This window comes from Salvelinus alpinus, chromosome 2, assembly GCF_045679555.1.
Source record: "Salvelinus alpinus chromosome 2, SLU_Salpinus.1, whole genome shotgun sequence".
NCBI lineage: Eukaryota > Metazoa > Chordata > Actinopteri > Salmoniformes > Salmonidae > Salvelinus > Salvelinus alpinus.
The window spans coordinates 40,011,789-40,144,311 of NC_092087.1; the positions used below are offsets into that span (position 1 = coordinate 40,011,789).

The 132,523-nt window shown below is 43.2% G+C and overlaps 2 protein-coding genes, 1 non-coding gene and 1 pseudogene across 6 annotated transcripts; 2 read left to right on the forward strand and 2 right to left on the reverse strand.

The window, feature by feature from the left end:
* Positions 1 to 15,891: 15,891 nt before the first annotated feature.
* trnar-ucu (transfer RNA arginine (anticodon UCU)) lies at positions 15,892 to 15,981 on the reverse strand. The gene is given in 2 exon segments: positions 15,892 to 15,927; positions 15,945 to 15,981. It is a non-coding gene; the product is annotated as a tRNA-Arg (tRNA).
* Positions 15,982 to 52,236: 36,255 nt separating this feature from the next.
* LOC139560658 (single-strand selective monofunctional uracil DNA glycosylase-like) lies at positions 52,237 to 80,080 on the reverse strand (annotated as a pseudogene).
* A 16,302-nt stretch (positions 80,081 to 96,382) lies between these two features.
* LOC139560664 (heterogeneous nuclear ribonucleoprotein A1-like) lies at positions 96,383 to 104,276 on the forward strand. Of its 4 annotated transcripts, XR_011672013.1 has the most exons (12): positions 96,383 to 96,577; positions 97,263 to 97,379; positions 100,202 to 100,348; positions 100,504 to 100,714; positions 100,837 to 100,914; positions 101,007 to 101,048; positions 101,189 to 101,260; positions 101,375 to 101,536; positions 101,660 to 101,866; positions 102,003 to 102,072; positions 103,938 to 104,039; positions 104,181 to 104,276. XR_011672013.1 is itself a non-coding variant. In XM_071377658.1 (11 exons), the coding sequence occupies exons 1-10, from the start codon at positions 96,566 to 96,568 to the stop codon at positions 102,062 to 102,064; spliced, it is 1,110 nt and encodes a 369-aa protein (XP_071233759.1). In that variant the 5' UTR covers positions 96,384 to 96,565; the 3' UTR covers positions 102,065 to 102,072; positions 102,592 to 102,972. The 4 variants fall into 4 exon arrangements, 2 of the variants coding, with proteins under 2 accessions (XP_071233759.1, XP_071233771.1); XR_011672015.1 differs by lacking the exon at positions 102,003 to 102,072 and having other exon boundaries at positions 96,384 to 96,577; XM_071377658.1 differs by lacking the exons at positions 103,938 to 104,039; positions 104,181 to 104,276 and adding an exon at positions 102,592 to 102,972 and having other exon boundaries at positions 96,384 to 96,577.
* Positions 104,277 to 109,814: 5,538 nt separating this feature from the next.
* Positions 109,815 to 120,661, forward strand: LOC139560679 (coatomer subunit zeta-1). Its single transcript, XM_071377679.1, has 9 exons — positions 109,815 to 109,951; positions 110,225 to 110,293; positions 113,621 to 113,702; positions 113,901 to 113,992; positions 114,100 to 114,155; positions 115,761 to 115,838; positions 118,575 to 118,626; positions 118,741 to 118,779; positions 119,950 to 120,661. Exons 1-9 carry the CDS (start codon positions 109,934 to 109,936, stop codon positions 119,995 to 119,997), a joined length of 534 nt encoding a protein of 177 aa, XP_071233780.1. The 5' UTR covers positions 109,815 to 109,933; the 3' UTR covers positions 119,998 to 120,661.
* The last annotated feature ends 11,862 nt before the right edge of the window (positions 120,662 to 132,523 follow it).

Here is a 132,523-nt window from a genome sequence, read left to right on the forward strand (position 1 = left end):
TGATTTTGGATTGGAGATGTTTAATATGAGTCTGGAAGGAGAGTTTACAGTCTAGCCAGACACCTAGGTATTTATAGATGTCCACATATTCTAGGGCGGAACCGTCCAAGGTGGTGATGCTGGTCGGGCGGGCGGGTGCAAGCAGCGAACGGTTGAAAAGCATGCATTTGGTTTTACTAGCGTTTAAGAACAGTTGGAGGCCACGGAAGAAGTGTTGTATGGCATTGAAGCTCGTTTGGAGGTTAGATTGCACAGTGTCCAAGGAAGGGCCAGAAGTATACAGAATAGTGTCGTCTGCGTAGAGGTGGATCAGGGAATCGAGTTCTAGAGTTCCTTTGTAGAGTTGGGAACCTTCCAGAAGGAAAACCATCTCTGTAGCACTCCACCAATCAGGCCTTTATGGTAGAGTGGCTAGACGGAAGCCACTCTTCAGTAAAAGGCACATGACAGCCCGATTGGAGTTTGCCAAAAATGCACCTAAAGACTCGCATACCATGAGAAACAAGATTATCTGGTCTGATGAAACCAAGATTGAACTCTTTGGCCTGAATGCCAAGCATCACATCTGGAGGAAACCTGGCACCATCCCTACGGTGAAGCATGGTGGTGGCAGCATCATGCTTTGGGGATGTTTTTCAGCGGCAGGGATTGTGAGACTAGTCAGGGTTGAGAGAAAGATTAATGGAGAAAAGTACAGAGAGATCCTTGATGAAAACCTTCTCCAAAACACTCAGGACCACAGACTCGGGCGAAGTTTCACCTTCCAACAGGGTAACAACCCTAAGCACACAGCCAAAACAACGCAGGAGTGGCTTTGGGACAAGTCCGTGAATGTCCTTGAGTGGCCTAGCCTGAGCCCGGATTTGAACCCGATCGAACATCTCTGGAGAGACCTGAAAATAACTGTGCAGCGACACTCCCCGTCCAACCATACAGAGCTTGAGAGGATCTGCAGAGAAGAATCGTAGAGAAACTCCCCAAATACAGGTGTGCCAAGCTTGTTGCGTTATACGCAAGAAGACTCAAGGCTGTAATCGCTGCCGAAGGTACTTCAACAAAGTACTGAGTAAAGGATCTGAATACTTATGTGATATTTCCGGTTTTTATATTTAATAAATTAACCAAAAAAATTACAAACTTGTTTTGCTTTGTCTTTATGGGGTGTTGTGTGTAGATTGATGAGGGGAAAAAACATTTAAATACATTTTAGAATATGGCTATAATGTAACAAAATGTAGAAAAAGTAAAGGGGTCTGAACACTTTCCGAAGGCACTGTACATGTCATAATAGCATCAAATTGGAAACATCAAGAAATATTTGTACTTATTTTTAATCATACTGCAAACCAACAGCTATACATAAAAGTCATAAAAACTACATTTCCCCAAGAGCAACACATTCCCCCTCTCTTGATCAGATATTCCATGGTGTGCTGGGACACGATTAGTCTCACTGGGGAATTTTAAATATCCCTTTTTGTTTTGTCAACTTTATGGCCCTTATTTATTCGTCTGCTTTATTATAATGGTGTTGGGGACAGAGGCATCAGTAAGGTAGATGGGTTGTAACTCACCATCAATCCGGGGAAGTTGACTTCCTGTATTGCTTACAACTGTTTCTGTTATATTAAAACAGCACATTATCAAAATCAATGGGGAGTTAACAGCACTCCCGTTAAGCAGATGATTGGTGCCAGTTAAAGCAGAGGTATGAGGAGGCTTGGGGTAAACACAAACACAACAACTCCGAACAAACAACTTAAGGGTCACTTTAATGTCCTTATTAATAAAACAGTCAACTAAATCAGTAGAAATAACTAGTAAGATGCCATATGTTTGGTAATAGAGAATCATTTGAATATCCTCTACATTTTTTCTCTGATTCAAGTAGCTGAAAGTATTCTTGAAATAAATGCCTCCATGAAAAATCCCTTTGATTTTAAAACTTATCTGGGATATGTGGGACGCTAACGTCCCACTTGGCCAAAAGCCAGTAAAAATGCAGAGCGCCAAATTCAAATAAATTACTATAAAAATCAAACTTTCATTAAATCCCACATGAAAGACACCAAATTAAAGCTACACTGGTTGTGAATCCAGCCAACATGTCAGAATTCAAATAGGCTTTTCGGCGAAAGCAAACGATGCTATTATCTGAGGATAGCACCATAGTAAACAAAGAGAGAAGCATATTTCAACCCTGCAGGCGCGACACAAAACGCAGAAATAAAAATAATAATAATAATAATTCATGCCTTACCTTTGACGAGCTTCTGTTGTTGGCACTCCAATATGTCCCATAAACATCACAAATGGTCCTTTTGTTCGATTTATTCCGTCGAAATATATCCAAAATGTCCATTTATTTGGTGCGTTTGATCCAGAAAAACACCGGTTCCAACTTGAGCAACGTGACTACAAAATATCTCAAAAGTTACCTGTAAACTTTGCCAAAACATTTCAAACTACTTTTGTAATACAACTTTAGGTATTTTTTAACGTAAATAATCGATAAAATTGAAGACGGGATGATCTGTGTTCAATACAGGATTAAAACAAACTGTAGCTAGCTTTCTGGTCATGCGCCTCTAACAAACAGTACACAACAAGTGACCCTCGTTGAAGATGGTCGTACTTCTTCATTACACAATGGAAAAACCCTCAACCAATTTCTAAAGACTGTTGACATCCAGTGGAAGTGGTAGGAACTGCAAGAAGGTCAATTAGAAATCTGTATTCCCAATGAAAACCCATTGAAAAGAGAGTGACCTCAAAAACAAATAAAATCTGAATGGTTTGTCCTCGGGGTTTTGCCTGCTAAATAAGTTCTGTTATACTCACAGACATGATTCAAACAGTTTTAGAAACTTCAGAGTGTTTTCTATCCAAATCTACTAATAATATGCATATCTTATCTTCTGGGGATGAGTAGCTGGCAGTTGAATTTGGGTATGCTTTTCATCCAAACGTGAAAATGCTGCCCCCTATCCTAACCAGTGACATCAATTCCCTGTCAGTGTGTTTAGATCATGACATGGCTCGCTTTCAGTGTACTATGGTTCCAGGCAGGTGTTGTCCACGGCACTCTGCCCATTTAGATGGAGTAAAGGATCCCTCTCTCCTTCAATCTCTTTCTCGCTCTCTCTCAGCAGCATTCAATACTTTCACAGAGGTTGGCATGTTTGAATGAAGCGAAGGCCCAGATACAACATCACAGCTCACACCAATCATTCTCTCCCCACAGCGCAGGCAGGAGCCCAGGTAGTCCTAGTTCAACTTCAGCAGGGCTCACTGACCTCTGGTGCTAACAGTCGTCTGTCAACACCAATTCATCCCTTCGGTGATCCCAGGGTTGAGAGATTAACAAATAATTACACCTTGCGTTCCACTGGGGTCAAACGAGAGGCCCCCAGGCGCTGCATAATATCCCGGGGCCTTGTCAGGGGAGGTGAGGACGTAACGCGCTATGGGGTGAGGCTCACTACATAACAGCCCTGACCTCCCCATGTGATCGTCCCTGTTCTTAAATACCAAGGTCATTGGGATGTCGATCTGATCTGATGCAGATGAAGGCCTGGGACGCGGTTATAACTCTTCATGTAACACAGGAAAACACATGAATATATGACCTGGTGTTATATGATCTGGATCTAGGGATTCACTTATGTGCCAAACATTATTTTTTATTTCAACACTGTAATTCAGAAAGCACTCAACTCCATCCTCCCCTAATGTTTGAGAGAAGTACAATCAAGGACATCTGCTTCCGCTCTGGGATAAGGTTTCAACTGTAGAAGGTACACATACACAGAGCACAGTCAAGAGGAAGGATAATGAATTGTTAAGACACTGTTCAAGACCTTTAAAGACAATGGGTTAACAAGCTTTAACATGAACTCTAAAATATGAGAGAGAGAGAGAGAGAGAGAGAGAGAGAGAGAGAGAGAGAGAGAGAGAGAGAGAGAGAGAGAGAGAGAGAGAGAGAGAGAGAGAGAGAGAGAGAGAGAGAGAGAGAGAGAGAGATTTGAGGTCAGTGTGGCGTGTCCAACGCTAGCAAATGACAATGCTGCTACTTGCATCATCTCACCGAGCAGTTAGGGTGTTTGGATCTGTTGTTTGGCTGTTCTTGTCTCCACAGTGTTTGAAGGGGTTTCAGCATGCATTGATTGATTACATGACAGCATTATCACTTGACCTATGGGTCACTTCACCTGAGTACCAAGGTTGACCCACTTCACCAAGGCTCACCAATGCATTTAGCAGGTTTATCAGGAAACTAGATGTACTGTATGCACTCATATAGGATTAGACAGACAAGTGAAAAGGCAAAGTGGTTTCTTTGGCGGTGTTGGAGGTGGAACTGCGTTAGAGCTGTCAAATTCACAAGTGTCTCCCAGTATTATATCTAAAGCAGACATTGCCATTGGCTGCACTGTGGTCAGATTAACAGAAATCCCATGCAGCCTTGTTTACAAGTTCAAACACTGGAATGTGAGACGTAATCTACACCTTGATTAGATGATAGAAATCCTCATTATTTCATTTAATGAATTTTCAGTTTGAACATAACATTTTTGTATATAACCTACATTTTCTAGCTCTGAACTTCTAACGTGATGGTTCGGATGTGGCTTTGTAACAATGATCGCAAGAGTAGCTGCTCACCGATTTGACGGCTCTAACACATTTTCCACCTCTGACACCCCCCAAAAATATGCTATGCGGGTGTCTGCTATTACCTGTTAACGCTTGATCTGATTGAATCTAGGCCTTACCCAGTAAACTCAGGGCATGAGTAGGCTTTGGACTGTTGGATGAGGTGCATGGAATCATCGAGACATCATGCACATTTATGATCCAATTTTAAACAAAGTTAATGACTAGTAATTAATTATTTCATGAATTAACATGAGCTGAAAATGAGTTCAGACAAAAAATGAATTATCCTCCAACCTAGGGAGGTGTGTGTGTGTGTGTGTGTGTGTGTGTGTGTGTGTGTGTGTGTGTGTGTGTGTGTGTGTGTGTGTGCGTGTGCGTGTGCGTGTGCGTGCGTGCGTGTGTGTGTGTGTGTGTGCGTGCGTGTGTGTGTGTGTGTTGGCGAGATGCAGGTCGGTTTAAGAGTGATGCAGTGCTGAGTTAATTAAAGAGAAAAGGGAAGGACGAGGAAGGACACCTTTTTTTCCTGGCAGACTTTTTTTGTGCCCTGTTTCAGATGCAGGCTATTACAAATAAACACGGTTTCCTGTGTGTCTCTGGGGCAGCTCCACTATCGACTGTGAATGAATTAATATTCAGACGGTAAACAGAAAAAGCTACCGGGAGATTTATTTATTATGCTCTGGAGAGAAACAGGAGCAGGGGAGGCAGGTGAACCCTGGACGACCCTGGGAGCTGTCACACAGACAGGATCTGCTTATTATGCAAATGTTGAAGTGAGCCTGTAGGATTCCATTAGCCCACCCAGCTGGGACCGTGGATGTGTCTCAGTGTTGTACACATGCACTGCATATTGCTGTTAATTTGCAAATGTATATCAAATCTCCCCGAAATGGCCTCCATGCAAACAGACCATATCCCATGATGGTGACACTGAGAGGAAGGGTGACGGTGATGACGATTATGATGAACATGATGATGGTGATGATGATTTTGATGATGATTGTAATTTAACAATAACAATCTCAAGTAGTAAATACATTTTAATCATGTTTAGATGATTGTAATTTAACAATAACAACCTCAAGTAGTAAACACATTTTAATCAAGTTTAGATGATTGTAATTCAACAATAACAACCCCAAGTAGTAAATTCATTTTAATCAAGTTTAGATGATTGTAATTCAACAATAACAATCTCAAGTAGTAAATACATTTTAATCATGTTTAGATGATTGTAATTCAACAATAACAACCTCAAGTAGTAAATACATTTTAATAATGTTTAGATGATTGTAATTCAACAATAACAACCTCAAGTAGTAAATACATTTTAATCATGTTTAGATGATTGTAATTCAACAATAACAACCTCAAGCAGTAAATACATTTTAATTATGTTTATTGATTGTTTATTTCCATTTCTGCAATGGTAATCAAAAATAGGGAACAAGTACTGTACATATATCAATAATGAAGTACATACTGTATCTTAATTGGCTTCTCTACAGATCTTAATTGTATTCTCTCTAGCAGTCAAACACACAGGATGAGTCTACAAGACCAACACAAATGCTAACACACACACTCTCTCACACACACACACACACACACACACACAGACAGACAGACACACACACACACACACACACACACACACACACACACACACACACACACACACACACACACACACAACAACAAAAAAGTTTACACAGGAGACAGTAGTCAACACAACAGGACTGCTGGATGAAGAGGAGCACAGGCACATCAATTAATTTACACTGTGATTATTTTTCACCATCCAGGCCTCTCCACAACTGAACCACACCCTCAGGAGTTGCTCTTGTACTTGATTCCTATAGGGAAAACACACACATGCAAGGGTTACAGCAACTCATCTATCAATCATAGGAATCACTGTGTGATCGGAAACAGGGCCCCTGGTCTGTTTATTATGAAGACTTATCTCTATTTGCACACTGTCTCTATCCGTCTTTAACTCACTACCATTCTCCATATCACCCAATCACATCAATCAAGAAGGCAATGAGAGTATACTGTGGTATTGCCATGATGAAAAACTGACACAGTAGCAAAAGAAAACAAAAGGAAGAATAGTGACAAAAGGGAAATATAATATACATTGTTTCTTCATACACTGTTGGTTGAATTTAAAGGTGTGCCATCTTGTGCATATAGGAAGGAAAGTCAATATGACTACTAGTGCTAAGCTGCCTTCTGGGTCCGTATTTCTGATGTCCTTCAGAGTAGGAGTGCTGATCTATCAGGTCCCCCGTCCCTTCATTACAATCTCAATGGGAAAACTGATCCTAAATCAGCACTCCTGAGATGCTTTATGAATATGGGCCCTGGACCCATGATGCTCCAGCAGCTTCCTGACCTGTGAACCCAGTGATGAGGGGAAATCTCACTTGACCAAATACCTTTCAGAGATCAATGACCACTGATGCTAGTGAACAGCAAGACACATGAGAAACACTCAAGTGTCAATGGCTTATAGCGACTGGCCCTGTCTCTACTACAACGCCTGACACCTGGTCTATGTGAGTGAAGACAGACATGGCATCTAAACACAATAAATAAAGGTAAGTGGCTTACATAATGAAGAACTGTTCATTTGTGAATTAGTATGATTATTACTAGACTGTGCTGGATATTTACAAATGAACGGCTGTTATAAATACATCCATTCTGTTGGAGCCTGGCATATTATTAGAAAATTGTAAAACATTCAGAAAAAAAACAAGTTCCTCAAAACCTAAAAAGGTCAAATAATGATTAGCTATATAATTTAAGATATATCTTTTTAAAAGGTTAAGAGACAGCATGGTTCATCTCTTATTCTTTTTTTGTATTAATCTCTAAAAGATATGTCAAAGGCACAACAGCCACAGTTAAACACATTAAATTGTCCCCTTATTACCAAATTAATCCAATTTACAGATTTAGCATACAGAAATGTATGCTCATGCTGAATTTAAGGTTTCAGTTCCATATAATCCATATAATTAAAACGTCTGAAAGTGTTTTGAAAAATTGAGAATGTGAATCTCTTTTTCTAAAGTTTGTCAGAATGCCTACTTTAATTGTGTTGCTAGGTCTCCTTCGATTTCAGAATGGATCTATGAGTCTTCAGTCAAAACGACATTTGGATGTTATAATTTTTTCCCCCACTGATAAAAATGTGCTTTAGTTTTATGATAACAGTTTGGAAGAGGTAGACCTCGATTAGAAATCTACATTTCACCAGATGATAATTAATAGTTTGGGGAAACATGACATGATAAACATGTGCCTATATTGTACTTCAAAATACCGTTAGAGCATTGGGCCAGTAACCGACAGGTCGCTGGTTTGAATCCCAGAGAAGGTGAAAAATCTGTCATTGTGTGATTGACAAAGGCACATAACCCTAATTGCTCCTGTAAGTTGCTCTGAAGAAGTGCGTCTGCTAAATTACTAAGATGTAATGGGGTCAAGGCACATTCGAATGGTTCCTGAAACGAACTTTTAAAACATACATTCTCGATGTGCAGGAAGTGTTTCATGAATGTATGTCTCACTGACAAATATAAACACCACAACAGAAGTTGGATCTACCAGATTCCGCCACAGCGTCATGCAGCTTACGCAATGCTGAGTCCATAATAAAGTCATGGGTCCACTATAGATCGTCATTGTCTTTAGATCACTTCAGTTAGTAGGCTAACTGTTTTTTACGAAAATATATTTACTTTCAATATTTAAATACAGATCTTCTAATAGAGAAAATAAAAAGTTGAATCGTGTTGATTTCCAGATCCTGAATAACTTTTGTCTAACTTTGGTCCTCAACTCGAAGCGAGAGGTAAGGTGCCATTGCATGGACAAACCGAGGGACAATCTAAGCAGTCAACGTCATCACGGGTCCTAGGCTCGAATTACTTCTGAAGTGTATAGGCTGAGGTTGTGATTGAATTGAGGCACTTGACAGGTCAACCTGTTTCAGGTAAGGGTCGAGGGTATTTTTTTTATATGTTTAAAATTATATTTTGAACAATGAGCTGTAGACTTCATATACAACGAAGTCATAGGCTATTAATAAATCATTTGACATGTCAAGAGACAAAGGTCCAAATCCTAACTTGAGACACGCACGCGAAACTTTAACGCTTGTGCTAAATCATGCGTTGATGTCAATGGGAAATGTGTGAAAATTCGAATGACACACGCGCGTGCCTCAAAGTTAGGTTCGGCCCTTGACAAGTGTAGTACTCAACTCAAGTATCCCTAATATGGCTCCTGTCATAGTGTCGTAGGCTATAAAACGAATCTAATAGGGTAAACTGTTCTCCATTGATATCAAATGAGCAGCTATAGGCCTAATAAAGACACTTGGTCAGCGCAATCACGATACATCACATTTTGGAGCGATGCTATCCAACTATAGGATAAACCCAGTTCTTAGAGAGTTGAAGGGTCGTTGTGAGGTCTTAAAGAAACAAGTGATAGAAGGATATACAGTATAAAGAGGGCACAAATGTAGGCCTACTTGCTGTCAAGTGGTGAGCCAAGTTAGTCTAAACAGTGATAAAATGGAATGGTTTGGTGTTGTAAAAAGCTGGTCTTTGATATAAATTACCTTAAATGTTAGAAATGAACCTATATAAATTGGGCAGACCTAAAGTAGAGAGAAAGAGAAAGAGAGAGTGAGAGAGAGAGTGTGAGAGAGACAGAAAGGCCACAAAGGGCAGAAGAAGTGATGTAGGAAGAGATCAAGAATAAAGAGAGAGATAGCTCTGTGTGCTTTGACCTTTCGTTGAGGTAGCAAAGAAAGGGGAGATAAAAGAAAGAGTAAGAGAGAGCAAAAGAGATAGCGGGAGAGAAGAAAGGAGATAAAGAATAGAGAGAGAGAGATAGCTCTGTGTGTTTGGGCCTATCCTGTCATTTATCAGGGCCCTGGAAAATCTACCTTCAGAGAGGCTCTGAGTGATGGTACTCACTGACCTCCTCCTCCACTCTCCATCACACCAAACCTCAGTGGGCTGCACTGACTGCACCCCATGCCCCAGCTGGGTGCAGTCCGTTTCATAAAACATCTCAGAGTGCTGATCTTGGGTCAGTTTAGCCTTTTAGATCAGCACTCCTACTCTAAGAACCTTTGTGAATAAGGGCCCTGGGCTACTCTCAACATCCCTATGTAATAGAGAGCATAGTAAGTAACAGGTCCGTAACATGAATTGCCTACTGAAAAAAACTGAAGTAGGCAGAAAAGCATTATTGGAATACAGATTGCATTATGTAGGCTAAATATGGATGTTGCCATGGTCCCCCCTTCAATGGAGGATACCAATTGAGGTTTAATGAGAACTTCACTTTGCCTTATTCACTCAATGGGTGTGTTTGTAAATTCGCTCTGGTTATCTACTCCGATTTCAGAGCACTCTAGTCTGAGTGTGTCAGAGCTCAGAATAAATGATGAGTTTATGAACGCTCAACACCAGTTGAATATGGCCGGTGTCAGTAAACGTCAGCAAAAAAGCATAATTAAATTGTTGCCAGCAGCACAGTTACAGTCACCAACACTCTGGATAACATGAAAACAGCCTAACCAGCTCTGCTAGGGTGAGTAAAATGGTCAGAGTGAGGTGTTCTCTCATTTGTGTCTGGAAGTAACTAGCAAACTAGCCAACGTTAGCCAGTTAGCTTGGGTGCTTGACTGCAGTTGTGTGGTCAGAACAAGGTCCTCGGCCAGAGCGTCCAGTGTGGCTCTGAGCACTCTGAGAGCTCTGAATTTACGAACTGACAATCTGACAACGCTCTGAATTTACGAACGCCCAGAGCGCACTCTTAGCGCACTCTGGCACTCCAGATTGAATTTATGAACACACCCAAAAGCAAATGTAACAATAACTGTAAAAAATACTTTAAAGTAGGCTCCTAGTAGTTTTGGGGGGTATCTGTACTTTAGTATTTATATTTTTGACAACTTTACTTTTTACTCCACTACATTCCTAAAGATATTTTTTTTTTTTTACTTTCATACATATTCCCTGACAACCAAAAGTAGTTGCTACATTTCGAATGCTCCGGCAGGACAGCATGGTCCAATTCCACACCTATCAATATAACGCATTGTCATCCCGACTGCAAATACAAATATTTTGTTTGTAAATGACGTCTGAGTGTTGGTGTGCCGCTGGCTGTCCATAAATAAAAATAAATAAAAACTACAAAATAAGGAATCGTGCTGTCTGGTTTGCTTAATATAAGGAATTTGATGTAGGCCTATAGCATTTACTTTTACTTGTTACTTTTTATGTTTGTTAATTGAGTAGAATTTTTATTTTTACCAGATACTTATTTTTTAAACCAGATACTTCAAAAATATATATACTTTTAGACTTTTACTCAAGTAGTGTTTTACTTGACTTTCACTTTTGCTTGAGCATTTGTTTAAGGTATATTTACTTTTACTCAAGTATGGCAATTGAGTAATTGTTACACCACTGTCTAACCTTAGGTAAAGGGTGTCAAAAGGGTTATGCTACCTTCCGCCAAGCACAAGATGTAAGGACATTCTATATCACCACTCATGACTGCTCATAAATGGTTTGTGAAGCATCTATGTAAGTGTCATGATGGGTTATGGTGGTTTCATTAATTAAGCCTAAAAAGTTCATCATTAATTTTAAAGTGGAACATGTTTATTTTTTGAATGGCCAGTTTCATAATAGTTAGGCCTACACGGGAAACGTTTATTAGATATTGGTCATTAAATAGGCTCTGAGATTGTAAGGGGTTGATATGTAATTTTAGAAAATCATATCTCTCAATTTGCTCTGTAGCCTAATGTGTTTTGTTCTTATCTCAACAACCAATTCATTATCAAATATTATGCTTGCAGCTAGTGCTCCTGCTGTTTCCTACAGGCATAATGTCTCACAGAATCCTCTGTAACCTACTCACGTAGTTATTACCAGAACGTCGAGGTCAATGATCAGACAACGGTGATAACATTATATCAGCGTAATTCTATACACCATTGCAAAAGGCTCTTTGAACACAGACCCTTGTGCCAGTGTCGAACACATTTTCCATGGGATTTAATAGAAATGGTTTGCAATGTAGTTATCCCGTCGCAGTATTGTGGCAATAGTTTATCTGGGCTATTTACAAAAACAAATCAAAACATAAATCATTGTTTTAGGCTACAAGATATAAATGACCGCGAAAGTCCCCATAGTGCACGTGCCACTCTAATTCCATGACATTCTTCATCGCACATGACCTGCTTTTAGACCCTTTTCAAGATGGTACCCACACACGCCGTCTGAAACGGAGAAGAGAACACACACCATCTATTTTACATTAGGAATATTAAATAAATGCCTAAATTCAGCATGAAATAAAATTATAATTATAAAGGATAGTAGCCTATAACAAAACACCAAAAAGTATAGCACATAGCCTGTATAGCCAGTGAGAGAAGTAGACTAGCATAGGCCTAGGCTACTTTTAATAGACACGGCAAGTTTTCTGGTCTTAAAATTCATTTCCTATCATTTCTCGATCGGGTCCGTCACTTTTATCAGCAGTGGTTCTGCTACAGATTTCAGCATGGGTAGAGAAAAAAGCAACTAGCCCAATTTACCGAGTAGCCTAATTCAATTCAAAACGAATTACTTTCAAAGTTTAAGTAGTGCAGCCAACAAACATGTTTTTAAAGTTGGGCTAGATCTACATACATTTTTCGTCTTTTAAATGAAGTTAAAGACTGTAAATGACTGCTGGCAAGTTAATGACGGCCATACAAATGTAGATTATGGAGAAAAATAACAATCGACTGGTCACTATTGATTCCCGCATTATGCTGATATGTTTTGGGGGACACAAGGGGGAAAAACGTGACAACGGGCGGAAAAGTGAGGGAGATGGGGTACATTCAGAATTTGAAAGTGGCTCACATATAGTCGGAAATTGGTTGAAAAATGAACCCTTAAAAGGCACAACAAATTAACTATACCAGCAAACTGTTGTATAGCCTACATGTTTTAAATTCTTTAGGCCCTACATGTTAAGATAATACTAATTTAAGAAAATAAGTTGCTACTGCATCAATGAATTTTATTAAATTCAGGTGCAAATGGGGATGATGTTATGCACAGTTTTACAGAACATTTCAAATATGTATTTTAGTGTTTTCACTCGTTACAAATTCACCTCAATTAGAAACATCAAATTGCATGTTTACTGGTGTTTACAGTTCTTCACTTACTCCTCGACAACATGGTTTTCTTTGGGTGATTGGAACTTGTTCCCTAGTTCAACTTCGACCTTTTGACCTCTGACTTGCCTTGGGACAAAGCTGACCCGGTCACCGGGTCTGACAGAAGCAACATTAATTTGCGTAAAAATTCTCCAAATTCTGTGGATGTCTTCTCTCAATCGATTACCAACAAGCCACTCTAACTCCACTTATCTCTCACAGGCCTATACTGAAAATTTAAATTGGTCTGGGGTGAAGTTGAATAAGTTCTGATATTTGTTGAATCCCCTTAGAATGGGAACTTGCACATTTAAAAAGGATGTGCGCCCTTTTTTTCTAGCTCACTGACTTTCAAATTCAGGATGTTCATTTATTTTTGTATAAGATTGCAAGTCTGATACATCATAAAGACTATTATTATCATCAACATATTCAGAATTTGTTTGTTTGTTTATAAATTAAAATACATTTACATTTACGTCATTTAGCAGACGCTCTTATCCAGAGCGACTTACAAATCGGAAAGTTCATACATATTCAAATAAATGACTATCATGACAATTGTATGTTATTATTGTTATTATTGTACTTTGTTTGTTGTTGTCCAGAGTGACTTATAGTTTGTGCATTCATCTTATGATAGCCATACGGAACAACTACACATGTTGTAATTTGTAATTAAGATGAGCAGATATATTATTAATATTAATATTAATTAATATTAGCCTCATCCCGTGATGCTTGGCAATAAGTGTAGGGACACATCAATTTACTTTTAATGAATTGACTCGAACTAGCGTTTGTTAATGGACAAATCACTTTGTATAACGGCTGGTCCGCTATTTACAGAAGCATTGGCTTGAGTCCGAAACAATCGATGTTAGCGAAGTAGAAGAGTAATGAGCACACTGTTACATTAAGATCATTGATCGCTTGTATACACTTTTTATTTATCGTTTAGGGGGGGGGGGGGGGCACTTCCTAATATAAACTTGGAGAGATCAGTCATTTTAATATGACCTTCATAAGGCTGCCGAAATAAAGGTAACAGAGCACCCTTGTGGTTTATCCTCAATGTTAAGTAACACAGTACAACAGGCCTGCATGCCGGAATCATTTAGATGACAAATAAAAATGGATGAATCGTTCCAGCTGAACAGCCTATGCAGAAACGAATAGCCATAGTGGCTGAGGTATTCGAACCCTTCCCTCCTTTGCCTAACCTACCCTATTGTAGCATAATAGTAGGCTATAATTCGCTGTGTTTGGTGCAGCTACGCCCTCAACCTAAAGTGTGCACTGACTGCCCCCTTCGCTTAGGCTCTTCAGTGAAGGCTTGGATGTGCAGGACATGACATGCATGGTTTCAGAGATGCATCAATCTAGCCCAAGCTGATGCTGCAAGTCTGGGAGAGAGTGAAATATTGTTTCTAGTCTGGATAAACGTGCAACTTTCTCTCCCTGTCAGACATTAACGTGTGACAGGGCGAGAGTGGGCTCCCAAGTGGAGCAGCGGTCTAAGGCACTGCAGCTCAATGCAAGAGACGTCACTACAGTTCCTCGTTCGAATCTAGGCTGTATCACATCTGGCCGTGATTGGGAGTCCCATAGGACGGCGCATAATTGACCGTCATTGTAAATAAGAGTTTGTTCTTAACTGACTTGCGTAGTTAAATAAATAATAACGTCTCCGCATTAGGCCTATAAACAAACAGTAGACTATTCAAACATATAATTGCTTAATCAATAGAATTATTGATATTAATCTCACAAAAATACATTAAATGAATGATAGACAATAGTATTAGAACCAAATGTCATCGCAAGAACGATTTAACTTAATCGAATTGGATTCAAGAGAAAGGCAAATATCTTTTGAACAATTAACTCGTGTGGCCACTACTTGCTCATGCATGACTGCATGTAAAATACCTGTTTATGTCTGGTATTGATACCACTCTGTAGTAGACCTCTACGTAATACTGGATGACCTACACTAGGAATTCCTAATGGGAGATACAGCCAAAGCTTTCTATTGATGGAGAGTCTATTCGAGAATGAGAAGGGGCGACCCTGTCCTCACATAAAGTATACTCTATTGTAGTCTTATTTGTTGACACATATGCCTATGGGTGGCACAGAGAATGTGATTAGAATGCCCCTGGTATACTACCCATCCAACCTGTTAGGTCACTATCAAACGGTTCAGATGCATGGACACATTTGGTGGCAAAGTTTGGGGCAGCGTTGTGCCTGTTCAAATCCAATCATATTGCATTGGTCAAATGCGCCGAATACAACCGGTGTAGACTTTACCGTGAAATGCTTACTTACGAGCAAATTCCCAACAATGCAGAGTTAAAAAGTAAGACAATTATTTGTTAAATAAAAAGTATATTTCAATATTTGTTCATAGCGGAATTATTGTGTTGATATGTGTTTTTCCATCAGCCTACTAAATAAGTTATTCTATATTTGTATGTGAGACTGATGTGGTTTCCTTGCACTTCACTGCTCCACCACTGTATGACTGGACGTCTCAGCTTTTCCAACACCAGAGGCCAAGTCTTCCGACGCCTCGTGCACTGTTACGCACGCTTTCAGACTGCATAGTCCTGAACGAGCACGTCGAGAGCAACAAGCGGTTCACAAACAACTTTTGACAGCACAGTATTTCATGTTTCAAGCTTTTATATAGATAGTAAACCGTCGCCTATTGGATTATAGACTAAGACAACTACCCGACATCGGATGGAAATAAAATTATACAGCTTTTGGTTAATGTTGTGTCTTGAATTTCTGTGAAAGATTAGGCTACAGTGTACATTTAGAGCTGTGCGTTTATGCCTATGGAGAGTAATAGTTATTGGTTACGCGTATTTTGCGTAGTCGCACTATTGTCATGTTTAATTTTTCATTATCATTCTAAAAACTCATGTTTGACAATCAACAGATCAAAAATTCGACTCCGGTGGGACTCGAACCCACAACCTTTGAATCACTTCGATCCTTAACCTAGAAGTCCAATGCGCTATCCATTGCGCCACGGAGCCGCTGGTTACACGTTGAGAAGTTTGAAATACAAACAGCAGCCTCGAAAGATGCACTTTTTTGTATACACGTCATTCTCTCAAGTTTAGAGCAGTTTTAAAATATGAACAATATTTGAATTAAAATCCAATGCCTACAACTCAAGCCTACAACTCAAATTTTGGTCATATATTAAATTTAACACAACTGTTACACCACTCCAGCACTCCAGTAGCCTACCATTTCTTACATCTTTGGAATGTGTTGCTCTTTCTTTACAATATTGTAGTTGCGAAACCCTGTGAAACGCTACCTCCCTGACAACGGTAAGTCAAGGAAATGTCTGGTTGCGACAACCAATCATATCGTCGTCTGCAACTACGAATTGCACTCACCAACCAATCCGAGACACCAGTGCAACCATGTTATAACCAATAATTGACCAATGAGAACAGAGCTATATAATTTTGAGGAATTAGACGAGGCGCGGTCTCTCTCATGCAACTTGCAAGTAAGCATTTCATTACACTGTTTACATCCAGCTGTATCCTGTGTACATGACCTATAGTAGACTAATGAGCGATATCCTCACCACTGATAAACGCTGGCCAGTCGAGGTTACCCTACCAATAAGTAATTGTAGCGGATTCAGAGGTCATGTTCTACTAAACATGACACACTCGCCAGCCCGACATCGAATCCCGTAACGGCCTGTATTTAGCTTAGAATCGTTCATTTTTATGCTTTCTTTATTTTCTTACTGTGAGAATTTGACAGAAGAAAACCATAGGGTTTATTCCGACTATCCCCGCTCATTTTATGCCGTAAATCTGTCATCATCCATAATCTCTTTTTGTCAAACCACTCACCCTCATCAGGATTTTAACTGGTTTCAGGTTAGGCAAAACATGTTATCATATCTGTAATCCAATACACAAGATAAAGGGCTTAATCTATTAATTTAAGATCAGGTTTAAAAACCGTAATATTGGGCAAGTTGTTTTGATTCTTCAATTCGACCTATTTCCTTGATTTACAGATAATTTACCCTTCGCTAAGCCCCGCCCCCGTGGTTAATGTTGCAACCTTGGACAACATTTTCTCGAGAAGCCCAATTTCCACTTCTAACCACTGACGAAATCCCCCCACAATGATCTCAAACGTTTTTTTTAATACACAATGAAATTTAACACAGACTACACCTTGCTAATCGGGAGACTCTCAGGTATGTTGTGGTGGACTAGCATTACAATTTATTCATGTAAACCTGGTAAAAGGATGGTTGTAGTCGTTCTGATGTCGACAGCAGATTAATTTTATTCATAACATGTCCAATTTAGCCTACTAACAAACATTTTTTGGGGAAAAAGTTATATTTACTGGCTAGCTAGCTAGTGTTAGCAATGTTGTACGGTCTTCAATGAGGTTTAATGGCGGTTGGTGTAACAGTTTAACTTTACGTCCGTCCCCTCGCGCGAACCAGGGACCCTCTGCACACATCAACAACAGTCACCCACGAAGCATCGTTACCCATCGCTCCACAAAGGCAAGGGGAACCACTACTTCAAGGTCTCAAAGTGAGTAACGTAACCGATTGAAACGCTATTAGCGCTAACTAGCTAGCCATTTCACATCCGTTACATTGGCATCCAATAAATGTTGCATTACCGCCACGTACTAGACTGGAGTATAACTCCCTTATACTTTGCTTGAATTTTTAAAATAAATAAATCATCAAATACCCTACCATCTAACCCAACACTCACTGAAACCCCACCACCCTACTCCACTATTTCAATCTATTTATTCCTACCTCAGGCCAACAGCCTGAAAGGACAAGACAGAACACTACCACTCAACACACCCTGTAACTCTTCTGAAGTCAAGTCTCGTACACCTAATTATCTCTCTGCAGCTGCCACCACAACCTCAATTTTATGCTACTTATGTTCCATCTCTAAAGTACAGTTGATAACCATTGCTATAAATAAACCCTGTGCCTTCGAAAAAGTATTCAGAACCCATGACTTTTTCCACATTTTGTTTCGTTACAGCCTTATTCTAAAATTGATTAAATTACATTTTTCCCTCATCAATCTACACACAATACCACATAATGACAAAGCAAAAATAGAAACACCTAATTTACATACGTATTCAGAACCTTTGCTAGGAGACTCGAAATTGAGCTCAGGTGCATCCTGTTTCCATTGATTATCCTTGAGATGTTTCTATAACTTGATTGGAGTCCACCTGTGGTAAATTCAATTGATTGTACATGATTTGGAATGCACACACCTGTCTATGTAAGTTGACAGTGCATGTCAGAGAAAAAACCAAGCCATGAGGTCAAAGGAATTGTCCGTAGAGCTTAGAGACAGGATTTTGTCGAGGCACAGATCTGGGGAACGGTACCAAAACATTTGGAGCCACCAAGACTTCCTAGAGCTGGCCACCAGGCCAAACTGAGCAATCGGGGGAGAAGGGCCTTGGTCAGGGAGGTGACCAAGAACCCAGTGGTCACTCTGACAGAGCTCCAGAGATCCTCTGTGGAGTTGGGAACCTTCCAGAAGGAAAACCATATCTGCAGTACTCCACCAATCAGGCCTTTATGGTAGAGTTGCCAGATGGAAGCCACTCCTCAGTAAAAGGCACATGACAGGCCGCTTGGAATTTGCCAAAAGGTACATAAAGGACTCTCAGACCATGAGAAACAAGATTCTCTGGTCTGATGAAACCAAGATTGAACTCTTGGGCCTGAATGCCGAGCGTCACGTCTGGAGGATCTGCAGAGAAGATTTGGAGAAACTCCCCAAATACAGGTGTGCCAAGCTTGTAGCGTAATACCCAAGAGGACTCGAGGCTGTAATTGCTGCCAAAGGTGCTTCAACAAAGTACTGAGTAAAGTGTCAGGAATACTTCTGTAATCTGTTTTTTATTTTTAATACATTTGCAAAAAAATCTAAAAAACTTGTTTTTGCTTTGCGTGTAGATTGATGAGGGGGGGAACTATTTAATCAATTTTAGAATAAGGCTAACAAAATGTGGAAAAAATAAATGGGTCTGAATACTTTCCAAATACACTATGTTATATGGTTATAAATATGACATCAAAATGTTGAAAATCTGATTTCCCCCTAGCTGATCATTGTCTGCAGATCATTATTCCCCTAGTAAATGTTAAACTGTCTCCTAGATGAAGAGCTGAGCTAGCAAACAATGTAACAAAATTATTATTTAGGTTTTGAAAACTACTCCATCAACAGACTGCATTTCAGGAATCAAAGTAACAAGTACCCCTGGTGCACTGTTAAATTATTTAGCCATTTAAACAATATTCACATCCCTTGATTTTTTAAATATCTTGTTGTGTTACAGCCTGAATTAAAATCGTTTCAAACTCAGATTCAACCACAAAGACCAGGGAGGTTTTCGCCTCGCAAAGAAGGGCACCTATTGGTAAAAAAAGAAAAAAGAAACAAACATTGAATATCCATTTGAGCATGGTGAAGTTATTACTTACACTATGAATGGTGTATCGATACACCAAGTCACTAAAAAGATACCGGCGTCATTCCTAACTCAGTTGCCGGAGAGGAATGAAACCACTCAAGGATTTCACCAGGAGGCCAATGGTGACTTTAAAACAGTTACAGAGTTTAATGGCTTTGATAGGGGAAAACGGAGGATGGATCAACAACATTGTAGTTATCCACAATACTAACCTATTTGACAGAGTGAAGGAAGCCTGTACAGAATAAAAATATTCCAAAACATGCATCCTGTTTGCAACAAGGCACTAAATTAATACTGCAAAAAATGTGACAAAGCAATTAACTTTTTGTCCTGAATACAAAGTGTTATGTTTGAGGCAAATCCAATACATTACTGAGTACCACTCTCCATATTTTCAAGCATGGTGGTGGCTGTATCCTGTTATGGGTATGCTTGTTATCTTGAAGGACTGGAGAGTTTTTCAGGATATAAAATAAACTGAATGGAACTATGCATAGGTAAAATCCCTGAGGAATACCTGGTTCAGTCTGCTTTCCACCAAACACTGAGATTAATTCCCCTTATAACCTAAAGTACAAGGCCAAATCTATGCTGGAGATGCTTACCAAGAAGACAGTGAATGTTCTTGAGTGGCCGAGTTACATTTTTGACTTAAATCTACTTGAAAATATATGGCAAACCTGCAAATGTTTGTCAATGATCAACAACCAATTTGACAGAGCTTGAAGAATTTTGAAAAAATAATGGTCAAATGTTGCACAACCCAGGTGTGGAATCTCTCAGAGACTTACCCAGACAGACTCACAGGTGTGATCACTGCCAAAGATGCTTCTACAAAGTATTGACTCATGGATGTGATATGTCTTTGTTTTATTTTCAATAAATGTGCCAAATTTTCTAAAAACATGTTTTCACTTTGTCATTATGGGGTATTGCTTGTAGACGTGTGAGAGAAAAAAACATTGAATCAATTTTTAATTCAGGCTGTAATACAACGAAATGTGGAATAAGTCAAGGTGTATGAATACTTTCTGAAGGCACTGTATGATGAATTGAAAATGGAGAGACTGATCGCTTACTTCGTCAGAATGCCCAGCCAGTAAGGGGCGGAGGACAACCATTTACTGTAAACCCCAAGGCATTTTGAACTCAAACACTTGTAATAAGTTTAACTCAGAGTCAATGAAAAGTTATTACTTGAAATGTTTGTGGTACCGATTCAAAACTAGATGATAATAAATTAAAAGCATCAACTTTTTAAACTTATGATAACAAATTAACTTTTTACCCAGCATGCTCTACTGCAGGTAGATTTTTGGGGAATTGTTTTTAATATCTGTGTTTTTGCATGTACTTGATTGATTAATATTATTCTACACAAAGATAAATAACACATTTTTCGAAACCAGTCCAATCATTAACTGCAGTTAGATTTTTTGCACACATTACTGAAATGGTTTTCCCAGTTTAAATGGCTTAGGCAGTCTACTCACATAGTTTCTTACACTCAGTGGTGTTAAGTTCTTAAGTAAAAAATACTTTAAAGTACTACTTAAGTCGTTTTTTGGGGTATGTACTTTACTATTTATATTTTTGACAACTTTTATTTTTATTTCACTACATTCCTAAAGAAAACAATGTACTTTTTATCCATACATTTTCCCTGACACACAAAAGTACTCGTTACATTTTGAATGCTTAGCAGGAAAGGAAAATGGTCCAATTCACACACTTATCAAGAGAACCTCCCTGGTTATCTCTACTGCCTGTAGGGGTGGACTCCCTAAACAAAAATGCTTTGTTTGTAAATGATTTCTGAGTTAGTGTGCCCCTGGCTATCCGTAAATAAAAAATTATGCCGTCTGGTTTGCTTAATATAAGGAATTTGAACTTTTGATACTTAAGTATATTCTAGCAATTACATTTACTTTGGATACTTAAGTATATTTAAAACCAAATACTTGTAGACTTTTACTCAAGTAGTATTTTACTGGTTGACTTTCACTTTTACTTGGGTCATTTTATATTAAGGTATCTTTACTTATACTGAAGTAAGTGGGTACTTTCCCCACCACTGCTTACACTTGCAGTAATTATGAATGTAGGTTGTGGGTGTATAAAAATTCCAACTGTTGGCTATTTTAACTCTGGCTGTATTCCAACAGGAATTACACATCTCTTTGCAAACCAGCATAATGTGTCTGGCAGGTAGGGGTGAAATCCCAGGTGAAAGATTCCTGGAAATCCTCCAACCAGGATTTTTTCCATTATCTGGGAATTTCAGGGAAGTTACTGGAACTTTGCAACCCTACTTATGCCTTGTAAACCTTAAGTTTCAGGCTGCCTTATGAGACATATTTTGTTATAGAGGTTAATTATAATACTATTCACCTAGGAACTTACTTGGTGAAGGCCACAGGATAAAAAATACCCGAATTCAACAACCATGTCTCTGTCACTAAGAAATAGAGTCATGGGTGGTAACTCTACAATTCACTCAAGAAGGCAAGGAATACTGGGAAATGATATTGGAACCGTGGCTTAATAGGAGCGTTACTTTTTGTAAAATATTCAAACTGTTACAACTCAAATCTGGACCCCCTACAGCAGGCCTGGGCAATTATTTTCCATGGAGGGCCACATTAGAATATATTTTTGCCATCGCGGGACAGAATCATATTACAGGATTATATATAATGTGCATGACTGTGTTGACAGATATATCTAGGGGCACTCTCTCCCTATCCCAGTCTGCTGTCCCCACATGCTTCAAGATGGCCACCATTGTTCCTGTGCCAATGATTGCAAAGGTAACTGAACTAAATGGCTATCGCCCCATAGCACCCACTTCTGTCATCATAAACTACTTGGAGAGACTAGTCAAGGATCATATCACCTCCACCTTACCTGTCAACCTAGACCCTCTTCAATTTGCTTACCGCCCCAATAGGTCCACAGACGATGCAATCACCATCACACTGCACACTGCCCTATCCCATCTGGACAAGCGGAATACCTATGTAAGAATGGTGTTCATTGACTATAGCTCAGCATTCAACACCATAGTATCCTCCAAGCTCATCATTAAGCTTGAGGCCATGGGTCTCAACCTCGCCCTGTGCAATTGGGTCATGGACTTCCAAGAGGCTGAAGAAATTTGGCTTGTCACCTAAAAACCTCACAAACTTTTGCAGATGCACAATTGAGAGCATCCTGTCGGGCGGTATCACAGCCTGGTACGGCAACTGCACCGCCCACAACCGCAGGGCTCTCCAGAGGGTGGTGCGGTCTGCACAACACATCACCGGGGGCAAACTACCTGCCCTCCAGGACACCTACAGCACCCGATGTCACAGGAAAGCCAAAAAGATCATCAAGAACAACAACCACCTGAGCCGCTGCCTGTTCACCCAGCTACCATCCAGAAGGCGAGGTCAGTACAAGTGCATCAAAGCTATGACTGAGAGACTGAAAAACAGCTTCTATCTCAAGGCCATCAGACTGTTAAACAGCCATCACTAGCACAGAGAGGCTGCTGCCTACATACAGACTTGAAATAATTGGCCACTTTAATAAATGGAACATGAGTCACTAATAATCACTTATTTTGCATTACTCATCTCATATGTAAATACTGCATTCTATACTATCTATTGCATCTTAGCCTATGCCGCTCTGTCATTGCTCATCCATATATTTATATATTCTTATTCCATTCCATTCCTTTTTCCATTAGGTATTTGTTGTGGAATTGTTAGATATTACTTGTTAGATATTGATTCACTGTCGGAACATGGAGGACAAGCATTTCGCTACACTCGCAATAACATCTGCTAACCATGTTTATGTGACCAATAAAATATAATTTGATTGAAATCACATCCAGATATGCTACTTATTTTACTTTTTTAACATACACAGAAATAAACCACATCCATGTTATCCTTTCAGTAGGTATTTTCATTATTAAACATGCAATGAACTACACGGAGGGAAAAGTACACTGTGCATTCAGCACCACGGACAGAACTCTTGTTAACGGGTATCCACAAAAACAGAGCGAGAGCTCAACATTACATTTAAACTACTCAATCAGTGTGAGGAGTGAAGTCTCTGATGGGAATTGACTAGAGCAGTGAAGTCAGGTATACAAACACAAATCAGTTCAAACACAAATCAGTTCAACATGTCACGGAGCACATCATTGACCAGAGCCTGGAACACTGCGGGAGCGTTGGTCAATCAGAATGGCATCACCAGATACTCGTAGTGCCCACTAGCTGTGTTAAAAGCTGTTTTCCATTCTTCTCCTTCCCGTATCCGAACCAGATGGTAGGCGTTCCGAAGTTCCAACTTTGAAAATACAGTCACTAACTGGAGAGGCTCGAACGCCGAGGAGTGGAGTGGTAGTGGGTAACGGTTCTTTTCCGTGTATCATTGAGGCCCCGGTAGTCGATACAAGGGCGCAGAGTTTTGTCCTTCTCCACAAAGAAGAACCCTGCACTGGCAGGGGAGGACGAAGGATGAATGTTCCCTGCAACCAGAGTCCTCAATGTACTCCTCCATGGCCGGGAATAGAGCCGTACCCTGCGCCGTCTTTAGGCAATGTGCGTGGCAGAATGGGCCCCACCCCAGGATAGATCCCGTAGCCCAGTTGATCAGGGGGTTGTGCCTCTGGAGCCATGACGATCACAAAACCACGGGTGCATGAGGAGATTCAATGAGCAGGATCTGCATGGACTCACTGTGATTCCCTGACACTCTCAGGTTGACAGGAATAGTGCTGTGATTGATCCTGCAAATAGAGCACCCCTTCAATGATCTGGCGTCTATGGAGAGGGTTTGTGTGGAGATCCCCAGCTCCGACACCACAGCAGTGTCCATAAAACTCTCGTTGGCCCAAGAGTCCAGAAGCACCAGGAGAGATTTAGACCGGTTACTCCACAACAGGATAGCATGGAGAGGAGTATGAGTAAAGAGAGATAGGAGACTCCCTGTATGACATGCCAGTTTACTCGTCGCTACTGATGGGCCTGGGCTTTTTATTGGACAGGTGGATATGTATGTCATGAAGTTCCACAATACAGACAGCTTTTAGAGCTCAGTCTGCGTGAACGTTCCTCTGGGGATAATCTAGCCTTGCTCAGTTGCATGGGCACCAGAGGAGATGAGTCGACAGTCCTCGATGATTCCCAAGGGAACTCGGGTAACTTCGGATTCTCTCGGGAGTGTTGGCGTCGGGGACTTCCGGGATTCTTCGGAGGCAAGGGAAAAACCGAGGACAAATGAGGGTGGTTGGGAACAGACTTACTCTCCCTCCTGCGTTCCTGTAGCTGCCCATAAATCCTTATGGTCAGGGCTATGAGGGAGTCGAGGTCCATGGGTATCTCCCGGGCTGCGAGCTCGTCTTTAATCCTCTCCGATAATCCATGAAGGAAGGTGTTGAATAGGGACTCCGGATTCCAGGCACTCTCGGCGGATAACGTGCGACAGTCTACCATGTAGTCAGCCACACTACGGGAATCCTGACGCAGTTGCAGTAGCTTCCGAGCCGCTTCTCTCCCGGGCATCAGAGAATCGAACACCTTCCTTACCTCCGCCTCAATTGTCTCCAGATTATGGCACACAGCGGTTTGTTGCTCACACACCGCCGTAGCCCAGGCGAACGCCCTCCCAGACATCAGCGTTATAAGATAAGCTATCTTCGAGCGATCTGAAGTAAACAAAGAGGGCTGCAGCTCGAAGATGAGGGAGCACTGGGAGAGGAACACCTGGCATGTTTCAGGATCCCCAGCATAGCGCTCTGGAGGAGGTAAGTGGGGTTCTCGTGGAGCCGGGGTAGGAAGGGGAGAAGGACAGCTTGTAGCGTGGTTACTGAGAGTCTGGGCGGGTACCGTTTTGGCTTGCTGTCTATTAGATAGCCCGCAGAATTGCTCCAGTAAGGTGTGGAGGTTTGGTCATGGCTTTCTGCCACGGTGTGGAATCCTTCCATAAGGTTCCGTAGCAACTCCTTGTGTCTTCTAATGGTGGTTTCTTGTGAGGAGACAGTGTTGCAGAGTTGGTCCAAGTCTGCTGGGTCAGTCAATGCCAGTTCGTACTATCACGACTCAGGATATTACCCAGGTGCAGACACAGGAGGCAGATAGTACAGTTCTCGTAATATTTATTATACAAGGGAACAGGCCAGGGCAGGTATAGGGCAGGCAGAGGTCTGTAATCCAGGGCAGAGTCAAGGAGGTACAGAACGGCAGGCAGAATGTTCAGAACCGGGAAGACTAGAAAACAGCAACTAGAAAGATTCGAAAACGGGTAAACAAGCTGGTAAGATTGACGGGACAAGACGAACAGAAAACACTGGTATAAATACACAGGGGATAATGGGGACAAATAGGAGACACCTGGTGGGAGGTGGAGACAAGCACAAGACCGGTGAAACAGATCAGGGCGTGACACTCTCAGGCAGCGAGAGCATGCTCCTCAAACAGTGGTTGATGCATGGAGTGAAATAAGTGTTCTTATGCTTATTTCTCAGCTACTCATATTAAGCACATACTCCGCTATAAAACCCAAGTAGCCTATAAAACCGACCACAAGGAATGCCACATGGCCTCCATTTGCTAATTGAGGGCATACAGATTACATGTCTTTTTTCCCCTACCCCTACCCATTTGACAATGGGCCATTCTAAAATTAAATTGAGAATAGTAGGATGTGTGAAAATATGATCACTTGATGAGAGAACAGCTGTGCAGCCTGGGGCAAGAAACTTCTTTCTCAAATCGTCAATAGCCTGTAGTCGCACCATGCAGCCCATATATATTTTGATTTCTAAGACATTCTAAGGTTTATATCATTAACAACTAAAGTTGCCAAATAACTCGTCCTCTCACTGTCAACTGCGTTTATTTTCAGCAAATTTAACATGTGTAAATAATTGTATGAACATAACAAGATTCAACAACTGAGACATAAACTGAACAAGTTCCACAGACATGTGACTAACAGAAATGTAATAATGTGTCTCTGAACAAAGGGGGGGTCAAAATCAAAAGTAACAGTCAGTATCTGGTGTGGCCACCAGCTGCATTAAGTACTGCAGTGGATCTCCTCCTCATTGACTGCACCAGATTTGCCAGTTCTTGCTGTGAGATGTTACCCCACTCTTCCACCAAGGCACCTGCAAGTTCCTGGACATTTCTGGGGGGAATGGCCCTAACCCTCACCCTCTGATCCAACAGGTCCCATACGTGCTCAATGGAATAGAGATCCGGGCTCTTCGTTGGCCATGGAAGAACACTGACATTCCTGTCTTGCAGGAAATCACGCACAGAACGAACAGTATGGCTGGTGGCATTGTCATGCTGGAGGGTCATGTCAGGATGAGCCTGAAGGAAAGGTACCACATGAGGAAGGAGGATGTCTTCCCTGTAACGTACAGCGTTGAGATTGCCTGCGATGACAACAAGCTCAGTCCGATGATGCTGTGACACACCGCCCCAGACCATGAAGGACCCTCTACCTTGATCCTGCTCCAGAGTACAGGCCTCGGTGTAACGCTCATTCCTTCGACGATAAACGCAAATCCTACCATCACCTCTGGTGAGACAAAACCGCGACTCGTCAGTGAAGAGCACTTTTTGCCAGTCCTGTCTCGTCTAGCGACGGTGGGTTTGTGCCCATAGGCGACATTGTTGCCGGTGATGTCTGGTGAGGACCTGAATTACAACAGGCCTACAAGCCCTCAGTACAGCCTCTCTCAGCCTATTGCGGACAATCTGAACACTGATAGAGGGATTGTGCGTTCCTGATGTAACTCGGGCAGTTGCTGTTACCATCCTGTACCTGTCCCGCAGGTGTGATTTTCAGATGTACCAATCCTGTGCAGGTGTTGTTACATGTGGTCTGCCACTGCGAGGACAATCAGCTGTCCGTTCTGTCTCTCTGTAGCGCTGACTTAGGCGTCTCACAGTGCGGACATTGCAATTTATTGCCCTGGCCACATCTGCAGTCCTCATGCCTCCTTGCAGCATGCCTAAGGCACGTTCACGCAGATGAGCAGGGACCCTGGGCATCTTTTTTTGTGTGTTTTTCAGAGTCAGTAGAAAGGCCTCTTTAGTGTCCTAAGTTTTCATAACTGTGACCTTAATTGCCTACCGCCTGTAAGCTGTGTCTTAATGACCGTTCCACAGGTGCATGTTCATTAATTGTTTATGGTTCATTGAACAAGCATGGGAAACAGTGTTTAAACCCTTTACAATGAAGATCTGTGAAGTTATTTGGATTTTTACGAATTATCTTTGAAAGACAGGGTCCTGAAAAAGGGATGTTTCTTTTTTTGCTGAGTTTATTTGTTCAGCACTTTTGAAATGTACAGCGACAGAAGTCAGAACATGGGCCATTCTTACAGTGTTCTCCCTGTACACCAAGTCACAACCGTAGGATAATTGAAGGGTGCATATAAGCAGACAATTAAAGCTCTTACAATATTCAATGATTACATTTCTCTAAAATAGGTGTGAACGGATCAGCTTGACCAAAACACCCAAACACAGGCAGGAGGCACAAAATGAACAGACCAGAGGCCGTGGTTGTTATTCCTTTTCTTGTGATTGTTTTACTAAATAGGTCTTCTTTTGCCCGACATTATAACTCCAGTACAGGGTAACGTCCAACGCTAAAACACCAGCCTAACAAAACAAATAAACATAAACTAAGCCGTTGACCAAAAGGCTGTGACTAAAAAGGGAAAGCAAAACAACAAACGGCTACTCCTGTCTTTTGACTATCGTTTCTACTTAATAGTTACAGGAGGAACACTTCTCTCTACCTGTAGCCTGCCTTTGTTAACAGAGAGCCAAGGTGCCCCAGTAAAAGAAGCTTTCTCTGCGGTAGGAAAATCAGACTTCCTCACAAGTCCCCATCTCTACTCCCAATTCCCCCCAAGCTCTTTTCCTGGCACACCTATATAGAGGAAGACACAAAGCAATTAGTGGGCTCAGGTGTGCACTAATTGGCTTTACACTTTACAGTACCTATCCCCTGAGGAGGGTGCTGTTGTATCGTCTTCCTCCGGCTGGTCACTGAACTCTTATACAGGTTATAGGCTACATGTGCACCACCAAGTCAGAACAGTAGGCAAAATTAAGAGGGGAAAATAGACTGAATTGTTAGGGTGAGGCACATGAGCTAGTAACAGCTTACTACACAACATACACTTAGTATTACTTTCTTCGCTACAGTATACATATCTCCCTGGCATATTACATCATTTATGCAGCAACATAAAAAACATTTTTGGACTCACCTTACTCACTTGAACAGTAAGGTGGAGCAGCGGTCCTTCGTGGACAAATTTTGTCATCAAACTTTGTCATCAAAGTCTGGCATTCTCTGGATTTATGGTGCTTTCAAGACAACTGGGAACTCGAAAAAAACAAGGTCGAATCATGATGACATCAGTGATCTTCAGGTCGTAGCTCTACAAAGAGGCCTGAGTTCCGGACTTACAATTCTGATTTGGATGACCGTTCAAAACATATTTTCAGAGTTGGAGATGTTTTTTTCCAGAGTTCCCAGTTGTCTTGAACTCACTGAAGTCAGATTTCCCAGTTCAGAGTTAAGTTGTTTTGAGCGCGGTAGAAATCATGCTGGATTGACAGCATGGCCAATGTTGAATGTTTATCATTTTAAGCTTGGAAAGAGACCCTTAAACCCAGACTTGGGACCACACAGCCACTCCACTGAATAGCAGGCTGGTGATTGCTTTGCAATGTTTGCAGTTAGCCACTGATTCCTTCCAAACAACTCATTGTTCAATTTGCGATTTTCAACTTGTTGTGTAATGTTTATATCCAATGGCCGATGAGCACCGATACGTTTTATCTATAATTTCTCTTCATTATTTCTCTTCGTATGACAAGGATTAAAAATGATTTTTCAGTAGATTGCCGACTTGATTCATGATGATGACTGCTAGCTAAGATTTTGAAAGTATGATGTTGACATGATCACTCCAAACAAAGCTACTGTAGATATAACATGATTTGACTTAATTTTATCTGTGGCCAATGACCTTGAGCCTTCTTGGATGGGCACTTCTAATGTAACTCGATGGCAGCATCCAAGGGGCTTGCATTTTCTAGCTCTACCCTTAGATTTGGCAGTAACAGTGTCCCCATGAGTGACAGAACACTGAGCCAATCACGGCGCAACTAGAGAACATTACCAACCCGTACGCTCCATATTTTCCTCTGGCTGCCACCACCACATAAAGCAGGCTGAGCTAGGCTGAAACACCTGCATTTTGGAGTTGCCTTACTCAAGAAAGCACAAAAGAGACCATGTTTGTATGTGGCTTTATTAACTCAATAATTGTATATATTTTTTGTACATTGTTTGCAAACTGATATGTGACACGTATTAATGCCCAAATAACAGGCTAAACATGTTTTTTTTTGCTATAAATGTGGGTCTCAATACAGGTGGGGCTCTGCCCCGTCTGCTCTGAATAACGGGTCGCCACTGGCACATAGCAAGCTTTTGGGATACGTGTCTTTCCAGATTACACAATGATTTTTTAGTTGTGGACACTAAATCACCACACTCCCTCTCTTGCTCTTGGTCTTCATCTTTGTAAGTCACCTTGATTTAGCACCTGTGTGTTTTTTCAGTTTCTTTATGAAAATACTTAAAATAGTCCATGACATTTGCTAAAGCAAGGGAGCGAGATTCTTATCTACCTATCCTTCCGATTTGGTCCTGCCGTACATGCCTACACGTACGCTACGGTCACAAGACGCAGGCCTCCTAATTGTCCCAAGAATTTCTAAGCAAACAGCTGGAGGCAGGGCTTTCTCCTATAGAGCTCCATTTTTATGGAATGGTCTGCCTACCCATGTGAGAGACGCAGACTCGGTCTCAACCTTTAAGTCTTTATTGAAGATTCATCTCTTCAGTAGGTCCTATGATTGAGTGTAGTCTAGCCCAGGAGTGTGAAGGTGAACGGAAAGGCACTGGAGCCACGAACCGCCCTTGCTGTCTCTGCCAGGCCGGTTCCCCTCTCTCCACTGGGATTCTCTGCATCTAACCCTATTACAGGGGCTGAGTCACTGGCTTACTGGTGCTCTTCCATGCCGTACCTAGGAGGGGTGCGTCACTTGAGTGGGTTGAGTCACTGACGTGGTCTTCCTGTCTGAGTTGGCGCCCCCCCTTGGGTTGTGCCGTGGCGGAGATCTTTGTGGGCTATACTCGGCCTTGTCTCATGATGGTAAGTTGGTGGTTGAAGATATCCCTCTAGTGGTGTGGGGGCTGTGCTTTGGCAAAGTGGGTGTGGTTAAATCCTGCCTGTTTGGCCCTGTCCCGGGGTATCATCGGATGGGGCCACAGTGTCTCCTGACCCCTCCTGTCTCAGCCTCCAGTATTTATGCTGCAGTAGTTTATGTGTCGGGGGGCTAGGGTCAGTCTGTTATATCTGGAGTATTTCTCCTGTCTTATCTGGTGTCCTGTGTGAATTTAAGTATGCTCTCTCTAATTCTCTCTTTCTTTCTCTCTCTCGGAGGACCTGAGCCCTGGGACCATGCCTCAGGACTACCTGGCATGATGAGTCCTTGCTTTCCCCAGTCCACCTGGCCGTGCTGCTGCTCCAGTTTCAACTGTTCTGCCTGCGGCTATGGAACCCTGACCTGTTCACCGGACGTGCTACCTGTCCCAAACCTGCTGTTTTCAACTCTCTAGAGACAGCAGGAGCGGTAGAGATACTCTCAATGATCGGCTATGAAAAGCCAACTGACATTTACTCCTGAGGTGCTGACTTGTTGCACCCTCGACAACTACTGTGAATATTATTATTTGACCATGCTGGTCATTTATGAACATTTGAACATCTTGGCCATGTGCTGTTATAATCTCCACCCAGCACAGCCAGAAGGGTACTGGCCAGCCCTCATAGCCTGGTTCCTCTCTAGGTTTCTTCCTAGGTTTTGGCCTTTCTAGGGAGTTTTTCCTAGCCACCGTGCTTCTACACCTGCATTGCTTGCTGTTTGGGGTTTTAGGCTGGGTTTCTGTACAGCACTTTGAGATATCAGCTGATGTAAGAAGGGCTATATAAATCAATTTGATTTGATTTGGCTATAGCAGCACACAAGTAGACTACAAATGCGTGCTGGGGCGGGCATGCCCTGAGCTCGTAAAGTGAGCGCTAGTGGAGCACTACTTGGGCGGGCGAGAAGGCTCCAGCCTTTGGGAATCTCGCTCCACAGCTCCAGTCAAATTGGGCACGCTCCACTCACATACTCTGGTTATGTGTGTGTGTGCATATTTAGTGAATGTGTATTGTTTTTGTGTGTCAATGTAGTGTGTGTATATGGTTTGTATACTGTATATAGCATAGTGAGTGTGCGTAGAGAGTGCAGATAGTTTGGGTACTCTTAATTGACTATTTAGCTGTCTGGCTGTTTAGCAGTCTTACGTATTGGGGGTAGAAGCTGTGTGAGAGAGAAATTATGTATTTACCTGCTTTGTTTAATATTAATAGTTAACAATTATATGCTTAACATTGGCTAAGAGATTTTCATAATTTGCAATAATGTGCTTCTGAGAAAGGATGGTTCACCCCTCTCTGCTCCCTGCAGCTGGTCTGGGGGTATCGTCAAGGACATGGGGCGACTCAGAAATAACTTGCGACTCGGTATAGAGATAAACTTGAGGAACAGAATGTTTCCAATCATCTTCGCTTCTGTTCAACTTAGTCACATGGTCAAGACAAAGAGCCTCTGTGAGTGATCACAGTGTCTCAATCCATCCTGTTCTTCTGATATCTTTCAAGGGCACAGCTGTGTGGAGATGTGAAGCAAACAGAGGCTGGCTTGAACAGAGCGAAACTTAGGTAATCACTTGTTTGTGTGCTATGAACCGATACACATAGCCACAAGAAGAAAACAAGGTAGCTTATGATGCCTCGATCTGCCGGGGAGGGGTGGAACCAAGCACGACTAAGAAGTGTTTGGCTTTCTATATAAACCCCTTGCGTTTCTGTATTAATTGGGCTCTCAATGAATCATCTACGGGTGGGTCGTTGACCAGCTCCATTATTGCAATAATTTATCAATATCAAATAAAGATTGATTGTTTGAAGAAAAGTCTCTCTCACTTGATTAGAATTTCCACGACAGCTGTCTCGGAGCCTGTTGGTTCGAGAGCTGTTCCCTCTGCCAGACAGTAGCAGAGTGAACAGTCTATGGCTTGGGTGGCTGGAGTCTTTGGCAATTTTTCGGGCCTTCCTCTGGCACCGCTTGATATAGAGGTCCTGAATGGCAGGGAGCTTACCTCCGGTGATGTTCTGGCCTGTCCGCACCACCCTCTGTATCGCTTTGTGGTCATGGGTTGTGTATTTGCCATACCAAGCGGTGATGCAGCCAGTCTAGATCCTCTCGATGATGCAGCTGGAGAACTTTGTGAGGACCCCAGGGTCAATACCAAATCTGTGCCCTCTTCACGACTGTGCGTGCACCATGTTAAGTGCTTAGTGATGTGGAAGCCAAGAAATTTGAAGCTCTCAACCCACCCGACTAGAGCCCCGTCGATGTGGATGGGGGCGTGCTCTCCTCTCTTACTCCTTCAGTCCACAATCAGCTCCTTGGTCTTACTGACGCACAATGTTGGGTTAGAAATCGGAGTAGAGTGTATGCTTGTATGGATGTCAACCCAGTTGTAACAGGTTCCCAACCATATGGAGGAAGAGAACGTGGCAGGAGGTTGGATGAGGTGCGCTCAAAAATGAGGGGTTCAACAAGAATTCTTTTAAGATCCTCAAAATTCTTCGAAGAACCTTTGGGTTCTTGGCACTGAAAATGGCCCCCAAAAGGTTCTTCCAAGAACCCCATAGAAGATGGGTTTCATCGAGGAATGAATATCCCATAGGCCTATACATAATGGACAAGGTAAGTGTATGAAAACCCTTACAAAAATCAAGATATGAATACTGTTGTGTGCATGTTTTCTTAATCATCTGTATAATAACAAAAAACGATTCACATACTTCACCCTCCCTACACCTCTGGTGAATATAACAGGAAATATGAGGGCATCTATCCGCGGTGGCGGCTCAGGTGCGGGACGCAGACCCCGCGCCACCTCTGGCTCACCCCACTTTGGTGGCACCTCTGGTGCGGGGACCCTCGTCGCCGACCACAGACTGGGAACCCTCGCTGCGGGCCCCGGACCGGGGACCCTCGTTGCGGGCTTCGTGCCATGGATCATCACTGGAGGCTTCGTGCCGTGGATCATCACTGGAGGCTTCATGCCGTGGATCATCACTGGAGGCTTCTTGCCATGGATCATCACTGGAGGCTTCGTGCCGTGGATCATCACTGGAGGCTTCTTATCATGGATCATCACTGGAGTGAGGAGACGTATTGGCAGTCTGGTACGTGGAGCTGCCACAGGGCTCACCAGGCTGGGGAGACAAATGGAAAAACAACCGTGAAGCTTACAGGGCTTAGTGCCACTAACAAAAGTCAACTACCCACACTGAAAGGAGGGAAAAAGGGCTACCTAAGTATGATTCCCAATCAGAGACAACGATAGACAGCTGTCCCTGATTGAGAACCATACCCGGCCAAAACATAGAAATAAAGAAACATAGAAAACAAAACATAGAATGCCCACCCCAAATTACACCCTGACCAAACCAACTAGAGACATAAAAAGGCTCTCTAAGGTCAGGGCGTGACAAGGAGTTTACCTCATATTTTGATTTTTTTATTCTGCTTTGCCACTAAAATCATAATAAACACTGAGAACTCAAATATTGTGTTATTGTTATGTGTATTATTATTCATAATAATAATAAGGGAGGGGGTGTAGATAAAAAATGAACCCCAAAAGGTTCTTCAAAAGGTTCTTCAAGGATCCATTAATAGAGGTTCCCCCACAGCTTCAATTTGAAGAACCCCTAAAGAATACTCAAGGAACCTTTTCTTGTTAGAGTGTGGGGGGGAACAGCACAGTTCAAGGATGCTGTGTCCTTTGTGTTTCATCATCCCATTACTTTCAGCTCACAATGGGAGTGCCCAGTTCATGAACTTTGAACTTTGTATCCTCAACCTTACCACCTTGCATCCAACCAATCACAAGGGAATTCTGCAATGCAAAATTGGCAGCACAATTTGAATGGCATCACAGAAACGTATGCAGTTGTAGTTACAATTTACCTAAAGTACGCTGTGTGTATACTACATTAAAAAAATCATAGTCTTTTCTGTCTCTTAAAACCCTCCATTTCATCCCTCCCTAATTTTTTATCATGTGACCCAAGGTCAACGGGAGGTCTATTTGACTTCTGCCTGAGCTACGACAGAAAGGACATGACAAAAGACTCCATCTATCCAATCAGCTTTCGAACCATTCCAGATGAGACTCCCATTAACCCCTGACACACACTCATAGTCTCTCTCACACATGCACACACTCGTCACTCCTCTTGCTTGTTCCTCTCAGAGCATTGTGTGTGAATCACATGACCTGAGCGGGAGCCTTCACCGTGGAGATGATTGATGGAGCTTTTAGTACCTATTTAGAATGAAGCTGTCTACACCGCTCTCTAATTACCCACTCCCTGATGTAGGCTGCTGCCCCACTTAATTGCTTTTTATTTGTTGATCTAGTTGAGCCCTTAGACCACGTGTCAAACTCATTCCACAGAGGACTGAGTATCTGCAGGCTTTCACTCCACCCTTGTACTTGATTGATTAATTAAGTTCACTAATTAGTAAGGAACTCACCTAGTTGTCTAGGGCTTAATTGAAGGGAAAAACACAAAACCAGTAGACACTAGGCCGTCCATGGAATGAGTTTGACACCCCTGCCTTAAAGGCTCTACATGGTCAATCCATCATCTGCAGTGGCCATACAGCATTTACTGCGATACGGCCTCTGCAGAAGTCAGGGCATTTTCTTCTTGCTCTTCGCTGAACAGAGCAGAGCTGTTGTGAAGGAAGTTGTCAAGGAAGTGAGTTTGTGTTTATACTGGACCTCCCGCCCTCACCTACTGTCAACCAATCATGTCAATACGGAGTTATACGGAGCCCTCCGCATTGTTTCAAAAGGTCTAACATTCAGATCTGAATATGTTTCTAAAAGCTGCACCCACAGTGGAATTACAGCGTTTCTAATTAAGTGAGGGATTGGTTCGCCCTCTCCCACCTACGTGCCACCGCCGTTTCTCATCCATCAACTCAATCACAAGTATCACCTGAGCAGGACAGCAATTTATATGAGCTCTATCAGTTTGACAGGTCATCACTCAGAACAAATGAATAATTTTAAGCTGAAATAAAAGAAAGACTGACTACTTCAGGAATACCATCTGTAAATTCAGAGAACAGAATCTGTCATCGTTGCTTCTGCAGTATCACAGCCTCTGAAATACCACAAAGACTACCAGCCGCACCACAATGGACACCGCTCTAAACCCATAGAGTCTGGAGACAAGGCAGCGGGATGTCTGTCTGCTGTCGACAGTCCTATGGCTGGTTCACACATAACTCACAGAGTTGCACCCGCTGCCTACACCCCATAAATAAGCAGTGGCATGTATTCATGGATGCCAAGGGAATTCCCCCAAAAATGGACAAGAAAAATAGAAGAAATAAAATAATTTATGTTCTTTCCTCTCTGTTTTCATTATTTCCCTTAAATTCGCAAGAGGCTGAATGTATCTCACTGGAGAAAGCATCCGAGCGAGCGAAACAGCGTCCCTCTGTCTCTGTATGTGTAGGCCATCTACTGTATCTGATGCTGTCTGGTCATAAAGAGTACGACATTATTGCTGCAATTAGCATTGAATACAAGGGAAGCCAGTGAGCATTTGGCCTCACTTGATACATCATTTATTTATTTTTTTAAACATTCAACCAAGGCTAAACTGAGTGAGCTCAACTGTGAATGGTCCTGGTGCACCAAAAAAAAGTATCAACGGAAACCAGTTTGGATTTGGCTTCCACCCTTTCAAACTGCATCAAAATAAATACGTAATTGACATAAACATCTTGAATTGTTGCATGTTGTTGTCCTCTGATGGCTAGCTAGCTAGCTAAAATTGTCCCTTTCCTAAATTAGCCATGGATGGAGATAGGGATTTGGACTTGTGGTTTTACTTAATTCTCTGTACTGGCCAATGATTATAACAGCGATTCTGATCTAACCATAAATTCATACATTGTGCCCCTGGACTGAGAGGATAGAAGTTCAATATGTAATATGCTAAATGTAGAAGGCTAGATTTAGTTAACTACACTATATATACAAAGTATGTGGACATCCCTTGAAATTAGTGGATTCGGCTATTTAACCCCCACCCGTTGCTGACAGGTGTATAAAATTGAACACACAGCCATGCACACATCTCCATCAACAAACATTGGCAGTAGATTGGCCTTACTGAAGAGTTCAGTGACTTTCAACATGACACCACCAAAGGATGCCACCTTTCCAACAAGTCAGTTCGTCAAATTTCTGCCTTGCAAGAGCTGCCCCGGTCAATTGTAAGTGCTCTTATTGTGAAGTGGAAATGTCTAGGAGCAACAACGACTCAGTAGCGAAGTGGTAGGCTACACAAGCTCACAGAACGGGACTGCCAAGTGCTGAAGCACATAGCACGAAAAAATCAATTGTCCTCGGTTGCAACACTCACTACCAAGTTCCAAACTGCCTCTGGAAGCAACGTCAGCACAAGAACTGTTCGTCGGGAGCTTCATGAAATGGGTTTCCATGGCCGAGCAGCCGCACACAAGCCTAAGATCAGCATGTGCAATGCAATGCGTTGGCTGGAGTGGTGTGAAGCTTGCCGCCAATGGACTCTGGAGCAGTGGAAACGCGTTCTCTGGAGTGAAGAATCACACTTTACCATCTGGCAGTCCGACAGACTAATCTGCGTTTGGCGGATGCCATGAGAACGCTGCCTGCCAAATGCATAGTACCAGCTGTAAAGTTTGGTGGAGGAGGAACAATGGTCTGGGTTGTTTTTTCATGGTTCGGGCTAGGCCCCTTAGTTCCAGTGAAGAGAAATCTTAACACTACAGCATACAATGACATTCTAGACGATTCTGTGCTTCCAACTTTGTGAAAACAGTTTGGGGAAGGCACTTTCCTGTTTCAGCAGGACAATGCCCCCATGCACAAAGTGAGGTCAATACAGAAATGGTTTGTTGAGATCAATGTGGAAGAACTTGACTGGCCTGCACAGAGCCCTGACCTCAACCCCATCGAACACCTTTGGGATGAATTGAAATGCTGACTGCGACCCAGGCCTAATCGCCTAACGTCAGTGTCCGACCTCACTAATGCTCTTGTGGCTGAATGGAAGCAAGTCCCCGCAGCAATGTTCCAACATCTAGTGAAAAGCCTTCCCAGAGAGTGGAGGCTGTTATAGCAGCAAAGGGGGGACCAACTCCATATTAATGGCCATCATTTTGAAATGAGATGTTCGACGAGCAGGTGTCCACATACATTTGGTCATGTCGTGTAACTAACCCATGCCCATGAAAGGAAGTTAGGCTAGCGAGCAAGCATATTAGCCAGGTACCCTAGGACAACAAAAAATAAAAGTCTGCACTGTATGACAGAGTCATAGATTGTTTCGTCATAATGAAAGAGAGGAGGATGGCATTGGCGTTTCTCTACAATTAGGGTGAGTCAACATTCTTTCTTGCACGAACGCGCGCACACACACACAAATCAGAACCATGGACAGCCACATATTTAGCTTATGTTGACTGGACTAAATTGTTTTTGGTATATTTTAGTTGTCACTGTATTAGGCAAAGCATAGGCAATTAGATGATGTTGAAATGTTGAAGTTGAAATGATGCTGAAATAGTGGAGGCAGCTCCTGTTTTCTTTGCGACTTGTGGTAACTCTCCATGGTTCTAAATCAATAGTAGTTTAGTAGTCCGAAAATGTTGGAAACATCAACTTGCTTGACCATGCTGTAGGCCAGGTAACTGTTTGTTACATGCAATATGATTTGTGGACTTCACCGGACAGAGGTTGCTCTCCGGTTTTGTGATAAAACAAAGCTGTTGTTGAATTTATACTGCCACTGTGTCTTCTTATTGTCTCGGCCTTAGGCCTATATATCACGGTCACAAGGCTAGTTCTCAACTAATATGTTATAAAGCAAACAACGCAATTATCACAACACATAGGTTGTAGTATGTCTTCTTTTTCTGGCTTGGCTTCCCCAGTGATTTTACTGACGCACCGCTAAATAAGACCCCCTTTCTTGTGATAGTGTCAGCTTTATGTTTAGTCAATAAACTTTTCTCTGCTGGTGTGCTTTTACCAAGGGGGATTCTTTCAATATAGATCCATATGTATGGTGTAATCATACACGTTTATAATGTGGCTCGTCTTACTTTGCATACAATGGCCACGTCTATCCAATGTGTTTCAACTTTCTGTCTTACACGCACACACACAAGCAGTTGTCCCATCGTATCATTCATTCAAGACCTTCTATTCCTCTCAGTAAACTAGTATTTCAGGCCATCTCAGCCTAAACATAGACAAAATCCCCATTTACTGAAGGAGCCAAACTGAGTTAGACTCTAAAACAAATAAGTTGTAGCTGCTAAAGTGTCGGGGGTGGTTTGAGTTAGTACAGGGAGGTAGGCCGTGACCGAGCCAGAGAATTACCATAGTAAGTGAGTGAGAAGCAGTGTGGTGCCTCTACATAACACAGCAGCACACAGCTCTCTCCCTGCTCCTAATGACTCCAGAGGTGTAATGAAGACAAACCCGGGCAGAAATTAGCAGTGACATTAACTAAAACATTGATAAATAAACCACTAATAAAAAGGAGGGAGTGGGGGTGTGGAGGGGGAAGAGAAGGGAGAAGGGAAGTGATTAGTACAGTGCTCGGTGCAGAAACATGCCGATTTATCTGTCTCGTTTCGTAGTTTCTCGAGACACACTGAAAACAGTAATGGCCAATGGTAAACGGATTTGCCTGGGAAAATCAATGCCCCATATGACCGTGTGTATGTTTGTCCGTGTTGTAACCGCACGGTGAACCCTCACTGTTCCTTTCCCCCTGCTGATCCGACTAATATCCTTAGCCTGTATGACTTATCTGTGTGTACCATGTGTGCACCGTCCTACGCTCCGAGAGCACACCATGATTGATGGGCTTTGCAGCCGGGAAAAAAAATAAGTGCTTAAGAAAAATGGGAGTCACACAAGACTTATTAAAACAACAATTCTTATGATAAGCAAAACACTTAGGAGAATTAAAGTTAAACATTAAATCCTTTTTTAATGATAACATTCATCTTGCAAGAATCTATATAATACATTTCACAGTAACCCTTTCTTATAAGCAGGATGTTTTTTAAATGACATTTTCTAGAAGATTTTCCAAAAACATGAGGCTGGTTAAAACTGCACATTTAAAAAACTGAAAATTCCCCATGCCCCCCCCCCTCTTCCTGCTGTATGTGTGGACTGTGTGGAGGTTATCAGTTAGGTGTGCCACCCTCATGCCCTCAGTCTGCTCATATGACGGGCGGCCCTGGAGTATAAAAAAGAGTGATGATGCTGATGTTGTGCCATCCACCTCCCTCAACATCCCCCTTCCTCTCCTTCTCTCCTCTCCACCCACACCTCCTTCATCCTCTCTCGCAGAACCCCTCATCCCTTAATTTATCACCTGTCCCATCTCCCCCTCCTCCCTCCCTCTCTTCCCTCCCTCCCTTGCTCTAATTCTGGTTTAATAACTGCCGCCTCCATTCATCACAGTATCGATGGCTCTGACAGGCCGGCTAAAGCTCCCCTGTCCTTTCCTCACGCGGCCGTGGGGTCACCTGCAGGTCAGGCTGTCAATATGCACGCCCCGCGCCTTTGTTCCTGGGAGTAAGATGCTGAAATGTACATACGCATACCACTCACATGAAAAAATACTACAATTTACTATAGAATTCTGTAGTAAACTGTAGTATACTGTAGAATTTACTATGGAATGTACTTACTATATGGGCTTTATGGGCTTCTGAGTGGCACAGCGGTCTAAGGCACTGCAGCTCAGTGCAAGAGGCGTCACTACAGTCCCTGGTTTGATTCCAGGCTGTATCACATACGGCCATGATTGGGAGTCCCATTGGGCGGCGCACAATTGACCCAGCATCGTCCGGGTTTGGCCTTGGTAGGCCGTCATTGCAAATAAGAATTTGTTCTTAACTGACTGGCCTAGTTAAATAAAAACAGAAAGAAATATGTATAGAGAATGTTGTAGTATACTGATTAATACTATAGTAAATACTACAGTAATCTCTGCAAAAACACTACACTTTTAACTATAGTAAATACTACAGTACCTCATTTGCATATACCCCACTCGTTCCCCTCCCCCATATCCCAATTTGTGCCACCCATAAGTGGTGGTGCCACACATAACTACTTGCCAAGTCTAGACAATATGTTGTGTTCCATTAAGATTATAGAAAAGAGATGATGTAATGTGTGCTTCCTCTCTGGCCTCTAGGTCACCAGTTCACTGATTACCTTCACTATATATGTCACTCTCTTTGGTTCCTTCCCCAGGTGTCATTGTTTCTGTTCCAGTTTCATGTATGTGTGTTGTTCTTGTTTCTTGTTTTCATTTATTTATTAAATGATTCACTCCCTGAACTTGCTTCCCGACTCCCAGTGCACACGTCACAGAATGACGCCTCACCTAAGGGAAGCATCAGGGAGTGTTTTTGTCACGGTTCATGAATCCACTGCCTCACTCTCTCTTTTCTCTCTCTCTTTCGCTCTCTCTCTCTCTCTCTCTCTCTCTCTCTCTCTCTCTCTCTCTCGTGTTTGTGTGGGCGTGGTTCCCAATCTTGGCCTGATTGTCTGCGCCAGCTGGAATTAATTATCTTCCTCTTTATATGTTCTGTAACCTGTGTTTCTTGTTGTCAGATCGTTGTTTCTTCCCTGAGGTTGTGTCGTGTGTCAGTGCTCATTCTCTCGCCGCCCTTGTGTGGATTATCTGCTGTGCTCCTTCCTACCCAGCCGGACACACTCCCTTGGATTTCTCAGCACGCTATCATCAGAGGATGCGCCCTAGGCCCTGGGTTGGATTACGTCTGAGTATATTCTGTCTGTCCTGTTGATGTTGTAAACTGTTTCATTAAACCATCGTTGCTTGCATCTTGCATCCGCCTCTGTATTGTGACAGAACGATCTGACCTTCGCCAAGGAGACCGTTCAGTATCGGAATATTCCATTCAATTCCGCACTCTGGCTGCAGGGTGTCAGTGGAACGAGGAGGCGCAGTGGGACATGTTCCTGCATGGGCTGGAGGACCGGGTTCAGAAGGAGATTTATGTTCTGGATCTTCCCAGGAGTTTAAATGGACTAGTGGAATTAGCCTTGAGGGTCGACGCTCGTCTGAGTCGTATTGGCCGCCGAGCATGCCCTAACAGACCGTATAACAACACGGAGGACTGGCATGCCAGCGGCGGGAACACGGCCAGTTCAGACTTCGCTCACGAACTCATGCAGCGGGGAAGAGCTCGCCTCTCTCGGGAGGAGAGGGAGAGGCGGAGATCCCAAGGACTCTGTCTCTACTGTGGTAGAGCGGACCACTTTATCCATTCCTGCCCGGTAAAAGATCAAGCCCGGTAGTAAGTATGAGGCTACTATCGGGTGGTGTCACCATAGAGAAGACCTCATCATCCACCCTCCTCCCGGTAAGACTAAGATGGGCCACCCACACGCACGACACCCAAGCCTTACTGGACTCAGGAGCAGAGGGTAATTTCATGGACTTCAAGCTCGCTCACAAGCTCCAGATTCCTATCACCTCACTCACGCACAAGATATCCGTCAACGCTCTCAATGGTCAAGAACTCCCCAACATTTCTCACACCACTGAACCTATCACACTCATCACTTCCGGCAATCACACTGAGACATTATCATTTCTACTCATGGACTCACCTCTGGCACCATTAGTTCTCGGCCACCCTTGGCTCACCCAACACAACCCCAGAGTTGACTGGGGTCAGAACTCTATATCCATGTGGAGTAACAAGTGTCTTGAGTCCTGTTTAGTGTCGGCTTGTTCATCTGTGTCTGATTCTGTGTTTCTAGAGGAGGCAGTGGATTTGTCTAACGTGCCCGTTGAATACCTCGACCTGAAGGAGGTGTTCAGTAAGTCCCGTGCTGCTTCTCTTCCTCCGCATCGTCCCTATGACTGTGCAATAGAATTATTGCCAGGTGAGTCTCCGCCTAAGGGTAAGTTATATTCTCTCTCTGTTCCTGAGAGGGAGGCTATGGAGAGATACATCTCTGATTCTCTGACATCTGGATTCATTCGTCCTTCCTCTTCGCCAGCGGGGGCGGGGTTCTTCTTTGTGGGGAAGAAGGACGGATCTCTGCGTTCTTGCATTGATTACCGTGGGTTGAATAACATCACAGTGAAGAATACCTATCCCTTACCGTTGATGTCCTCAGCCTTTGAAAGGTTACAGGGAGCATCTGTGTTCACTAAGTTGGATTTACGTAATGCTTATCATTTGGTTCGCATAAGGAGGGGGGACGAATGGAAAACAGCGTTTAACACCCCCAGAGGGCATTTCGAGTATTTGGTCATGCCTTTCGGGCTATCCAACTCCCCAGCGGTTTTCCAGGCACTCGTCAATGACGTGCTGAGAGATATGATTGATCAGTTCATATATGTTTACCTGGATGACATACTGATTTTTTCTTCTTCTCTCCAGGAACATGGTCAGCACGTCAGACGAGTGCTCCAGAGGTTGTTGGAGAATGGACTTTTTGTCAAGGCGGAGAAATGCATTTTTCATGCACAATCCGTTCCATTCCTAGGTTACATCGTCTCGACTGAAGGTATTCGCATGGATCCTGACAAGATTAAGGCTGTGGTGGAGTGGCCAAGCCCAGATTCCCGTAAGGCCCTACAGAGGTTTCTGGGATTCGCCAATTTCTACCGGCGTTTTGTTCGCAACTTTAGCCAGATAGTCGCTTCCCTTACCGCCTTAACCTCCCCCAGAGTGACGTTCAGGTGGACCGATACAGCCGAGGCTGCATTCGTCAAACTCAAGAGCCGCTTTGTTTCGGCCCCCATCCTCATAGCTCCCGATCCCTCGCGTCAGTTCGTGGTGGAGGTGGACGCTTCAGAGGTGGGGGTAGGTGCGGTACTTTCCCAACGTGCCGCTTCTGACAACAAGATGCACCCTTGCGCGTTCCTTTCCCATCGGTTATCACCTGCGGAACGCAACTACGACATTGGCAACAGAGAGTTGTTGGCAGTAAAGTTAGCACTGGAGGAGTGGCGCCATTGGTTAGAGGGTTCGGGGGTACCTTTTATAGTTTGGACCGATCACAAGAATTTGGAATATATCAGAACAGCCAAGAGACTCAACTCCAGGCAGGCGCGGTGGGCACTCTTTTTCGGACGTTTTGACTTCTCTCTCTCGTATCGCCCGGGTTCCAAGAACGTCAAACCCGATTCCCTTTCTCGCATTTTTGACCATTCCGAACGCCCATCCACTCCCGAGTGCATCCTACCCAGGACCCTAGTGGTCTCCACACTTATATGGGAGGTTGAATCGAGGGTCAGAACGGCCTTAGAAGGGGTAACGCCTCCGCCCGGTTGTCCGCCTAATCGGTTGTTTGTACCGGAGGGGTGTCGGTCCGATGTTATTCGGTGGGGGCATTGCTCCAACGTAGCGTGTCATCCAGGAGTCAGCCGTACTAGCTTTTTAGTGAAGCAACGCTTTTGGTGGCCGCTGATGGCTCGTGACATTCACAGTTTTGTCTTGGCTTGCTCGGTTTGTGCCACTGGGAAGAGTTCTAATCGACCCCCAGATGGGTTACTCCAACCGCTGTCGGTCCCTTCGAGACCCTGGTCCCACATCGCGCTAGATTTTGTTACCGGTCTCCCGCCCTCCCAGGGCAGGACGGTTGTTTTGACCGTGGTGGACCGGTTCTCGAAGGCGGCTCATTTTATTCCCTTGCCTAAATTACCATCTGCCAAGGAAACAGCGGTAACGGTCGTGGATCATGTCTTTCGCTTACATGGCCTGCCGATGGACGTAGTTTCTGACCGGGGGCCCCAATTTGTGTCCAAGTTTTGGCAGGAGTTTTGTAGGTTACTGGGAGCGAGTGTCAGTCTTTCTTCAGGGTTTCATCCCCAGAGCAACGGTCAAACGGAGAGGGCCAACCAAGATTTGGAGAGAGTGTTGCGATGTTTGGTTTCTAAGAACCCCTCTTCCTGGAGTCAACAACTCTCTATGGTTGAGTACGCTCACAATTCGTTGCCAGTGGCAGCCACGGGTCTCTCTCCGTTTGAGTGTAGTTTAGGTTACCAGCCACCTATCTTTCCCAGTACAGAGTCCGAGGTCACTGTTCCCTCCGCTCACGCTTTCATCCAGAGGTGCCATCACGCATGGAGCAGAGCCCGTGAGACTCTCCTCCGGGTGGGGGCGCGCACCAAGGCTAAGGCCGATCGCCACCGGTCGAAGCCTCCGGTATACGTCGTTGGACAAAGAGTGTGGCTTTCTACGAGGAACATTCCACTCCGATCCGTTTCTAACAAGCTTGCCCCCAAATTTATCGGGCCGTTCAAGGTCACCAGGATCATTAGTCCGGTGGCGGTCCGGCTCAAGCTTCCTCCGGCGTATAGGAGAATTCATCCTACCTTCCATGTGTCCAAGATAAAACCGGTGTTTCAGGCACGCATTAACCCGCCGGTCCCGGTTCCCCCGCCGCCACGACTTGTTGATGGGGAGACCACCTTTTCTGTCAATCGGATTTTGAACTCGAGAAGGAGGGGACGCGGATTCCAGTACCTGGTAGACTGGGAGGGTTACGGTCCGGAGGAGAGAAGTTGGGTACCCGCTAGGGACATTCTGGATCACTCCCTTATCGATGATTTCAATCGACAGGTAAATTTGCCTGGGAACGCCAAGAGGCGTTCCTAGGGGGGGGGTATTGTCACGGTTCATGAATCCACTGCCTCACTCTCTCTTTTCTCTCTCTCTTTCGCTCTCTCTCTCTCTCTCTCTCTCTCTCTCTCTCTCTCTCTCTCTCTCGTGTTTGTGTGGGCGTGGTTCCCAATCTTGGCCTGATTGTCTGCGCCAGCTGGAATTAATTATCTTCCCCTTTATATGTTCTGTAACCTGTGTTTCTTGTTGTCAGATCGTTGTTTCTTCCCTGAGGTTGTGTCGTGTGTCAGTGCTCATTCTCTCGCCGCCCTTGTGTGGATTATCTGCTGTGCTCCTTCCTACCCAGCCGGACACACTCCCTTGGATTTCTCAGCACGCTATCATCAGAGGATGCGCCCTAGGCCCTGGGTTGGATTACGTCTGAGTATATTCTGTCTGTCCTGTTGATGTTGTAAACTGTTTCATTAAACCATCGTTGCTTGCATCTTGCATCCGCCTCTGTATTGTGACAGTTTTTTGTTGTTGTTTTGTTTCGGTGGGAATGACGTCGGGTTCGGGAGCCGCTACAGGCTCTCATGCCTCAGACAGATCGCCAGGCTCCCCTGCCTCCGCCGGTTTGTCAGGCTCTCAAGCCTCACCCGGATCGCCAGGCTCCCCTGCTACAGTCGGCTCGTCGGGCTTTCATGCCTTCACCGGATCGCCAGGCTCCCCTGCTTCCCCCGGCTCGTCAGGCTCTCATGCCTCAGCCGGATCGCCAGGCCCCCCTGCCTCAGCTGGTCTGTCAGGTTCACGCGCCCCAGCCGGCGACAGGTCCCATGCATCAGCAAGGGTGACCGGTCCACTCCTGGGGCCGGATTCACAAAACCTTCTTAAGAAGAAATTTCTTCTTAACTGCCATTTTTTCCTTAACTATAGACTTAAGAAGAAAGTTAAGCAAAGTTGCTATTCCTCAATAAAGTTATTGGAAATGTTCTTAAGGTTTTTCCTGTTTCTTCCTAAGAAAAAAGTTAAGAAGAAATGGGATTCTTGATAATAATGCTTTAGGATTTCTTCTTGGAAATGTACTTAACTTTAGGACAGCTAAACCCTAGTCTTGAGACGAATGGATACTTTTGTAAACATGAACGTTTTCTTGCACCACAGACACAGTTGGCTACCAGATATTTAAATACAGCAAGAAAACAAATTAAACAATATATTACAATATTCTAGAAGTGTTAAAGAGCAAGCGTTATCTCGTCAATTTGCAAAGAAGAACTTGGCTAACTTAGCGAACGTTAACGTCGTTAGCTATGTTGTTGGCTATAATGTCGGGACGCGTTGGCTAGCTACCTAATTTACCGGTTGCGCAGTCCCTCTACCACCATCTCTCCTATCATGGACGATACCTTATCCTCCAGCTGGTTCACATTAATGGTCTCTCAGCCCCCTTCTTCTTAGCAGCCGACTTGATGTCGGACCACTTCTTTTTTTACGGTGTCACTGTCCTTTGTCCTTTGCCATACCCCCGACGGCAGAGACAGACTCGGCCACTCTTGCCCAACTTCTCTTTTTGATGTCTGCAGTGACCGCAGTGACCCCGCAGAAATCAAGTCTCCCCAACAGCAACCTTTCCCTGGCTGCTATTTCCTTCACCATCATTTCAAGCTCTTGTTTGCTGAAGTTTTTATTGCGCTTTCCTTGGTTATCCATTTTTGATTTTGATGTACCGTAGCTAACATTAGTCTGGCTATAATATGTGAAAAATAAAGTTTTTTTTGTGTGTGTATAAAGGGTTTGCGAGCCAACTAAAACATTTTTATTCTTGAGACATAAAGAAAAAAAATGTATGTAATAAAATGTAAATATCAACACTTTATTATAGTGGGCCAAATCCTATCATCCCTGTCACATAGGCTTATTTATTAGTTTCAAGCACATCACTAATGTCAATACCACATAAGAAGATATTTACAAAGTTCTTAAGATATTTACGAAGTTCCTAAGAAAACTACGAATTCCTAAGAACATTTTGAGGAATTGCATTTACGAACTATCTTATGAAGTTCTTATTTTTTGTCTAAAGCAGCTTAAGGTTTTTTGTAAGTAATGTTTTGTGAATCCGGCCCCTGATCCCCGGGATCGTCCCTTTGGTTGGCGTCCTGCGGCTGGAGCTGAACACGCCGGGGAGGGGGTACCATCACGTATGCTCTCTTCGGCGCTCTAGGTCGCCATGCTCCCACGTCTCAGCCGGACTGACAGGTTTCCCGCGCCTCAGCAGAGGTGACCGGCCTACTCCTGATCCCCGAGATCGTCACTTTGGTCGGCATCCTGCGGCAGGAGCCGCGCGTCGGGGAGTGGGTACTGTCACGTGTGCTCCCTCTACGGCCTCTAGGTCACCAGGCTGCTCGTTAGGGCGTACACCTGTCACCATAGTTACACGCACCTGCGCGTCATCAGACTCAACAGGACTCCATCACTTCCCTGATTAACTTCCCTATATATATCACTCCCTTTGGTTCCTTCCCCAGGCATCATTGTTTCTGTTCCAGTTTCATGTCTGTGCGTTGTTCGTGTTTCTTGTTATGTTTTCATTTATTTATTAAATGATTCACTCCCTGAACTTGGTTCCCGACTCCCAGCACACACGTTACAGCTGGAATGCTGTGTGTTCTTTAGTCTTTCTCCATTAGGTTTCCTCAAGTAGAAAGACTCCACTTCTTTGTCAAAAATTTATATTTTGAAAACAATAGTAAACACTAGAGTAATTTCTACAGAAACACTATGGTGAATACTACAGTATATAGAGTGGTGAGGAATGTCTGGAAGTGACCTCATTTATTTTCTGTATTTCTCACTCAAACATCGTTTTAAGCTTTGTGTTACTATTGACAGTAAAAGCTGATTTCAGGATTGTACAGTGCATTCGTAAAGTATTCAGACCCCTTCCCTGTTTCCACATTTTGTTACGTTACATCCTTATTCTAAAATGGATTAAATATTTGTTTTTCCTCATCAATCTACACACAATAGCTCATAATGACAAAGCAAAAACATGTTTTTAGAATAAGGCTGTAATGTAACAAAATGTGGAAAAATCAAGGGGTCTGAATACTTTCTTGTGACTCCCTGTTGGTCCAGGCAGCCTTGGTTCATGGAGATGATTCGCCTACAGGGACCCGTGGAAACTCCCGGTGTGAGCTTTACGCACCTACATTGAACGGACCTGGGATATCCAGCTATGTGACCAACTTCTTGTCTGTTTTGCTAATCCAGCTCGTGGCAGGGCGCTCTCTAAGCAGTATCTCTCTCACTGGATTGTAGAGGCTATCTCCCTGGCATACAGCAGCAAGGGGCAAGGGTGACCTAATGGTGTACAAGCCCACTCCACAAGGGGTCTGGCAGCATCTTGGAGATTGTTTAAACGGTAGCCTGTAGAAGAGATTTTCGCTGCGGCGAGTTGGGCATCACCACACACTTTTGTGAGGTTGTATCGTTTGGATGTCACTGCTCCCAGTATATCACACAGTGTGCTTACGGCTGCGACAGGGGAAAGTCACTAGGCAGAGGGCCATGTTTGCAATACCCAGACTGACGCATCTGGCAGGGTCAGGTTTGGGTGGTCTGCCATGGGCAATTTAATTTAGTATCCGTTGGTGTCAGCTTGGGGCGTGATTATATTCACCATAGTATGTTGTACCAAAGTTGACTGACTGAAAGGGAACATAACGATATGACTATAACTACTGTTCCCTGAAGGAGGGAAATGAGGTACAACACCTGTTTGGCCCCGCACCGCCCATTCCTAGGCTGGGTGAAGAGCGGTATTAAATTGAAGAAATGAATCCGAGCCTCACGTTTATCACCTGTGGAAGGCGGGGGTTCCAGTGAGGCGTGGATTTCATTGGCCTTGTCAGGCTTGATTGTAGATCCTTCAACCGAAGTCATGAGAGTGCGACTCCCCATAGTATGTTGTACCTGGTTTCCCTCCTTCAGGGAACAATAGTTATAGTCATAACGTTACGTTTGTTGAATAGTCATGATTGGTTCGAGATATCTTCGTAAGACGACGGTGGCAAAGAATATCATTGAGGGGATTCTATTAATGCCCCAGGTGAACAGGGTTAGCATTGATTGAATTTGTTTTGAAACCGGGCTGCTTCCTGGTGGTGAGCCGGGTGGCTCACCGGTGCCCCACGCAAAGCATTAACTCATAAAAACGCATATATCGCTTTACCTGCTTTCCACAGGAAAACTGCTATGAACATTTAACATATATGTAAAAAATACATGTTTTATGTTTGTGAATGATTCATTATGCTGTTTTGTTGACATTATGGCTTGGTGATGCTCGATTTGAGCAGGGCGTCCTCCCTAACCACTTTTGCCCGGCAATGTGACGGCCCATAGCGCGATTTACCCTGGATCAGTCTAAACGAACTTCCTCAGTGCTACTTAACGTGGACTTAAGTTCAGTTTTGAGATCCACCAGCATCACTGGCACAGGGTTAGCTAGACGTTTCTGACTGGTCTTGAAACTGTGACTACGGGCAGCCTCTCCCCACTTGGCTCGATGGGATATGTAGTGATTTTGCCAACACAGACAGATATGTACACAGTCTTGTAACCTTAACCTTTTCTCAACTGACTATCGTATTTGTTGATTAAATCAGACTTTATTAATATAATGAGTAATCCAGGAATGTAACGAGTTAATTGACATGAGAAAACTAGAGAAAATTGCAACTCTACTGAGCGCAATGACTACAATGAATGGCTAAGTTACTTCTGTAGCTCCTCCTTCTCACCTCTCTATTATAGTCTGCAAAAACACTAAAGTAAATACTACTGTATACTACAGTCTGCAAAAACACTACTGTTAATACTACAGTATACTAGAATCCACAAAAATACTAATAACTATAGTATATACTCCAGGTTTTCTTTTTCTACAGTATTTATACCATAGTTATCAGTAAATACTACAGTGAATACTACAGTAAAGTCCGCATCAACACTACAGTGAGTACTGCAGTATTTATACCATAGTATACTATAGTATTTTTTCATGTGGGCACATACAAACACCAATACATCATGAGTCAAGTGGACTCTCTTGTTTGAAAAGCAACAAGCAAGCTACAAATACCAAGTCAAACATTATGTTGAAGGGATCAGTCTTGAAATGGCAAATGACGCACTTGAGAAACAACCGCATCGATTAAAGCATTAGACTGGACCATATTTGAGGAGTTATTTTCTTCCCTCATTTACCATAATGCTGATTTTACCATAATGTGTGTCTTACCTATAGGTAACTGCCAAAATAAAGTTAACACCAACAAAGTATCTTAATAGGGCATTGGGCCACCAGGAACCAGAACAATACACCTTGGCATAAGTTCTACAAGTGCCAGGAACTCTATCGGACGGATACGACACCATTCTTCCATGAGAAATTCCATCATTTGGTGTTTTGTTGATGGAAAACAGCGTCTCAGGCGCTGCTCCAGAATCTCCCATAAGTGTTCAGTTGGGTTGAGATCTGGTGACTGGCTTACATAGTTTTCATGCACATCAAACCATTCAGTGACCACTCGTGCCCTGTGGATGGAGCATTGTCATCCTACGGGGGCATAGCCATGGTAGCCTAAATAATGGCCTGACCAGCGTTTTTGTACATGACCCAAAGCATGATGGGATGTTAATTGCTTAATTAACTCAGTAATCACACCTGTGTGGAAGCACCTGCTTTCAATATACTTTGTAACCCTCATTTACGCAAGTGTTTCCATTACTGTGGCAGTTACCTGTATGAGCAACATTTGTGTGTCAAAACAGATGTATGGAATACTGCGGCATAAAACAAACCCCTCTATTGTCAGCCACCATCTTGCCAGGCCGTTTTCTCTCCACAGCACAGCAACTGAACTTCACCCAAACCCACAGCCAGGGCCCATACCACAGCACACAGGGGGGTGCTTACTGTGGAGTGTGTGTGTGTTTGTGTGTGTTGTACTGCAGGACTAATCCACAGATCCGCGTCCCATTGGCAAGGCTCATTGAGCTAATTAATAATGCGGCACGAAACAGAGCGGGATGGGAGTCATTAGGGAGCTGCAGCTGTGCTCTCTCAGCCCTGTGGTGTTGTGCCAGTGTGTGTTTATTGTGTGTATGAGAGATAAAGAATGCAAGGGAGCTTGTGTGCGTTTTTGTGATTGTATTATATGAAAGTGTGTGTGTGTATGAGTGAGCGTGGGGGAGGGGGATGATGTGAGAATGCACACATACATGACTACATGTGTCACGGCAGAGACGAGAGTTCAGATAGAGTGCCTGCATTTGTATACATGTGACTTTGAATGTGTGACTGCAGGTGCTTTGAAGTAAGAGAGTGAGAGAGATAGAGTTTGTGTGTGAGAGAGAAATAATGGCCATTTTACAGACACCCAGTCCCGCCTCACCAAGCCCTCCCCAGACAGACACGTCCTCCTGACAAACTCAGTTAAGATGGCAGCCCCTTTCCTCTCTCACACACATGCACCCTGCAGTGGAGAGGGCCGCCGCTGGTGTGTATGATGTATTCATTATCCAGGATCAAGACAAACAACATCACACCACACTCCTGGTGACTGGGAGACATTGTGATTGGAGTCAAAATAGGAACAGAGAGTATTCATGGAAGTCCTTTACACTAAGTTCCTTATGACAGTGCAATTTAGTTACTACATTCTAATAGCATGTTGTTACACAGCACTACATTGTAATGACTCACTAAGCCATAGCGTATAATACAAATTACTGGCTTATCAAAAAAATTGAATAATGAGAATGCAGTATATAGTCCATTTATTGCCTTACAAAATAAATGTAACATAGTGGAAATTAGTTCATGTACAAAAACATTAATTATAACAATGCCAGAGAAACCTCAAGGCAATGAGAAATGTACATCTATAAAAAAAATAAGGACAAGACAAAAATCTTTAAAACAAAACACTAACTTCAAGTACATCACAACCCCATAGTATAAGATGAATTCCATGCATATAGAAAAATATCATTCTTATTAAGGGACCACCTGATTTAGGTTCACACACACACACACACTTGAACACTCGCTATGTGGCATTTTGTCTGAGTTGTTCAGAATGGTGTGTAAGGGAGGAAGCATCATTGGAGAGGAACCTGCAAGGAGGACTGTACACTTGAGCCCCTTTTCCATTACAAGCTTAACCTCCATTACAAGCTTAACCTGAGTGGTATAACAACATGGTGCAAGAACATTTGAGTGCCCTTTATGTCATCAACAAGGGCTTATTCTTATTCATACATGACCTAATGGGGTGTACGTTACAGAGAGGGCTTTATACGTACTATGCACTAGTGTGGGTATACAGTAGGACATTGACAGTCAGAACTTTCTTCATAATGGTAGGATGCCAACAGAGGAAGAAACTGCAGAAGTCCTTCCAAGATGTAACAAAGATAAGGACAGGGCATCCCCATACATACAGCATCAGCAAAGGTCAATCGTTGGCTTGAACATGTACTAAATTGGTCAAAGGAGAAACATTGCTATTGCATTGCTTTTACAAAGGCCACAAAAAAACTGAAACTAGTCTACATTCACTCCCAATTTGCAAACCACTGCTGAGACCAAGTGGGAAACAAGAACAACTACCATAATGACCACAAGAAGGACCCTGGTTTAAATTGTGAGTAAGATGTCATTAGCCTCAGGCTATATCAGTGGTTCCCAAACGTTTTCACTCGGCCCCCGTTCCTCATTGGGGAACACCCCTGCATATTTTTTTTTTTTTGGGGGGGGGACATGCCCCTCCTCCCGAACCCTCACCCCCCCCAAAGGGTCACACCCCACTGGGCTACATCATGAAGGCAACATAAAGTCATGGCTCTTCATAATAGCGGGTCATTATTGGTAACAAGCTCTGCTGTTTGAGACTGGGTGAGGGAATAGAAAACTCATTAGGAGGTGTGACTGACAAACTACGTTTACCTGGAATATGTAGTGAGGTATTTCTTAGCCAGATCTGGGTGTAATTGCTTCAAGGTAATATGCTACGGAATGTCCTCACAAAGGTCAGAGGTCAGAGACAGGGCAGCTGTCTACATGCTGTGAGGTAGTACACACCACAGTGAGGTAAATACAGACATCATTTATCTTCTCTGTAATGGATATAACAAGATCTGAGGAGAGTCATTGTGATGCAGTATGCCTCCACATGGCCTATAAACATGAGAGCTCTGGGGGAAATGCTGCTCAACCAGGAACTGCTGTGTGAGAGGGCCTGGGAGAGCAGAGAGGCAGGACAACACCATCTGACAGCAATGTTACAGCAGAGTGATGAGTCATTGAACAATTTGTAAACAAATTGATGCCCTCCACTCGTACCTCCATGCCCGCAGCCGAGAGGGCTTGCTGTGCTTGCTGCTCTGCCACTTTGCCAACCACAATCCCCATGGTCACGCCCAGGGCAGCCACGGCCTGGCACAGTGCTATGTCTCAGGGGGCACAGGAGGGCCTCACATTCCCCAATGACTAGCTCGGGGGGGCATCAGGTTCTTGCCGGTGGTACCCATGAACACGTGGGCACAGGTTGTGTACGAAGAAATGGCAGAATAATACAGCTGGCTCAGCACACAGCTTGCGGAAGAAGTTCCAGAAATGGGTGACTCTCACTTCCCTCTGAATGCAGGCCATGCCTTTAATTAGTCGCTTTGGGTGCTCCGAAGGGGGATGTCCCACCTCACCAGTGATCTTCAGCCAATCATGGACATGGTTCACCTTACCAATGGGGACCTGAGAGCAGAGGACTGATGATTAGGTGGATAATAATACAATACTCTACTTTACTGTGAATTTGATCAGATTCAAACAGAGTGGACAATGTTATTTAAACATTCTTCATGTGTACCCTTTAATATCCTTTTCATCCCAATTCCAGACCTTTCCATTCTGCAATGGTGAAGATGAAAATGACCAGTATTCATACATGATAAGAGTTTATATTGTCCTCTATCAACCAAAATCTCTAGAAGGCTACTATTTACCTTTTGCCACTTACAGCAACGACCTTGGAAAGAGTGCAGAGTAGAGGGGCCTTGAATGGAAGAACTAGGCTAACAAATCATGTGCATTCCAGTGGCAAACCACGACCTTGGAAAGAGTGCAGGGTAGAGGGGCCTTAAATGGAAGAACTAGGCTAACAAACCACCAGCATTCGTTGACCTGCTTGCACATCCTTACCCCGGCCTGAGCCATGCCGAAGCGTCCCGGGTTCATCGGACAGACGCGGCGGACAGCCGAAGGGAATCGTCTGTCCGGAGCAACAGTATGTCTAATCGAAGCAGCAGTGCCGTTCGCAGGCATACTCTAGTGGATTGTAGCGCACGGGCTCACTTAACGACAGCTGGCGAAGGTGAACGTTCAGCTCCAACTCCACGTGCAGAAAACGGGAGGCTACCATGGAACCGTACAACATTGACCACCTGACCCGGTTCGTCCTTCTCCACAACTCCCTTTCCATCCCTGCAGACAAAGGAAGCAACGTTATTTAGCTTATTAATGGGAGTGCTAACTCAGTTAGCCCTCAACGTTAGCGGCTATTACATTCATTATCCACATACACAATTACGAGTTATTTTAAAGTAGGCATAACAGTGATAATGCGCAGCTCTCTTACACCAGAACGGCTGCATTACTGTCTTTAAAACAGCACCTTTGTCGCTGTAGTTGCACTGTACCTTTGGAGTTCAGTGTTGCCGGATGTTTTCCGGCAACAAAGCCAAGCAGTTGCATTCTGGGTGTGGTAGTTCCACGCAGATAGGCTACTAGCCATTCTAAACGAGGTGGTGATTTTTGTTTTATGTAAACAGCACCACCTACCGTTGACTGCACTAATATCAAATGGCATGTTTCTACGGGAACACAGAAGTATGCCTATTTTATCCTGTTTCAAAGCTCAATGGTTTCCCGTCTCTGATAAGAGTGTCCTCGGATCTGTACAGAGACGGGTTCGACAAAACGACACACACACACACACACACACATCACGCATTCATGCACACACTTAAATAGGTAACACTACAAACAAAAGCTATAGTGAATATGGTAGTCTGTTTACTTGGAGCCATCCTCTCTCTCCCTCTCTCTCTCTCTCTCTCTCCCTCTAATTCAATTTAATGTAATGGCTTTATTGGCATGGGAAACATATGTTAACATTGCCAAAGTAAGTGGAGTAGATAATAAACAAAAATGAAATAAACAATAAAAATAAACAGTAAACATTACACTCACAGAAGTTCCAAAAGAGTAAAGACATTTAAAATGTCATATTATGTCTATATACAGTGTTGTAACAGTAAAATAAATAAACATAAATATGGGTTGTATTTCACCCAGTAGATATGGGAGTTTATCAAAATTGTGTTTGTTTTCTAATTCTTTTTGGGTCTGTGTAATCTGAGGGAAATATGTGTCTCTAATATGGTCATACATTTGGCAGGAGGTTAGGAAGTGCAGCTCAGTTTCCACCTCATTTTGTGGGCAGTGGGCACATAGCGGCCTCTCACAAATAAAAAAATATCAATTTTTATTTGTCACATGCGCCAATACAACAGGTGTAGACCTTAAGGTGAAATGCTTACTTACAAGCCCTTAAGAAATAAATAAGTGTTAAGAAAGTATTTAGTAAATAAACTGAAGTAAACATTAAATAGATAAAAAATACAAATTATTAAAAAGAAGAAAATTGAAAAATAAAAAACAATTAAAGAGCAACAATAAAATAACAGTAACGAAGCAACAGTTGAAGTCGGAAGTTTACATACACCTTAGCCAAATACAATCAAACTCAGTTTATCACAATTACTGACATTTAATCCTTGTAAAAATTCCCTATCTTATGTCAGTTAAGATGGCCACTTTATTTTAAGAATGTGAAATGTCAGAATAATAGTAGAGGGATTTATTTCAGATTTTATTTCTTTCATCACATTCCCAGTGGGTCAGAAGTTTACATACACTCAATAAGTTTTAAGTAGAATTTCCTTTAAATTGTTTAATTTGGGTCAAACGTTTCGGGTAACCTTCCACAAGCTTCCCACAATAAGTTGGGTGAATTTTGGCCCATTCCTCCTGACAGAGCTGGTGTAACTGAGTCAGGTTTGTAGGCCTCCTTGCACGCACACGCTTTTTCAGTTCTGCCCATGTCACGTTCCTGACCTATTGTTCCTTTTTCTTTTATTTATTTAGTTGGTCAGGGCGTGAGTTGGGGTGGGTTGTTTTTGTGTGTTTTGTCTAGTCTATGGGGTGTTGTATGTGTATGGGGCAGAGTAGAGTATAGTTGTCTAGTTATGTCTATGGCTACCAGTGCCGGTACCACGCACCAGGCCTATAGTACGCCTTGAGAGTCCAGTGTGCCCTGTTGTTGTTCCCCGCACTAGCCTGAAGGTGCGTGTCCTTAGCCCGGTACCTCCAGTTCCGGCACCACGCACCAGGCCTACAGTGCGCCTCATCCGGCCAGAGCCATCCGTCTGCCCAGTGCCATCTGAGCCATCCGTCTCCCCAGCGCCATCTGAGCCATCCGTCTCCCCAGCGCCATCTGAGCCATCCGTCTGCCCAGTGCCATCTGAGCCATCCGTCTGCCCAGTGCCATCTGAGCCATCCGTCTGCCCAGTGCCGTCTGAGCCATCCGTCTGCCCAGTACCGTCTGAGCCATCCGTCTGCCCAGTGCCGTCTGAGCCATCCGTCTGTCCCGAGCCATTAGAGCCGCCCGTCTGTCCCGAGCCGTCAGAGCCGTTCGTCAGTCAGGAGCCGCTAGAGCCATTCGTCAGTCAGGATCTGCCAGAGCCGTCAGCGAGCCATGACCAGCCAGAGCCGTCAGCGAGCCATGACCAGCCAGAGCCGTCATCCAGCCATGACCAGCCAGAGCCGTCATCCAGCCAGGATCCGCCAGAGCCGTCATCCAGCCAGGATCCGCCAGAGCCGTCATCCAGCCAGGATCCGCCAGAGCTAGCCAGCCAGGATCCGCCAGAGCCAGCCAGCCAAGATCCGCCAGCCAGCCAGGATCCGCCAGCCAGTCCGGTGCTGTCCCTCAGTCCGGAGCTGCCGTCCCTCAGTCCGGAGCTGCCCCTTATCCTGGTGCTGCCCCTTATCCTGGTGCTGCCCCTTATCCTGGTGCTGCCCCTTAGTCCGGTGCTGCCCCTTAGTCCGGTGCTGCCCCTTAGTCCGGTGCTGCCCCTTAGTCCGGTGCTGCCACTTAGTCCGGTGCTGCCCCTTAATCCAGTGGGGTTAATTTGGAGGGTAGCCATTTGGAGGAGGCTACGAAAGCGGGTAGTGACTATGGTGGGGTGGGGACCACGACCAGCGCCAGAGCCGCCACCGTGGACAGACGCCCAACCAGACCCTCCCCTAGACTTTATGCTGGTGCGCCCGGAGTTCGCACCTTAAGGGGGGGGTTATGTCACGTTCCTGGCCTATTGTTCCTTTTTCTTTTATTTATTTAGTTGGTCAGGGCGTGAGTTGGGGTGGGTTGTTTTTGTGTGTTTTGTCTAGTCTATGGGGTGTTGTATGTGTATGGGGCAGAGTAGAGTATAGTTGTCTAGTTATGTCTATGGCTGCCTGGATTGGTTCTCAATCAGAGACAGCTGTCATTCATTGTCTCTGATTGGGAGCCATATTTAAGGCAGCCATAGGCAGTAGGCTTTTGTGGGTAGTTGTCTATGTCTGTGTCTATGTTGCATGTTTTTGCACTTAGTCATTTATAGCTTCACGTTCGTCTATTTGTTGTTTTGTTTAGTTTTTCTTCTTCTAAATAAAGAGAAGATGTATTTTTCACACGCTGCGCCTTGGTCCTCTCTCTCTCCCTTTGACGATCGTGACAGCCCACAAATGTTCTATAGGATTGAGGTCAGGGCTTTGTGATGGCCATTCCAATACCTTGACTTTATTGTCCTTAAGCCATTTTGCCACAACTTTGGAAGTATGCTTGGGGTCATTGTCCATTTGGAAGACCCATTTGCGAACAAGCTTTAACTTCCTGACTGATGTCTTGAGATGTTGCTTCAATAAATCCACATAATTTCCCCTTCCTCATCATGCCATCTATTTTGTGAAGTGCACTAGTCCCTCCTGCAGCAAAGCACCCCCACAACATGATGCTGCCACCCCTGTGCTTCACGGTTGGGTTGGTGTTCTTCGGCTTGCAAGCCTCCCCCTTATTCCTCCAAACATAACGATGTTATGGCCAAACAGTTCTATTTAAAAAATAATAATTCTACCCCCTTTTCGTGGTATCCAATTGTCTCATCGCTACAACTCCCGTACGGGCTCGGGAGAGACGAAGGTCAAAAGCCATGCGTCCTCCGAAACAACCCAACCAAGCCGGACTGCTTCTTAACACAGCACGCCTCCAACCCGGAAGCCAGCCGCACCAATGTGTCGGAGGAAACACCGTGCACCTGGCTACCTTGGTTAGCGCGCACTGCGCCCGGCCCACCACAGGAGTCGCTGGTGCGCGATGAGACAAGGATATCCCTACCAGGAAAGTTTGTTGGTGATGTGGACACCAAGGAACTTGAAGCTCTCATCCTGCTCCACTACAGCCCCATAGATAAGAATGGGGGTGTGTTCGGCCCTCCATTTCCTGTAGTCCACGATCATCTCCTTTGTCTTGATCACGTTGAGGGAGAGGTTGTTATCCTGGCACCACACTGCCAGGTCTCTGACCTCCTCCCTATAGGCTGTCTCATCGTTGTCAGTGATCAGGCCTACCACTGTTGTGTCGTCGGAAAACTTAATGATGATGTTGGAGTCATGGGTGAACAGGGAGTACAGGAGGGGACTGAGCACGCACCCCTGAGGGGCCCCCGTGTTGAGGATCAACGTGGCAGATGTGTTGTTACCTGCCCTTACCACCTGGGGGCGGGCTGTCAGGAAGTCCAGGATCCAGTTGCAGAGGGAGGTGTTTAGTACCAAGTGTCCTTAGCTTAGTGATGAGCTTTGAGGGCACTATGGTGTTGAACGCTGAGCTGTAGTCAATAGCATTCTCACGTAGGTGTTCCTTTTGTCCAGGTGGGAAAGGGCAGTGTGGAGAGCAGTATAGATTGCATCATCTGTGGATCTGTTGGGGCATTATCCAAATTGGAGTGGGTCTAGGGTTTCTGGGATAATGGTGTTGATGAGAGCCATGACCAGCCTTTCAAAGCACTTCATGACTACAGATGTGAGTGCTATGGGTCGGTAGTCATTTAGGGAGGTTACCTTGATGTTCTTGAGCACAGGGACCATGGTGGTCAGCTTGAAACATGTTGTTTAAAAAATATCTATATATATATTTCACCTTTATTTAGCCAGGTAGGCTATTTGAGAACAAGTTCTCATTTACAACTGCGACTTGGACAAGATAAAGCAAAGCAGTTCGACACATACAACAACACAGAGTTACACATGGAATAAACAAACATACAGTCAATAATACAGTAGAAAAAAAGAAGTATATATACAGTGTGTGCAAATGAGGTAAGATTAAGGGTGGTAAGCCAATAAAAATGGCCATAGTGGCGAGGTAATTACGATATAGAAATTTAACACTGGAGTGATAGATGTGCAGAAGATGAATGTGCAAGTAGAGATACTGGGATGCAAAGGAGCAAAATAAGTAAATAAATACAGTGTGGGGATGAGGTAGTTGGATGGGCTATTTACAGATGGGCTATGTACAGGTGCAATGATCTGTGAGCTGCTCTGACAGCTGGTGCTTAAAGTTAGTGAGGGAGATAAGAGTCTCCAGCTTCAGCGATTTTTGCAGTTCATTCCAGTCATTGGCAGCAGAGAACTAGAAGGAAAGGCGGCCAAAGGAGGATTTGGCTTTGGGGGTGACCAGTGAAATATACCTGTGGGTGCTGCTATGGTGACCAGTGAACTGGTCCCGTGTGGCTCAGTTGGTAGAGCATGGCGCTTGCAACGCCAGGGTTGTGGGTTCATTCCCCACGGGGGGACCAGGATGAATATGTATGAACTTTCCAATTTGTAAGTCGCTCTGGATAAGAGCGTCTGCTAAATGACTTAAATGTAAATGTAAATGTGAACTGAGAAAAGGCGGGGTTTTACCTAGCAAAGACTTGTGGATGACCTGGAGCCGGTGGGTTTGGCGACGAGTAGGGAGCGAGGGCCAGAGTAGGAAGCGAGGGCTAGCCAACGAGAGCATACAGGTCGTAGTGGTGGGTAGTATATGGGGCTTTGGTGACAAAACGGAGGGCACTGTGATAGACTGCATCCAATTTGTTGAGTAGAGTTTTGTTGGCTATTTTGTAAATGACATCGCCTAAGTCAAGGATCGGTAGGATAGTCAGTTTTACGAGGGTATGTTTGGCAGCATGAGTGAAGGATGCTTTGTTGCGAAATAGGAAGCCGATTCTAGATTTAATTTTGGATTGGAGATGCTTAATGTGGGTCTGGAAGGAGAGTTTACAGTCTAACCAGACACCTAGGTATTTGTAGTTGTCTACATATTCTAGGTCAGAACCATCCAGAGTAGTGATGCTGGACGGGCTGGCAGGTGCGGGCAGCCAGCGATCGGTTGAAGAGCATGCATTTAAGAGCAGTTGGAGGCCACGGAAGGACAGTTGTATGGCATTGAAGCTCATCTGGAGGTTAGTTAGCACAGTGTCCAAAGAAGGGCCAGAAGTATACAGAATGTTGTCGTCTGCGTAGTGGTGGATCAGAGAATCACCAGCAGCAAGAGCAACATCATTGATGTATACAGAGAAGAGAGTCGGCCCGAGAATTGAACCCTGTGGGACCCCATAGAGACTGCCAAAGGTCCGGACAACAGGCCCTCTGGTTTGACACACTGAACTCTGTCTGAGAAGTAGTTGGTGAACCAGGCGAGGCAGTCATTTGAGAAACCAAGGCTGTTGAGTCTGCCGATAAAAATGTGGTGATTGACAAAGTCGAAAGCCTTGGCCAGGTTGATGAATACGGCTGCACAGTATTGTCTCTTATCGATGGCAGTTATGATATCGTTTAGGACCTTGAGCGTGGCTGAGGTGCACACATGACCAGCTCGGAAGCCAGATTGCATAGCGGAGAAGGTACGGTGGGATTCGAAATGGTCGGTGATCTGTTTGTTAACTTGGCTTTCAAAGACCTTAGAAAGGCAGGGTAGGATAGATATAGGTCTGTAGCAGTTTCGGTCTAGAGTGTCTCCCCCTTTGAAGAGGGGGATGACCGCGGCAGCTTTCCAATCTTTGGGGATCTCAGACGATACGAAAGAGAGTTTGAACAGGCTAGTAATAGGGGTTGCAACAATTTTGGCAGATCATTTTAGAAAGAGAGGGTCCAGATTGTCTAGCCCGGCTGATTTGTAGGGGTCCAGATTTTGGTATTAAAGACTCGGTCAGGGACAGGTCGATAATGTCAGTGAAGACACTTGCAAGTTGGTCAGCGCATGCCAGGACAGAGAAGAGCTTGGACTGGGCTGAGCGGGAGCTTGGACTGGGCCAAGAGACCAGAGGTGGCAAAGCTCTGGTTGGGGTGTAGGGTTTGAGCTTGAAGGTAGGGAGGGGTAGTTCCTCTTGCTGCTCCATATGCAAGTACCATGTTGTTATAGTGGATACGGGCTTTGGTTGGAAGCCAGTGGAGTGTGAGGAGGAGTGGGGTGACATGGGTGAATTAGGGAAGGTTGAACACCAGGGAGGCTGCAGCTTTCTGGTTAAGTTGCAAGTTGCAGTAGTCTAGACATCCTGTGTGAGGTAGGGTCGTACTCTGCAGATGTTTTAGAGTATGAACCTGAAGGAGTAAGTCACTGCTGTGATGTTGGCAGAGAACGACAGGGTGTTGTCCAGGGTCACGCCAAGGTTCTTTGCGCTCTGGAAGGGGGACACAGTGGAGTTGTCGACTGTGATGGAGAGGTCTTGGATTGGGCAGGCCTTCCCCAGGAAGAAGAGCAGCTTAAAGAGTTTAAGTATATCCATTTGGAATTTGTGGTCTGTATATTTTATAATTTCATTTAGGATACCATCAACACCACAGGCCTTTATGGGTTAGAGGGTTTGTATTTTGTCCTGTAGTTCATTCAATGTAATGTTCACATTTTCCCAGAAGTGGTTAGGTTCTATTGATTCTTCAATTACATTGAGATGGTTTCTGACGTGCTGTCCCTTCTTTTTCCTTACTGTATTTCTGTACTGTTTTAGTGTTTCACCACAGTGAAGGCTCAGATCTTCTTGGTCTCTGTGTTTTTGGTTGGATAGGTTTCACAATTTCTTTCTTAGGTTTCTCTCTCTCTCTCTCTCTCTCTCTCTCTCTCTCGCTCTCTCTCTCTCTCTGCAGACAAGTAAAAAAATGTAAACTAGTAAAGTAAAAATTGGATAAGCCAGTCTATAGTCTTAATGGGCAACAAGGAAACAAAGGAGAAAGAAGACATACATGGCCAGTTTGGTGGCTATCAGGCTCAATTATAAACTGATGATTTACTTGTACAATTCTCTCTGGCTCAATTATAAACTGATGATTTACTTGTACAATTCTCTCTCTCTTTCTTTCTCTCTCTCATTGTCCTTTGCATGACCTGGAACAGAGAGAAAGTAGCATTAGCAAAGCTTTGACACTCATAGCAAGATGGCAGACGAACCCTGCCATCGATCTTTGATGTTACTAATGGTTGCGTAATTAGTTATTACTGACATGTGTGTCAGTGTTATCTCCTGTCTTCTGAGACTCCAGGTCAAAGGTTAAACACATTGCTACAGTTTTTTTTATTAGTGACGTTTATGCAATTACTGTTTGCATTAAAAGCTTCCTATCTGCAAAAAAAACACTGTGGTAAATACTACAGTTTTGTTCCCAAAAGCACTACAGTTCGCAAAAACACTACACTTTTTAAAAATATCGTAAATACTACAGCATTTAATAAGCTTATACACTGCCCATTCACATCCCCTATATCACAGTTTGTGCCACCCATAACCTACATGCCAAGTATAGACCATATATTGTGTTCCCTACAGGTTATAGAAAGAAGCAGAAGCTCTGAACTATCCTTTCAGACCAAAGTCCTACCTACCTACAGGTTATGGAAAATGTGCTATTTTAGTATTCCTCCAGTATAGTACAGTCCGCAAAAACACTACAGTAAATACTACAGCATACTACAATCTGCAAAAACACCACATTACTATAGTATACTGTATATTACAGTTTTCTTTTACTACAGTATATATACTACAGTTAAATACTACTGTATACTACAGTATAGTCTGCAAAAACCCTACAGTGAATACTATAGTATGTATACCATAGTATACTATAATTTGGAGGGTCAGCTTGTGAAATATTGCCATGCTCTGAACTTTCCCACATGAAGAAATACTATTCAGTATTTGTCTACAATATCATGTAACTGTTTCATAGGCGTTCTTGACCATCTGTGGCAATTCTAGGTGACAGTACACTCAACTAAAAATTGATAAATGTTTATACTATTCTTTATTTGTACTTTTATTAATCGTAGTGGTCCACAGTAATTGAACAATAATTGAACCGCTAATAAAGTATAACAAACACATTTTTAACATTAATGGCATATGTTCAAAGGTGATGTAATTATTTCCCGTATTGATGATTTATCATAGATTTTTCCTTGTATCTTCGTTTTTTTATGTTGTACATCTCATGATCCTCTCTTCAATGCAGAGATAAACAAACCAGCGAAAGAATGCTGAAGAAAAAAGGAGAGACAGAAAGAGAGATATACACCTGGAGGAAGAGTAGGACACGGGGGAAATTGAAAAATAAAAAGAGAGGGAGGGAGAGAATGTGTTAAAGGAGTGACTGGGAGAGATGACAGGAGTGTTACATTTGAGACCAGGGCTCCAGCTCTTCTGTGCAGCCAGTCTGGTGCTGTTGCCATGGCAGCAGCAGCCCTGTATCCTTTATCCGCAGCACAGGCAGAGAGCCTACAGTCCCCAACAACACACACCCCTCCCACGCCTGACCTGCAGCTGAACCTGAGTGAGGTCGTAGGTCGATGGCTGGCAGCATATGGAGGACAGTGAGCAATGAGTAGGGGATAGAGAGAAGGAGGGAGTGAGAGAGAAAGAGGAGTATGTGCCACACAGATGGGGAGACGGGGGGGGGGGGGACTGAACAGAATCTAATTATCATACAAGGAAAAGATGGTATTGACAGTGGAAGGGTTTTTGTTTGTTTCACCATGAAAAAGGAGACTTCCTATCTCTTGTTTTCCTATTATTATTTGAGGGGTGGGATGGCTATTTTTGCTTATTCAGTGTTCTTTATGGATATGTGCAGGTTTTTGAAGAAAGGGGTTGAAACAAAGCAAATCAAAATACTGACAGACACTTCAATCAATTTCACCATGGATCATTTAACCCCGGTGTGCGTGTATCTCTATGAGTGTGTGTTGGCGTCTTCATGTTGAAGATGAGTGAGGATTCAGGAAGCATAAGTGTACTTGTTCCTGTTTGCCAAAGGATTTTGCCTGCATGTCTCTGTGCATTCTGCGTGAATTTGTCTTTGTGCAATGTCTCACAATGGTGTTAGACACGTCACATTTTCAGCTATGTGTTGTTCACTGTACCTGTCCTGCGTGCCTGTGTATATTTTGTGTGTGTGTATCGTAAGTGTGTTTGCATGTATTCATGTCTGAACGGCACACTGTTAGATGAGCTCACTTGATAGATGGTATTTACACATCTCCCTGTAATTTCCCCTATCAAGCTCAGGGGGTGTGTGTCTGTGTGTGACTGTCGGGTGCCTGTGTGTGGGTGCATGCCTTTTGGGGGCACTAGGCGAGATTGACGACAGAGAGAAACATGGGCAATTTTACAGGTAATTTCCTGCAATTCTACACATTTTGCCATGGAGGGGAGAGACATTTTTGCAGTTTTAAATCTAACTTCCTGAAATTCCACACATTTTGCCATGACTAACAAAATCAATGGGGTCCCCTGGAGGTCAGGGTGTTTTGTACACTGTCTAAGTGTCTATTTTGTATTCAAAACCTTTTTTTCAAGAAATCATATAATTGTTTGACAACACTGTTTGTAAGCTTTCAAAGGATATCAAACTCAACCACTTCTCCTTTGGATGAAGACATGGGCGTTTCATGGTAGGGTGGGATATGCAAAACGGACCAACTTTGAGCCCCTTTATCTCCTGCATTCTGGTTCAGAATGTCACTTTCTAACCACTTACACCATGTGCAAACATGTACAGAAGGTTTTGTTCAAATCAAATGGGGTGCAGTCAGGAAGTGATTGATATAATAGTTTACTCCTCTCTAAGATATGGATGCAGTAATGCCATACGGTCTCTGTCAGTGTTTCTATCTGTTCTAGAGGTCTTAACCGGATCTTATCCAGGAGTGACTTGGATACAAGGGGGTCAAGTGAGTTCACCTTTGACTCCTCACCTTACTAAGGGGTCATGGCTGCAGGTCTGGTTGTGAAGTGTCCTAATATTTAGACATACACAGTGTATACATCATAAAGTGTAAATTAAAAAAAAAAAAATGATATGGTCATCATTAAAATCACAACCAAATTATCATTGTAATCACACTTCAGTCATTGTAATCAGTCATTAACAACAAAATTAATATTATTAACAATAATATCATATTGTTTCATTATCATCAGTAGCAATAATAGGCGGGGTATTTAGTCAGTACTTGATCAGTAATAGCTGCTGTAAAACCAAGTATTATCGAAATTCGTAGGAAGCAGAGAAAGAAGAGGATAGTAGACTGGAGTCTCCATAGAAAATACATCACAGAGCGCCCTCTAGTGGCTTGCTGATATCTCATCATTACCTACACAAGGGCTGATTGTCAAGTGGTATGATGACAATGCAAAGGATGCAAGTGTCACAGAATATGTCTCTCTCTCTCTCTCGGTCTCTCTCTTTCTCATTCGCTCGTTGCCCTTCAGTCGTCTCCATCATTCCCCTCCTGTGTTGGTCCCCCGCCACCAGATCCTCGGTCACGGCCTCTAAACATGTTAGGAAGGTACATGCAGACATCCACGGGAGCCTCTCCATCCATCAGAACACAGGCAATAACTTTAGCAGGGCTCCCTGGGCCAGTCTGGGATTTGCACCGGAATGTGCAATGACACAAAGCAACCACACACACACACACACACACACACACACACACACACACACACACACACACACACACACACACACACACACACACACACACACACACACACACACACACACACACACACACACACACACACACACACACACACACACGTAGAATGGATACACGCACACACACATACAGTTAAGCCTCATTCCAAGGTATCTCTCATGGGCAAAATGGTACTCAACCACACACGTATGCACACACAAACACACATGACACACACATCTCTGCCTCATTCCAAGTCATCATCCATATTTGCAAATACAACACCCTGCAGTGATGACCCCGATCGTCTACACCTACACACACACACACACACACACACACACACACACACACACACACACACACACACACACACACACACACACCCCTTCCCAACTGTGACCTCTAGATGCTCTACGACTAGAGGCTGGATGAGGGGCAGTGAGAGGGTCATCATCCGTCTGCCTCCCTGTGACCATGCCCTGACCCCAACCTCTAACCACACACACACACATTACCCCAGACAGCTCTCCCTCTCTCCCCAGTCCTTCTCTGTTCTTTCCAAATGCCAAGCCTCTTGGTCCCATTCAGCACTGCCTAATGAGTCCTTTACAAGCCATCAGCTCTACTGCACTGGCTGAGGTAAGCTAGAGGGAAATGTTCACTAATTTACATTATCTGCTTTCTAATATCTATTGCCTTCTTAGTTGTAGAGGGATCTTATTGTGGTCAAGTGGTTAACCAATACTTTTACTATCTGTAATATAAAGTTTTGAAAGCAAATAAATCTGTAACTGGTATGTGGCAATGTGTAATCTGATTGAAGTACTATAATGCTTTATTGTTGATTCCTCCCTGTGTATCTCTTTTTAAGTCCAGACCTGGGTAACAGGAACTAGATTTTTTCCCCCTGAGCTTTCAGAGTGATATCTAAGCTTTTTTTCAAAAGGATTTCCCTTTCTACCTAAGCTATCATATGCATTAAGACATTATATGCTATTATACTATCATTTTCTGTGCACTGGCTATAGATAAGAGCAACAGCTAAATGAATAAATGTAGTACAGTAAGAGCATCAGTGCGGTCTGATGTGATCTCCAGGCCAGGCAGACTAAACGAATGCAGATCCTGCGTGGTGCCTGGTACAGTGAGTACAGGATGTGGACCACATGCTCTATCTGATGATGATTAGGCTGTGCTCCTGGATTACCCTGTCACACCACTCAACTCCTACACCCCCGAACCTCTGTTTCATCTTCAAGTGTCTCCGCTGCCCGCACCGGGCTGCGAGTACCCTCGGCGTGTGTGTGTGACTTCTTTGGGAGTACATGTTTCTGTGTGCGTTTGTCTGCCGACCTTCCCTGTCTCTGTGCACAGCTGTTCCGTACTTTCACCCCCCCATCCCTCTTCTCCCTCTCCTCAGGGTGTATACAAATCTGCACCAGAAAAAAAAGTATCTCTCCCTCCATCTCTGTTCAGCCTTTAGCGTATCTTTCTCTTGTCCTCTACCGCTCACCTACCCTGCCTCCTCCCCTCTCCTCTTTTCTTTCTATCTTTCTCTCTTACTCTCCATTCTTTCTCTTCCCCTTTCCTTCCCTCTCTTTCTCCTTTGCGCTTTCTTCCCTTATCTCTAGCTCCCTCCCTCACCTTTCTCTCTCATTCGCTCCCTCCCCGTCTACCCCTCCCTCCCTCTCTCTCTCTCTCCCTCTCTGATGGATAACCTTCCCCTCCCGTTGAACTCCTCTGATAATCCAGGGGAAGCAGTAAGAGAGCTTCCATCAGCAACGCTGACAGAGCCGCAAGCCGCTGCAGTCTGACATACCACCACTCTGTGTGTGTGTGTGTGTGTGTGTGTGTGTGTGTGTGTGTGTGTGTGTGTGTGTGTGTGTGTGTGTGTGTGTGTGTGTGTGTGTGTGTGTCAGTCCTTATTTCACAATGTTAACCTCCCTTTAAAAGCCATTGAAGCAGACCTAAAGTACAGCAGCGTATGTAATGAGTCAAAAGAGTTGGTGCAAAGGGGGATCAATGCAGATAGCAGCTATTTGGTTAACTATTTAACTAACTTTTTAGCCGTCTTACGGCTTGGGGGTAGAGGCTTTTCAGGGTCCTGTTGGTTCCAGACTTGGTGTATCAGTACCGCTTGCTGTGCGGTAGCAGAGAGAACAGTCTATGACTTGGGTGGCTGGAGTCTTTCACAATTTTTTAGGGCCTTCCTCTGACACCGCCTGGTATAGAGGTCATGGATGGCAGGGGAGCTCGGCCTCGGTGATATACTGCACCATACAAACTACCCTCAGTAGCGCCTTGTGGTCGGATGCCAAGCAGTTGCCATGCCAAGCGGTGATGTAGCCAGTCAATATGCTCTCAATGGTGCAGCTGTAGAACTTCTTGAGGATATGATGGTCCATGCCAAATCTTTTCAGCCTCCTGAGGGTGTGTGTGTTGGTGCGCACACAGGATAGCTGCAATATTACATTATGCATGTCTGATGTGTTTGCTTGTGCTCTTTGTAGCATAACAACTTAGCTGAGATGTTATGAACATGTGTGGCTACACTGAGTGTACAAAACATTAAGAACACCTGCTTTTTCCATGACACAGACTGACCAGGGGAATCCAGGTGAAAGCTATGATTCCTTTTTCATATCACTTGTTAAATCCACTTCAATCAGTGTAGATGAAGGGGAGGAGACAGGTTAAAGAAAGATGTTTAAGCCTTGAGACAATTGAGACATGGATTGTGTATGTGTGCCATTCAGAGGATGAATGGGGAAGACAAAATATTTAAGTGCCTTTGAACGGGGTATGGTCGTAGGTGCCAGGCACATCGTTTTGTGTCATGAACCGCAACACTCCTGGGTTTTTCCCCAATACAGTTTCCCATGTGTATCAAGAATGGTCCACCACCCACAGGACATCCAGCAAGTATTTTGGCCCACCAAAGTTTTTTGTGAAAAATTATAAATAAAACTTTGGTGGGCCAAAATGAATTACTTGCATGCCAGTTTTGACCTTTGGGCCGCCTGTTGCCAATCCTGCTTAAGGCATCTGCATGCTTCCCAGTCGAAACAGTTTGTAAAAAATAATAAAGTACCTTGAGACCTGGCGAATAGCACTGTAGGACTTATATCCATTATTAAACCTCTTAATCTCTCTGAATTCATTTCCATATAACAGCATGTTGTTATGATGCGTTCATATTCCAGTCATTTCAGCCAGAGCATCTCCAGGTCTCTCCGCCCACTGTGTTTTGTCCTAAATGGAGCAGTAAGCCAGGCCTCATTTAGCTCTCCATGGGGAAAAGCCATTTCCATCTACATCCTCCTCACCTCGTCTATTTCCCACATTAAGAGACCCAAAATAACAACAGACAAAAATATCCAAATCACATTACATTGTAATGTAGTAAAGACCCCTCATCAGAGCGCTTCAAGTGACACCTAGTGGTGAAAGGGGATATTGCATGGTCTGCGTATTTCGACAAATTGCCACAAATAGCCACAAATAACCACAAATGGCTATTGATGTGGATGGGGAGCACAAAGAGTACTTCAATGCAAATTGTGTACAAATTGATCCGTTATGTAGAGGGGAGAGTCAATAAGAGGACAAAGACTGTGTAGTGGAGCAGCTTGTGACCTCATGCACAGGGAGAACAGAGTCTTCCAAATCAGAAAGGATTAGGGATGTAGAACAGATCCTCGGTCCATTAGACTTCATCATAAAAAACTCCAGGTTCTTATAAGAGTCTATAATTACGGCCCAGAGTTTTCCTGGCTGTAACGACGACCGCTTACATGCAGGTATGTACAGTATGAGTACATAACTCAAGGCCAAAAGCTACCTGACAGCCTCTAATGATTATAATCAAGTACTTTTGACTGTCAGGATGATCACTGTCTGACACATGACTCATAGTAAATGTAAATTCTTTATCAGGGACCTCAATGGAATTTCAGATATTGTGTTAGAAATGGCCCATCAGTTATTTTTCCTTTATTTAACTAGGCAAGTCAGTTAAGAACAAATTCTTATTTTCAATGATGGCCTAGGAACAGTGGGTTAACTGCCTTGTTTCAGGGGCAGAACGATAGATTTTTACCTTGTCAGCTCGGGGATTCGATTTTGCAACCTTTTGGTTACTCTTCCAACACTCTAACCACTAGGCTACCTGCTTATGTTATGCCACTAGTGAACTCTGTGAGAGTATTGGAAAAAGATTCGATTAAGGTGTTCATTTGTGCAGTGCTTGAGCAGGTGTGAGGTTGAAGAATGTGCATGCATGTGTGTGAGTGAGTAAAACTCCGAAGAGGACAGGTTGATTGATCACACGTAGCTAGTTATGTGAGTGCAAGTTCCACTGTTCCCCTGTCACTATGCTCCTCCTCTGTGTGTGTGTGACTCTGTGTGCATGTATGTGTAGTGGGAAAAGTTACCTGTACGCATCTTCTCCTCCTCTTCCTCTCTCCTCCATCCTCCAACTCCACCCCTAATTCCTCTGACTGCAGCTTGTTTGAGCTTCCACATTTCTTGTTGACATTTCAGAAGGCTGGATTTAGCAAGAGCACGATGACTGTGGAGAGGTGAAGAGAGGTGAAAAACAGATAAGGGGAGGGAGGGATTCCAGCACCATCAGAAATGTCAAATTATTCAACCTGTGAACATTCTGAACAATGGAGTATAGTGATTGAAACAATATGTTTGTAGAATACTATATTGTGATTAATAGAATATAATTCAGTCTAATATAACTGTCTATATATTAGATACTTGGTACTGTTTATCTAAAATAGCTAGCTGCCTGTTGGTGTTTGTACCTGGCAGGTCTGTTTTAGTGGCGCTAATGGACACAAAGAATAGTTCAATGTCTCCCCCTGGTGGTTAATTTGTCCTCTTCAGTTATTTTTTTATTATGGACTAATATAGCTGCTTTATGGGGATCTACTGAGTCGTGAGTCATGACTTCATTTTTCGTTTTCGAAATATTATATAATTTATGTCGATCATCTCAGCTAATAACAATCCTCATATTTCCCTGGATACTGTATTGGACTCAGTCAGAATTGTAGCATGTAAAATTCTAAGAGCAATTGATGTTTATTTTTTTTAAACGGATCTGCTGCATGTACATTTCCACAGCCCACTGCTGCACCTTTACTCCTTCACCTTTAAGTCCCAACACTAGCATGGACGTACAGGCGGGAGCGCACACATACACACACACACACACACACACCTCCCCTCTAGCTGCAGTGTTTTTATGGCGGGCAATTTAGGTGCAGCTGCTCTCTCAGTGATCTCAGAGCTGGGGAGGCTGAAGCCTCAAGTGCAATAAACGGCAGGCCACTGCAGATGGTGCAGACAGACAGAGAAGAGAAATAAGGGAGGAAGAGAGGAATAGAGAGGGGGAAGGAGAGAATTCTGCTAAAACATCCTCTGTGTACAACGTAAAAAAACACTAAATAATGCAGCAGAGCAGAATTAGGCCGAAACCTGCTAATTATCAAAAACCAGAAAAGCGACGTTAAATTCTACAATTGCCCAAAAGGAACCAAGCTGGTCTTGGGAATCTGTTCAGAAACACAAACAGAGCCCCAGGACAGCAACACAATTAGACCCAACCAAATCATGAGAAAACAAAAAGATAATTACTTGACACATTGGAAAGAATTAACCAATAAACAGAGCAAACTAGAATGCTATTTGGCCCTAAACAGAGTACACAGTGGCTGAATACCTGACCACTGTGACTGACCTAAAATTAAGGAAGGATTTGACTATGTACAGAATCAGCGAGCATAGCCTTGCTATTGAAAGAGGCCATCGTAAGTAGACCTGGCTCTCAAGAGAAGACAGACACACTGACCATAAAATGAGGTGGAAACTGAGCTGCACTTCCTAACCTCCTGCCAAATGTATGTCCATATTAGAGACACATATTTCCCTCAGATTACACAGACCCACAAATAACTCGAAAACAAATCCAATTTTGATTAACTCCCATATCTATTAGGTGAAATATCAATTTGCCATCACAGCAGCAAGACTTGTGACCTGTTGCCACAAAAAAAGGGCAACCAGTGAAGAGCAAACACCTGTGTAAATACAACCGATATTTATGTTTATTTATTTTCTCTTTTGTACTTTAACTATTTGCACATCGGTACAACACTGTACATAGCCGTAATATGACAATTGAAATGTCTCTATTCCTTTGAAACTTCTGTGAGTGAAATGTTTACTGTTAATTTCTGATTGTTTATTGTACTTTTGTTTATTATCTATTTCACTTGCTTTGGCAATGTAACCTATGCCAATAAAGGCGTTTGAATTGAATTGAGTCAGAGAGACGTCTGGGCACCATAATACAGGAAGTAGAGAAAAGAAGAGAGAAAAAAGCTTCAGCCAGTGCTTCAGTGGTCTGTCTCATCAACACCCACCTGGCTGCACATACTCAGTACAAAGATTACTCTACTGTCGTCCGGCTGGTTTTATTTCTTGTAAGCCCAAGCCCATTGCAGAAACACCCAGAGGAGCTCATTTAAACTCGCACCCACAAGCCCCCCACCGCACACGCACACGTACGTACGTTACATACGTACGTTACATACATACACATACATACATACATACATACATACATACATACATACATACATACATACATACATACATACATACATACATACATACATACACACATACATACACACATATCACACACACAGAGAGGTTTAGGGCTCAAGACTGACATAAGGACAAGAGGAGAGAGGGTGAAAGGGGGAAGGGTTCTGAAGATGAAAGGAGGACAGGGCTATGAGACAGAGGGAAAGGAAAGGAGGACAGGGCTATGAGACAGAAGGAAAGGAAAGGAAAGGAAAGGAAAGGAAAGGAAAGGAAAGGAGGACAGGGCTATGAGACAGAGGGAAAGGAAAGGAGGACAGGGCTATGAGACAGAGGGAAAGGAAAGGAGAACAGGGCTATGAGACAGAGGGAAAGGAAAGGAAAGGAGGACAGGGCTATGAGACAGAGGGAAAGGAAAGGAGGACAGGGCTATGAGACAGAGGGAAAGGAAAGGAGGACAGGGCTATGAGACAGAGGGAAAGGAAAGGAGGACAGGGCTATGAGACAGGGGGAAAGGAAAGGAGGACAGGGCTATGAGACAGAGGGAAAGGAAAGGAGGACAGGGCTATGAAACAGAGGGAAAGGACAGTAGGACAGGGCTATGAGACAGAGGGAAAGGAAAGGAGGACAGGGCTATGAGACAGGGGGAAAGGAAAGGAGGACAGGGCTATGAGACAGAGGGAAAGGAAAGGAGGACAGGGCTATGAGACAGGGGGAAAGGAGGACAGGGCTATGAGACAGAGGAAAAGGAAAGGATTGGATAGGGCTATGAGACAGGGGGAAAGGAAAGGAGGACAGGGCTATGAGACAGAGGGAAAGGAAAGGAGGACAGGGCTATGAAACAGAGGGAAAGGAGGACAGGGCTATGAGACAGAGGGAAAGGAGGACAGGGCTATGAGACAGAGGGAAAGGAAAGGATTGGATAGGGCTATGAGACAGAGGGAAAGGAAAGGATTGGACAGGGCAATGAGACAGAGGGAAAGGAAAGGAGGACAGGGCTATGAAACAGAGGGAAAGGAGGACAGGGCTATGAGACAGAGGGAAAGGAGGACAGGGCTATGAGACAGAGGGAAAGGAAAGGATTGGATAGGGCTATGAGACAGAGGGAAAGGAAAGGATTGGACAGGGCAATGAGACAGAGGGAAAGGAAAGGAGGACAGGGCTATGAAACAGAGGGAAAGGAGGACAGGGCTATGAGACAGAGGGAAAGGAGGACAGGGCTATGAGACAGAGGGAAAGGAGGACAGGGCTATGAGACAGAGGGAAAGGAGGACAGGGCTATGAGACAGAGGGAAGGGAAAGGATTGGACAGGGCTATGAGACAGAGGGAAAGGAAAGGATTGGATAGGGCTATGAGACAGAGGGAAAGGAAAGGAGGACAGGGCTATGAGACAGAGGGAAAGGAAAGGAGGACAGGGCTATGAGACAGAGGGAAAGGAAAGGATTGGATAGGGCTATGAGACAGAGGGAAAGGAAAGGAGGACAGGGCTATGAGACAGAGGGAAAGGAGGACAGGGCAATGAGACAGAGGGAAAGGAGGACAGGGCTATGAGACAGAGGGAAAGGAGGACAGGGCTATGAGACAGAGGGAAGGGAAAGGATTGGATAGGGCTATGAGACAGAGGGAAAGGAAAGGATTGGATAGGGGGTCTATTACTCCACAGGAATGTTAAATTATTCAGACACAAATGAACACATTACACATACGGACACAAGATGTCAACACATATGCACCGCCATACACTAACACAACTTCAATTATCTCTCCCTCTGTGCCCCACATTCTCTTTCTCACACACACACACACACACACACACACACACACACACACACACACACACACACACACACACACACACACACACACACACACACACACACACACACACACACACACACAAATGCGCGCGCACTGAACCATAAATCTGACAGGGACAGCCATGGCCCAGGACTGGAACAGGTGTTGGTGGTATTGGGGGGTGAGAGTACTAAGTGTGTGTCTGCTTGCATGAGTGTGTATGTGTACTTCACTCAGCCAGACCAGGTGGGATCCCATAATGAACTGTAACAGCTCCCTCTAACTCTGTCTTCCAACCTTCATGACCACCATGCCTCATCACCGCAACCATATCATCTCTCGGTGAAAATACCTAGTGATGCTGTGGCTCATATTACTGGACTTGTGTCATTGAGAGGGAGTTGTAAATTCATATCATTTGGGTTGAGAGTTATGTCACTTAACTGCCTCTTAGCCTCAACTACCTTGTAGCCTCTTCTTTACAGGTGGCACAGACTTCCCTGGAATCTTTTGGTATACTGAAAGTCAAGGAGCACACACTACATAGGCGTGTCTCGTATCAAACGCTTAAACTCTTTTACATTACAGTAATAACATCTCATCATAACATATGTATGCTCACGCCAGGAGTCACTCTCTCTTTCATTGGCAGAATCTAACTCACACACAACATACATTTTTTACATGATATTTTAGTCATTTAGCAGACACTTATCCAGAGCGACTTACAGGACAAATTAGGGTTAAGTGCGTTGCTCAAGGGTGCATCGACAGATTTTTCACCTAGTCAGCTTGGGGATTCAAACCAGCAACCTTTCAGCTACTGGCTCAACGCTCTTAACCGCTAGTCTACCTGCCGCCCTATACACATCAAAATGAGATTGCACACCTGTAAACACACACAAGGTTAAAATGCATAGCTAACATTGCAGACACACACACAGGCTATCACATGTTCTAATGCTAAAGAGGGATGGATATAAACACACACACACAGTGCTGGAACTATTGTGATTTATTGGGGAGTAAGTGGTTTAAGCTGCACATCTCGCTCCGACACATAAACACCTGACAGCGGGCCTCATAAATAAGGCTATACAGACGCCTGCTGGGTAAATTACACTCAGCACTATCTCTTAACCCTTTAACCCTTTTCTCAACCAGCTGGTAGAGCATGTTTTGACAATGGCTTTAGAAGTGGATATAAAAAAAAATATTCACTTGAACTTGATTGGTCAACTCTCCCAGCCCTTCTGCATCAATTTACATACGTTGTATCCTTTTGGGTTAAGGCAGTTCAATTGTGGCACGCTAGCTTTGCCCACTCAGAGGGCTTTAAGAAAACTCGATATCAGTCACCAAAGATATGGGATAAAAGGCAGGAATTCAGTTGGTGAGGGATTAATATTGCACCATTCCTGTTAGTAGACATTGAAGAGTAGGAGTATGAAGATAGTTAAAATGTAAATATGATTGAATTGTTGACAACGCACTATATTAGGCAACATAAATAGGTTATACTGCATTTCATGACCCATGACTTAATGTCACCTACAAAATAATGCCTATAATAGTAATAAAAAACTGCACTTTGTCATATATTATCTCAAAATGTAGTCTTAACATGTGGTAAACATGGTGGAAGAACCTAGGTCATTTGAAATGTTTAAAAAAAACTATACACCACCTGAAAATGTACACCACATCAGTCACTGGCTTCATCAATAAGTGCATCGATGTCGTCGTCCCCACAGTGACCGTACGTACATACCCCAATCAGAAGCCATGGATTACAGGCAACATTCGCACTGAGCTAAAGGGTAGAGCTGCCGCTTTCAAGGAGCGGGACTCTAACCCGGACGCTTATAAGAAATCCCGCTCTGCCCTCCGGCGAACCATCAAACAGACAAAGCGTCAATACAGGACTAAGATTGAATCCTACTACACCGGCTCCGACTCTCGTCGGATGTGGCAGGGCTTGCAAACTATTGCGGACTACAAAGGGAAGCACAGCCACGAGCTGCCCAGTGACACAAGCCTAGCAGACAAGCTAAATTACTTCCATGCGCGCTTCGAGGCAAGCAACACTGAAGTATGCATGAGAGCACCAGCTGTTCTAGATTACTTTGTGATCACTGTGGAGATGGGAGAACCTTCCAGAAGGACAACCGTCTCTGCAGCACTCCACCAATCAGGCCTTTATGGTAGAGTGGCCAGACAGAAGCCACTCCTCAGTAAAAGGCACATGACAGCCCACTTGGAGTTTGCCAAAAGGCACCTTAAGGACTCGCAGATCATCAGAAACAAACAGACCATCTCTGGTCTGATGAAACCAACATTGAACTCTGGAGAAGAAGAGCCCACTGTACACCACTCACTCCCCACAGAGGTCTGCCCTGGACTTCAAAAGTCTCAGAGAGGGCCTGCACTATGGTGTGGTGACTATGGTGGTTTCACACTGCGCTGTGGTGTGTGTGTCTTGTGAAAGCGGGCTCTTCTGCGTGCCTGGTTAGTAAGTGTGCATACCATGGCATGCACATTTTGTACATACTCACTATGATATACAACACTGTTACCTTGACATCCTCTTCATGCTAAAATTATATTATGGATCATAAAAAAACGTATTTGTTGCAGCCTTCTAGTGACTATAAATTAGCTGAAGTACGACCTAAATGAAGTACAAGACATGACTTTGTGTTACACTCCCATGGGAACTGTCACATTTAGCTCGGATTACCATTCTATGTAAATTAGTTAAATTGAGGTGAGTCAGCTAGAAACACCAGGTGTCATGAACAAAACAGATGATACATGGAAATCAACATGAGTGACAAGACCCACCCATTCACCCTCCTGATCCCTCCTGATCCCTCCTCCTTTCTTCTTCTTTTCTTTCTCCTGTCAGTTGATTCCAGAGGTGGTGAGAGAGTGGGGCGTGGTGGGAATGTGATGGGCCCTGTAGGGTGACAAAGAGAGGCTGGAGGCCAGATCCATCATGTGCCCCCTTCCTCTCTGCCTCTGCCTGAGGCTGGGGAGGGACAGGCTGCAGAGGTGTTTACCTTTACCTAACATACACAGGACACACAGGAACACACACACATGCAGTTATGAGAGCACAAATACATGTGTATGCACATAAGGGTTCACATACACATTTACACTACACCATACACATCCACACAATATGTGTCTACTGTCTTCATCTGGTAGCCAGCTTGTTGTAACTGTTTCAGTACAATATTTTCATTACCGAGTCATATATTAGATGTGTGAGGTGGGTTTCTGGTTACAGATGGCCGAGGCAAGGAGGAGTCGTTTTCTCTCTTGATAGGTGTGCACATAAACAACTTTTGACACAGGGCAGGTGCCATGGCACACTGCACTGCCAATATATCTGTGTGTTTTGTGGTTTGGCATGAAATGTTATGAAATTGAAAGGAATTAGTACAGTATGCATTGGCAGCACTTCATTCAACTTAATAAGCATTGGCAGTACATCATTCTCTGCTCAATGTTGCCCCCCTGTGGTAATATGAAAGGCAGGCCATGCTCACTCTAAACCCACTGTTGATTTATCATGCAAACTCACATTGACAAGTACACTTCAGAATTTGTAAAAAACATATATAATAAACAAAATGACAGTCAAGCCTAACTAACATTGAGGTGAATTAGATATACATTTTGAGGGACTTGGGATTACAGGACAGTTGTCTCATGGACCAGGAATTGTAGGCTACGCAATCTAGGTGTTCTTTGAGAAGCAAGGGCCAACCTGAAGTTTAGGGCCTTTTCAGCACTTTTCTATGTGAGTTTCTAAACATTCTCATTATTGGACATTGTCTTTTAACCATCTCCATGAAACTTGTTTGACTAGTTTTAAATTACTCTGGTCTTTGCAGCACAACATAAATGTCCATTTTTGTTTAGTATTTGCAAAAACCCATTTAGCTTAAAGTTACCAATAATATGTTGTCAATTGTCTACCCAGAATTCCAGTGTGTTTGTCTCTGCAGGTGTAAATAAATATCTGATAAAAGCAGGTCTTTTTTTCTCCATATGTGTTAAAATGTTATTACATAGGTTTTTACATAGGTTCTGATTATCAAACAGTGACAGTTGCCAATCATTCAATGTTCCTATTAATTTTTAAAACATTCAGTCCACAAGTGACCAATACTGTCATGTGTTACCGGGTAATAATACTTTTGTTATAGTGCCATGACACAAGTGAAGTTTATTTCCAAAATGGTATATCCACCAATATTTCACATGTGTTTTTTCATCAGTAATGACTGCTTATGGGTACCTTCATGTGTGTGTCAAATATTACTGTTCTCAGATTTTTTATTCATAGATTTTAGATGTGTTAGATTTTTTTGTTTGCAAAACACAATATATCCGTTGTTTAGCTGGAATGTAATGTTTGTATCCTGTATTTGACTATGATATGTGGTTATCTCACCTGGCTATCTTAAGAGGAATGGATAAGAGCATCTGCTAAATGACTAAAATGTATATTGTTTTCATTTTTTAAATATTGATGTCACAAATGTATCATTTCTACAGTTCTTTATTAAAAATGAAGTTATTTCTTACATTTGATTGTGTAAAACCGAGCAGTACTACTTATTTCTCTGAGAGTGAGGTGGATATATTGCATTTAACAAAGAAACATGATTATTTTTCTCTCTGAAATGAAACCATCAAGTGATAGATTTGAAACAAATACATGTCTGTCATTGAACAACGCCATGCCATGATTAGATAGTGACAAAAACACACCATAATTTCTTTAAATAATAAAAGCTAATTTACCAACATTTCTGAAAATGTATATATACCGTTTTGGAATGAAACTCTTTAAGTATGGTTGATAGAAATATAAATGACTTTGATATTAGCCCTTTTATCAAGAAGGGGGCACATTTTTTGCAAAAATGCTGTATATCAAAATACCATAAAGTAGCCGAGCCCAGTCAGCAGTAAAACTATACTGAAAACAGCATAAAAATGGCAATTGATAACAATCCTGAAAGTGAATCTCCTCCCCTTCCTCCACTCCTACACATTGCACTCTTTGGCTTTCTCAGTGATAGGTGGAAAGGCTGAGCCAGCCTCCCTCTTCCCTCCCCTGTCTCCACATGTTCCTCCTCCCACCCCTCCAGCCAGCCAGAATCCCCCCCAACCCCACACCACAGTGCCCCAGAGGGAGCACCTGGATGTGAGGCCCAGCAGGTGTGTTGAGCCTGGAGGTCAAGGCTGGGCCCCCTGCCAGGCAGCTCCAGTCCAGCCCCATGTCGATGGGGCCCAACCCAGCCAGCCAGAAGGTAATTTCCTGTTTCTCTCTCCATCTCCCTCCATCCTGCAGAGCTACCAAACAGATGGGCTTTTTATTCAGCAGGGGGGGCTCCCCCCGCCTCCCCCTGGTTGCCATAGTAACACATCTGACACACATTTTCACATAGTTAAGATGAAAAAGTCTGTTGTGGTCATTAAAAGCAAGAATTCCCCACAGTCTGATGCTGTTTCTACTTATATATATTAGCGATGGGACATTTTCAGGGAGGAACAATTTGTAAGGAACCATTTCTAATGGTACTTTTAACAAAAAATTAAGCAAAGTTTAAAGTTGGACATCCACCATTCTGAAATGCCCAGCTGATTACACAGACATGGTTCATTTAGCCGTGAGTCCATATCTCAAGCAGTGGACTGGGGAGGATAGGCCAGAGCTGGCTTTGTCATCTCATCAGACCCCACCACCGGTCTCCCAGTGGTGGAAAATGTACCCAATTGTCATACTTGAGTAAAAGTAAAGATACCTTAAAAGAAAATGACTTAAGTAAAAGTGAAAGTCACCTAGTAAAATACTACTTCAGTAAAAGTCTACAAGTATTTGGTTTTAAATACACTTAAGTATCAAAAGTAAATGTAATTGCTAAAATATACTTAAGTATCAAAAGTAAAAGTATAAATCATTTCAAATTCCTTATATTAAGCAAACCAGAAATATATATATATTTACAGATAGCCATGCCCTTCACACTCCCACCCTCAGACATAATTTGAGTAAGCATGACCATGGATGTTCTCTTGATAAGTGCCGAGAGAAGCTGGAAATGTCTACAGTTCTTACAAATCCGCATCACGCTCTCAGTCTGTTAAACTTTCTGTCTTTGTTTATGGTTGGACGGTTGGTTAGAGGCTACTTTATGGCAGAAGGAAGGGCAACAATAAGCCACGTACACAGAGCCATGCAGTTCTACATGTCACCGTTAGAGGGCAGATCAACACATACAGAGTTGGTACCCCAAAATCCAAGCGAAATGCCTTTATTTTTTTAACACCTACATAGTATAGTCTCTTCCTTCATAACGTTCTTCTTTGTCTATATGTCAAATTCTCAATCTGTCTAATATTATTTCCAGCTTGATACGTGGACTGGAGTTCCACCTGTGCTCTCCGTGAAGACAAGATGTGAAAAGTCTCTCAGACTGCTCTGTTTCATATCCACCACTCTCTGTTAGCGACTAGAATGATTCCACTTACATTCCCAGTTTGACAAAGCATGAATCTGTAATCGAGTTAAAGGTGAAACAGCTTAACTGTCATCCATACCTGTCTTGTCTCTCTGTCACTTCCACGGTTGGATCCTACTGGATTAGCTGGTAGCTTTGAACCCCACTTTGCACCACATCCCTCCCTCCTCTAGTTTCTTTCCTCTCCTACTCCCTCTTCCTTCACCCTTCTCTTTTTTCACCAATATATATTTTTTATCTGAGCTTGTGCAGGGCACGCATTCGCATTGGGCTTTTATTACAGTCGTAGAGATTTAGAGTGAAGGGATATATCAGTTCAGAGCACCCCGAATTAGTTAACAATGCATTATCTGCTTTTTATGGCAGCTATAACTCTCGTTCTGCCTCTGCTCGGGAGAGAAGGGGAGAGAAGGCAGAGAGGGGGGAGAGATGGAAAGAGAGAGAGGGGGGGGGGGCAGAGAGAGATAATTGAATAGGTAAATCATCAGTTTATAATTGAGCCCGATAGCCACCAAACTGGCCATAGTTGTCAAACAGTTCTCCTTAGTTTCCTGGTTACCCTTTATTAAGTTCACTTGTTGATCAAGACTATAGACTGGTTGATCCAAATGCCGTTTGTTACTTTACTAGTTTCCATTCTTTGAATTGTCTGCAGATGAAGCGACCGTCTGATAATGTCGGGCAGCAGGGAGGCCTCATCCCTGGCAGAGGATGGCTAAGACCATGAAAGTATATAAAATTTGATTTGATTTGAAGTAAACTGCGTGGTCAGACCAGTCTGGGGGTGAGGAATCTTGTCGTCTTGTTGGATTGGCCAGGTAGAGGACCCAAGGTCACTATGTCCACAACCTCGGCCCTCTGATGCACACTTATGAAAGGGGAACCCCCCTGCAAGGCACCACTCAGAGGAAGGTATGAACCTACACATTAATCACAGATGCTAGACAACCTCTCTACAGTATGTGAGCAATCTTGTTCATCTTGTTGGGTTGAACAAAGAGGAGACAATGTTCCTGCTGACCTGACAGTTCACCTCAATCCTTTGGTTCATTCACAACCCTTGCTGACTTTTACTTCTCCACATCTTTTTTAATCAAAGACCAGGCACGAATTTAATTTTCATTATTACAAGAACGCAAAAACATAAAGAGTTTTGTGTTGTTCAGATTTTTTAAGCAAATGACTTTTTAGGAGGGGAGTAAAAGGTGCTTCAAACAGCAGCACTCAAGGTGAAACCAAAACTCATACGAGCATTTGGATTGAAAAGGTGAGACACATAATTAAAAATGTATAGCTTTATTTGGCTATTTCAAGTTAAAAATTTCAAGTTGCTTTTGGCAATTCGCTTTTTGCTGCATTGGTTAAGAACATACAGTGGGGAGAACAAGTATTTGATACACTGCCGATTTTGCAGGTTTTCCTACTTACAAAGCATGTAGAGGTCTGTAATTTTTATCATAGGTACACTTCAACTGTGAGAGACGGAATCTAAAACAAAAATCCAGAAAATCACATTGTATGATGTTTAAATAATTAATTTGCATTTTATTGCATGACATAAGTATTTGATCACCTACCAACCAGTAAGAATTCCGGCTCTCACAGACCTGTTAGTTTTTCTTTAAGAAGCCCTCCTGTTCTCCACTCATTACCTGTATTAACTGCACCTGTTTGAACTCGTTACCTGTATGAAAGACACCTGTCCACACACTCAATCAAACAGATTCCAACCTCTCCACAATGGCCAAGACCAGAGAGCTGTGTAAGGACATCAGGGATAAAATTGTAGACCTGCACAAGGCTGGGATGGGCTACAGGACAATAGGCAAGCAGCTTGGTGAGAAGGAAACAACTGTTGGCGCAATTATTAGAAAATGGAAGAAGTTCAAGATGACGGTCAATCACCCTCGGTCTGGGGCTCCATGCAAGATTTCACCTCGTGGGGCATCAATGATCATGAGGAAGGTGAGGGATCAGCCCAGAACTACACGGCAGGACCTGGTCAATGACCTGAAGAGAGCTGGGACCACAGTCTCAAAGAAAACCATTAGTAACACACTACGCCGTCATGGATTAAAATCCTGCAGCGCACGCAAGGTCCCCCTGCTTAAGCCAGTGCATGTCCAGGCCTGTCTGAAGTTTGCCAATGACCATCTGGATGATCCAGAGGAGGAATGGGAGAAGGTCATGTGGTCTGATGAGACAAAAATAGAGCTTTTTGGTCTAACTCCACTCGCCGTGTTTGGAGGAAGAAGAAGTATGAGTACAACCCCAAGAACACCATCCCAACCGTGAAGCATGGAGGTGGAAACATCATTCTTTGGGGATGCTTTTCTGCAAAGGGGACAGGACGACTGCACCGTATTGAGGGGAGGATGGATGGGGCCATGTATCGCGAGATCTTGGCCAACAACCTCCTTCCCTCAGTAAGAGCATTGAAGATGGGTCGTGGCTGGGTCTTCCAGCATGACAACGACACGAAGCACACAGCCATGGCAACTAAGGAGTGGCTCCGTAAGAAGCATCTCAAGGTCCTGGAGTGGCCTAGCCAGTCTCCAGACCTGAACCCAATAGAAAATCTTTGGAGGGAGCTGAAACTCCGTATTGCCCAGCGACAGCCCCGAAACCTGAAGGATCTGGAGAAGATCTGTAGGGAGGAGTGGGCCAAAATCCCTGCTGCAGTGTGTGCAAACCTAGTCAAGAACTACAGGAAACGTATGATCTCTGTAATTGCAAACAAAGGTTTCTGTACCAAATATTAAGTACTGCTTTTCTGATGTATCAAATACTTATGTCATGCAATAAAATGCAAATTAATTACTTAAAAATCATACAATGTGATTTTCTGGATTTTTGTTTTAGATTCCGTCTCTCATAGTTGAAGTGTACCTATGATAAAAATTACAGGCCTCTACATGCTTTGTAAGTAGGAAAACCTGCAAAATCGGCAGTGTATCAAATACTTGTTCTCCCCACTGTATTTACCACAGACACCATGATGGTGGAAGAGGTAACGGTAAGAAAATATATTTATTAACTTAGGATAGCCCACTCTATTACTTATAAGTGATCTTTCCTAAGAAACAGTTGTCTTTGTTTGTACCTTAATTTAAAAAGTGTTCTCAAAAAGTGTACACTTAGGTTGGAGTCATTAAAACTAATTTTTCAACCCCTCCACAAATTTCTTGTTAACAAACTATAGTTTTGGCAAGTCTGTTAGGACATCTACTTTGTGCATGACACAAGTCATTCTTCCAACAATTGTTTACAGACAGATTATTTCACTTATAATTCACTGTATCACAATTCCAGTGGGTCAGAAGTTTACATACACTAAGTTGACTGTGCCTTTAAACATCTAGGAAAATTCCCGAAAATGATGGCATGGCTTTAGAAGCTTCTGATAGGCTAATTGACATCATTTGAGTCCAATGAAGGTGTACCTGTGGATGTATTTCAAGGCCTACCTTCAAACTCAGTGCCTCTTTGCTTGACATCATGGCAAAATCAAAAGAAATCAGCCAAGACCCCAGAAAAAAATTGTAGACCTCCAAGTCTGGTTCATCCTTGGGAGAAATGTCCAAACGCCTGAAGGTACCATGTTCATCTGTACAAACAATAGTACGCAAGTATAAACACCATGGGACCACGCAGCCGTCATACTGCTCCTAGAGATGAACGTACTTTAGTTCGAAAAGTGAAAATCAATCCCAGAACAACAGCAAAGGACCTTGTGAAGATGCTGGAGGAAACAGGTACAAAAGTATCTATATCCACAGTAAAATTAGTCCTATATCGACATAACCTGAAAGGCTGCTCAGCAAGGAAGAAGCCACTGCTCCAAAACCGCCATAAAAAAGCCAGACTACGGTTTGCAACTGCACATGGGGACAAAGATCGTACTTTTTGGAGAAATGTCTGCTGGTCTGATGAAACAAAAATAGAACTGTTTGGCCATAATGACCACCGTTATGTTTGGAGGAAAAAGGGGGATGCTTGCAAGCTGAAGAACACCCATCCCAACCGTGAAGCACGGGGGATGGCAGCATCATGTTGTGGGGGTGCTTTGCTGCAGGAGGGACTAGTGCACTTCACAAAATAGATGGCATCATGAGGAAGGGGGAATTATGTGGATATATTGAAGCAACATCTCAAGACATCAATCAGGAAGTTAAAGCTTGGTCGCAAATGGGTCCTCCAAATGGACAATGACCCCAAGCATACTTCCAAAGTTGTCGCAAAATGGCTTAAGGACAATAAAGTCAAGGTATTGGAGTGTCCATCACAAAGCCCTGACTTCAAACCTATAGAACATTTGTGAGCAGAACTGAAAAAGCGTGTGCGTTTAAGGAGGCCTACAAACCTGACTCAGTTACACCAGCTCTGTCAGGAGGAATGGGCCAAAATTCACCCAAGCTTGCGGAAGGCTACCCGAAACGTTTGACCAAAGTTAAACAATTTAAAGGCAATGCTACCAAATACTAATTAAGTGTATGTAAACGTCTGACCCACTGGGAATGTGATGAAAGAAATAAAAACTGAAGTAAATCATTCTCTCTACTATTATTCTGACATTTCACATTCTTAAAGTAAAGTGGTGATCCTAACTGACCTAAGACAGGGAATTTTTACCAGGATTAAATGTCAGCCATTGTGGAAAAACTGAGTTTAACTGTATTTGGCTAAAGTGTATGTAAACTTCTGACTTCAACTGTAGGCCTATGTGAATGAATTATAATGTTATTCTATATTCAATTGTTACATTGTTCTAATCTCTGATATGAACTGTGAGGCTTCTCTGGGATATGTGGGACGCTAACGTCCCACTTGGACAAAAGCCAGTAAAAATGCAGAGCGCCAAATTCAAATAAATTACTATAAAAATCAAACTTTCATGAAATCACACATGCAATACACCAAATTAAAGCTACACTTGTTGTGAATCCAGCTAACATGTCAGATTTCAAATAGGCTTTTCGGCGAAAGCAAACGATGCTATTATCTGAGGATAGCACCATAGTAAACAAAGAGAGAGAAGCATATTTCAACCCTGCAGGCGCAACACAAAACACAGAAATAAAAATATAATTTATGGCTTACCTTTGATGAGCTTCTGTTGTTGGCACTCCAATATGTCCCATAAACATCACAAATGGTCCTTTTGTTCGATTAATTCCGTCGATATATATCCAAAATGTCAATTTATTTGGCGCGTTTGATCCAGAAAAACACCTGGTCCAACTTGTGCAACGTTACTACAAAATATCTCAAAAGTTACCTGTAAACTTTGCCAAAACATTTCAAACTACTTTTGTAATACAACTTTAGGTATTTTTTTACGTAAATAATCGATCAAATTGAAGACGGGGTGATCTGTGTTCAATACAGGGTTAAAACAAACTGTAGCTAGCTTTCTGGTCATGCGCCTCTATCTAACAGTACACTTCAAGTTACCCTCGTTCTGGATGGCCGTACTTTTTCATTACACAAAGGAAAAAACCTCAACCAATTTCTAAAGACTGTTGACATCCAGTGGAAGTGGTAGGAACTGCAAGAAGGTCAATTAGAAATCTGTATTCCCAATGAAAACCCATTGAAAAGAGAGTGACCTCAAAACAAAAACAAATCTGAATGGTTTGTCCTCGGGGTTTCACCTGCTAAATAAGTTCTGTTATACTCACAGACATGATTCAAACGGTTTTAGAAACTTCAGAGTGTTTTCTATCCAAATATTTTAATAATATGCATATCTTATCTTCTGGGGATGAGTAGCTGGCAGTTGAATTTGGGTATGCTTTTCATCCAAACGTGAAAATGCTGCCCCCTATCCTAGAGAAGTTATTAAGTCTCTCAAAAATGTGAAAAAAAAAAAAAAAGCTATGAAAAGCCAACTGACATTTACTCCTGAGGTGCTGACTTGTTGCACCCTCGACAACTACTGTGATTATTATTATTTGACCATGCTGGTCATTTATGAACATTTGAACATCTTGGCCATGTTCTGTTATAATCTCCACCCGGCACAGCCAGAAGAGGACTGGCCACCCCTCATAGCCTGGTTCCTCTCTAGGTTTCTTCCTAGGTTTTGGCCTTTCTAGGGAGTTTTTCCTAGCCACCGTGCTTCTACACCTGCATTGCTTGCTGTTTGGGGTTTTAGGCTGGGATTCTGTACAGCACTTTGATATATCAGCTGATGTAAGAAGGGCTATATAAATACATTTGATTTGATTTTTTAATTTGATTTAGACCTTACTGCTGCTTTTGACACCATCGATCACCACATTCTTTTGGGGAGATTGGAAACTCTAATTGATCTACTGTCACGTTCCTGACCTATTTTTATGTTATTTTGATTATGTTTAGTTGGTCAGGGCGTGAGTTGGGGTGGGCATTGTATGTTGTGTGTGTTTTGTTTAGTCTATGGGTGTTGTATTGTGTATGGGATAGATAATTGTGAGGTTGTCTAGTTATGTCTATGGCTGCCTAGATTGGGTCTCAATCAGAGACAGCTGTCATTCATTTGTCTCTGATTGGGAGCCATATTTAAGGTAGCCATAGGCAGTAGGCTTTTGTGGGTAGTTGTCTTGTTTAACGTTTGTTGCTTTTCTGTGCACTTGCGTTATTTAGCTTCACGATCATTTGTTGTTGTTGTTTTGTTTGTTTGTAATAGTGTTTTTGTTTCATGTTCATCTTCGTTCATTTATTAAAAGAAGATGGCTTATTTTCCTCATGCTGCGTTTTGGTCCGAATCTCTTCCACACGATCGTGACAGAACTACCCACCACAACAGGACCAAGCGGATTGAGGAAGGAGAAAAGGAACTAAAACAATGGAGAGAAGAGGAATGGAGTTGGGAGCAAATTTTCAATGGAGAAGGACCCTGGGCTAAGGTTGGTGTGAATCGCCGCTTGCGGGAGGAGAAGAAGGCAGCCACAGCCCAGGAGCGCTGGTATGAGGAGGCAGCACGTAGGAGAGGCTGGAAGCCCGAGAGGCTCACCCAAAAATTTCTTGGGGGGGGGGGGGGGGGCTAAAGGGGAGTGTGGCGAAGCCGGGTTGGATACCTGAGCCAACTCCCCGGGCTTGCCGTGGAGTGAGAGAGCGTCGTACTGGTCAGACACCGTGTTATGCGGTGAAGCGCACTGTGTCCCCAGTACGCGTGCTTAGCCCAGCGCGGGCTATTCCACCTTGCCGCACTGGGAGGGCTAGGTTGGGCATCGAGCCGAGTGCCATGAAGCCGGCCCAACGTATCTGGTCTCCAGTACGTCTCCTCGGGCCGGCGTACATGGCACCAGCCTTACAGGTGGTGTCCCCGGTTCGCCTGCATAGCCCAGTGCGGGCTATTCCACCTTGCCGCACTGGCAGGGCTACGGGGACCATTCAACCTGGTAAGGTTGGGGAGGCTCGGTGCTCAAGAGCACGTGTCCTCCTTCACGGTCCGGTATATCCGGCGCCACCTTCCCACCCCAGCTCAGTACCACCAGTGCCTACACCACGCACCAGGCTTCCAGTGCATCTCCAGAGCCCTGTTCCTCCTCCACGCACTCTCCCTATGGTGCGTGTCTCCAGCCCAGTGCCTCCAGTTCCGGCACCACGCACCAAGCCTCCTGTGCGTCTCCAGAGCCCTGTACGCACTGTTCCTTCTTCCCGCACTCGCCCTGAGGTGCGTGCCCTCAGCCCGGTACCTCCAGTTCCGGTACCACGCACCAGGCCTAGAGTGCGCCACGAGAGTCCAGTGTGCCCTGTTGTTGTTCCCCGCACTCGCCCTGAGGTGCGTGTCCTTAGCCCGGTACCTCCAGTTCCGGTACCACGCACCAGGCCTATAGTGCGTCTCAGCCGGCCAGAGTCTGCCGTCTGCCCAGCGGCGCCTGAACTGCCCGTCTGCCCAGCGGCGCCTGAACTGCCCGTCTGCCCAGCGGCGCCTGAACTGCCCGTCTGCCCAGCGGCGCCTGAACTGCCCGTCTGCCCAGCGGCGCCTGAACTGCCCGTCTGCCCAGCGGCGCCTGAACTGCCCGTCTGCCCAGCGGCGCCTGAACTGCCCGTCTGCCCAACGCCGTCTGAACTGTCCGTCTGCCATGAGCCTGCAAAGCCGCCCGTCTGCCATGAGCCTGCAAAGCCATCCGTCTGCCATGAGCCTACAGAGCCGTCCGCCAGACAGGAGCCGCTAGAGCCGTCCGCCAGACAGGAGCCGCTAGAGCCTTCCGCCAGACCGGATCAGCCAGAGCCTTCCGCCAGACCGGATCAGCCAGAGCCTTCCGCCAGACCGGATCAGCCAGAGCCTTCCGCCAGACCGGATCAGCCAGAGCCTTCCGCCAGACCGGATCAGCGAGAGCCTTCCGCCAGACCGGATCAGCCAGAGCCTTCCGCCAGACCGGATCAGCCAGAGCCTTCCGCCAGACCGGATCAGCCAGAGCCTTCCGCCAGACCGGATCAGCCAGAGCCTTCCGCCAGCCATGACCGTCCAGAGCCGTCAGCGAGCCATGACCGTCCAGAGCCGTCAGCGAGCCATGACCGTCCAGAGCCGTCAGCGAGCCATGACCGTCCAGAGCCGTCAGCGAGCCATGACCGTCCAGAGCCGTCAGCGAGCCATGACCGTCCAGAGCCGTCAGCGAGCCATGACCGTCCAGAGCCGTCAGCGAGCCATGACCGTCCAGAGCCGTCAGCGAGCCATGACCGTCCAGAGCCGTCAGCGAGCCATGACCGTCCAGAGCCGTCAGCCAGCCATGACCGTCTAGAGCCGTCAACCAGCCAAGAGCGTCCAGAGCCAGCCAGCCAGGATCCGCCAGTCATTCTGGTGTTGCCCCTCATTCTGGTGTTGCCCCTCATTCTGGTGTTGCCCCTCATTCTGGTGTTGCCCCTCATTCCGGTGTTGCCCCTCATTCCGGTGCTGCTCCTTATCCTGATGATGCCCCTTAATTTAGGTGGGGTTATTTGGAGGGTGGGCATTGTGAGGGGGATAAAGAAGCGGGGATTGATTATGGTGGGGTGGGGACCTCGCCCTCAGCCTGAGCCACCACCGTGGACAGATGCCCACCCAGACCCTCCCCTAGACTTTTGGTGGTGCGTTCGGAGTACGCACCTTGAGGGGGGGGGTTATGTCACGTTCCTGACCTATTTTTATGTTATTTTGATTATGTTTAGTTGGTCAGGGCGTGAGTTGGGGTGGGCATTGTATGTTGTGTGTGTTTTGTTTAGTCTATGGGTGTTGTATTGTGTATGGGATAGATAATTGTGAGGTTGTCTAGTTATGTCTATGGCTGCCTAGATTGGGTCTCAATCAGAGACAGCTGTCATTCATTTGTCTCTGATTGGGAGCCATATTTAAGGTAGCCATAGGCAGTAGGCTTTTGTGGGTAGTTGTCTTGTTTAACGTTTGTTGCTTGTCTGTGCACTTGCGTTATTTAGCTTCACGATCATTTGTTGTTGTTTTGTTTGTTTGTAATAGTGTTTTTGTTTCATGTTCATCTTCGTTCATTTATTAAAAGAAGATGGCTTATTTTCCTCATGCTGCGTTTTGGTCCGAATCTCTTCCACACGATCGTGACATCTACACGGACAAGTTTTTGCCTGGTGTAGAGCTTATCTGTCGGAAAGATATCAGTTCATCTCTGTGGATGGTATGTCCTCTGACAAATCAATGGTAAGTTTCAGTGTTCCTCAAGGTTCTGTTTTAGGACCACTATTGTTTTCACTATATGTTCTACCTCTTGGTGATGTCATTCAGAAACACAATGTCAAATTTCACTGCTATGGGGACGACATACAGTGGACGACACACAGCTGTACATTTAGATGAATGATGGTGAAGCCCCAAAACCGCCTACACTGTGTTTCAGACATAAGGAAGTGGATGGCAGCAAATGTTTTACTTTTAAACTCAGACAAAACAGAGATGTTAGTTCTAAGTCCCAAGAAACAAAGAGATCTGCTGTTTGATCTGACAATTAATATTGATTTTTGTACAGTTGTCTCAAATAAAACTGTGAAGGACCTCTGTGTTACTCTGGACACTGATCTCTCTTTTGACAAACATATCAAGAATATTTATAGCGCATTATTATGACTTACTTTCTCAGAACTCGTAGTCAGATTACATTTTTTGGGTGGCGGGAACGGGCTTCCATTGATACACCTGGACAACAGCCTGAGGACATGATTGGTGAGCACCATTCTTCTTCCAATAAAATAACTATGGCTGGGGTAGTCAATGTATAGAAAATGATATGCTTCAAAGCATTGATATTACAGTGGTGCTGGCATCGTGTGCTAATAGCAGGACACAATACGAATAAGAATTCATGAAACAGTCACATCTATATCAAAGGCATGACACACTATACACCCCATTGACTCTGTACACACATGCAATGCAGTATTTCACTACCTCAAGTCACAACACATCTCTTCCTAATCCAGGAAGCCTTTATAAAGGTATCGGTGAAGACCATGAAGAAAGTGCTGGAGAGGGTGATGAGGAAGGAGAGGGTGAGGTCTATGAAGAAGGAGATGGAGAGGGTAACGTCTATGAAGAAGTAGAGGGAGAAGGTGAGGTCTATGAAGAAGGAGAGGGTGAGGTTTATGAAAAAGGTCCTGTTGAGGGCAATGTAGAGCAAATAAAATAAAAACTATTTTTCAGAAGAGACTTGGTCCAACCAAGACCAGCAATGATGGTAGCCTCAAGATCCAAACTGGATCACGTTACATTTCACTGTTGTTTCTCTTCACTTATTCTGAATTAGTAGAGTGAGACAATAGTGAAACGTAGTGTAATTCAGTGTGGACCTGGAGGTTAGCTCTGCCTACGATGATGGTAGCCTTGAAATCTAAAATTAACAATGCAACATTTCACTATGGTTTCACTTTACTAATTCAATCTGGCATTCCTCTAATAGACGGGTACTTGGACTGTCTAAAAAATAACCAGTCCAATCAGCGTCCTCTCAGAAATTGTGTGCAGGTTTAGAACGAAAACCCACATGGCCAAATGCAGCAGTTTGGATTAGATTGTCTTTTGATCGGTTGAAGTTGATCCAAAAGCTGACAGGTTTTGAATTTTTTATTTTATTTTTATTTCACCTTTATTTAACCAGGTAGGCTAGTTGAGAACAAGTTCTCATTTGCAACTGCGACCTGGCCAAGATAAAGCATAGCAGTGTGAACAGACAACACAGAGTTACACATGGAGTAAACACAGTGGCGTGCCGTGGGCCTGGGGCCTAGGCCTTCAGTGAGGTACTACACAGTCCCACCCGAATTAATCCACCTCTTATTACCATCATTATGCCATGGCTCTAGACACTACATTTAGACAGAAACGCAGTATAACCAGGCGTTGCGTCACCTTGAAATTGACAAATTGAAATTTTTGGGTAAACAGTGTTTAACAGACAACTCAAGTTTGCAAAGCCAGTGTGGCTCCAAACACCAAATCGATCACTTGCAAATAATAGGCATTCCCAGCAGTACAGTTTGCAGTGCTTCTCGGAGCCTTTGAGCCATTGACAGCGCTCGTAGTTGAAACTTTGAAAGTGGCGAGCGAACGAACCCCTTTCCCGCCTGTGACAGGCTTTGTGGCGTCGGGCGACCTCTCCTTACAATGTCTAACTTTTCTTGAAAAGTTCGTCTTGAGAATGGCGTTATAATTATATCCTCGACGAAATCGATATCTTCTCCTCCTTCCGCCATTGTGGGTTCAAAAAACAGCTTAGTAGAGTTTCCTAGATCTACATAGACTTGCCCATAGGACCTGCCTCTCAATATTGGTAATCCAATCAAAAGACGTGGACGCCCTACGCCTGCTAGCTGGCTCCTGTGTAACACTGGAGCCAGCCAGCAGGCGTACAATAGCCAACTCTAAAGCTGATTGGTTGACACAAAATTTTAATTTCCATTCACTTTAAGCTACAAGCGCCCGCACTGTTGATTCTGAAGGCCCGAGAGCAGATTTTAGACCCCTGGCAACACATGATGGCTGAATATGATTGGATAAAAGATCTAACATAAAGACCAGCCCTCCAAATCTCAACCTGGGGCTGGAAGCAGTGCAACCAAGAGGAAAGCTATGAAATGAAGAGTATAACTCTTACTCTGGGGAATAATTTAATACATATTTGTGGGAAAATATATTTAAAAAAAAATTATATTCTGATGATGTTTAGGCCAGCAGAGAAGGCCTTGCAGGCCCTGACGGCCCACCACTGAGTAAACAATAAACAAGTCAATAACATGGTAGAAAAAAAAGAGAATCTATATACAATGTGTGCAAAAGGCATGAGGTAGGCAATAAATCGAATAATTACAATTTAGCAGATTAACACTGGAGTGATAAATCATCAGATGATCATGTGCAAGAAGAGATACTGGTGTGCAAAAGAGCAGAAAAGTAAATAAATAAAAGCAGTATGGGGGGTGAGGTAGGTAAATTGGGTGGGTAGTTTACAGATGGACTATGTACAGCTGCAGCGATCGGTTAGCTGCTCGGATAGCAGATTTTTAAAGTTGTTGAGGGAGATAAAAGTCTCCAACTTCAGAGATTTTTGCAATTCGTTCCAGTCGCAGGCAGCAGAGAACTGGAAGGAAAGGCGTCCAAATGAGGTTTTGGCTTTAGGGATGATCAGTGAATAACGCCCCACACACAGTAGATACAGGCTCAAACCTTTTAAATTAAGAGATGGCCATACTGAATTTGTGAAGTGAAACAGAACAGTTCAGTTTGGATCCAGGCCACTATTTGGAACCTGTATTGCAGAATTTTGTGGAAGCACTATCAGAGGCTCATCATCACTTCTGGGGAAAGGACCTCTCTAGACCCATTCAACTTCAAAACCAGCAGAGTTGAAGCAAATAGTTTAGAACCCCTGCATCAACCTGACCATCGGATCAAAACACAGCACCTTCAACTCTCCAAGGACCCAACATAAAATCTCTTACCAGTTCAAGCTGACTATGACTGAGTGTTGATCAACCTGGCATGTTACTAGTACTGTTAATTATATTGTAACTATTGTAATTGTTTGTGCATTGCAACCAATAGACCATATGCTTCAGAAACAAAATACCTAATAGCAGCTGTTCTGACTTTGACCAATTAGTGATCCTTTTGTGATTATCTTTGATTTCAATAAAATGCTCCTGATTATTCAGTTGTGTCCTGATTCTCTGTATACTATATTAGTCCAACCAATTTGCAGTAAACTGAATAAAGTGGGAACACTGACCTATCACTGTGTTGGGGCCGTGGGGGAAATTAGCGATTGGAGAAGATGGCGGAAAAGGACATAAGGAAGAAAGTGGAGAATATTATGAATAAACATGAAGTGGGGGATTACAAAGGCCTTCTGAAAGATCTGGGGAAAGAGAAGATGATGGACAAGAAAAAAAGGAGAACAGTGTAAATGGTTATGTGGGAAAATGGAATGAGGGATTTCACAGAACTTTTGGAAGAACTTGAGGAAATTGAGAGTGACGAGAGTGAGGATGAATTAGATGTGGTGGCAGGTGCAGTGATGACTGTTGAGAAGAAGTTGAGTGTAGAGGGAGGCAGTGTGGCGAGGAAGGTTGGCGTCAAGTGCAAAAAGAGGGACACGTGTTCCAGAGGCTCTGAGATGGAACCTGACGAGAGGGTGGATGAAGTTCATGCAGCGAGGACCGCTGATCCATATATGGTGATAGGTTGGGTGGAGAAGAGGTTGGGGTTGAGTTGGTGAAAGTAACTAGGAGTTGACTAGTGATGATTTATTGTGTTTCTTCAGCCCAGAGGAAGCTGGCACACCGGATCACTTGATTAGGGACAAGAAATGTGACTTGCTTTGCTCTACGTAGCAGGGCACCATTGAAAGGAGTGATAACGGGGGTGGCATTAAATGTTGAGGAAGATCAGTTGAAAGTGACGATTCCCGGTGTCTGCGTAGCTTGCCGTTTGGTGGACGCAGATCCAGTGGAGAGCGTGAGGAAACGGAGAAGACGTTGTATGTCCTGTTGAGTTTTGATGTAGTGTCTTTGCCAGATAACGTTAAGGTAGGAAGTGTAAGTTATCAGGTGAGAGCGTTTGTTCCTAAAATACTTCAGTGTTTTAGGTGTCAAGTTTATGGGCATGTTGCATCAGTATTTAAGAGGGAGAGTCCTAGATGTAAGAAGTGTGCAGGATGGCATGAGACAAAGGAATGTGTCGTTTTGGTGGAGAAAATTGTGTGTCTTAGTTGTAGGGGTGCACATGGGGCTGGAAATCGGAGGTTTCCAGTGAGAGAAAGGCAGGTTGAGGTTGTTCGGGTGAGAGTAGTACAGAAGGTGTTGTATGCTGAAGCAGTGAAGAGAGTGGTAGAGGAAGATGGTACAGGGTGAGGGATCCTGTGAGGATTTGTGTGAGTAGGCAGAGACTAATGGAGAGTGATGGGAAAAATATGTGCTTCAGTAAGGTAGGTTTCTTGGCATTCATAGCTATGGTTGTCAATTGTACTGCAGAAATAGATCGAAAGTCACAGAAAATTGAGGTAGTTGTGGCAGTGGCAGAGAAATACTTGGGACTGCAAGGTTTTACTGCAGAACAGTTACAGGGGGTGTTGATTGGTAGTGTACTGTCCTCCCAGACCGCTGGTCTGGAGTAGGATTAGATAGGGTAAATAGTGGAATGGGGTGGTGTTTTTTTTGTATACATTCATATATTTATTTCGAGAGGTCTAATAGTTGTCAGGGTAATTTTTCCTTTAACCCAATTTTACAGTACCGTATCACAGAGAATTTTTTGTAGGTAGACCGTGAATGGCCTCACACTCCAGTACAGTAGGTGGCGGTGTATACACTTTAAATAGGATGCGATCCGCCAACACAATCCCAAAGAACAAGAAGATCACGGTGTTGGAGGGGCGGATCACTATGTTGTTCATTCTGATCACAGCAGTGCTGTTGAGTCTCTAGGCTAGCGCAGCTTACGCTAGCTTGGCAATAGCTCTCGCATGAATTAGCTCGTTTCTATTTACACTACGGTCGAACTATATATCTATTTTTTTTAAAGAATGTCGAAGGAGGTAAGTTTGTATTGATTACTATTCATTAACGTGCTGATAGGTTGTAACGTTTGAGTCCGTAACAGTTATGCTATTTGTAGGCGACGCAGTATTACTTACTTAACGTTAAACATGACAGCAGGCCATTTGATCTGACAGAAGGCCATTTGATCTGCAGCTGTAAAGGTCTTTGTCAGCATTGTTATTTAGCGAGTCATAAGTATTTTCACAACTTATTATGAAGATGGATTTTTGTAAACATTCGCCCATTTGTTCACAATTGCAACTGCATTTTTATGGCGCCTACATCAAGTAAAGTGTACAGTCCGCCATTATACCTAGCCAGTTAGATAGTAGAGGGCGCGCGGTGACGCTAGATAGCTAACGTTAGCTCTGGGAGATACGCTTTTGTCGCGGACTTTGTATAAGCAAAAAGCGCTAGTGTGTTTGAGTTAAATTAATTTCAAAATGTGCACTGCTTGTTAATTTGTATTACTGATAGTTTACTAGCTAGCGTTAGCGAAATGGCTTATTCCTAGAATGCCTACCAACCCAGGATCCCGATGCGTTAAAGCAGCAGGCCGCATACCTAACTAGCTAGTAACGGTAGGCCATTTCTGAGCGTAGTAGTATACCTGACCTGCTATGGCTAGTAATGATCCCCATTTGCTTCTAATCCAGTATGTTTCCCTCGCATTCATTTCAGTCTCCCCGTGAGCCGGAGCAGCTCCGCAAGCTCTTCATTGGTGGGCTGAGCTTCGAGACCACCGACGAGAGTTTGCGGACCCATTTTGAAAGATGGGGATCCCTCACAGATTGTGTGGTGAGTATTGTATTGCTTTTTTTTAATACTGAACAAAAATATAAACTAAACAATTTCATAGTTATTTTTTTTATGAGTTACTGTTCATATAGACGAAATGCATTCATAGCACTGCATCTCAGTGCTAGAAGTGTCACTACACACCCTGGTACAATTCCAGGCTGTATCACAACCGGCCAGGATTGGGAGTCCCATAGGGCGGCGCACAATTGGCCCAGCGTCTTTAGGGTTTGGCCGGGGTAGGCTGTCATTGTAATTACGAATTTGTTCTTTACTGACTTGCCTTGTTAAATAAATAAAAAATTTACATCTTTTGGTTAAAGATGCCTTCAAAAAATGGGCCTCACAATGGGCCTCAGGATCTTGTCACAGTATTTTTGTGCTTTCAAATTGCCATTGATAAAATACAATGCTGCTTGTTGTCTGTAGCTTATGCCTGCCCATACCATAACCCCACTGTCATCATGGGACACTCTGTTCACAATGTTGACATCGGAAAACCGCTCGCCCACACAACGCCATACACGTGGTCTGCGATTGTTATGCTGTTTGGACGTACTGTCAGATTCTCTAAAATTATGTTGGAAGTGGCTTATGGTAGAGAAATTAACATTCAATTATCTGGCAACGGTGCTGGTGAACATTCCTACAGTCAGCATGCCAATTGCATTCTCCCTCAACTTGAGACATCTGTGGCATTGTGTTGTGTGACACAACTGCACATTTTAGTGGCCAATTGTCCCCAACCCAAGGTTTACATGTGTAATGATCATGCTGTTTAGTCAGCTTCTTGATATGCCACACCTGTCAGATGGATGGATTATCTTGGCAAAGGAGAAATGCTCACTAACAGGGATGTAACCAAATTTGTGCACCAAATTTGAGAAGGCTTTTGTGCTTATGGGACATTTCTGGGATCTTTTATTTTAGCTCGTGACATATGAAATCAACACTTTACATGTTGCGTTAATATTTGTGTGTAAAATATATACATACACACACACACTCTCTCTCTACCGTTCAAAAGTTTAGGGTCACTTAGAAATGTCCTTGTTTTTGAAAGAAAAGCAACAAAAAAAGTCAATTTAAAATAACATGATCAGAAATACAGTGTAGACTTTGTTAATATTGTAAATGACTATTGTAGCTGGAATATTTTTTTTTATAAAAAAAAAAAAAAAATGGAATATCTACATAGGCGTACAGGGGCCCATTATCAGCAACCATCACGCCTGTGTTCCAATGGCACGTTGTGTTAGCCAATCCAAGTTTATCATTTTAAAAGGCTAATTGATCATTAGAAAACCCTTTTGCAATTGTTAGCACAGCTGAGAACTGTTCTGATTTAAAGAAGCAATAAAAAACTGGCCTCGGACGAGTTGAGTATCTGGAGCATCAGCATTTGTGGGTTCGATTACAGGCTCAAAATGGCCAGAAACAAATAACCTTCTTCTGAAACTCGTCAGTCTATTCTTGTTGTGAGAAATTAAGTCTATTCCGTGCGAAAAATTGCCAAGAAACTGAAGATCTCGTACAACGCTATGTACTACTCCCTTCACAGAACAGCACAAACTGGCTCTAACCAGAATAGAAAGAGGAGTGGGAGGCCCCGGTGCACAACTGAGCAAGAGGACAAGTGCATTAGTGTCTAGTTTGAGAAACAGACGCCTCACAAGTCCTCAACTGGCAGCTTCATTAAATAGTGCCTGCAAAACACTAGTCTCAACTTCAACAGTGAAGAGGCAACTCCGGGATGCAGAGTTCCTCTGTCCAGTGTTTGTGTTCTTTTGCCCAACTTAATATTTTATTTTTATTGGCCAGTCTGAGATATGGCTTTTTCTTTCAAACTCTGCCTAGGCCAGCATCCTGGAGTTGCCTCTTCACTGTTGACATTGAGACTGGTGTTTAACTGAGGTAGTCACCTAGAATGCATTTCAATTAACAGGTGTGCCTTAAGTTAATTTGTGGAATTTCTTTCCTCAATGCGTTTGAGCCAATCATTTGTGACAAGGTGGTGTACAGAAGATAGCCCTATTTGGTAAAATACCAAGTCCATATTATGGCAAGAACAGCTCAAATAAGCAAAGAGAAACAACAGCCCATTACTTTAAGACATGAAGGAAGTGAATCTGGCGCAATTGCAAAAACCATCAAGTGCTATGATGGCACTGGTTCTCATGAGGACCACCACAGGAAAGGAAAACCCAGAGTTACCTCTGCTGCAGAGGATAGGTTCATTAGATTTGCCAGCCTCAGATTGCAGCCCAAATAAATGCTTCACAGAGTTCAAGTAGCAGGCACATCTCAACCTTAACTGTTCAGAGGAGACGGCGTGAATCAGGCTTTCATGGTCAAATTGCTGCAAAGAAACCACTACTAAAGGACACCAAGAAGAAGAAGAAGATACTTGCTTGGGCCAAGAAACATGAGCAATGGACATTAGACCGGTGGAAATCTGATGAGTCCAAATTTGAGTTGAACTGCAGAGTGAAGGAAAAGCAGCCAACCAGTGCACAGCGCATGTCAGAACTCCTTCAATACTGTTGGAAAAGCATTACAGGTGAAGCTGGTTGAGAGAATGCCAAGAGTGTGCAAAGCTGTCATCAAGGCAAAGGGTGGCTACTTTGAAGAATCTAAAATATATTTTTATTTAACTTTTTGGGGTTACTAAATGATTCCATATGTGTTATTTCATAGTTGTGATGTATTCACTATTCTACAATGTAGAAAATAGTCAAAATAAACTTTTGACTGGTACTGTACATATTATGGTGTTTTGTAATTATATCAGCAAATTAACGGTTCAATTCCAAATTCCTCAGGTAATGAAAGATCCAGTCACAAAGAGATCGAGGGGCTTTGGCTTTGTCACCTACAGCTCTGTGGATGAAGTTGACGCATCAATGGAGGCTCGTCCTCATAAGGTTGATGGCCGCCAAGTGGAGCCCAAGAGAGCGGTGTCCAGAGAGGTGAGCGATGTCTGCTTTGACTACAAAACATTTTTTGATGTTCGGGTGCTGCTGGAGTTTCTGAATATGTAGTGGAATTGTTTTTCATTTCCTTTTGAGTATCTTCTGTTTGTCTTTTGAAGTGATTTTAATATTTTGAATGTCATGTTGGACAGGATTCCTCAAGGCCAGGTGCTCACACCACTGTGAAGAAGATCTTTGTGGGTGGCATCAAGGAGGACACAGAGGAGCATCACCTTAGGGACTACTTTGATCAATTTGGCAAGATTGAAGTCATCGACATCATGACTGATAGGACCAGCGGGAAGAAGAGGGGGTTTGCCTTTGTTACATTTGATGATCATGATGCAGTCGATAGGATTGTCAGTAAGTTCTCAAGTCAACACCATTGATACAGAAAAGCTGCTTTTGTGTTTTTAGATGTTTTAGTTTTTTTCGTCAAGTAATTTACTTATCTGTTTTTAACAGTCTCCTTTCTCCGCTTACAGTCCAGAAGTATCATACAGTGAATGGTCACAACTGTGAAGTGAGGAAGGCTTTGTCAAAGGAAGACATGAACCGGTCCGGTATGTATTGTAGCAGTTGACTCCCAACAACAACTGAAGCTTTAGATGTGATGTTGAGAAAGTGACTGACCTGTTTGACGTCTGAATTTCAGGGCCAAGAGGTGGAAACTTTGGTAGAGGTGGCGGATATGGAGGTATGAGCACTCAGGGGGTTTTATTTCCTTTTAAACCATATTCAACCTTGTTCCGTAGGGAATTAATTTACTAGTTGGTTGCCCAGGTGCAATGCAGGCTTCAAGTTATTCTCACGTTTGTAACGATTATTTTTTCCTAGGTGGTTTCGGTGGAGGTAGAGGAGGTGGAGGATATGGTGATAACGATGGATACAATAACTATGGAGGCAATGGTGAGTTCTTCTCCTTTGTTTTTTCTAGATATTGTAAAATAAAATGTGGGCAATGTTTTCGGGAGGATTTGCCAGTTTGTCCAAAAGCTTAACTTGTTTGACTTATTTCCTTAGGTGGCGGCTATGGTGGAGGTCCTGGCGGGTATAGTGGTGGCAACCGGGGCTATGGTGGGGGAGGCGGCGGCGGTTATGGTAACCAGGGTGGCAGCTATGGAGGAGGAGGAGGATACGACAACTACAACAATGGAGGTGGTGGTGGTGGAAGCTACAGAGGTGGTAGGTCAACCAAGCAATGGTGCGCTGTACATATAAATAGTGCCATCACTTAGTTTTGTATCAGGATAGCTGTGTGTGATGGATAGCTTGGAATTTAAAACTCCTATCTGTGTCCTCTTGCAGGTAACTACGGAGCTAGTAGTGGTGGTGGGAGCAGCAGTGGAAGTGTGGGTGGTGGTGGTGGTGGTGGTGGAGACTACAATGACTTTGGCAATTACAACAGCCAGTCGTCCTCCAGCTACGGCCCAATGAAAGGAGGCGGCGGCTATAGCGGCGGCAGTGGAGGGGGCCGGAGCAGCGGCCCATATGGTGGTGTTGGTGGTGGTGGTGGTAAGTCCCATGTTGTTACTTCCCCTTGAAGTAAATAAGAACAGCCCTGGATTTGTAAGGGAGGAAAATATAGGCGTTTCCCTAGTAGCTAGTCCCTTGAGTTGAGCACTTACGTAAGGCCTGGCCCATTCTGCAGGTGGTTACGGAGGAGGCTCCGGTGGTGGATATGGAGGGGGCTCCGGAGGTCGAAGGTTCTAGGTTCTGAGGTAAGCACTGTACTGAAAAAATTGCACTGCACCTCTAGATTGGACTGTTAAATGTAGTTTTGGAGTCCGTACATTGGAGGAATTGAGATTGCCATTTCCACTATGTGGCTTCCTTGGCACAGCCTAGTCCAAGATGCAGCATAGTTGTTTTTAGAAAACAAAGCACTCCCTTTACATATGGCCAGTAGGCCTAGGCTCGAGAACAATCATATACCATGATACATGTGCTGAAATTGATTGTCTGAGTTCTGTATGGGGATCCAGCAGCAAACCTTTACTTTCACAGAATCTACCATCTATTGAGCCCCTTGGCATATATGGATTGGACTGAGTTCGAAACATCCCCCCCAACTCCACACACACAATCTGCCCTCCTTGTCTTTGCTATGCAGTGCAACGGGCTTGAATTGAAGGCTTGCTCCTGGCTTTTCTCCTCGTGACCCCACTCAAATGTAGCTGATAATGACGAAAGAAGGAAGGTGCAAAAGTTTAACAATGTTGTTCCGTATTGTCCAACAGGCTACAGTACTTAGGAGAGGAGAGCCAGAGAGGTGACAGGGAAAGGAAGCAGCAGGTTTACCCCCTAGATCTGCTCAGCCAAGCACAGTTGTGGCAGGTTTACATCTGCCACATGAAGAGAAATGTACAGTAGAAAAGGAAAAATCATGTGGAGAGGGAGGGAGGGGAATGGGTGGGTCCTTTTCAAACCGTTCTTGTCAAATGCTTCCCAGCAGGATTATATGATTTTGTAGTTTTGCTGTTTTTGTCTTTGAAGTGTAAAGCATTCCACTAAGGTTTTATGTAGGTGTTTTGATTTTCCCCGCACCTATAGGGTGTTTTTAAGATGTAACCGCCACCAAATCAAGATTAAATAAACCGCTTTTCAGTTTTGTTTTTTTACATTGTGTATTTTGATTGATGGGTTCCTGTTGATTGTGTTACATGAGATGAGTCGTCCTCAACAGATGAGTAGATGGTATGAAGTGTAATTGGAAAATCCTCAGAGTACTTGCGTTATGTTCCATATTCAGTATCAAAGCATGTCATTGTTTAGAAAGTGCATTTTTGTTTAGATGGTTTACCTCATTGCCTATGGTGAAAATACCCTGCTTGCTTACAGAGGTCAAAGGCCTTTGTGCTTCTGGGCCGCCGGGCCGGTTTCTCCCCTAAAGTTTAGCATTGTTGCCACTGGACAAAATAAAAGTTTGCTTAATGGCTTTTCTGTTGGCTCATAGCTTCACAATCAATTGGAGTCTAGCTTACACACAGAACTTGAGACTAGCCTATCAATTGGAGGAGCCAGCTGAGAGGCTAGTCATTGGGAGGAACCAGCTAAGGGAGAGAAGTAGCAAGATCCCCGCGAGGAGCCAGTGAAGCAGGGGACAGCAGCAGTCTTTGAGTACAGATGGTTGCTCTTGTAAGACTAGCGAGAGGCAGCTCGAGAAAGGAAGGGGTATTTTATATACCATGCTGGTAGGTAAGAAGAGATTTTTGATCAACTCTTGTATTTGTAACACTCACCTTTTTGAAAATGTTAGCAGTCCATGTTAAGTCTCAAGGTAAATTCACTAACATGGGCTCCATAGGCAATTTATTCCAGCAAAGGTATTTAATCTTAGAATAAGAGGGCTATAGATTTAGTGAATTAGTTAACTACCAGTGTTTTTGGTTGCCCAATTACCTGAATGATGCAAACCTTGACTGCTACTCAACTGCATTTGTGACAACAAAAGTGGCCGGATATCCTCAACATTAATGACTAGATCTGGTTACACTAATGTTGGTAGTGCATGAAAATCTAGAATAAAGTCACTCAGTAGCACTAAAAATGTATGTACTTTCTCTAATATCTCTCTCATTTTCAGGAATGTAAGATGTCTGCACTAGTGCACCTCGCGTGCACCTTATCTTGCCCCTCTACACCTGTACTGAGATGACCAGCGGTTGCAGGACCAATTATGACATGGGTATGCTGGATTATTTTAAAACTTTTTTTGTTTGTTTTTGTGATGCCTCGCTTTCTCTGCTTTGTGCAGGCAAAATATCAGATTATTTAAAGATGAGGTGTGCTTTGTGTGGTTTTAATTGCTTTAACGTTTGTCTTTCAGTGTCATTTTAAATGGATAGAAGGGACACTACAGGAATGCTGCTGGACAGTTTTAAACTTTTGTACTAACTTGCAATAAAATGTTTTGTTTTTTTAAGCATTTGTCTTTATTGTAAACACTTATGAGGATCTGGTCTGTTTTTCCAAATGCAGTCTTGATTGTATGTTGTGTAGAGGCAGTTCATTTTGAATAGACAGCTGTGCGTGGTGCAGAGGGAAATTTATTTTAGGTTTTTATCACCTATTTGCTGAATGTCAAATTCCTGTGTACGGGGTTTAACGGAAGTGGAGTAAGGAGAGGTATGAAGTAGAGTAGTGGTAGCATTTTCAGACAAAGAATGCATGATGTTGTGAAGACATGCAAGGTAAGTGGAGAAACCCTGCCATGGCTCATAACATGGCAAGTTAAACAGTTGGCAGTTACTGAACTGCTGACAATAACACACAGCCTAAGCAGTCTTATTACATAAGTCATGTTTTCCTGTGTTAGGGCATCATTCTAACAAGGAGTCTATAGACCTTTATTAAAATGTATTCATATAGCACTTTTCATTACAAGTAGAATATGTTTCTTTGAACATAAACAATTTAACAAAACAAATGTAGGGATCTGGCAGTTCATTATGGCGCAATAGTCTGCTTGCCTTGCTAACAGGGTAGTGGTTCTACCCCTCTCCAGTTGTTCTCCTTTGCTACTACACTGAGGAAAAATATAAATGCAACATGCAACAATTTTTAAAGAGCATTATTGAAATAGATTCAGTAGGCCCTAACCTATGGATTTCACATGACTGGGGTATATCTGTTGTCACAGATGCCTTAAAAAAAATAAAGTATGTACATGGGTCAAAAATCCAGTCCAGTATCTGGTGGAACCACTCATGCAGCGTTACATCTCCTTCTCATAGAATTGATCAGGCTGATTATGGCCTGTGGAATGTTGGTCCACTTTTCAATAACTGCGAAGTTGCGGGAACTGGAACACGCTGTTGATCCACAGCATCCCAAACATGCTCAATGGTGATGTGTCTGGTGAGTATGGCATGGAAGAACTGGGACATTTTCAGCTTCCAGGAATTGCATTCTCATGCTGAGACATGAGGGGATGGCGGTGGATGAATGGCACGACAATGGGCCTCAGGATCTCGTCACGGTACAGTATCTCTGCATTCAAATTGGCATCAATAAAATGAAATTGTCTTTGTTGTCCGTAGCTAATACCATAACCCCACCGTCACCATGGAGTACTGTTCAGAACGTTGACATCAGCAAACCTCTCGCCCATACGACGCCATACACGTGGTCTGCGGTTGTGAGGCCGCTTGGACGTATTGCCAAATTCACAAAAACGACGGAGGCAGCTTATGGCAGAAAAATAAACAGTTAATTCTCTGGCAACAGCTCTGGTGGACATGTCTGCAGTCAGCATACCTTTTGCAACCAAAACTGCACATTTTAGAGTGGTCTATGTAATTATAATGCTGTTTAATCGGCTTCTTGATATGCCACACCTGTCAGGTGGATGAATTATCTTGGGAAAGGAGAAATGCTCACAAACAGGGATGTAAACTAATTTGTGCACAAAATTTGAGAGAAATAAACTTTTTGTGCGTATGAAAAATGTCTGGGATATTTTCTTTCAGCTCATGAAACATGGGACCAACACTTTACATGTTGCGTTTATATTTTTGTTCAGTGTATGTTGGTGGCAGTGATGGCTTAATACTAGTAGTAGTTCCCAAGGACTTTGCAGTGTGCCTGATATTGGGGTGTTGGCACACAACGACTTCAGATGGGTAATATAGCCACCCATGCAAGATTTCTGGCTATTCAATCATCCCTTGGTCTCTTAAATAAATACATTTCTAGCATTAGGAGGCTGAAGAAATTTGTCTTTGCCCCTAAGACCCTCCTGATCTTTTAAAGATACACCTGTATCTCCGCCTGGTACGGCAATTGCATCGTCCGCAACCGCAGGGCTCTCCAGATGGTGGTACGGTCTGCCCAACGCATCACTGGGTGCACACTGCGTGCCCTCCAGGACATCTACTGCACCCAGTGTCACGGCAAGGCCAAGAAAATAATCAAAGACATCTGCCACCCGAGCCACGGCCTGCTCACCCTGCTACCATGCTGCAGAGTATTTTTCTCTGCTCATACAGTGGTGTAAAGTACTTAAGTAAAAATACTTTAAAGTACTACTTATGTAGTTTTGGGGGGTATCTGTAGTTTACTATTTATATTTTTGACAACTTTTACTTCACTATATTCCTAAAGAAAATAATGTACTTTTTACTCCATACGTTTTCCCTGACACCCAAAAGTATTTGTTACATTTTGAATGCTTAGCAGAATAGGAAAATGATCAGATGTTTGTCTGACGAGTATTTTTCTCCGCTCATACAGTGGTGTAAGGTACTTAAGTAAAAATACGTTAAAGTACTACTTATGTAGGTTTTTAGGGTATCTGTAGCTTACTATTTATATTTTTGACAACTTTTACTTCACTATATTCCTAAAGAAAATAATGTACTTTTTACTCCATACGTTTTCCCTGACACCCAAAAGTATTTGTTACATTTTTAATGCTAAGCAGGATAGGAAAATGGTCAAATTCACGCACTTGTGAAGAGAACCTCCCTGGTCATCCCTACTGCCTTTGATCTGTCAGACTCACTAAACACACCGACTTAATTTGTAAATTATGTTGGAGTGTTGGAGTGTGCACCTGGCTATCTGTAAATAAATGTAAAAACTAAATTGTGCCGTCTGGTTTGCTTAATATATGGAATTTCAACGTATTTATACTTTTACTTTTTATACTTAAGTATATTTTAGCAATTACATTTACTTTTTATACTTTGATACTTTTACTCAAGTAGTATTTTACTGGGTGACTTTTACTTGAGTCATTTTCTATTAAGATATCTACTTTTACTCAAATATGACAATTGGGTACTTTTTCCAAAATTTTCGATTTTTCAGTGGGTGCTGCAGCACCCTCATCATCCCGACTTCCTGTGGCTATGTACACACCATCATATATTATTTGACTCTGATAATAAAGAAATAGAAAATATTCCTGTAAATGAATGTGTTAAATATTTAGGAATACATCTGTCAAAAAAACACGTAGTCAGACAACATTTGAATTTCTTTCCTAAAATTAAGAAAACCAAAAATATATTCAATAATTGGCTACAAAGAGATCTTTCTATACTTGGGAGAGTACTTCTGTCCAAGGCAGAGGGACTGTCTCGTTTTGTGTAGCCCTCATTATCGTTATGTGTAAATCCAGCTACTTGTAAAGAGATCAATAAGACCTTTCTTGACTTCATCTGGAAAAATAAGTCTCACAAACTAAAAAAGTCAGTCCTTTCTAACAAAAGAGCTGAAGGCGGTCTAGAAGTGTTGGATTTTGTTGACATAAATAACACTTTCAAGATCAACTGGCTGAAAAGATGTTTGATCAATACTGATTCAATATGGTATTTCATTCCAAATAATGTGTTTAATAAGTTGGGAGGTCTTCAATTTTTACTGAAATGTAATTATATTCCTGAAAGATTACCTGCTAAATTGGCTAGGTTTCACCAACAAGCTTTAATGGCCTGGAAAATATGTTTACTGCACAATCTTTCCCACATAAAGCTCTTTTGTGGAATAATTCAGACATAACTGTAAGGAATAAGTCATTGTTCTACCCCAGCTGGCATGAGAGGAATATTGACTTTGTTCTTGATGTTTTCGACAACAAGGGTAATATTCTCACATGAACAATTTATAACATTGAAAGAGTTTCCAATACCTTTCAGAGAGTTTATTTCTGTGATCAAAGCCGTTCCCAGTGGTCTAACTACACTAATGAAAATTCATCTTAGCTTTGGTAATGATCACAAAGTTTATCCAGAACTCAGATTGGAAGGTGTGGGCTTACTTGAGAAATCTTTTTGTAATAAATATATAAGACAAATTCTTCATTCACAAAACCAACTTACACCGAGAGGAAAGTTTTTCTGGAACATGCTTATTTCTGACATTGTCTGGAAAAATGCATGGTTAAGGCCTTACAAATATTGTATACCAAACAAAGTTAAGGAAGTGCACTTCAAAATTTTGCATAAGATATATCCATGTAATTCTATGATATCCAAATTTGTGGCTATTGATGATATCTGTGTTTTCTGTGAAAAAGATGGTGAGAATCTGTCCCACCTGTTCTTTGAATGTAAATTTGTGTCAGAATTTTGGGGAAACTTTGCAAAATACTTATTTACCATTATGAACACTACCTATGTTTTTGACATGAAATATATAATATGTTACTATTGCAATGAGAACAAGACCACTGAAATTATTGTGATTTTTTTTATTCTTGTTGCCAAATACTTCATACACAAACAAAAATTATATATACACAAAACTATACCAAAATTACACCTTTTTTGGATTGAATTTAACTATTTTATTAAAACATTAACCCTAGTGAACAATAACAAGAATAACATTTTCCTAAATCATTATAATAAGATTTTTTCGTAGTGATTACAATTGCACTAGCACTTGTTTATTTTTAAAATATATTTTTTGTTTGTTCCAGTATTTTCTCGTTAATACCTGCGTTCTGTTTTGTATGATGTAAGAATGTAAATTGTTGATCTGTATTTTGAATTTTAAAAAATTATAAATAAAATTTAAAAAATGTAAACACACCATCATATATATTTATATTCTGGACTCTGACATTGCTCATCCTGTTATTTTGTATTTGTTTTATTTTTGTGATTTGTTGGGTATTACTGCACTGTTGGAGCTAGAAACACAAGCATTTCGCTGCACCTGCGATAACATCTTGAAAATTAGGGTTATGCGACCAATAGCATTTGATTTTGAGATGACTTGTCATCTCCCGTCTGGATTACTGCAACTCGCTGTTGGCTGGGCTCCCTGCCTGTGCCATTAAACCCCTACAACTCATCCAGAACGCCGCAGCCCGTCTGGTGTTCAACTTTCCTAAGTTCTCTCACGTCACCCCGCTCCTCCGCTCTCTCCACTGGCTTCCAGTTGAAGCTCGCATCCGCTACAAGACCATGGTGCTTGCCTACGGAGCTGTGAGGGGAACGGCACCTCCGTACCTTCAGGCTCTGATCAGGCCCTACACCCAAACAAGGGCACTGCGTTCATCCACCTCTGGCCTGCTCGCCTCCCTACCTCTGAGGAAGTACAGTTCCCGCTCAGCCCAGTCAAAACTGTTCGCTGCTCTGGCACCCCAATGGTGGAACAAACTCCCTCACGACGCCAGGTCAGCGGAGTCAATCACCACCTTCCGGAGACACCTGAAACCCCACCTCTTTAAGGAATACCTAGGATAGGATAAAGTAATCCTTCTAACCCCCCCCCCTTAAAAGAGTTAGATGCACTATTGTAAAGTGGTTGTTCCACTGGATATCATAAGGTGAATGCACCAATTTGTAAGTCGCTCTGGATAAGAGCGTCTGCTAAATGACTTAAATGTAATGTAATGATTTGACATAACGATTCAGGAGTACGTCATCAATTCAATTATTCTACCTTGTGTCGTCAAGACACTCCGTACAAAGGTGGCGACAAAGTCTGGGTAAATGCCATTTGAGGACCTGATTTGACTGATGTGAAAGGCAACCAACGGTATGTCTGTCTGACGGCATTTCTGTGTTGCACCAATCACAGAGAGAGTTTTGCCCCTGAATCCACGTCATCTGGTATTAAGACAAAATGGACGCACTCAGCCTGGTACTGTTAGCGCTCTCATAACATGCATTTCATGTTATTTATGTTGATATTTGTGATTTGAATGACACTATGATATTGATGTATCAGGGGTAGTTGCCACTGTTAGCCCAACAATGTAGAAGGACACAGTTTAACTAGTTGGTTCACAGAATTAGTAGCTAGCTAGCCGGCATGTTATGATTGTTGTCAGATTGCAACTGATCAGTCCGCTCTTGTCGTTCAAGTTGTTTGGCATCATGTTTACTGAACAAAATACAACATTCTCTTCATCAGGAACCCACTCTGTACACCGTGAAGGCTGTGCTCATCCTGGACAATGACGGGGAAAGACTTTACGCCAAGGTAACTAGCTAATCAACAGCAATGAATGAACTACCAGCACCTGCCCCCACAGTCAATGTGCTTCAAATCAAATCTTATTTGTCACATGTGCCGAATACAACAGGTGTAGTAGACCTTACAGTGAAATGCTTACTTACAAGCCCTTAACCAACAATGCAGTTTTAAGAAAATACCCCCCCAAAAAGTTAGATAAAAATAACAAATAATTAAAGAGCAGCAGTAAATAACAATAGCGGGGCTATATACAGGGGGTACCAGTACAGAGTCAATGTGCGGGGGCACTGGTGTCGAGGTAATATGTACATGTAGGTAGAGTTAATAAAGTGACTATGCATAGATAATAACAGTAGCAGCAGCGTAGAAGGGGGAGCAATGCAAATAGTCTGGGTAGCTATTTGATTAGCTGTTCAGGAGTCTTATAGCTTGGGGTAGAAGCTGTTTAGAAGCCTCTTGAACCTAGACTTGGTGCTCCAGTACTGCTTGCCGTGCGGTAGCAGAGAGAACAGTCTATAACTGGGGTGGGTGGGGTCTTTGACCATTTTTAGGGCCTTCCTCTGACACCGCCTGGTATAGAGGTCCTGGATGGCAGGAAGCTTGGCCCCGGCGATATACTGGGCTGTACGCACTACCCTCTGTAGTGCCTTGCGGTCGGAGGCGGAGCAGTTACCATACCAATCAGGATGCTCTTGATGGTACAGCTGTAAAATATTTTGAGGATCTGAGGACCCATGCCAACTCTTTTCAGTCTCCTGAGGGGGAATAGTTTTTGTTGTGCCCTCTTCACGAATGTCTTGGTGTGCTTGGACCAGGTTAGTTTGTTGGTGATGTGGACGTCAAGGAACTTGAAGCTCTCAACCTGCTCCACTACAGCCCTGTCGATGAGAATGGGGGCATGCTCGGTCCTCCTTTTCCTGTGGTTCACAATCATCTCCTTTGTCTTGATCACGTTGAGGGAGAGGTTGTTGTCCTTGCACCACACGGTCAAGTCTCTGACCTCCCTATAGGCTGTCTCATCGTTGTCGGTGATCAGTCCTACCACTGTTGTGTCATCAGCAAACTTAATGATGGTGTTGGAGTTGTGCCTGGCCATGCAATCATAAGTGAACGGGGAGTACAGGAGGGGACTGAGTACGCACCCCTGAGGGGCCCCCGTGTTGAGGATCAGCGTGGCGGATGTGTTGTTACCTACCCTTACCACCTGGGGGCGGCCCATCACGAAATCCAGGATCCAGTTGCAGTTGGAGGTGTTTAGTCCCAGGGTCCTTAGCTTAGTGATGAGCTTTGAGGGCTCATCACTGTTTGCTTGTAAGCAGGAATCAGGAGGATAGAATTATGGTCAGATTTGCCAAATGGAGGGCGAGGGAAAGCTTTGTAAGCGTCTCTCTGCTTCACAGCATGTCAATATTCATACAGCTGCATGAGTAGATGCAAAGTAGCCAACATAGTTTTGTAATTTTACATTCAGCTGACTACCTGAGTAACAAATTGCCTGTGTGCTCAAACTATGACTTATTTTGTGACACTGTCAGTGCTTGACTTGGACTGAAATAGGTTCTGGTACTCATTTTGGGTGTTGGTACTGTTTTATATTTAGGTGCAGGAGCTCTACAAGCTCAAGCAGTATAACATTTGAGTTGCAAATACTCTGCTCCGGTTAGCTCCTGCCCAAGTCAAGCACTTGACACACAGTATTCACACCTCTTGTCTTTTTCCACATTTATTGTTACAGCCTGAATTTAAAATAGATTCAAATGAGATTTTTAAAAATGAAAAGCTGAAATGTCTTGAGTCAATAAGTTTCCAACAGTTCGCTTATGGCAAGCCTAAATACGTTCAGTAGTAAACATTTTCTTAACAAGTCACGTAATAAGTTAAATGGACTCTGTGTGCAATAATAATGGATTACATGATTTTTGAATGATTACCCCATTTCTCTACCCAACACATACAATTATCTCTATGGTCCCTCAGTCGAGTTCTGAATTTCAAGCACAGATTCAACCACAATGACCAGGGAGGTTTTCTAATGCCTCGCAAAGAAGTGCACCTATTGGTAGATGGGTATTCTGAATTTCCCTTTTGAGCAGTGTCGTTTTTGGGGGTATCTGTACTTTACTATTTCTATTTTTGACTACTTTTACTTAACTACATTCCTAAAGAAAATAATTTACTTTTTACTCCATACATTTTCCCTGACACCCAAAAGTACTCGTCACATTTTGAATGCTTAGCAGAACAGAAAAATTGTCAAATTCACACACTTATTAAGAGTGTGTCTACTTTGTTTGTAAATTATGTTGGAGTGTGCCCCTGGCTATCTGTAAATAAATAAAACATTAAGAAAATGATGCAGTCTATTTTGCTTAATATAATGAATTTGAAAGTATTTATGTGTTTACTTTTGATACAGTTTATTTAAAACCAAATAGTTTTAGACTTTTACTCAAGTAGTATTTTCCTGGGTGACTTTTACTTGAGTAATTTTCTATTAAGGTATTGTTACTTTTACTCAAGTATGACAATTGGGTACTAATTGTTATTAATTACACTTTGGATGGTGTATCAATACACCCAGTCACTACAAAGATACAGGTGTCCCTCCTAACTCAGTTGCCGGAGAGGAAGAAAACCGCTCAGGGATTTCACCATGAGACCAATGGTGATTTTAAAACAGTTAAGAGTTTAATGGCTGTGATAGAACTGAGGATGGATCAACAACATTGTAGTTACTCCACAATGCTAACCTAAATTACATAGTAATTGTCATTGGCAAGGACTAGGACATTTTTGTAGGATAAGAAGAAATAGAATAGAGCTAAGCACAGGCAAGATCCTAGAGGAAAATCTGACACTGGGAGACATATTTACCTTTCAGCAGGACAGTAACCTAAAACCCAAGGCCAAAAATACATGGGAGTTGCTTACCAAGATGACATTAAATGTTCCTGAGTGGCCTAGTTAGTTGACTTAAATCCGTTTGGAAATCTATGGCAAAACTTTAAAATGGCTGTCTAGCAATGATCAACAACCAACTTGACAGAGCTTAAGAGTTTATAAAAAGAATAATTGGCAAATATTGTACAATCCAGGTGTGCAAACCTCTTAGAGATTTACCCCAAAAGACTCAGCTGTAATCGATGCTAAAGGTTATTCTGACTCAGGGGGGTTGACTACTTATCTAATCAATATATATTATTGTTTATTTACATGAATCTAAAAAAACAACATAAATCCCATTTTGTAACAACAAAATGTGGAATGAGGCAAGGGGTGTAAATACTTTCTGAAGGCACTGAATGTGATCTCCGTTTGACTTCTGCCCCACAGTACTATGATGAAACCTATCCCACTGTGAAAGAGCAGAAAGCTTTTGAGAAGAACATCTTCAACAAGACACACCGCACAGACAGTAAGATGTTTTTTCGACCTAATGAATCATATGCACTTCAGTTTACATTATGGTCATAGGCTTCAGTACTTGCTATTTCATCTCTTGCCAAAGGCTTTGAGTGCTGATCTGTTTTCAATTGCATGAAGGCTTCTGTGTATAACTGGTATAATGAAGATGTTGTATCATAGACTGAACTCTCTCCGCTTCTTTACCCAGGTGAGATAGCGCTCCTAGAAGGTCTTACCGTTGTCTACAAAAGCAACATTGACCTCTACTTTTATGTTATTGGCAGTTCACATGAAAATGAGGTAGGCTGATGGTGGTACGCTAACAAAACACAATGAAACATTCATTGCCTTGTGTTGGGTTGTTTCTCCCACAAAACATTGATACGTTTTGTTATTTGCTCCCCCAGTTGATGCTTATGTCAGTGCTTAACTGTCTATTTGATTCGCTCAGCCAGATGCTGAGGTAAGACTGCACTTTATTTACACTGAACAAAAATATAAATGCAACAATTTAAAGATTTGACTGAGATGCATACAATTCAAATAAGGAAATCAGTCAATTGAAATAAATTCATTACGCTCTAATCTATGGATTTCACCTGACTGACCTTAAAAATAAAAAGTAGGGGTGTGGATCAGAACCAGTCAGTATCTGGTGTGACTGCCGTTTGCCTCATTCAGCGCGACACATCTCCTTCGCATAGAGTTGATCAGGCTGTTGATTATGACCTGTGGAATGTTGTCCCACTCCTCTTCAATGGCTGTGCGAAGTTGCTGGATATTGGCGGGAACTGGAACATGCTGTCGTACACATTGATCCAGAGCATCCCAAATATGCTCAATGGGTGACATGTCTGGTGAGTATGCAGGCCATGAAAGAACTGGGACATTTTCAGCTTCCAGAAATTGTGTACAGATCCTTGCGACATGGACCTGTGCATTATCATGCTGAAACATGAGGTGATCGCGGCAGATGAATGGCACGACAATGGGCCTCAGAATCTCATCACGGTATCTCCGTGCATTCATTTTCCATCGATAAAATGCAGTTGTGCTCGTTATCCGCAGCTTATGCCTGCCCATACCATAACCCCACCTCCACCATGGGGCGCTCACCTACATGACGACATACACACTGTCTTCTATCTGCACGGTACAGTTGAAACTGGGATTCATCCGTGAAGAGCACACTTCTCCAGCGTGCCAGTGGCCATCGAAGGTGAGCATTTGCCCACTGAAGTCAGTTGTGACGCCAAACTGCAGTAAGGTCAAGACCCTGGCGAGGACAACGAGCATGCATATGAGCTTCCCTGAGATGGATTCTGACAGTTTGTGTAGAAATTCTTTGGTTGTGCAAACCCACAGTTTCATCAGCTGTCCGCGTGGCTGGTCTCAGACGATCCCGCAGCTGAAGAAGCCGGATATGGAGGTCCTGAGCTGGCGTGGTTACACTTAGTCTGCGGTTGTGAGGCCGGTTGGACGTACTGCCAAATTCTCTAAAGCGATGTTGGAGGCGGCTTATAGTAGAGAAATTACAAGCATTTCGCTACACCTTCAATAACATCTGCTAAACACGTGTATGTGACCAATAAAATTTGATTTGAATTTAACATTCTATTCTCTTGCAACAGCTCTGGTAGACATTCCTGCAGTCAGCATGCCAATTGCATGCTCCCTCAAAACTTGAGACATCTGTGGCATTGTTGTGTGACAAAGCTGCACATTTTAGAGTGGTCTTTTTATTGTCCCCTGTACAAGGTGCACCTGTGTAATGATATACTGTTTTAATCAGCTTCTTGATGTAACACACCTGTCAGGTGGATGGATTATCTTGGCAAAGGAGAAATGCTCACTAACAGGGATGTAAACAAATTTGTGAACGAAATAAGCTTTTTGTGTGTCTTTTATTTCAGCTCATGAAACAATGGGACCAACACTTTACAAATTGCGTTAAAAATGTTGTTCAGTGTAGTTGAATAAGCAACTGAATGAGACATTTGTAACACTTTGTTAGTTTCCATAGAGAGGTCATGATGTGTTTAAGCTCCCTTTCTTTGTCCTCCTGCAGGAAAAATGTTGAGCGGCGGGCCTTGCTGGAGAACATGGAGGGCCTGTTCCTGGCAGTGGATGAGATTGTGGATGGGGGGTAGGTAGAGCACTTATCTCACCCCAAAGCAGGGGTCTCTGTAGCTGTGTTTTCTCCTCTAGTATGTCCTTTGACTCCCTGACCAAACCAACTTTTCCATCTAGACTAGAGTACAAGGATACAAGACATGGCTGGACATTCATGCCTGGATGCTTTCAAAGACAGACATCACACTATGGAGTACAGCAAAAGTATTCATCCCCCTTGGCGTTTTTCCTATTTTGTTGCATTACAACCTGTAATTTAAATGGATGTTTATTTGGATTTCATGTAATGGACATACACAAAATGAGTCCAAATTGGTGAAGTGAAATGAAAAAAATAACTTGTTAAAAAAATTCAACTAAAAAAATAAATGGCAAAGTGGTGTGTGCATATGTATTCACCCTCTTTGCTATGAAGCCCCTAAATAAGATCTGATGCAACCAATTACCTTCGAAGTCACATAATTAGTTAAATAAAGTCCACCTGTATGCAATCTAAGTGTCACATGATCTCAGTGTGTATATATATATATATATATCTGTTCTGAAAGGCCCCAGAGTCTGCAACACCATTAAACAAGGGGCACCATGAATAACAAGAAGCTCTCCAAACAGGTCAGGGACAAAGATGTGGAGAAGTACAGATCAGGGCTGGGTTATAAAAAAATATCAGAACCTTTGAACATCCCACAGAGCACTATTAAGTCCATTATTAAAAAATTGAAAGAATATGGCACCACAACAAACCTGCCAAGAGAGGGCCGCCCACCAAAACTCACGGACCAGGCAAGGAGAGGATTAATCAGAGGGGCAACACAGAGACCAAAGATAACCCTGAAGGAGCTGCAAAGCTCCACAGCGGAGATTGGAGTATCTGTCCATAGGACCACTATAAGCCGTACACTCCACAGAGCTGGGCTTTACGGAAGAGTGGCCAGAAAAAAGCCATTGCTTAAAGAAAAAAATAAGTAAACACGTTTGGTGTTCGCCAAAAGGCATGTGGGAGACTCCCCAAACATATGGAAGAAGGTACTCTGGTCAGATGAGACTAAAATTTAGCTTTTTGGCCATCAAGGAAAACGCTATGTCTGGCACAAACCCAACACCTCTCATCACCACGAGAACACTGTTTTTCATTGGCAGGGATTGGGAAACTGGTCAGAATTGAAGGAAGGATGGATGGGACTAAATACAGGGAAATTCTTGAGGGGAAACCTGTTTCAGTCTTCCAGAGATTTGAGACTGGGAAGGAGGTTCACCTTCCAGCAGGACAATGACCCTAAGCATACTGCTAAAGCAACACTCGAGTGGTTTAAGGGGAAACATTTACATGTCTTGGAATGGCCTAGTCAAAGCCCAGACCTCAATCCAATTGAGAATCTATGGTATGACTTAAAGATTGCTGTACACGAGTGGAACCCATCCAACTTGAAGGGGTTGGAGCAGTTTTGCCTTGAATGGGCAAAAATCCCAGTGGCTAGATGTGCCAAGTTTATAGAGACATACCCCAAGAGACTTGTAGCTGTAATTGCTGCAAAAGGTGGCTCTACAAAGTATTGACTTTTGGGGGGTTAATAGTTATGCACGCTCAAGTTTTCTGTTTTTTCGTCTTGGTTGTTTCACAATAAAAAAATATTTTTGCATCTTCAAAGTGGTAGTAAATCAAATGATTAAAAAAATAATTATAATACATTTAATTCCAGATTGTAAGGCAACAAAATAGGAAAAGTGCCAAGGGGGTGAATACTTTTGCAAGCCACTGTAGCCAAGATAAAGAGGAAGACCAAACGCAATTCTTTGGCAACCTGGGTCGTTCCACAAAATGATTCCCTTTTGATATTTTAAGTAGAAATTGTGCACCAATATTGCCTTTTTTTTTTTCAAAGCCTGTTATATTAAATGAAATATTGACCACATCGATTTTATAAAGGCTTGCTGAAGTGCCACAATTCAGCGTTTTGACATGTCTCTCTGTGACGATGTTAACCCACTTAACCTCCAACATTTCTCCAGGTTTTCTCCATAGTAAAGCCCTAGTTATTTTGTTGCTTTGAAAAAGTAATTTCTGAAGATGATTATTTATTTCACTTGATTAGTGATTAATTATAAGGGAAAATAAACCTATCCCTCATTTTTAAGGTCAGTCCTGTTACTCTTTTTAATGTAATGAAACAATAAAAATTATAAACAATTAAACATCTAATAGTCAAATCATAGTGTTAAAGCAGGTGAACTGGTTCTAACCCTTTTGGACATTTATTGTGTTTTGTGGTGGAAAACTGAGCAGGTCGAGCAGAACACGCCAACCCTGTTACCAATAGCTAGAAATGTTTTTTTACAATCAAAATGTGTTTTTTGAAGCTTGGATTCAATTGCCCCTCCCTGTTGCACACATCATGCTTCCATTCCCCCTGTCACAAGGGGATTTATGGCAGATTTAAGATGAAATCGTCAACCCTGTTACTTTATTTTACTTTACTATAGTTATTTTATTTATCTAAAAGGTACTCATTTTGTGGAATGACCCACCTACCACAGATGGATTTTACCAGTTAAGTACTCTATTACATAATTTAAGGTTTCTGAGACTGGATAGGCTCTCAGTCCAATATAAATCAACCATCCTACTAGTCCATAGCTAGGTGATACAATAGCCCCTCGAAGTAAGGTTATTTAGGGTTAGGGAGGATGCCCATTTTGCTTAGCATTTAGATGTCAGCCATTGAGTGATCTGTGCTCTTCTGTCTTCCAGAGTCATTCTGGAGAGTGACCCTCAGCAGGTGGTGTACCGTGTGGCCCTCAGAGTAAGACCATTGATCCTCCTCAAACACCATGGTTCTGTTATTATGGAGTACTGTACTGCCCAGATGTTAACAACATTTAAATTGATCTGGACTATTTCTCTCTCACGTTTACAGGGGGATGATGTTCCTTTAACAGAACAGACTGTGTCTCAGGTAATTGCGCTTCTTATTTACGAGAAAATCTCATATTACCTTGTAAACCTAACCCGTTAAAATTGTGTACAATTTATTTTAGTACTACTAATAATTAGGTAGGTGCTTACATTAGTCTTATTTCACACATGCACAAGTGTACATGTGAATTGTAAATATTTTTTGTGGCATATCCCACTCCCCATGCGACACCCTCGGAGATTGGGGTCACGGCCAGGGACCAGCCATTATTGACAGCGACCCTGGAGCAATTAGGGTTAAGTGCCTTGCTCAAGGGCACATGAACAGATTTTTTTTCACCTAGTCGGTTCTGGGATTTGAACCAGCATTTCGGTTACTGGCCCAACTGCTTAACTGCTAGGCGATCTGCCGACTGGTATACTGGAATTTAAACGTGTGTTTGATAGTAATGTGATTTGGATATCAGTGAACAACATGGCTGAGTGATGACTAGGTGGTTTGTCAGGCTAACAATCTTAAGCACATACTGTACCTTATGCTTCCCAGCTCTTTTTATCCCTAAAATGCCCTCATTGTTCTGTTAGCTATTTAAAAAATTATTTTATTTCTCTCCAACAGTATATTAAGCTACTATATTAGCTTTATTGTAATGAAAAGGGAAGAGAACAGAGGGGAGCGTACCCAAAGTAGCTGCTAATGAGGCTCCACTGTTAGCTAGGTGGCGTGTCTCCACACCTGGCAGGCTCTCTGAGCGCTACGCTGATGGATGCTCCCATCTGACAGGCATTTTACTGGCTGCAGGTGTCTCCCTCTCCCACTCTGTCCATTAATCGTCATCGCCAACCCTGGGCCCGCACGCCTCATAATGGTTACTGAGAGACTTTAGTCTGCAGAATTAAAATGATTCATTCATTGATGTATCGTTCCTGTGTGTAGTAGTATTACTGGTGTCATCACACCACCACTCTTCCCTCATATCACAGTAGGAAAGTTCTGGAAGCTTCCTTCAGTGTTTCATACTGTATATTTTTTTCTACCTGTAGTTGGATTTTGAGGTGATGGACATTTACCAAACTCTACAGTTCTGCCTTATGTGGGTTGCTAACGGCTTTCATCTTCTATAAACAGTATTAGAGGGACAGTATTAGAGAGACACTTAACCAAACCGAGTTCTCCTCACTCTGTTTTTCTCTTATTTCTCTATTTCAGGTGCTTCAGTCTGCAAAAGAACAGATCAAGTGGTCCTTACTGCGATAGGAGAGTTGTCTCTGCTGTCACATACACACCTACCAACACTCACTCACCTGATAACATCATTCCTATTCCTGTGTGTCCCAGAGATCATTGCACTGAAGTCTTCTGATTGGGCCACGAATCAGAACTAGCCAGGCCTACTGTGACATTTTCTATCCTCCATTTCCTGTCTTGATTAGCCATTCCCATGTGGTGGGAGATCCAGAGCTCTTATCGCCCAGACAACAGGATTCGTTTTTGTTGTTGTCTCAACTCCACACATCCTTACTGTCTCTATGGCTGTTGGTGATTCCAACCTTTTCTATTACAGTACCAACAAATGTGATCTGACCAGTATGAATCAACCCAGTATTCACCTATAACTCTGGGATTTTGCCTATTTTAGTGGGCATGGTGTAGTAGCTGTTAGCTGTGTTAATAATTGTATGGTATATGAAACATGACTATTAGTAAAACACTGAGCCGTCTCCTTGCTGTGCCCGTGTCTCTTTGTACACAACCTTTATTAGAGATTCCACTAAATGTGTGGTTGTGTAGTTGTGCATGAAGCATACATTTTGTGATTTAAATGTGATAATTACAATGATATGCAGGCTTTCTTTACATTGTGTTTCTCTTGTTGTGAAAAGAACTTGGATCAAATAAACTGTATTTAAACCAGCAAGAATTTGATTGGGTTCTCTTGTTTGTGGTGCAGTAAAAGATTTGTTTGTTGGGGGAAAGTTTGTGAGGCTATCTTTTGCCGCAGTAGGGCAGATGCTGCAGTTGAAAGGAATTACATCGCCACCTGCTGGGAGACAAAGCCACTACAGTGCACATGTCAGAGTAGTGACAGAGGACATACTAAGATATTTAAACAAATCATTCATACTGACTTGCGTCCAATCCAATGCATGTAGGAAAGTTGCTTAACAGCAGATTCGGACACCTTACGCATGACTTCTCAATAGAAAGTAGGCATGACGATCACAACAGCTGAATGATCTATCTGCTAGAATGTGTTAGATTTTAGGAATCCCTGGTATACTGACAGCAGGTACACATTTTCTCCCTGTGTGTTTCAAAATGTCAAAAGTTGAGACTAAAAGTGTGTATGAGGTTTGCATACTGAGTGTGCAGAGGGTAGGGAAAGGTCACAGGGAAGCGCTGCTGCCATCCTTTTAATTTTCATCAGGGAACGTTAGTGACACCTCCGAGCCGTCAAGGACTCATTTCTCATCGGCTAATTACCCCGGCAGAGCCATAAAGAGGCAGAGAGGTAATTTATATTGATTACACAGAAACCAGGATAATTGACTGAAATGCCACCGTTTGGCATGCTCCTATGTTTTACATGCACACAGACCGGCAGCATCTGAGTGTGTGTGTGTCCTGCAGGTTGGTGCCTATATCTAATAACAGGGAATGTTTACAAGTGTGTGAGTTGATGTATGTCAGAGGTCTATAATTAATGCCTATGATATGTGTATTATTGACAACGGGAATGTCCCATGGTTGGAGTTCTTGTCTGTCCGTTCAGGTCAGAATGAATATCTGCAGCGTCTACCATGTCTTTATGTTTGCCTCCGTCTGTAATTGTCCCACTTTCAAATCTTGACTTCTGCTTGCGTAAACTCAGAGAAAAAAAAGCTTGTGCTTAAATATACATTTCCCATTTAAACTAGTGTCACTTGCACTATATACTATTAAACAATTCAGTGATCCTACACATTGATTCAGTGATTCTACACATTGATTCAGTGATCCTACACTTTGATTCAGTGATTCTACACATTGATTGAGTGATTCTACACCTTGATTCAGTGTCAAACAGTGAAAAGTGTGGCGGCATAGATCTTCGTTAATCTTAGCTCATTTGCAAAGCCAAATAAATCAAGGGTTTTGGTTGACATCATCGGATCCACCACCATTAGTCGAAATGAGATGATTGAATGGCCACACTGTGCTATCAGGGATATTGGAGCAGGAGTCTGCCTGATTGCATTCTGCTCCCATCTGTGTTGCTGTTATTATGGCCCTGGAAGCTGTGCAAACCCAAGGCATGTGATAAAGGGGAGAGAAAGACATTCGTTATGGGATGTGTTTTGCATAAACAAACCCAGAGGTGTGTGTGCGTGTGTGAAAGCAGGGTGAAATGGGATTCTGGGATTGTGTAGCAGTGTGAGCAATCTTAATGTTCAAAGCCAACGCATAACGGTTGTCGTCAAACAGGGATTGCGCCTGTGTGTGTGTGTGTGTGCGTGCATGAGAGCAGGGTGAAATGGGATTCTTGGATTGTGTAGCAGTGTGGGCGACCATAATGCCACCGCATAACGGTTGTTGTCACACAGGGATTGCGTCTGTGTGTGTGTGTGTGTGTGTGTGTGTGTGTGTGTGTGTGTGTGTGTGTGTGTGTGTGTGTGTGTGTGTGTGTGTGTGTGTGTGTGTGTGTGTGTGTGTGTGTGTGTGTGTGTGTGTGTGTGTGTGTGTGTGTGTGTGTGTGTGTGTGTGTGTGTGTGTGTGTGTGTGTGTGTGTGTGTGTGTGTGTGTGTGTGTGTGTGTGTGTGTGTGTGTGTGTGTGTGTGTGTGTGTGTGTGTGTGTGTGTGTGTGTGTGTGTGTGTGTGTGTGTGTGTGTGTGTGTGTGTGTGTGTGTGTGTGTGTGTGTGTGTGTGGTGTTTATGAGACATGGGCCTGGGGCCGATATGCAGCATCTCCCCGCAGTTTAAACTGTGCTTTATGACTGTGGCTGTTTCTTGTTGTTTACAGATTCTCACTGTCAATTCGGGCCCTGGGACGGAGAGAAAGCCAAAAACAACACTACCACCACAACATTACCCCCTCCCTCAACTCCCTCCCTCCACTCATTCCACGGCTATAACTTACCACTCGAGCCACCAGGCGCCCCAATTCTATAGAAAAACGTGTAGCAATACCACAAGTAGTAATGTGAACATAAATTACTCTCAAATCTCATCTGTGGTCGCAGTGCATGTAAATGTACTTGGTTGTAATGGTGTGAGGTTGCAGATGTACAAGTTGGTTAGACAAGAGGGAATAGCACGCAAACTGGCCAGTTATTCCCTATTCCACCCAGCGTACTGCAGGAGCTGCTGGAGAGACAGAGGGAAAAGTAATTTACTATTGGACATAGCGGGGCAGGAAAAGATAAATCTCCATTTGTTTGAAAGATTGAGAAAGAGAGATCATACATAGACATACGATGACAATGCTACCATGCCTGATGTCTACACATATCAGTCACACTCAAAATCAACATTTTTGGGGACATAATGTCAGAGTAATGCTTTCTGAACTCCTGTGGAGCTGCATAGCTGCACCCCACCCCGAGTCTGGGAACCCAGAGGAAAGGAATTCCCTGCATCAAGTATGACTCTGAGACATGAAACTAGAACATATGGGCCTCAAGAATTAAAGACTGGAATTTATATTCATCATTATGGCATTGGTGTATAAAACTCAAGGCTACACTGCCATTATTCCATTGCATTTATACTGTTTTTATTGTATAGGGCATTATTTTATTTACTAACCCAATTGGGATTATGGTTGGTTGGAGTTTGTTATGTCTGTTCACTACTAAATGATCAAAAAAACAGTAGTTATGAAACTGATTAGGAGATGGTGGCCAACTAATGTTGAACAGAAACTGTTCTTGTTATAGTCATGATCCGGTGAGCTGTATTACATTATCTTTGTGTGTGTGATCAAACAGAAAATAGTGATAGGTTTATGGTCACATCTTGAATATGATTGTGGATATGTTCTTGGATGTTATACAAGGTGAAGGCTGCCGCTCAGATGTGGCTGGTTTACTGGGTCTTCCTATTCAATGGTCACATGCTCAGGATTGTTTCTGTCATAAATGCCTCCTCTCTCTGGCTCCATGCCCAGAGATCTGTTTTCGTGGGACTCTAACACAGCCAAGGGAAGAAGAGGAAGACAACAAAAAAACACTGCCATTTTCCTATATGTTTCTCCTCTTAAAGCCACTCTCTTTTCTCCACCCGTCCACCCCCCTCATCCTGCTCCCTGTGGATTCCCCAGCAGCAATGCAGTGCCCATTATCAGAGCCCACCCCCCACCTACTCAGACAGATTTACTGCCATTGCCACGCTATTGGCCGCCAAGCTGACAGAAGTGATTTAAAGCTTGCCCCTCATTGGTCCTCGCCTGACAGGCAAATTTATTGCTGCGCTACGATTCGCTGCCGCCCGCCTTTGATGTGAATTACGGCCTTGTCTGTGATAGGATACAGGAGCAGTGTCAAGTTACTGTCGTAAAACCTGCGTCCCTGGGGGAGGGGAGCGAGGAGGGTGTCGTGTGGTATGCCTGAGTCAAGACTGAGGACGAGGAGAGAAAGAGATGGAGAGCGACAGAAAGACAGACAGACAGCAAGAAAGAGAGAGAAGCAGCATGGTTTGCTGTATTTTCCAGTCTGTTATTATTTTATTTTCCTGCAGCCTTTGTTAAGTCACACACCACTCAGAATCCCCTAGGACACGACTCAAACTCATTCCACGGAGGGCCAGTTCTGCGTGTTTTCGCATCACCCTTGTACTTGATGGATGAATTAAGGTCACTAATTAGTAAGGAACTCCCCTCACATGGTTGTCTAGGTCTTAATTGAAAGGAAAAACCTAAACCCGCAGACACTCGGCTCTCCGTGGAATGAGTTTGACACCCCTGCCCTAGGGATGTGGTTTTCATACCGCCTTTATACCTCTTCGAGAGCAGTTTTCAGTCTCATGTTATATTCTACAGTCAATCCTTGTGCATTAACTGTTTCTGGCCTTTCCTTACAGGAGTTTCCCTTCTATACTAAAATGCCTTTGTTCCTATTTTAAAATAATAAGCTAGAAATTCAAATGAGGGAGAAAAGAAGGCGTGAAACTGCACTGCGTGTTTTATAGAGGTAGAGATGAGCGCCAGGTTTTATGACTCGGGGGAGTGGAGGCGGTACAGTGTGTATTAAAGTGTAATCAAACGCATATCCTTTAGTGGGGTGCTTGGCCGAAAAAAGTCGGTATAAAAGAAATAGAGCCCGCACACTCATAAGCTCCTCCACGCACCTTTAACGTTTCGATCCTGCAAGGATCTTCTTCAGGTCATTGTGTATTACCCATGATGCATTCTGAGTTTGAACGCCTCTGTTCTTCTCCTCTCCTTCCCTCTGATTCCATTATCCAGTTATCCTCCCACTCCTTTCCTCCCTCCTGCTGCCTTCCAGCCCAGAGCCATCTTTCCGTGGGCAGCCAGGCAGTGTATGACATATCATATGGATGTGGTGCGCTGTAAATGACCGTGTCGCATCGCTGATCAACAGGAGACAACTGCCAAAGTCACTTTTACTCCCCTTCTATCTGTCTGTTGGTCAGATTATCTTTCTGTTCTGTCTCTAACTCTCTTCAGTTTAGCAAAGATCCATTTGCCTGTCAGTGTGTATCTTTTCCTCCATTCCTCTGTTTCTGTAGACATTTCCCCCGCTCGCTCGCTCTCAATTTTTTCAATTTCAATTTTAAGGAGCTTTATTGACATGGGAAACATATGTTTACATTGCCAAAGCAAGTGAAATAGATATTAAAGTTAACAGTAGACATTACACTCACAAAAGTTCCCAAAAAATAAAGACATTTCATATGTCATATTATGTATATATACAGTGTTGTAATGATGTGCAAATAGTTAAAGTACAAAATTGAAAATAAATAAACATAAATATAGGTGCATTTACAATGGTGTTTGTTCTTCACTGGTTGCCCTCATGTAATTGCACACTGGTATTTCACCCAATAGATATGGGAGTTTATCAAAATGTGATTTGTTTTTGAATTCCTTGTGGGTCTGTGTAATCTGAGGGAAATATGTGTCTGTAATATGTTCATACATTTGGCAGGAGGTTAGGAAGTGCAGCTCAGTTTCCACCTCATTTTGTGGGCAGTGTGCACATAGCCTGTCTTCTCTTGAGAGCCAGGTCTGCCTTCAGCGGCCTTTCTAAATAGCAAGGCTATGCTCACTGAGTCTGTACATAGTCAAAGATTTCCTTAGTTTTGGGTCAGACAGCGGTCAGGTATTCTGCCACTGTGTACTCTCTGTTTAGGGCCAAATAGCATTCTAGTTTGCTCAGTTTTTTTGTAAATTCTTTCCAATGTGTCAAGTAATTCTCTGTTTTCTCATGATTCTCTCTATTTCTCCTTCCTGATCACACTAACCACCATGGGCCTTAGTCTATTCATACATTCTGACATGATGTCCAGTAGACAAACAGTTAGTTCTGTGAATTGCCAATCTTGCTCGAAGGACAAAGTAGGACTTCAATTGGGAGACAATGGGGCCCCTCATTGACCAGGAGCCCAGACTGACGGTAGGACTGACAGAGGCCAAATCAGCTCCAGATTGATACCGGGGCCACAGTGGTAATGGACCTGTCCAAGCCTGAACCCATCATGTCTGACTGTTAAGTGATTTTTACACTGTACCTCCACTTCACATGTGCTTCAAGTATCTCCAACCTGTCAGCAGTGGGGAGGGAGGAAAGGTCCAATGTCCGTAGTTTACCTCTGTCCAACCTTTAGTAGAGAAGATCAAGGAACTTCACAGTCATCAATACATTAAAATATACACCCACATATACCTACACATACTGTATGTTCATTGTAAGCTTCAAGTAAACATGGTTTAGGTATGCTAACATTGGATAGACAACTAAAACGGGCCAACATCAGCACCATTTTGTGCCTGGTGCAGCTGCTGAAATTGAGTAGTCCCACTCGAAATGGCTGTTGTTTTTCACCATCCTATGAGAAGGAAAAGTCTTAACAGAATCTTTGGGATATCCCAACTCTGACATCACTCATTTTACATTGACATTTTAGTCATTTAGCACAGTGTTTCTCAACCCTGGTCCTCCAGTACACCTTTTTGTTGTTGCCCTGGAAAAACACAACTAATTCAGCTCACTGAGGGCTTGATGATTAGATGACAAGTTGAATCAGGTGTGCTTGTCCAGGGTTACAATACTGTAAGTCACTTATCCAGAGCAACTTACATTTTAATACTTGTCCCCCATTGGAATCAAACCAACAACCCTGGAATTGCAAGCACCATGCTCTTACCAACTGAACCACACAGGACCCCCATTAAGATGACATTTAAAATGGTTAAAGTAAGGGTTAAGGTTAGGGTAAGGGTAGGAGTTAATGTTAGGGTTTAGGGTCGTCCCAGGGATCCTGGATTGCGCTAAACATGAGAAGACGACCCTCATTCTCATTCAGAGATTCACCCCGTTTACCATTGATTTATGGTTTAATAAACGATGATGCTGCAGACTATTATTTTTTACAATATTCATTTTGATTTATAACTTTTTATTAGACTAATCTCAGCTGAAAGAATTGCTAAGAGGTCTATCAATGAAAGTGCCTGCTCTCTTACGTTGTCCTAGTAAATGGCAAATATAACAACATGATGAACATGCATTGGCTATGATATCATGGTTTCAATACTGCAGGGAAGCAATCAGAAACCACAATACAATACGATATAATATATGCCATTTAGCAGACACCTTTATCCAAAGAGACTTAGAATCATGCTTGCATACATTTTGGTATGTGTGGGTCATTGAACAACGTTTCGTTGCATCTCATGATTAGCCAATCATACAGCAACTAGCCTTAATCACAGACACAATGGGACTAGTAGTTGGGCTAGCAGACAGTATTAGAAGTAATAGCATTAGTTCTCCAGTAAGTAGGTGGTGTTATGGCAGTCCTTTTTCAAGCTCTACAACACATGGAAAAAGCAGCACGGGGTGTCATTTTTCCTTCAGTTAGGAATTTACACAGCTTTCAAAAGCATGTGAAGTTACAGTTCTCCATTAAGCTGACCTCTCTGCTCCCCCTCCGTGCACGAGTGTTGACCAGTCTAAATCCTGGTTGAAGTTGAAGCTAATGCACGCTCACTTTAAGATAACTCAGAGGGTTCTCTCACCAATCCACTGTGTCACTGCTGAGTAAACGAGCTGACACTCTTAAGTCTTTTCTAGATCAGGCACAGAGTTGGTTGTTGATATACAGTGGGGTCTGAAATGATTGACACCCTTGATAAAGATGAGCAAAAATGACTGTATAAAATTAAGAATTCAAATAATGAGCTATATTGTATGCAAAAAAAAACAAAAGGGAAATTACATTATTTTACACTAATACAATTGATCAGAGAAAGATATTTTGGTTAACAAGTAATACTTTTCTCTCTCTAAAAAGGTAGGGGTCAAAATTATTGACACGCCTATTTTCAATACCTTTCAATACCTCACCCTGCGAGGATAATGACACTGAGCCTTTTTCTAAAAGGTTTTATGAGTTGGAGAACACATTGGGAGGGATCTTTTACCATTCCTCCATACAGAATCCTTCTAGATCATTGATATCCTTTGTCTGCGCTTATTGACTGCCATCTTCAATTCAAACCACAGGTTTTCAATGTTTCAGTGGCTGAGATGGCCATTGCAGAATGTTGATTTTGTGGTCAATTAAAATTTTATTTGTGGATTTTGATGTGTGCTTGGGGTTATTGTCTTGATGAAAGATCTACTTGCATCCAAGTTTCAGCCTTCTGGCAGAGGCAACCAGGTTTTTGGCTAAAATGTCCTGGTGCTGGGTAAAGGTCATGATGCCGTTGACCATAACAAGGGCCCCAGGACCAGTGGAAGCAAAATAGCCCCATAACATCAAAGATCCACAACCATGCTCATGAATTCTCATTTTGACACCAAACCCACCACTGGTATTGTTGGCCAAAGAACTCTATTTTCATGTCATCCAACAAATGTAAAAGCCTGTAGTTTGTTTAACGGCATTGGCACCTGGAATGGAAAAAGTGCTTTGGTCAGATGACATGAAAAGAGCTCCACCCACCAGTGGTAGGTTTGGCATCAGTTTGGTGTCGAAATGAGAATGCATAAGCAGAAAAGAACCCAATACCTACTGTAAAATATGGTGGTGAAACTTGGCAGCAAGACAATAACCCCAAGCACACATCAAAATCCACAAAAAAATAGTTAATTGACCACAGAATCAAAATGTTGCTGTGGCCATCTCAGTCTCCGGACTTGAAACCCATTGAAAACCTGCGGTTTGAATTGAAGAGTAGCAGTCCATAAGTGCAGACTAATGGTATTAAGGATATTAAGGTAAGTTGACTGACATTCTCATTTAAAGCAACGACCTGGGGAATAGTTACAGAGGAGAGGAGAGGGTATGAATGAGCCAATTGGAAGCTGGGGCCGATTAGGTGGTCATGATGGTATGAGGTCCAGATTGGGAATTTAGTCAGGAGACCGGGGTTAACACCTCTACTGTTACGATAAGTGCCATGGGATCTTTACTGACCACAGAGAATCAAGACACCCGTTTAACGGCCCAATACGAAAGACTGCACCCTACACAGGGCAATGTCCCCAATCACTGCCCTGGGGCATTTTTTAGTCCAGAGGAAAGACTGCTGGCCCTCCAACACCACTTCCAACAGCATCTGGTCTCCCATCCAGGGACTGACCAGGACCAAACCTGCAGTGGGATGCAGGGTAGTATGCTGCTGGCCTAAGATCCCTCCCAGTGTGTTTTCCAACAACTACAACATTTTAGAAAAAGGCTCAGTGCCATTATCCTCGCACGGTAAGGTATTAAAATGTATTGAAAACAGGAGTGTCAATAATTTTGACCCCTACCTTGTTAAACTAAATCTCTTTCTCTAAGCAATTGTATTTATATAAAATAATCTAATTTCCCCTTTTTTTTTGCAATATATCTCAGTAATTGAATTATTTATTTTGTAGTCATTTTTGCTCCTCTTTTCAAGGGTGATAATGTAGGATCACACTGTATGTCCATATGACCAAGCACCGTTTTGTTTCCTTTTCAGTCAACATGATCTTTGGCCTTGATCTTCTGGGCCCTTGAGGCTTGACTTTCTCTCTCATCAAATTCCACAATCTCTTCCTATCTCATTTCACCCATTTGTGAAATGGACCAGATAGCTTTCTACTCTCTCATAATGTCTGGAGAATTTACAACTAACATGTTTTTATCTGTGTCTTTGTGTGTGTGTGTGTGTGTGTGTGTGTGTGTGTGTGTGTGTGTGTGTGTGTGTGTGTGTGTGTGTGTGTGTGTGTGTGTGTGTAAATGCTGTCATGAAGCCACAGACCCCTCCAGGACATGTATCGGCGAGCTTAAATATCATCTTTAATTACCACAGACGGTAACCATGGTGATACCGTGATAGATGACCTAGGGCCAATCACTGCAGTTACAGAGCTGCTGATTAATTTATTAATTAACCACTAAATGAGAGGCCACCCCTGGACCTCATGGTGGGAAGAGGGGTGGGGTGTCTGGGTCTGGTGTGCTTTTAAAGAATGACTCATGATTTATGACAGTGAGGGATCCGGGCTCAACCATTGAGAAAGGAACGGAGGGTTTAATTCTTTCTGATTTCAGAAACGTCTGAAAGGTCCATGAGAATAGATAAATAAAAGCTTGATCAAAGTTCTAGAATCTTCCCCACGGCAATATGCCAAATGTCCAACCAAACTGTCTGCAACCTTACCAGGTGTCTGTTATTTAGCGAAACACTAAAAACAATACCCAGACACCTCCCACTGGGCACACACTGGTTGAATCAACGTTATTTCCACATCCTTTCAATTAAATTACATTGAACCAACGTGGAATAGACGTTGAATTGACGTCTGTGCCAAGTGGGCTGCTTTATGAAAAGACGCACACACCCTTCCCCCCCTATCAGCAGACATACTCTCCCCTTAATCAGGAAGGCTCTGTGTTAAGTGCTCAGAGCTCTAGGGTGCTGTAAATTACAGTCTATGGCTGAACCCACGAGAAAGGGAGAGACAAAGGGATGGAGAGAGATATATAGAGAGGGAGTGCCCTCTATGAGTGATGCATCAGTGAGCTGGTTTCATTAGAACCCCAAAAGTCTGAAAGCATTGCAGTCAGTGTTGAGGTCACCTGAGGTGGTGAGGCTTAAGATATCCTTGAGGAGGAAACAAAGAAAGGTGTGGCCTCAGGGGTATTCCAGAAAGCAGGATCAATGAGTTAGCAAGATCATTTTAGTTAGATCTCGAATAAACTCAGAAACCATGGGAACAAATAAATCTTCCCCAACTAACCTTCTTTGTTGAAAGTTAACACTATCCTGAATATTCTGGAATTTTCTGGAATAACCCTCTCCACACATACTTTATCACAGCACCGTACACTAAGGGCCATTACATTGGATATTGGGGGCATTCCCAGGACATAATATACACTATATATACAAGAGTATGTGGACACCCCTTCAAATGAGTGGATTCAGCTATTTCAGCCACACCCGTTGCTGACAGGTGTATAAAATCGAGCACACAGCAATTCAATTTCCATAGACAAACATTGGCAGTAGAATAACCTTACTGAAGAGCTCAATGACTTTCAACGTGGCACCGTCATAGGATGCCACCTTTCCAACAAGTCAGTTTGTCAAATTTCTGCCCTGCTAGAGCTGCCCCGGTCAACTGTAAGTGCTGTTATTGTGAAGTGGAAATGTCTAGGAGCAACAACGGCTCAACCGCGAAGTGGTAGGCCACACAAGCTCACAGAGCGGGACCGCCAAGTGCTGAAGCGCGTAAACATTGTCTGTTGCAACACTCATTAACGAGTTCCAAAATGCCTCCGGAAGCAACGTCAGCACAATTAACTGTTCGTCGGTAGTTTCATGAAATGGGTTTCCATGGCCAAGCAGCCGCACACAAGCATAAGATCACCATGCGCAATGCCAAGCGTTGGCTGGAGTGGTGTAAAACTCACCACCATTGGACTCTAGAGCAGTGGAAACGAGTTCTCTGGAGTGAGGAATCAAGCTTCACCATCTGGCAAATCTGGGTTTGGCGGATACCAGGAGAACGCTACTTGCATGAATGCCCAGTGCCAACTGTATGGTGGAAAAGGAGCAATGGTCTGGGGCTGTTTTTCATGGTTCGGGCTAGGCTCCTTAGTTCCAGTGAAGGGAAATCTTAATGCTACAGCATACAATGACATTGTAGACAATTCTGTGCTTCCACCTTTGGGGCAACAGTTTGGGGAAGGCCCTTTCCTGTTCCAGCAGGACAATGCCCCCGTGCACAAAGCAAGGTCCATACAGAAATGGTTTGTCGAGTTTGGTGCAGAAGAACTTGACTGGCCTACAGAACCCTGACCTCAACCCCATCAAACACCTTTGGGATGAATTGGAACGCAGACTGCGAGCCAGACCTAATCGCCCAACATCAGTGCCGACTTCACTAATGCTCGTGGCTGAATGGAAGCAAGTTCCCGCAGCAATGATCCAACATTTAGTGGAAAGCCTTCCCAGAAGAGTGGAGGCTGTTATAGCAGCAAAGGGGGGACAAACTCCGTATCAATGCGGCAGCGTAGCCTAGTGGTTAGAGCATTGGACTAGTAACCAAAAGGTTGCAAGATCGAATCCCCGAGC

Excerpts from the sequence above, each read along its gene's own strand:
- LOC139560664 (XM_071377658.1), top strand. Across the intron at positions 100,915-101,006 it reads GGAAGACATGAACCGGTCCG|GGCCAAGAGGTGGAAACTTT; the intron begins GTATGTATTGTA and ends TCTGAATTTCAG. Across the intron at positions 101,537-101,659 it reads TGGTGGAAGCTACAGAGGTG|GTAACTACGGAGCTAGTAGT; the intron begins GTAGGTCAACCA and ends GTCCTCTTGCAG.
- LOC139560679 (XM_071377679.1), top strand. Across the intron at positions 113,703-113,900 it reads CAAGACACACCGCACAGACA|GTGAGATAGCGCTCCTAGAA; the intron begins GTAAGATGTTTT and ends TTCTTTACCCAG. Across the intron at positions 114,156-115,760 it reads TCGCTCAGCCAGATGCTGAG|GAAAAATGTTGAGCGGCGGG; the intron begins GTAAGACTGCAC and ends GTCCTCCTGCAG.